Raw genomic sequence first — 144,179 nt, 5'->3', positions numbered from 1 at the left:
CGATAAGCAGGGGCAATGGTGCTGTAGTTTAACTGCACCTGGCCATCCAAAAATCACGACAGGTGACCTTTTATCTCAGGATGAGCCACTTTGAAGGAAACTTTGGGGACGGCCTTGGTACATTTATGCATTATGACCGAAAAGGAAGCGAGTCAATCCTCTTTGGTTGAAATCCATATTCTTAGTATGGGTGCTGGCTGTAAAGACTACTTTTTGACCTTTTAATCCCACCCTGACGCATCATTAGCGTAAGAGAAGTTTGAAAATGTTAACATTTAAATGGCTAGAATGGGACAGCCAAATTGAATTCCTGGTTTAAAAATACTTGTGCACATTATATGATGATACATTAGTCAAGCGGGTAAACCGCGGCCATAGATTACCGAGAGCTGCAGATTTAATGCTTCTCTTGTTAAAGGGATGTAACCTCTACATCGGCGTCAATTATTGGGATGTATTTTCAGGGAGACTTAATAGTATTGAATAGATAGTTCGTCATGAGTATTGAAACATGCAAGTTATTATGGATAGCCTAAACTATTTACGTATTATCGTAATGCACATACCGAGTGTTGTTTGTTAGGGTTAGGGTTGTAATTGTAGTGAAAAAGAACATGATGTGATGTAAAATCTTTGCAGTGCAATGTTGGCTCGGCTGGAGATGGCTACATCTGTGGGCCTGACACTGATATAGACAGCATACCAGATGAGGCCTTGCCTTGCAGTTCACTTACCTGCAAAAAGGTAACTATTTGCACAAGTAATCAAAGTGTTAGGGGAACGTTCTTCATATTGAATGTGCATACAGTTCCTTCCATAAGTATTGGAACAGTGACGTCTAATTTGTTATTATTGCTATAAACTGAAGAAATTTGGATTTGAGATCAAAATATGAATATGAGGCAAGAGGACAGAAGGTCAGCTTTTATTTATTGGTATTTCTCGACATACAGTCGTGGCCAAAAATATTGGCACCCTTGCTTGAATTTTTTTCAAATAATTCCCATTTCTTCCAGAAAATTGTTGAAATTATAAAATCTTTTGGAATCCACAAAAATATTTCTTTGGTTTTCAGTGGAACAAAACAAAAAAAGCAAAAAAAAAAAAAAACCACTAAATCTTAGCTTATTCCACACAGAAATCCTAAAATGGCCCGGACAATATTATTGGCACCTTTTAGAAGTTGTTAGAAATAATTGGATTTCAAGCAGGTGATTCTCCTTTACTTTGGAATTGAACTCACCTGTGGTGAGTTGCAAGTGCCTGCAATATAAAAATCACTCATTCAACCAGTTCAACCAGTGGGTACCGCAACGAGCATGGAGAAAAGAAAGAAAACCAGAGAATTGTCTGAGGTCAGACACAAGATTGTAGCCAAGCATGGACAATCTCAAGGCTACAAGTACATCTCCAGAGACCTTGATGTTCCTGATTCCACCGTACGCAATGTTATGAGGACGTTTAAGGCCATGGCATTGTAGCCAACCTCCCTGGATGTGGCCGCAAGAGAAAACCTAATCGAAGATTGCAGCAAAGGATTGTTCGAATGGTGGAGAAAGCACCTTGATCAACTGCGAAACAGATTCAAGCTGACCTTCAGACACAAGGTACGACAGTTTCAACTCGCACCACCCGCCGCCAACTCCATGAAAGGGGGTTCTATCTATGGTAGCAGACCCAGGAGGACCCAACTGCTGTGAAAGGCCAACTGGAGTTTTCCAAAACACACCTGAACAAGCCAAAATCCTTCTGGGAGAATGTCCTGTGGACAGATGAGACCAAATTAGAGCTTTTCGGTAAAGCACATCATCTCTATGTTTACAAAAAACAAAATGAAGCCTTCAAAGAAAAGAACACCTTCCCTACAGTCAAACATGGAGGAGGTTCAGTGATGTTTTGGGGTTGCTGTTCTGCCTCTGGCACTGGGTGCCTTCAATGTGTGCATTGCATCATGAAATCAGGAGATTACAAAGCCATTTTGGAAAAAACTGAAAAATGTTGCACCTCTATATCTCCAAAACCGCTGCATGGAAAAAATTGAATGTTGTGGTACACACAGTTGAACAAAACGTGAAAATCATGACTATGTGGTTTGAGACAAAATCCTACGTGCAGGTGTGTCGATGATACTGTCAGTATTACAATGTTCACACCTGTAATGAACCTTCCAATGGGAGCATTCAGCGGTTTGTGGAGCACTTCCAAGAACATGGAAGAGTGAAAAATCAAAATATAGTGGCCGCTCACCAAGTGTTACCAAGGACCAAGGGAACATTGATCTTGTGAGAGATTCTGCTATTGAAAGTTCAAAAGAAATCCCACCATCGGCGTTCCCAAGAACTGGCGATCTCTCAGCCTCATATATGTGGAGCATTCTCACTTCTGAACTCAAGCTCTACCCCGACACCATATCTGTAAGGCATAAACTAACTCTGATTGACATGGCAAGATGAATAACAATGTGTGATTGGTTCAGTGACCGAATGGAAAGATACCCAAATTGGGTCAACTCCTTGTGGTTCAGTGATGCTTCCATTTGAAAGGGGCTATCAACAATCACAACAACATCTTCTGGGATGCTGAGCCTCTTGAGGAGGTGTCTGAAATGTCTCTCAAGGGCCCCAAGTCCACTTGCTTCTGTGCATTGAATGCCAGATGTGGTATGTTGAGACCGTATTGGTTCGAGGACGCCAATGGTAAGATGGTGACAATCAACAGCGAGCAGTACCGTGAGGTTTTACGCCGATTCTACACTGATCTTGCTCAACGACGGTCTCCAACCCAACTCAGACTTGCAGACGAGTTGTGGAGAATTTCGGTTTAAATAGTCCACTTTTTTTGAAACACTGTATGTATATTAGCATCGGCAGTGTAAAGTGATAATATTTACACAAAGTGATATTTTCTTCTGGAACACACTGTACACTTGAAAAAAAGATGGTGATATACTGCAACCAGTTTTGGCTTTGCTGGACCTAACTGTGATGTTTTTGAATAAAATGCAAGGATCACAGCAGGAATCGCCCTGCCTGTGAAACACCAGGATGACAGTTTATAGCTCGTTCCAGATTCAAACCCAGGCTAGACATCTTAATGCGAGTATGCACACGTCTCGGCCACCTTGCCAGGCTGAGGTGGTAATCTTAATACCCATTTTGAGGATCAATTGATAAAGCACTGAAGTCAAACGAGTAGAAATTTAAAGTCAAAGCCTAAAAATGAGTTTGAATTTTGTTGACTCGGTACATCAATGTTGTGGTACTTGGCACATCCTTTTCTGTCTAGGACAACTGTCGCTTCACTCCAAACTCAGGCCAGGAGGATGTTGATGAGGATGGTATTGGAGACCAGTGTGATGAAGATGCTGATGGCGATGGAATAACAAACATGCAGGTTATTGCCTTTAAACTACTTTGCTCACATCTCTAAGTGCCTGTTTACACAACACAGTAGCGATCAACAAACCCAAAAAGGCCTCGGGTGATGGAGCATCTAGCCCACCCAAGGTCTAGCTAGTTCGATCTAGCCCACCCAGGGTCTAGCTAGTTCCATCTAGCCCATCCAGGGTCTATCTAGTTCCATCTAGCCCACCCAGGGTCGAGCTAGTTCCATCTAGCCCACCAAGGATCTAGCTAGTTCCATTTGTATACAAGATCGAGGCTCGTGTAAGAGCTAACATCAATCACACAAAAAAAAAAACGGACACACAAAACATACAAAAAAGGGAACGGGAGACAAGATGGGGAGAGAGAGGGAAGCACACAAGTACAGCAGCAGAGATCAGGGACAACGGAAGATCTGTGGGAGGGAGTGGGCTTGGGAGGAGGAGGCATGGGAAGGCGGGGGAGTGGGAAAGTATAAAACACATGGACACTGCTGGAACTTCCAGGAAATGAAAAAGTCGGTATTTCCAAAAAAAAAAGTGGATATGGGGTGAATTAACGGGGGTAGACGAGATCAAGGTTTTGGATGGGGGAAGATAAGAGATGGTGGTGAACAGCTGTTTTGAAGACCTGGAGGGAGGAGTGGGATTGAAGAGAGTGAGGGAGATTGTTCCAGAGGTGGGAGAAAAGAGGAATGAAGGAGTGAAGGTGAGCAGAGAGTCTTGATTTGGGCAATTTCACCAGAAGAGGGTTACTGGCAGATCTTGTGCGACCTGTAGGAATATTTGTGGGACAGAGCACAGATAGAACTGGGGGAGCAAGGCCGGAGAGGAGTCGGTAGAAGACAGAAAGACCACCTACCTGCCTGCGGTGAGTGAGTGAAAGGCCCTCGGAGTTAGCTTCATCATGGGAGATTCCAATGATTCTGAAAGCTTTGGTTTCAACAACGTGAAGACGAGCTAGGTGTGAGGCAGGAGCATCAACCCAGAGGGGAGAACAGTATTCCATTGAGCTGCGGATGAAAGCCTTGTATGTGGTGAGGAGCTCACGTGTGCCCAGGAAAGACCTCGCACGACGCAGGATGCTCAGTCGGCGACTGGCTTTGGAGGCCAGCTTGGAAATAAGGCCATCTAGCCCACCCAGGATCTAACTCGTTCCATCTAGCCCACCCAGGGTCTAGCTAGTTCCATCTAGCCCACCCAGGATCTAGCTAGTTCCATCTAGCCCACCCAGGGTCTAGCTAGTTCCATCTAGCCCACCCAGTGTCTAGCTAGTTCTATCTAGCCCACCCATGGTCTAGTTAGTTCTATCTAGCCCACCCATGGTCTAGTTAGTTCTATCTAGCCCACCCATGGTCTAGTTAGTTTCATTTCGCCCACCCATGGTCTAGTTAGTTTCATTTCGCCCACCCATGGTCTAGTTAGTTTCATTTCGCCCACCCATGGTCTAGTTAGTTCCGTCTAGCCCACCCAGGGTCGAGCTAGTTGCATCTAGCCCACCCATGGTCGTGATATCGTTCCCAAATTTAGTGACACAATGCTAGGTGGCCTGTTTTTGTGGTTGTGAAATGGCAGAAGTGTCTTAGTGTTGTGTGCGTAGATGAACCACATCATTAAAAACTAGAACGGCACTCTGAAGAGCGCATACCTCCACCAGGCTGACCAGTTTACATTTTGTATCCCACTGATAGACCAGATCTGAATCAGGACCTGAACTAAAATGTAATCAGCTTGTTCTTGTCGCCTATAAGAACTCGTAACTTGTCACCAAGTTTTGTCATAACTTGTCCACAACTTTTTGAAATATGCGATATATTGTTTTTGGCCCCATCTCTCAATGGTGAAGAATCACTTCAGATTTAAAAAAACTCCCATAACTGGATCCGGATCTAGTTCTTCACCAAAATCGAATCAATTTGTGCTTGCCACACACCCAACCTGTCCAACAAGTTTCATCATAATCCGTCCATAACGTTTTGAGATATAGTGCTATTTATTATTTTTTGCCCTATCTCTCCATGGTTAAGAATCACAAAAATAATTTGGATGTCCTGATCTGGATCTTCACCAAAATCTAATCATTTAGTCCCTATCACACATGCAATCTGTCCACCAAATTTCGTCCTTATACACTACATGACTAAAAGTATGTGGACAGCCGAACATCACACATCTCATTCCAAAATCATGGGCATTAATATGGAGTTGGTACCCCCATTTGCTGCTATAATGGCCTCTACTCTTCTGGAAAGGCTTTCCACTAGATGTTGGAACATTTCTGCGGGGATTTGCTTCCATTCAGCCACAAGAGCATTTGTGCGGTTGGGCACTGATGTTGGGCGATTAGGCCTGGCTCACAGTCGGCGTTCCAATTCATCCCGAAGGTTTTTGATGGGGTTGAGGTCAGGTCTCTGTGCAGGCCAGTCAAGTTCTTCCACACCGATCTCGACAAACCATTTCTGCATGGACCTCGCTTTGTGCCCAGGGGCATTGTCATGCTGAAACAGGAAAGGGCCTTCCCCAAACTGTTGCCACAAAGATGGAAGCACATAATCGTCTAGAATGTCATTGTATGCTGTAGCGTTAAGATTTCCCTTCACTGGAACTAAGGGGCCAAGCCCGGACCATGAAAAACAGCCCCAGACCAAACTTTACAGTTGGTACTTTGCATTCGGGCAGTTAGCGTTCTCCTGGCAGCCGCCAAACCCAGATTCATCCTTCGGACTGCCAGATGGTGAAGCATGATTCATCACTCCAGATAATGCAATCCCACTGTTCCAGTGTCCAATGGCGGCGAGCTTTACACCACTCCAGCCGACGCTTGGCATTGTGCATGGTGATCTTAGGCTTGTGTGCTGCTGCTCGGCCATGGAAACCCATTTCATGAAGCTCCGGATGAACAGTTGTTGTGTTCATATTGCTTCCAGAGGCAGTTTGGAACTCGGTAGTGAGTGTTGCATCCGAGGACAGACGATTTTTACGCGCTATGCGTTTCAGCACTCGGTGGTCCCGTTCTGTGAGCTTGTGACCTACCACTTCGTGTCTGAGCTGTTTTTGCTCCTAGACGTTTCCACTTCACAATAACAGCACTTACAGTTGACCGGGGCAGCTCAAGCAGGGCAGAAATTTGATGAGCTGACTTGTTGGAAAGATGGCATCTTATGACGGTGCCATGCTGAAAGTCACTGAGCTCTTCAGTACGGTCTATTCTACTGCCAATGTTTGTCTATGGAGATTTCATGGCTGTGTGCGTGATTATATATACCTGTCAGCAATAGGTGTGGCTGATACAGCCGAATCCACTAATTAGAAGGGGTGTCAGCATACTTTTGGTCATGTAGTGTTTGTCCATAACCCTTTGAGATATCCTGCTCACAGACAGACAGACAGACAGACAGGGGTGAAAACCTTTGGTGGCAGAGTCGTTTACTTTTGTGTTGTTGTTTTCACCTTAAAAAAAACTTTATGCAGAATAGAAAGTAATTTCTCATTACTCAAGCATCTCTCGATATTCTTTTCTACCCTTGTTAACCCCCCTCTCAACCCCCCAACATCCCCTCCCAGCCTCACCGCAATCCCTCCTTCCAAAATTCCATTTTCCCCCCCTTAGAGTTCCCTTCTGTATTCATCTCGTCCACCCAATGCATCCTCACCTGCCCCCCCATTCCTACCACACCCATTGTTTGGCCAAGCCTCCCTCTGTCTGGACCTTCGGCTCTGCTAAATTGGTGTTTCCCCCCTTTTTCTGCTGTTCCTTTTGTCCTGTTGCATCCTGATCCAATCAGCGTACTAGCACTAGCTCTTCCATGAGCGTTGACTCTGTATACGAAAAACCTGTTCAGCATGGCGGATGTATGTACTCTACCGCGTGACGTTCTAGTTATTGTAAAGCTTTACTTATTGTATCCCGTGGCTGAACATCTCATGAAGTTTCATTCAATCTGTATTAATCGAGCTTTACATTCACATTCACAATTTGCATTCACTTGCCATGTACTTACGTGTTCTTCTCTGACCACAGGACAATTGCTGGCTCATTGCAAACCCTGTGCAGATGAACTCAGACGAAGACAGTTTTGGAGATGCTTGTGATAATTGTCCCCACATGATAAATAATGACCAGAAAGACACCGATAACAATGGAGCAGGAGATGCATGTGACACAGATATGGATGGAGATGGTAAGGGGTTTCTTTTTTTTTGTTATTCTCTATTTTTTTTTCAAATACTATTCCAATCCCACCTGGAATTGATCGGCAATATTGCGGCAAGAGTAAAAACTGATGCTGATGCTTTTCTTCTCTGTAGGAATTCCCAACATCTTGGACAACTGTCCACATATTCCTAACCCTCCTCAGACAGACTATGATTCTGATGGTGTTGGGGACCCATGCGATTCATGTCCTTACACCAGCAATCCATCACAGGTCTGTACCTCGCTAATCTCTCTTCTCCTGGTCCCCAAGTGACCAGGTTTCAGTTTCTGGGAACAGTAAATAAATAAAATGAAGGATAAAGACATTATAATTGATGGAACACACCAATAGTGCATTTAATTAAAACTGGCGTCACAAACTTTTCAAAGCAATTGTTCAGACTATTGTGCAACCAACAGTCTTGAGTAAAGCAAATGATTTTTGAGTTTGATAAAATTATGTGTGAATATGAAAAATCTCACTTACACATATATACATATATATAGTCTTATACATATATATGTACATATATAAAACAATATATACATATATATATATATAGTCTATACATATATAATTATGCACAGTGCATTCAGAAAGTATTCAGACCCCTTCACTTTTTTCACATTTTGTTATGTTGCAGCCTTTTGCTGAAATCGTTTAAATTCATTTTTTCCCTCATCAATCTACACTCAATACCCCATAATGACAAAGAGAAAACAGGATTTTAGAAAGTTTTGGAAATTTATTTAAAAGAGAAAACTGAAATATCACATTGACAGAAGTATTCATACCCTTTGCTATGACACTTGAAATTTAGCTCAGGTGCCTCCCATTTCTCTTGATCATCTTTGAGATGTTTCTACACGTTGATTGGAGTCCACCTGTGGTAAAATCAATTGATTGGACATGATTTGGAAAGGCACACACCTGTCGACATAAGGTCTCACAGCTGACAATGCATATCAGAGCAAAAACCAAGCCATGAGGTCGAAGGAACTGCCTGCAGAGCTCAGAGACAGGATTGTGTCGAGGCACAGATTTGGGGAAGCCTACAAAAAAAATTCTGCTGCATTGAAGGTTCCGAAGAGCACAGTGGCCTCCATAATTCTTAAATGGAAGAAGTTTGGAACAACCAGGACTCTTCCTAGAGCTGGCCGCCTGGCCAAACTGAGCAATCGGGGGAGAAGGGCCTTGGTAAGAGAGGTGACCAAGGAACCGATGGTCACTCTGGCTGAGATCCAGAGATCCTGTGTGGAGATGGGAGAAACTTCCAGAAGGACAACCATCACTGCAACACTCCACCGATCTGGGCTTTATGGCAGAGTGGCCAGACGGAAGCCTCTCCTCAGTGAAAGACACATGAAAGCACGCTTGGAGTTTGCAAAAAAGCACCTAAAGGACTCTCAGACTGTGAGAAACAAGATTCTGTGGTCTGATGAAACCAAGATTGAACTGTTTGGCCTCAATTATAAGCGTCATGTGTGGAGGAAACCAGGCACCGCTCATCACCTGCCCAATACCATCCCAACGGTGAAGCATGGTGGTGGCAGCATCATGCTGTGGGGGTGTTTTTCAGCAGTAGAGACTGGGGCACTGGTCAGGGTTGAGGGAACAATGAACGGAGCAAAGTACAGAGATATCCTCAATGAAAACCTGAAACAGAGCGCTCAGGACCTCAGATTGGGCCGAAGGTTCACCTTCCAACAGGACAATGACCCTAAGTACACAGCCAAGACAACGCAGGAGTGGTTAGGGACAACTCTGTGAAGGTCCTTGAGTGGCCCAGCCAGAGCCCTGACTTGAACCCAATCGAACATCTCTGGAGAGACCTGAAAATGGCTGTCCACCGACAGTTCCCATCCAACCTGACAGAGCGTGAGAGGATCTGCAGAGAAGAATGCCAGAAAATCCCCAAATCCAGGGGTGCAAAGCTTGTCACGTCATACCCAAGAAGATTCAAGGCTGTAATCACTGCCAAAGGTGCTTCAACTAAGTACTGAGTTGAGGGTCTGAATACTTTTGTCAATGTGATATTTCAGTTTTTCTTTTTAATACATTTGTAAAACTTTCTAAAATCATGTTTTATCTTTGTCATTATGGGGTATTGAGTGTAGATTGATGAGGGAAAAAATGAATTTCAACAATTTCAGCAGAACAACAACACTGGCTGCAACATAACAAAATGTGAAAAAAGTGAAGGGGTCTGAATACTTTCTGAATGCACTCTACATATCGGACCAAGAGTCTGTTACAAGTTTGGACCATCGGTGTGCACCATTCTCTAAGGTCATAGTGATCCCACTGATGCAGAGCCCTCTGTAGGTTAGGGCAGGAATTTGGAATTTGACTTGGGTGCTGATGATAGCTCAATGTTGAAAGGCATTGCGAGATCTTCAAGGTCCACCAACTGAATGAATGAATGAATGATCGTTTTAAGGCCATTTTCCCCGCTAGAGCGGGGGTTAGCGGGGGTCAAGGTCCACCAACTAATGCTAAGAAATGGGACACCCAGCTTAAATTAACGTCCATCCCAAGGAGGGCACACATTGTGATGGAAACCCTCATGCCTGTGAAACACCAATCAGAGAGTTTACAGTTAGCCGGCTGTAATTCGACACAGACTAGGCAGCTCAAGAGCATCAATACCACTGCACTATTTGTCACACAGTGATAGTCTTTATGTTATTATGTTTCTCTATAGTATTTATGATCATGTACTTATTTATTAAGCCCCCCACCCCCCTATATGGCATAGGGGAAGCTTATTGCTGTTGTATGGTTTGCTTCGACAATTGGCACCCCCATTTTTTAATGGCACCACCGAGTTTCCTAGACCCCTAGGAGTACGAAACCACCATTTAGAAAATGATTATTATTGTTATTATTATTATTATTATGTGATTTTCTTGTTCTTACTGCATTCTCAACAACACTCCAAATTTCCAAACTGTATAAATTTCTGAGCTGGTTGGGACTTTCGGAATGAAATTTGCATCAATAATGTGAATATAAAGTATGTGCGGTCGAGCGAATTTTTTGACCTTGACCTAATTTTAAGGCCATGACCTAATTATAGTCATTTTAACATTTTCACCATAACTCGACTAAGGTTTGGCAGATCGTTACAAAATTGCCCTCTGTAGATAGCGTAGGGAAAGGAACATTTAAACATAATTTACATCATACCCCTCAGGGTTAAAGGTCAAAGTCTTACACCTCCTGAAGTATTAAACCACCATTTAGTAATTTCTCCCTTTTTCTGCCAATGTCTGAAGACTTTCAGAATGACATTTTGCTTAATATAAAGTAGGTGGGGTTGACATAATCGTTTTGACATTGACCTAATTTTTAAGGCCAGACCCAATTATAGACATTTTAACATTTTTCACCAAAACCCGACTGGGATTTGTCTGATCAGAACGAAATTGCCCTCTCTACTTAGCCTTGAGCAACCCACATTTACACTTCATTTACATCATACCCCTCTGGGTTGAAGGTTTTACGAGCAGTCTTACACCGCCAGGAGTACTAAACGACCATTTAGGTTTTTCTCCATTTTTTCTGCCAATGTCCGAGCTGTATCTCAGAGGCCACTGGGACTTTTGAAATGAAATTCAGCATCAATAATGGGAATATAAAGTCTGCAGGGTTGATTTAAATTTTTTGACCTTGACCTAATTTTTAAGGTCATCACATAATTATAGACATTTTAATATTTTTAACCATAACTCGACTAAGTTTTATCCAATGGGAACTAAACTGCCCTCTCTAGATAGTCTAGACCAAGTCACATTTACACTTTATTTACATCATACCCCTCTGAGTTGGAGATCAAGGTCAAATGGCGGTCTGTTAAAAAAACCACGGTTTTTTGTCATCGCTCAATTATCCCAATGCAGAATCTCAAAGACCGCTTGGCCTTCCAAGGTGTTTTTGCATTATAATAGTGGATATGCACTGAAGTTGTGCACATGATACTTGATTCGTGTCCTTGACCTACCTTTTTCAGATTGTGACCAAATTAACAACAAACACATTTTTGATCATAAATTGAATAATTTTCCTCTGATTTTCATGATGTGAGTTTTATGGATAGATTATGGATGGGGTCATCTACATTATATCCTTAGATGTTGAGGTCACACCATGACATGAATACAGTGGAAAAAGGTTTGGCAAAAAAACAAATGGTAAAAACAATTATCATTTCGTTTTCTCAAAAAATGTTTCATTTGGGATTTATATCATTCAAAATATTTCTTCATTTTGTTTGCAGTCTGACATTGACAGCGATCTCGTTGGAGACATCTGTGACACCAATATAGACAGGTTGGTTTCCCAGAATATTTAATCGTATATATGTATATGTTCTCTGTCAGTCTGTGTGTCTGTCTCTTTGTCTCTGTCTCTGTCTATTTTTTTGCATCATGTTGTCTCTATTTGTCTGTGTCTGTCTTGGTGGGTCTTCAAAATCAAATTGCCGCCATTTTGTTTGCTCTATATAGGTCCTCACGTTTCATAGGCCTCTTCTGTAAGGCTCACAATTTGACTCTCTCATGGCTTTATCTTAACTCTAATTCAATATCTGATTTCACTTTTCAAAGTCACCAAGATGGTTTAAGAGTCGGATGCAAAAAAACGGGAAGAAATTTAATGTTTTTAGACAAAAATGCATTTAAAGTGAAATTAAGGCCGATTTTAAATCTCAGGGTTGTAATATAAAGTCCATTCAGACTTCCTCATGGCTTCATCTTAACTCGGTTTCTATATCCAATTTCATTTTTCATAGTCATTAAGATGGTTTAAGACTCGGTTGCAAAAGAACGGGGAAGAAAATCGGATGAATATTGAGGTTTTAAAAGGAAAAACGCGTTTTAATAGCTGTTTCTGGTTGGACCAGGAGAGGGGAGATTTCTGTCGTGCCCGTGGTGCAGCATTTGGCTTCAAACACACAAAAGCGAAATTTCTTTTTTTTTTAAACGTTCGTCTTTCCCCAGATCTGTTTTAATATAATGTAGAACACATCGAGGAACCTCTAGCAATGTGATGCATGCATACTACACTGTATAGGACCTCTTTGAAAGCTCTTCCAGGTCATGGGAATAGAGGAAGGGGAGAGAAGTGGGGAGGTAGTGGGGGAAGAGAGTGGGTGGTTGGGGAGGGAGAATGGGGGTGGGGAGTGGAGAGGATGTGGGAAAGGGGGAAGGATTGGGGGGGGGGGGGGACAGTAGGGGAGGGGAGGGGGAGAGATTGAGGAGGAGAGAGGGTGAGAAGAGAGGTAGAGAGAGTGGTGGTGGAGGGGATGAGGGGAGAGAGGAGTGGGCGTGGAGGGGTGGAAAGGGGGAGGGGGAAGAGAGTTGAGGTTTTTAAGCCACATTTTACATTATGTGGAATTTCCACTGATTCCTGCTATTATATATACTAGTGGGGTCACCCATGGGAATCCCACGGGCATGGAGGTGTATCCTTGCGATCGGTGCAGCCGTTTTTGCGGTACCCGGGACAATAACATTAGGCAGGAGTCCAAACCTGAAAATGCTGGAGACCAAAGCTGAAATTGGAAAAACAATACAGCCTATTTTACTCCAGGGGGTCCCAGGATTACCCACCCAAAATTTCGTTGCGATCGGTTCAGCCGTTTTTGCGGTACCTGGGAATGAACAAATGGATGGACAGACAGACAGACAGACGGCCATTTGGTAAATTTATAGTATGATATATATATATATATATATATATATATATATATATATATATATATATATATATATATATATATATATATATATATATATACTACATGGCCAAAAGTATCTGGACACCCGAACATCATACCCGTATGTGCTCGTCGAACATCTCATTCCAAAATCACTGGCATTAATATGGAGTTGGTCACCCCCTTTGCTGCTATAACAGCCTCCACTCTTCTGGGAGAGATTTCCACTGGATGTTGGAACATTGCTGCGGGGATTTGCTTCCATTCAGCCACAAGAGCATTCCTGAGGTTGCGCACTGATGTTGGGCGATTAGGCCTGCCTCGCAGTCGGCGTTCCAATTCATCCCAAAGGTGTTCGATGGGGTTGAGGTCAGGCCTCTGTGCAGGCCAGTCAAGTTCTTCCACACCGATCTCGACAAATCATTTCTGTATGGATTTTGCTTTGTGCATGTGGCCATTGTCTTGCTGAAACAGAAAAGGGCCTTCCCCAAACTGTTGCTACAAAGTTAGAAGCACACAATCGTCTAGAATGTCGTTGTATGCTGTAGCGTTAATATTTCCCTTCACTGGAACTAAGGGGCCGTGCCCGATCCACGAAAAACAGCCCCAGACCATTATTCCTCCTCCACCAAACTTTACAGTTGGCACTATGCATTCGGGCAGGTAGCATTCTCCTGGCATCCGCCAATCCCAGATTCATCCGTCGAACTGCCAGATGGTGAAGCGTGATTCATCACTCCAGAGAACGCATTTCCACTGCTCCAGAGTTCATTGGCGGCGAGCTTTACACCACTCCAACCGACGCTTGGCATTGCGCTTGATGATCTTAGGCTTGTGTGTGGCTGCTCGGCCATGGAAACCCATTTCATGAAGCTCCCGACGAATAGTTGTTGCGCTGACTTTGCGTCCAGAGGCAGTTTGGAACTCGGTAGTGAGTTTTGCAGCCGAGGACAGGCAATTTTTACACGCTTCGTGCTTCAGTACTCGGCGGTCCCGTTCTGTGAGCTTGTGTTCCTACCTCTTCACGGCTGAGCTGTTGTTGCTCCTAGACGTTTCCACTTCACAATAACAGCACTTACAGTTGACCGGGGCAGCTCTAGCAGGGCAGAAATTTGACGAACTGACTTGTTGGAAAGGTGGAATCCTATGACGGCGCCACATTGAAAGTCACTGAGCTCTTCATTACTGCCCATTCTAATGCCAATGTTTGTCTATGGAGATTGCATGGCTGTGTGCTTGATTATATATACCTGTCAGCAATAGGTGTGGCTGAACCAGCCGAATCCACTAATTAGAAGGTGTGTCCGCATACTTTTGGCCATGTAGTGTATATATATATATATATGTGTATATTGGAAAACTGTCAAGAGGCATCTTAATCAAGATGTTGAAATGTCATACATGTCTGTGCCCGTGGGTATCCCCACGGGTGTATCTGCTATTTCTCTAGCAATATGAGTTCCTTTATAAGGAACTTCAATACAGGAGCAGGCGACTAGGCCCTCAAGCCTGCACAATGGTGGCTAACCTATATTAATTTGTCCATGGTCTATTATTTTTAAATGTTGAGCATCAAGCAAGGAAGCAGCACACACGATGTGTGTGTGTATATTTTTTTTGGGGGGGGTGTGGGGAGGTGGGGGGGAGTTTACATGGCATGGGGTATACAACATGCTTTGTTGCCTGATTGCACCAGAGGGCACTTTCAAGTTAATAATAATAATAATCATAATAATAATACATTTCTATATAAATAAAGGAGGAGTGTCTGTGTGTGTGTGTCTGTCTGGATGTCCGCTTATAACTCAAGAACTACACATCGGAGAAAAGTTTTAGACACAGATTCGGAATCAGCATAAAATGCCGGTGGTTATAGGCTACTTTTTATTTTAATATCAATGGTTAAAAAAACCGGGCCAGCTGCAATTCCATGGTGTAGTTTGTGGCGGCGCTATTGCCCCTTTCCGATCCCATGACGCATTGCGGTTCCGATTCCCGATAAGGTCTATGCGCTATCACCGACACTTTTCCACCTTTTCCATACCTTTTAATCAGATTTACCTTATCGTCCATCGTAATCGCATTACGCTTGGAAACACTAGCATTATCCTTCTTCGGACCCATGGCTAACACAGTAAAGGAATACTGTACGTCACCTCTGTTTTGAATGAGAATCAGCAGTTGCGTGTACGTACAGTATACTGTACATACATATTTATATATTTTTAATGTGCTTTTCATTGTATTTTAAATTGTTTTTTAGCTTCTTTTATTGTTAATTTATGTACTATTTTATTTATTTTAAATATATTTTTAAGGAAAACAAATGTTTTCATGTCCGTAGAAGTGACGTAATGTCGCACATAATGACGTTCGCTGCCGGTCATGAAAGAAATTATGATTCTCTTGCCAAAGTGACATGAAGATCAGGCAGTAAAGTTCTCAACAGTCGTCAGCCTCAAGGACTCCCAACACAGGTTGATTCTCAAGGTGGGAGCACCAATCATGCTTCTAAGGAATCTTGATCCACCAAAGCTGTGTAATGGAACACGATTGACAATCCAGCAAATGATGCCGCATGTCCTAGAGGCAACCATCCTCTCAGGACAATACAGAGGAGAGAAAGTATTCATTCCAAGGATACCACTTATTCCACCTGACCTTCCATTCTCCTTCAAGAGGATTCAGTTCCCCATCAGGCTATGTTTTGCTATGTCCATCAACAGGGTGCAGGGGCAATCAATGAAGGTTGTAGGCCTGAACTTCACAGAACAAGTGTTTGCCCATGGCCAGCTGTACGTGGGCTGCTCGAGGGTTGGAAAACCAAGCAATCTTTATGTCTTGGCACCAAGTAAGAAAAACCAGAAATGTTGTATACCAAGAGGTTTTGAGAAATTGAAAATTGACAAAACGTCATGTAGGAAATGTACTGTGGTATTGCTCTAAAATATACATGTTCTTTTCATCATATATTTGTATTATTCTTATTCAACCCGGGCGAAGCCGGGTACCTCAGCTAGTATTTTATATAGCGCTTTTCAAGAAGCCCAAAGGCGCTTTGACAGAGTACAAAAAACAAGTGCAAAAAGACAAAAATCAATAGGTAAATAATCAAAGCTTATGGTAAATTAAGAGCACTTAAGTAAATTAATAATCAAAGGTAAATTAAGACTTAACGGGCACTTTATCTTTTCAAAATAATGTTGGAATTCATTGAAGTGTCTCCCGGTAAGGACCATGGGATATTTAAGCATCATCATAATATTATTAAAACCCCAGCAAGTTCGAACAGGTACCGACTGTAGTCAGGTGTCAAATGAAGGAATCACCATGATCAATGATTGAATATCGTGATACAGGTAAGCACTCAGCAGACAGACCTCTGAGAAATGACGTTAACCATCGTCGAATATACGTCATATTATTGTTGTTCGACGTCAGGAGTTTAACCAATCTTGGACGTTGATTTGGCGAGTCGCTTCCTCCTGGATTTGGGTTTCCACTTGTGTATCTTGTAGCGAAGCGATTTTAGTTTATATGGTCAAAAAGTTTTGTCCTGTAGTTAAAGAAACCTTATTAGGCCTTATTATTATTAGACTGGCACAACATTTTCCACCATTGAGTTACATAACACCTACTTTGAATTTTGAATTCAAACTATTTGAATAACTATTTATTTGGTTTAAACCAATTAAACCAATTTAAACCAATTATTTCCAATAATTACCAATTACCAATTAAATTACCAATTATTAAATGGATTATTAAATTACGAATACCAATTATTTATCAATTAGTAAATAAATTATTAAATTACCAATACCAATTACCAATTAATTAATTGAATTAATTACCAATCATTATTAATTAAATAATTAATCATAATGATTAATTAATTAAATTTCAGTTTCAATTGTAAAATTATAAATTTAAATAATTAAATTATATTGATTATTAATTAATAAATCAAAATTACCAATTATTACCAATAAACTACCAATTATTGGTAATTAAACCAATTTGGTTTATTTGGTTATTTTTGGTTTAAAACTATTTGGTTTGAATTGAGTAGAACTCTACTTAAAGCAGATTGTTGTTATTTAGATCGCTTTGACATCAGTTCTTTGGTTGTTTAAATAATTTACTGATGAGAAATCTAGTGTTAGAAGGTGATCTGTATAAAGTCTGTTCGTGCTGTCCCCAAAAAAGAAAAAACAACAATCCTTCGTAATTCTGACCTGGAAACCAATTTTACAACTGGATCCATCAAGGTACAGACAATTAATTTGGGTGAAAATGTTAGAATAGTGAGTGGTGTTAGATTACTCGAACTTCCTCCCCATTTAGATGGCAACGGTTGCATATCTGTTTGGAGAAACATTTCAGGCACACGACGAAGCCCGTAAATCACGAGGCATTAATCGAGGCCCAACTTCTTATGTTGAACAAACATTCCTCTTTTGCCTATCCTCAAAATTCCCGCACAAATTGTTTCCCTCCCATTTTTGAAAGCGCAGAGTCTAAAGTGCAAGAGATTGTATCTAAAAAATGTTTTGAGAGATAAATGTTTTTTTGTTTTTTTTGCTGTCGGAATTGAAAAGCATGTTGGAGTCTTGATTCGGGGGTTGCAACATTGATGATGATAATTACGATCGTTGCTGTCACACCCCTCCTTTGGGGTCCTGGGGCAGGATTCTGGGATATCGCACGACCAAGTCCTGAAGATTTCAAGAGCTGAGAATGTACCATGGGCAGGAGTTTGGAATTTTGGCAGGTTTACCCACACACACTGGGTTTCTTTTTCTGAAAGGCCACCTTGGGATCTTTCACACCCACGAGTGAAGACTAGGACATGGGACAGCTGGCTTAAAGTTCAATCCGAATGACCTGCCTGCGAATCACCAGCAAGGCCTTCGGGTCGGGAATCAAACACAGACTTGATCAGACTCGGTGGTGTAATGGTTGGAGCATCCACTCCGAGCAGTGAGGTCAGCTGGTGATCATACCAAAGACCTAAAAAATTGTACGTACAGGTACTGCTTCTGTGCTTGACGCTCAGCATTTAAAAAGGATAGAGCATGGACAAACAACCATAAGTTGGCAACCATTGCACAGGCGTTGATGGGTCTCATAGCCTCCTCCTGTGTTGAGGTTCCTTGAAAAGGAACCTATATTTTAGACAGGTCAAAGGTAAGTACGTACATGACCACTGAGCGAAACCTGCAGGTGCAGACCCTGAATCATGTGTGATTCAAATTGCAACAAAAAATATTTAGTTTGGCAACATTGCAGCCTTTAAGCAAAATAAGTAAAGAAACAACATATTTATTAGGATTAAAAAATGTAAACTAATTAAAATTGTCGTGTAGATGATGCTATTCAACCACTGGACGAATTGCGCCGGGTTAAATGTCAACAATAGAGCACGAGGGGATCCCACCTGAGGCTTTCTGCTGATAACAAGCAAATTACAAGGACATGGACTCCATTTTTATTTTGCAGTGATTCTGGAACAATTCCAAAATGGCAGAATTTATGAACCTCTCTAGCACATCCCCTGCTGCTACCCAGTACCCACCCTCCACTCACCCACAGGCCACACACACCACATGCCACATGTCACATGCCACAGGCTATAGGCCACATGCCGCAGGGACACATGTCACAGGGCCACATGTCACAGGGCCACATGTCACAGGTCACAGGCCACATGTCACAGACCACATGTCACAGACCACGTGTCACAGACCACGTGCCACAGACCACATGCCACAGGCCACAGACCACACACCACATGCCACACACCACATGCCACAAGCCACAGACCACATGTCACAGGCTATAGGCCACATGCCACAGACCACATGCCACAGACCACATGCCACAGACCACATGCCACAGACCACATGCCACAGACCACATGTCACAGATCACAGGCCACAGACCACATGCCACAGGCCACATGCCACATGCCACAGACCACAGACCACATGCCACACACCACATGCCACATGCCACAGGCCACATGCCACAGGCCACATGTCACAGGCCACAGACCACATGTCACAGGCCACAGGCCACGGGCCACATGTCACAGGGCCACAGGCCACATGTCACAGACCACGTCACAGACCACGTGTCACAGACCACGTGCCACAGACCACATGCCACAGGCCACACACCACATGCCACAGGCCACAGACCACATGTCACAGGCTATAGGCCACATGCCACAGACCACATGCCACAGACCGCATGCCACAGACCACATGCCACAGGCCACATGGCACAGACCACATGCCACACACCACATGCCACAGGCCACAGACCACATGTCACAGGCTATAGGCCACATGCCACAGACCACATGCCACAGACCACATGCCACAGACCACAGACCACATGTCACAGACCACAGACCACATGTCACATGCCACAGGCCACATGCCACAGACCACATACCACAGACCACATGCCACATGCCACAGGCCACAGGCCACATGTCACAGGCCACAGGCCACATGTCACGTCACATGCCACAGGCTATAGGACACATGTCACAGGGCCACAGGCCACATGCCACAGGCCACATGCCACAGGCCACATGTCACATGCCACAGGCTATAGGCCACATGCCACAGGGCCACAGGGACACATGTCACAGGGCCACATGCAACAGGCCACAGGCTATAGGCCACATGCCACAGGGACACATGTCACAGGGCCACATGCCACAGGCCACATGTCACATGTCACATGTCACATGCATGACATTTCCTTCCCCAGACCCTTAGCTTTTCCTTTTCTTCCCACTCACATACATTCATTTATATCCCCTTTCCTTATTTCAGTTTTTATCTTTTTTCAATCACCCCCAACCCATTCTCTGCCTACATTTAAATAGATGGCCCCAAATTGTACTGGAAAGCATCACACAATGTATACACAGCTCCAGGATGGCCATCTATCACTGGATCAGATTTACCTGGGTGGTTAAAATCCGAATTGCACGACTTTGTCTGCAGTGTCCATGTGTACCTGTGTTGCTGAGTATTGTATTTAAATTGTACAAAGATCAGTAATGAATGGGAAAATGAAAGGGGCATGTTTTTGGTTAAAATCAAAACAATAATAAGTTGGTAATAAGGCAAACTTTGCTGGGCCTAAAGCGCCCCTACTGCGCCGCAGTTCCTTAGAAGAATGTAAGGGAATTAATATTTAATTAATTCAAATCTAGATGACTTTTTTCATCTATTAATTTGCTATTATTAATTTACACCATCAGATCCTCGTCTTTTTTTTGTCCATTCTACCTTTCCCCATCCAAGCGACGGAGACGGACATCAGGACACACGAGACAACTGTCCCAACACTCCTAATTCATCACAGCAGGACTCCGATGGGGATGGACAAGGAGATGAATGCGATGAAGACGATGACAATGACGGGGTTCCTGACTATGTAGCTCCTGGGCCAGACAATTGTCGCCTGGTCGCCAATCCTGCACAGCAGGACCATGACAGTAGGTCAATATGATCTAATACCTCAGAAAGTAACAATATTAATATATAGAGCTGGTGCTCAACCAGCAAGGTGTCGAGCAGTAGCAAGGTGTCAACGTTGAGTTGAAAGAAGAGACCCGGAGACGCCTTCAAATGTAACGTTTTTAAAATCGGTAACACTACAAATTGAGAAAATGTTGTTCTTGATGAAGTAGGTATTTGTGTCTATCGATTGCTATGGTTGACATCCTGGTTCGTGGGAGATGGTCACCTGTGTTGAAATCACAAGTGCTTTAGCCTCTAACCAGTGTGTATGAAGCTTGGCCTAAGTCTTTCACGAGCTGGCCTGGCCATGCCTGACATTCGCCGAGTAGGGACAGGAATTTGGAATTCGGCCATTGTGCCGGTGATACTCGCCTGCTCTTTGCGAAGGACACCATGTGATCTTTAATGTCCACCAACCCATGCGGGTAGACGGAACTCCCAGTTTAACGTCCATCCGAGGGACGGCACACACATTGATGAATCACCCAGCCTGTGAAACACCGAACTGACAGTTTATAGCTGTGTCGGGATTCAAACCCAGACGAGACAGCTTAGAGGCGAGTGTGCGTACATCCTATCAACATGTATATGTCCACTTATAAGGATATATATATACAGTCACGTGAAAAAGTAAGTACACCCCATGTAAAGTTTTGACTTTTTCAACATATTTCAACATACAGCTATTTGATCTTCATTTCAACAATATTGATAGATAAAGGTGATATAATATAACAAATATCATGAAACATTTACATTTTTTAGTCCATTGTATAATTTAAATAAACATAAATGCAAATTTCGCATGTGGAAAAAGTAGGTACACCCTTGGCTCTAATAGTTGGTATTGCCCCCTTTGGCAGAAACAACCTCAAGTTGGCGTTTCTTATAACTGTCTACCAGTCTCTGACATCGACTGGGAGAAATTTTTGCCCACTCCTCCATGCAGAATTCTTTCAGCTGTGCGATGTTTGAGGGGTTTCTTGCATGCACAGGTCGTTTCAAATCCCCCACAACATCTCGATGGGATTTAGATCCGGGCTTTGACTTGGCCATTCCAGAACCCTCCATTTCTTTCTTTTCAGCCATTCCTTGGTGGATTTACTGGTATGTTTAGGGTCATTGCCATGTTGCAAGGTCCACCTTCGGTTGAGCTTCAACTTTCCGACAGATGGCCTCACATTATCCTCAAGCACCCTCTGGTACAATGAAGAATTCATAGTGGATTCTATGATGGTGAGCTGCCCAGGCCCTGATGCAGCAAAGCTGCCCCAAACCATAATATTTCCACCACCATGCTTTACAGTTGGTATCAGGTTCTTGTGGTCAAATGCTGTCTTGGGTTTTCGCCAAACATGTCTTCTGGTACTGTGGCCAAATAGCTCTACCTTTGACTCATCTGTCCAGAGCACATTGTTCCAGAAGTGCTGGTCTTTGTCTGGGTGTTCATTGGCAAACTTTAGTCTTGCCCTGATGTTCTTTCTGGACAGCAAACGTTTCCACCTGGCACACCTCCCATGTAGATCAAATTTGTGCAGCCTCTTTCTAATGGTAGACTCGTGCACTTGGACATCAACAGTGGCAAGAGCTACCTGTCGGTCCCGTGATGACATTCTGGGGTTCTTAGAGACTTCTTTCAGCATCTTGCGGTCTGCTCTCGGGCTGAACTTGCTGGGGCGGCCTGGCCTGAACAAGTTGGCAGTTGTTTGGAATCTTGTCCACTTGTAGATGATCTTCCGGACAGTCGAATGATTGATTTCAAATTGTTTGGAGATCTTTTTAAATCCCTCCCCAGACTCGTAGGCATCTATAACCTTCTTTCTGAAGGCCTCAGAGAGCTCTTTTGATCTAGGCATGGTGACGCCGCACACTTCAACAACAAAGGGCAAACCAAACTAAATGTCTGAGGTTTAAATAAGACAGGTTCCTCCAAGATCCTCTCTAACGATGTTCTAATCATTTGCACCTGAGCTGGTGCACCTGATTCTAATTTTAGGTATTTGAAGTAATGATAAACGTAGGGGTGTACTTACTTTTTCCACATGTGAAATTTGCATTTATGTTTATTTAAATTATACAATGGACTACAAAATGTAAATGTTTCATGATATTTGTTATATTATATCACCTTTATCTATCAATATTGGTGAAATGAAGATCAAATAGCTGTATGTTGAAATATGTTGAAAAAGTCAAAACTTTACATGGGGTGTACTTACTTTTTCACGTGACTGTATATATAGTGCATTCAGAAAGTATTCAGACCCATTCACTTTTTTCACATTTTGTTTTGTTGCAGCCTTATGCTGAAATCGTTTAAATTCTTTTTTTCCCTCATCAATCTACACTCAATACCCCATATAATGACAAAGAGAAAACAGGATTTTAGAAAGTTTTGCAAATTTATTAAAAAGAAAAAACTGAAATATCACATTTACATAAGTATTCAGACCCTTTGCTATGACACTTGAAATTTAGCTCAGGTGCCTCCCATTTCTCTTGATCATCTTTGAGATGTTTCTACACTTTGATTGGAGGCCAGCTGTGGTAAATTCAATTGATTGGACATGATTTGGAAAGGCACACACCTGTCTATATAAGGTCTCACAGCTGACAATGCATATCAGAGCAAAAACCAAGCCATGAGGTCGAAGGAACTGCCTGCAGAGCTCAGAGACAGGATTGTGTCGAGGCACAGATCTGGGGAAGCCTACAAAAAAAAATTCTGCTGCATTGAAGGTTCCCAAGAGCACGGTGGCCTCCATAATTCTTAAATGGAGAAGTTTGGAACAACCAGTACTCTTCCTAGAGCTGGCCGCCCGGCCAAACTGAGCAATCGGGGGAGAAGGGCCTTGGTAAGAGAGGTGACCAAGAACCTGATGATCACTCTGGCTGCGCTCCAGAGATCTTGTGTGGAGATGGGAGAAACTTCCAGAAGGACAACCATCACTGCAACACTCCACCGATCTGGGCATAAGCTGAAATTGGAAAAACAATATAGCCTATTTTACTCCAGGGGATCTCAGGATTACCTACCCAAAATATCGTTGCGATCGGTTCAGCCGTTTTTGCGGTACCTTCGAACGGACGGACAAACGGACGGACAGATGGACATTTGGTGAATTATAGTAAGATTCAGATCGAAGGCTCGCGTAGCACCTTGTACATAAAGCACATGCAATACAAAGCCTTAGGAGACATCACTGTACTATGAGATGATCTACAGTGAAATTAGTAAACATTCGACAAATACATATGGTACATGGCATTAAACCTGGGTTCCAGTGTCGTCAGTCATCGGCTCATATGGGAAGACAAAAAAGGACAAATCTGCAATGGCCCTATAGCCAAATATCTTTCTTAGGACATACTCTGTGTGCCAAATGCCATGCTTGTATCATCAAAGGCACAATTCCTGCACCTATCTGCCATACTATATGATATTTGTACAAATCCTTTTGTTACCCTACTGATGCATGACTGCCACCTATTCAGGTGATGGAGTCGGAGATATTTGCGAGGGAGATTTTGACAATGACCAGATAGTGGACCACATTGACGTGTGTCCTGAGAACGCACAGGTCACCACAACCGACTTTCGCGCGTACCAGACGGTTGTCCTGGATCCAGAAGGAGATGCACAAACCGATCCTCACTGGGTTGTTCTCAACCAGGTTAGTGGGATTTTTTTTGCCATCCTTTGCATGTCCATCCCTAGTTTCCTTGGTGTATCTCCTTTTTCTCTGAACACTGTCTCGCTCATTACCTCATCAGTACATTATCCTGCTTCGGACGTAATTAATAATGCTGCTCTTTGTAATCAACCTCATCGTCCTTTCATTGTCGTCATTGTGTTTACACTCATGGCAGGGAATGGAGATAGTCCAGACCATGAACTCTGACCCCGGGCTCGCTGTGGGTAAGATTTTTTTTTTTTACACTTGTTTATTTATTTTTTTGTATACAGAATCGAGGTTCGTGTAAGAGCTAACACGTTGCACATGAAAACATGCACAGACACATATAACATACAATGGAGGGAGCGGGAGACAAGAGGGGGAGAGAGAGGGAAGCACACAAGCACAATAACAGAAGAGAACAGGGACGTCTGTAGATCTGGGGGAGGAGGGAGGGTTACACGGTATAAAGCAAATGAACACGACTAGGAATTTCAAGAAAGAAGTTGGGGATTGAAAGAGGCGAATTTGGGGTGTTTTAACGGGGGTAGAAAAGATCAAGGTTTTGGATGGGGGAAGATAAGAGATGTTGGCGAACAGCTGTTTTAAAGACCTGGAGGGAGGAGTGGGATTGAAGAGAGTGAGGGAGTTTGTTCCAGAGGTGGGAGAGAACAGGAATTAAAGAATGAAGGTGAGCAGAGAGTCTTGATTTTTGCAGTTTCACCATAAGAGGGTTGCTGACAGATCTTGTGCGACCTGTAGGAATATTGGGGGGACAGAGCACAGAGAGAGCTGAGGGAGCGAGGCCGGAGAGGAGTTGGTAGAAGACAGAAAGAGCACCAACCTGCCTGCGGTGAGTAAGTGAGAGGCCCTCACAATCGGCTTCATCGCGGGAGATTCCAATGATTCTGAAAGCTTTGGTTTCAGCAGCGTGAAGCCGAGCTAGGTGTGAGGCAGGAGCACCGGCCCAGAGGGGGGAACAGTATTCCATTGAGCTGCGGATGAAATCCTTGTATGTGGTGAGGAGCTCAGGTGTGCCAAGGAAGGACTTCGCACGCGGAGGATGCCCAGTCGGCGACTGGCTTTGGAGGCCAGCTTGGAAATGTGGTTTTCCCAGGAAAGATCGTGGCAGATAGTGAGACCCAAAAGCTTGAGCGACAGAACTTCTTGGAGATTATTGTTGAGAAAGTAGATGGGAGGGTTGTCCAGACGGTCTTTTCGGAGAGACATTGTAAGAGTGTGAGATTTGTCAGGATTGAAAGACATGTTCCACTTGTTTGCCCAGTCTGTGATTTTGTCCAGGTCTGTAGAGAGTGAGGAGGCTGCAGACTGCCGATCTGAGGGATGAGGAATGGAGCGGCAGAGAGTGGAGTCATCATTCGTTCATTCAATCATATCGGTTTACTGAACTCATCAAACACTGGACAAAGCAGTCTGAAGACTGAAATTTGTCGAGTTTGCAATAACAATATTACATAGAACTTACAAGTGCATATAAAAATAAAAATAATCATATAAAATAACTATTAATGTACATATTATGTAAATCAAAAAAGCAGAGAACCAGAGAAGAAACCCGGCTGCTGATCAACAGCGCCCCCCAACAATAAACAAATCGCTCCACAATGTCACGCCCAAGGCACAGCTCCCGCGATCCGCTGCAATGAGCGAAGCCTCACCTCGTCATCACGCAGCACCCACGGCCGTACAATCCCACCTCATAACCCCATGGAAGGGGCAAAACCAAGCAGCTCCGAACAGCGCCAATAGTTCAACACTTGCCGAAGGCCAGCTGCACGCGCCATGCCCGCGCCATCTTGCCTACATCATCGATGCTTCTGCTGATGATCAGCAAAGAGATAGAGAGGATTTCCCAGAGAGTCGGAGAGATCATTGATGAAGACCAGAAAAAGCACAGGGCCCAGAACACTGCCTTGGGGAACTCCAGCCTGAACAGGAAGGAGAGATGAGAGAAAGCCATTCAGGGCCACACGTTGACTACGACCAGAGAGGAAGTCCGCAAGCCATGAGTGGAGATTTCCATGGATACCAAAGGAGGAGAGTTTGGTGAGCAGAGCGGCGTGCCAGACCGTATCGAAGGCATGTGATATGTCAAGGGAGACAGCTCTAATTTCCTGTTTGGCATTGACGACCTCCATCCATTGTTGAGACAGCAGAAGCAGCATGTCCAGAGTAGAATGACCTGGTCTGAATCCAAATTGATGATCGGAGATCAAGCCATTGTAGTGGGGCGGCTTAGCCCAAATATTCAAAAGAATTGTGCATTTTGTGATACAAGCACCAAATTTGGCACAAATGTACATTAATATGTTGCGAACATTTTCAGATATTGGGCCACTTGAAATTCCGCAATTTTTTTTTTCAAATTTTTTCAAATTTCGTAATTTCAAATTTTTCGGGTGACACCGTCACAATTTCGGTCTTCGAGGCCGGCCGATAGGCAAAGTGTGACCGGAAGGGACGAGGTTCTCCTGACCACGTGGCCCTCGATCTGGGAAGCGAGAGGCGTTCCATTAGTGGACGCGCCCCTCACGCCCGACTTTTGGGCGGCCCCGGCAGGCCGTTTGTTTTGACGTTCCGTGACAGGCCCCGCACCCCCACCTCCGGGCCGACCGGAAGCTTGTGCTGAGTACATCATACCTGAACAACTCAGTGAGGCAGAACACAGCAGTGCACACCAGGGTGACCCCTTCAGTGCATAAACCAATTAACCTGTCCACTGCAGGGCATATAGAAATGAAGTTATTTTCTGCATATAATAATAATATAAGTTCAGTTCTATATAACAATTTCTGTTATCACCACTACCACTACAACTACCACTACTACAAGCTTTGTCTGGAATTTTGTGGACTAACAGACAAACAGACATACAGACAAGCTGGGATCAAAACATTACCTCCTTCCACCATTGAGTGTAGAGGTAAACATCATGGAAATTATATCATCTATCTATAATTCCAGTAATCTCTGTGTGTTTGTTTGTACGTTTGTACGTTTGTACGTTTGTACGTTTGTTTGTTTGTCTGTGACCGCTGTTTCTCGACAACCACGGGTCCGATATACTTTAAACTTGCCAGGTATATTGCTGAGGACCCGAGGATGTGCCTTTTCAAGGTTTGAAATTAATCGGACAAGTACTTACCGAGCTATGGTGATTTAGCCGTTCGCCGTTCGCTTTGGCGTTGCGAATGGACCAAACCATTGCATGTAAATAGAGGGGGGGGGGGTTCTGTGGTCGTTGCGAATGGACCAAACCATTCATGTAAATAGAGGGGGGGGGGGGGTTCTGTGGTCGTTACTGCCACGTGGTTTCAAAGTTTTTTTTTGTTGTTGTTGTTTGCACGCATGTTTTTTTGCACCCACGTACGGGCACGCCCTAGGATGTTTACACACACACACCCCTACACAAATTTTTTTTTTTTTTTTTTTTGGCAAGGAACGGGCACCCACGTACGGGCATGCCCTAGTGCCCTAGATTTAATTCATGCTTACCCGTGTATTTGCTTCACTGGTTCACATGGTCTTTTGCATACATGTAATTCAGACTCTCGTCTTCATTGCTGACCACACAATGTTCGCAACATATTAATGTACATTTGTGCCAAATTTGGTGCTTGTATCACAAAATGCACAATTCTTTTGAATATTTGGGCTAAGCCGCCCCACTATATCGGCCGGCCTCGAAGACCGAAATTGTGACGGTGTCACCCGAAAAATTTGAAATTACGAAATTTGAAAAAATTTGAAAAACAAAATTACGGAATTTCAAGTGGCCCAATATCTGAAAATGTTCGCAACATATTAATGTACATTTGTGCCAAATTTGGTGCTTGTATCACAAAATGCACAACAGGTTTGCTATGCTGCTACACTATTGGAGAAGAGGAAGGATTTGATATCCGAAACAATGATGGAATCCATGACCTTGCTGATTATTGGGAGCAGGCTGATTGGTCTGTAGTTGCAAGGATCTGTTTGTTTTGTTGCAAGGACACACTTGCTTTTTAAAAAGATCCTTTGGTTAGCATTAGTTTATATTTTTGGATGATGTGGCCACAAATCAATATATATATTCATATATATTTTACATACTAGATGGTCAAGCAACGGAAAATAACCACTGTTATCAATTTTGCCCTTCATTTTATATCCATTCTTGCCAGGGTACATCGCTTTCAATGGCGTTGACTTTGAGGGCACATTCCACGTGAACACCGTCACAGATGATGATTACGCCGGCTTCATTTTCGGCTACCAGGACAGTTCAAGTTTCTATGTGGTCATGTGGAAGCAGACGGAGCAGGCCTATTGGCAGGCCACGCCATTCCGTGCAGTTGCCCAGCCAGGACTGCAGCTTAAGGTATCTGGATAGGTGGGACCTCTTGGATTATTGTAAGAGAAGTAAGGTTGGGAGTGATTGTGGTGTTTTCCCCCACCGGCATATCTTGTAGGCCGTCAAGTCCAGCTCTGGACCTGGAGAACGGCTACGGAATGCGTTGTGGAACACAGGTGACACAGAAGACCAGGTGAAGCTCCTGTGGAAAGATCCACAGAACAAGGGCTGGAATGACAAGACCTCATACCGCTGGCAACTAATCCACCGGCCACCAGTTGGATACATCAGGTGATTACGACCTCAGAATTTCGGCTTAATATGTGCACCCAAGTTATCGTTTGTGATGTAGAAAGTATATTCAGATAATTTCTACAGGAATTTTTGGAAGACATTTCACATAGTTAATAGTTTGGCTGGCAGGGTAGCTTAGAGGTATGTTTACTCACTTTAGAAGTTTAGAGGCATGTAGCTTGGGTTTGGATCTTGGCCCAGTAATATACTGTCGCCCTGGTGTTTCACAAACAGGACGAAGAATTAAAGTGTGCCCCCGAAAATAGGAAGAATGTTTAGCTGGAGGACACACCTGCCAGCACTTGTCGTTGGATATTACACACACCAAACTGCCCAGCATAACCAAACTACCCAGCATAACCAAACTACCCAGCATAACCAAACTGCCCAGCATAACCAAACTGCCCAGCACAACCAAACTACCCAGCTTAACCAAACTACCCAGCATAACCAAACTACCCAGCATAACCAAACTACCCAGCATAACCAAACTACCCAGCATAACCAAACTGCCCAGCTTAACCAAACTGCCCACCATAACCAAACTGCCCAGCATAACCAAACTACCCAGCATAACCAAACTGCCCACCATAACCAAACTGCCCAGCATAACCAAACTGCCCAGCATAACCAAACTGCCCAGCATAACCAAACTACCCAGCATAACCAAACTACCCAGCATAACCAAACTACCCAGCATAACCAAACTACCCAGCATAACCAAACTGCCCAGCATAACCAAACTACCCAGCATAACCAAACTACCCAGCATAACCAAACTGCCCAGCATAACCAAACTGCCCAGCACAACCAAACTACCCAGCATAACCAAACTGCCCAGCATAACCAAACTGCCCAGCATAACCAAACTGCCCAGCACAACCAAACTACCCAGCATAACCAAACTGCCCAGCATAACCAAACTGCCCAGCATAACCAAACTGCCCAGCATAACCAAACTACCCAGCATAACCAAACTGCCCAGCATAACCAAACTGCCCAGCACAACCAAACTACCCAGCATAACCAAACTGCCCAGCATAACCAAACTGCCCAGCATAACCAAACTACCCAGCATAACCAAACTACCCAGCATAACCAAACTACCCAGCATAACCAAACTGCCCAGCATAACCAAACCGCCCAGTATAACCAAACCGCCCAGCATAACCAAACCGCCCAGCATAACCAAACCGCCCAGCATAACCAAACCGCCCAGCATAACCAAACTACCCAGCATAACCAAACCGCCCAGCATAACCAAACCGCCCAGCATAACCAAACTACCCAGCATAACCAAACCGCCCAGCATAACCAAACCGCCCAGCATAACCAAACCGCCCAGCATACCCAAACCGCCCAGCATAACCAAACTGCCCAGCATAACCAAACCGCCCAGCATAACCAAACTACCCAGCATAACCAAACCGCCCAGCATAACCAAACCGCCCAGCATAACCAAACTGCCCAGCATAACCAAACCGCCCAGCATAACCAAACCGCCCAGCATAACCAAACCGCCCAGCATACCCAAACCGCCCAGCATAACCAAACTGCCCAGCATAACCAAACCGCCCAGCATAACCAAACCGCCCAGCATAACCAAACCGCCCAGCATAACCAAACCGCCCAGCATAACCAAACTACCCAGCATAACCAAACCGCCCAGCATAACCAAACCGCCCAGCATAACCAAACCGCCCAGCATAACCAAACTACCCAGCATAACCAAACTACCCAGCATAACCAAACCGCCCAGCATAACCAAACCGCCCAGCATAACCAAACCGCCCAGCATAACCAAACCGCCCAGCATAACCAAACCGCCCAGCATAACCAAACCGCCCAGCATAACCAAACCGCCCAGCATAACCAAACCACCCAGCATAACCAAACCGCCCAGCATAACCAAACCGCCCAGCATAACCAAACCGCCCAGCATAACCAAACTACCCAGCATACCCAAACCGCCCAGCATACCCAAACCGCCCAGCATACCCAAACCGCCCAGCATACCCAAACCGCCCAGCATACCCAAACCGCCCAGCATAACCAAACCGCCCAGCATAACCAAACCGCCCAGCATACCCAAACCGCCCAGCATACCCAAACCGCCCAGCATACCCAAACCGCCCAGCATACCCAAACCGCCCAGCATACCCAAACCGCCCAGCATACCCAAACCGCCCAGCATAAATAAATATAAATATAATCCTGGATAGAAGGGCAAGATTAACGAGATAAGATGATCAAGGTGATGATTGTAAAGCCAGCAAACTGCCTTCCCACATTGCTATAAGCTCGTGGGGGAGCTCACCTGGTCGTTGGCTCCAAAGTTACCACTGTCGTGTACACTCGTTTATTTATCCTCCAAATGTCCACATTTTCCCACCCGAATGAAAGGAGAAGGTCGTTTCTGTAATTGCCCTTATTTCAATCTCACCCATCGTCATGTAGAGTGAAGCTGTTTGAAGGATCAGAGAAGGTGGCAGACTCGGGCATCATTATAGACACTACGATGCGTGGTGGCCGCTTAGGCGTATTCTGCTTCTCTCAAGAAAACATCATCTGGTCAAACCTCCGCTACCGCTGCAATGGTAACCAACATCGTTTTGCTTACTTTTTACTTTACTAATATACTATGTGCCCCTTTTTATTATGCGAGTTACCAAGTTTTGGCCCTGTAGTTGCTTTGTTACCACGAGGAGCAAATTTCAATCATTTTTCCGTGAATGTCGACACTACAAACTCCTTACTGTTGTGGTATCGTGGTATGAGAACCTGGCTAATCAGTTTCCGTTTGCTCCTTACAGACACAATTCCTGCAGACTTTGTGGCCTACAGAGAGAAGCGAGATGTGCCGCACTGATGGTGCCGCTGAGCTTGACCGTTTCCGTCCTGCGTGTAACTCTACCTGCTCAAAACTGGATCATAATCACTTTTTTGTCTGCTTAATCTAGGCTCATGGAAGAGCGAGGTGATAGAGCAAATATGGCCGATGTACTGATGGTGGGGTGCTTGGGCAACGGCTAAATGCAAACAAGGAAGTGGGACGAATTAACCGGAAACGAGGAGAGAGGAAGTCATCTGCAAGGGAATAGGGGTGATAAGTACCATCAGTGGGGTGTGTACGGGGAGAATTAACGGGGTTAAAAAGATCATGGGTCGGGGTTGAGGGTGACGTGAGATTTCAGTGGTGGCACATCTACATCTTGAAGCCTCAGAGGGAAAAGGAGGATTTTACTGACTCGTGTCGGCGATTCCATTGGCAGGGGAAAAGAGGAACAAAGGAGTGCACCTGAGCAATACGTCTGGATTTGGGGCTGGAATGGGGGGGGGGGCTGATGAAGCAGGGACAATAACCCATTGCAGGGAACACTCCTCCATTTTAGGCTGTGAGAAATTCCAGAAGTTCATTCCATAATTCCGAACCTTCGTAAGACATGAGAGGTTCGGATTTACCGAGGAAGGACTTGGCACGATAGACGATTCCCAGTCCACAACTGGCTTTGAAGACCGGCTTTGATGTGGTCCAATCAGGAGAAGTCCTGGCTGATGGTGAGGATGGCAGAAGGTTGACAGATCGAACCTCTTCCAGTGTTCACAGGGTGGGTCCAGCAGTTAATCCTTTCACAGGTGGCAGGGGGAGAATAGGACATTTACCTGGAACGAATGGCATCCTTAAAGTGTTGGACCAGCATCTGGTCCTCCCTGAGTGTGATGAGAGGAATGCAGTAACCGCCGGCCTATCGATGTAAAAGTATGAAAGTAAAGTTTTTCCATGGCAGGAGCAGAGAGGTCATTTATACACATAGAGGTCGTGTTTACATCGCTTTCCATTTCTCGGGTGAGAAATCGATCTTCGTCCATCGGGTAACATCCCTTACCATCGGGTAATCATATAAACGTCTCGATGTCGAGGCGTTTGTGCAAGACAGCAAGAATGCTTGAGAAGGATGGCCGTCATGGAGTTATACTCCGGTATAACATCTTAATAATGGTGGAAGCAATTGTGAAAATATCCAACTTCCGTGGTACACGTCCGGTTTATTTCCTGAAGCGTGCCCCTCAATTTTTTGTCCCACTTCTAGTTGATGAAGGATGTGAGTTAAGATCGAGTTTGCATTGTTTGATATTGCCATTCATTTAAAAAAAAACCTTATAATTGCCAAGAAAAATGCTTGGATGAATATCAGGAAGAACCCACGTTCTGGGAAACGGAAGTGGACTTTCCACTGTATTATTGCCTTCAGGGATGTACCCACAAACACAGAACTGCTCGTATGGAACAGGCCTGTGCCGTACATTAGGTGGAGAGATGTTGGTGTAGTACAGCTCTTCTTCTGCAACAAAACCCTCCAAATGTAAGCCTGGTGTGGTATACGAGGGTCATTCCCTCGGTTCAACCAGACTTGTTGGTGTAATGGTTACAGCGTTCACTCCGGGTCTGGGAGATCGGAGGTTGGAACCACTTCTGAGTCATACCAAAGACTTCAAAAATGGTACGTGCTGCCTCCTTGGGTGACGCTCAGCATTTAAAAATGGCAAAGCTCACCTCCACCTCACATCCACTCATTTGTTCCTCTTTTTCCCTGCCCGTGGAACCAATATCCACATTCTCTTCGATGTCATTCTTCCTTCCCAGTCTTCGAGACTAGCTGTTCACCACCATCCAAAACCATTATATCTTCAACCCTCGTCAACCAACCCTACTCCAAACAAATCCCCCCCTTCTTCCGAATTTCCAGTTTTCACTCCTGAAAATTTCCGAAAGTATCCATCTTGTCCACCCCTGCATCCTCTCCTGCCCCCCATTCCTCCCAAAACCCATGGTTTGTCCAAGTCCGCCTCTATCTTGGCCTTAAACTCTGCTGTTGGTGTTTCTCCCCTCTCTCAACTCTTCCTTTTGTCCTGTTGCATCCTTATCCGTTCAGTATATGAGTACTAACTCTTGTACGAGCCTCGATCATGTATATAAAAATAAATAAATAAACAACCTGCAACCATTACACAGGTTTGATGGGTCTCATGGCTTCCTCTTGCATTGAAGTCCCTCAAAAACAAACTCATCAATATTTAGTGGGATTGTCAGTCTGTCCATCTCATATCGCGAGATTCCGTAATCTCATGAGATTGTGAATTAAACATTGTTTTGGGTGGGTGGGGGCAGGGTTGAGGAAAGTTGAGTACTTGGGATTTAGGGGGGGGGAGGGGGAGGCAGACATGAGGACATGGATCTAATCAAGCGACATCTTTTGGGAGCTACCTGGACGACATTAAATTCCCATGATATTTAACTGTTCTTTGTATAATATTGTTGAAGTCACATTTTACATTATGTGGAATTTCCATGCCTACCTGCTAGTTATTGTATTATTATCAGAAGCGAGGCGAGGCTGAAGAAGACAGAGACCACTGACCTGTTGGGGATGGCAAAGTAATAGGCCCATAGACTCAGCTACATCGAGAGAGATCGTTTTCCATGGCTATTTTTCCCCCATGAAATCCTTGTTGCCATGGCATCAGGCTGAGCAAAATATGAGGCAGGGGAGCCAGCCCAGAGGGGAGAGCAGTACTCCATCAAGCTGCAGATGAAGGTCTTGTAGGTGGATAGGAGCTCAGATGTGCCAAGGAAGGACTTTGCATTTGCCAGTGGATGCCCAAGAGAGATTATGGCTGATATTGAGACCTAGGCCTGGTGTTGGCTTAGCGGTTAAGGTGCCGGCTTGGGATCCTAGGACCCTGGGTTCGAATCCCGGTCGATCGCTGAATTAATGCCAGGGGGGTTGACTCAGCCTGTCATCCTTCCGAGGTCGGCAAATTGAGTACCAGTTCACTGGTAATTCCCTGTGTATCGCAAGAGGTGACCAACAGGGTTGGCAGCAGGAAGAGCGTTCGGCCATAAAACATTGCTTCAAAAATGGGACCACGGTGCCTGAAAAAGGCCAACCCCTGCTCTGTGGGAAAAAATGGCCTTAAAAGGTGGTCCAGGGAGACCTAGGAGTTTGAGTGACTTATCCTCTTTAAGAGGGTTGTTAAGAAAGTAGGTGGGAGGGTTTGCGGACCAGTCCTTTTGGAGTGAGAGAGTGTGTGTATAGGATTTCTCAGGATTGAAAGAGATATTCGAAGTGTTTGACCTATTTGTGATTTTGTCGAGAGCTGGGGAGAGGGAAGACGCACCTGACTGTCATAAGGGTGGGGGATGTAAGGTAAGATTAGAGAGTGGAGTCATCAGCAAAGAGATAAAGAGGATTTTCCAGAAAGTCAGTGAGATCATTAATGAAGATTAGAGATAGGATGGGGCCATGGGGTACTCCAGATTTCACAGGGAGAGGAGAAGAAAGGGTTCTATTGAAAGCCGCACATTGGCTATGAGAGTGGAGGATGTCAGTAATCCAAGAGTGGAGTTGGCTTTGGACTCCATAGGCAGACAGTTTGGAGAGCAAGGCAGGATGCCAAAGTGGATCGAAAGATATGTCCAGAGAGATGGCCCTGATTTCATATGGGCCTACTTATTGGGAGAGTAGATCCATAGCATGATTTCAGGTCAATTGGAGGAAAATTTATGATTTTAGGTGATGCTGACCTTTGACCCTTTGACAAAATTATTAATTTGTCTTCTCCATATTATCAAAATTAAGCTTTGTTGAAAATTTGATGACAAAACTCAAATGGTAAAAAAAAACGTTACGGCCCGGACACACATGCACGCACACACACACACACACACACACACACACACACACACACACACACACACACACACACACACACACTTGATTGCAAAACCCCGTCTCCTGCTGTGCAGGGGTTATAATGACATAAAATGTCAGCATGTTTTGACATTTTTATCCCTCGTGGTTTTAGCAATCTTGCCGTGTGGAGTTAAAGGCCGCCATTCAGCCATCTTTGATCAGATAAAAAAACAAAATCTTCTGCATGTGTGTACTCATGTATTGTCTTTGTGCAAAATTTGAACAATATCGGTCCATGCATGTCGAGAAATGGTTGGGGACACGTTTAAGTAACAAAATGGCCGCCAGGCTCCTGTCGGCCATCTTTGATCTGATCTCGAAAGAAAATGACGTGCATATGTAAACCATCATTCAATACCTGTGTGCCAGGTTTGAACAAGATCGGTCCATGCATGTCGAGAAATGGTTGGGGACACGTTTAAGTAACAAAATGGCCGCCAGGCTCCTGTCGGCCATCTTTGATCTGATCTCGAAAGAAAATGACGTGCATATGTAAACCATCATTCAATACCTGTGTGCCAGGTTTGAACAAGATCGGCAAATGCATGTCCGAGAAATGGTTGAGGGCATGTTCAACCTCAGGCTTTTTACAACTAAAATGGCCACCAGTCGGCCATCTTTGATCGCATGGTGAAACAAAATGAAGTGCTCAAGTATATCTACCATTAAAGCGCGGCGTTACGCGCGCTGCTTGCGAGCAAGGAGGAAGCGGACAAGCGGTAACTTATAAGCGTCTTTATTTCAGGAGCTCACTGTAACACTAGCGCGCTCCGGGCTGCGCGCCCGGTGTATATCATGAGGCCACGCCTACCCCTCGGGCGTGGCCACCGCCCACTTGGTGCGCGGAATGATGTCACCATGCCAGTGGGCTTTTGTGTCCGCCACACGCGCCCCCCCAGAATTCCTGCGCACCTGGAGGGCCAGTTTGCGGGGCAGACGAATGACCCGGCCGAAGCGCCCCCTGGCGATCGGCGGCGTCCGGGGTGCAGGGATGCCAGGTGGGATGCCCCTGGGATGGGTGCAGGACCGGGGGGCGGCGGGGCTGGGCGGTGCCGGGGGTTCCGCCCGCAGGGGGGCGGCCCCGACGTGGGGGTCGGGCCACTGGCGGTGGATGGTCCACGTCGAGGTGGGCTGGCTTGAGGCGGTCCACCGAAACGCGGTCAGGAGTACCGCCGATGTCCAGGGTGAAGTGCTTCGCCCCGGTCTCCAGCACGCGGAAAGGCCCATCGTACGGGGGCCGCAGTGGTGTCCGGTGCCGAGCCCTCATCGCCACTATTGAGCGCCGGCCCGGGCGTTTCCCGACCTGTTGAAGGAGCATGGCGGATGACACTGCCGAGCTTCGTGGCCGAACTTGGCGTGGAACCAGCACCAGGTGGTGGAGCTGGAGGAGCGCGGCTGGCTCTGCCAGGCCGGTGGAGTTGGCGGGTTTCCCCGCGGTGGCGGTTTTCGCCGCGGCGGTGGGTGGGGCGTGGCGGCGGTCACGAGGTGCGTATCAGCATGGTGCGTATGCTGTATAAGCTGATGCTGTGGATCAGCAGCATCAGCAGCATTAGCAGCATCAGCCACGAGGGCCGTGACGGCCACGCCGACTCTCGCCCGCGTGTCCGAAGCGGCGAAGTACTTGTCCGCCTCGGCCGCCAATGCTCGGGGTTCCGTTAGCCCGGTCCCGGCCAACGCGAGGCGAACCTGCGCTGGAAGTTGGCGACGGAAAAGCGCCCGGAATAGAGAACCGGGGGCTTCGTCGCCCAACAGTGACAGCATATGGTCCATTCGGACCGACGGGCGCGTGTCACCGAGCTCGGGGAGATCCAGGAGGCGGTCGGCCCGTGCGTCGTCCGTGAGGCCGAACGTGGCTAGGAGTAGCCGCTTGAGTGCCTCGTACTTGTGGCCGTCCGGTGGGTGGCGAAGGACGGACACAACTCGAGCGGCCGTGCCGGGCCCGAGGGAGGCGACGACGTGGCAATAGCGCGTGTCATCGCCGGTGAGGCGCCGAAGCTGAAATTGGGCTTCGGCCTGGACGAACCAGACTTCGGCCTGAGCCTCCCAAAATTCGGGAAGTTTGATGAAGTTGGCCATGGCAATGGCGTCGCGTGTGGAAGGATCGCTCCGGCAGATCCAACGTTGAGGGGGTCACCAGTAAAGCGCGGCGTTACGCGCGCTGCTTGCGAGCAAGGAGGAAGCGGACAAGCGGTAACTTATAAGCGTCTTTATTTCAGGAGCTCACTGTAACACTAGCGCGCTCCGGGCTGCGCGCCCGGTGTATATCATGAGGCCACGCCTACCCCTCGGGCGTGGCCACCGCCCACGTGGTGCGCGGAATGATGTCACCACGCCAGTTGGCTTTTGTGTCCGCCACACCATCATGTATTAACTTTGTGCCACGATTCAACAAAATCAGTCCGTACATCTCCGAGACATGGTTGCAGATGCACGGAGGAACGGACGGAAGGACAGACGAGACCCAATTCATAAGCCCCCGTTTTGGACGATGTCCATCCGGTGCAAATAATGTACGTGTCGTTTGTTGTCTCCACACGCGGATGGGTTTCACCTCACACTTTCACGTGTGTGTGTGTGTGTGTGTGTGTGTGTGCTGTGTGTATATGTATATGTATACGTGTGTGTGTGTGTGTGTGTGTGTGTGTGTGTGTGTGTGTGCTGTGTGTGTATATGTATATGTATACGTGTGTGCGTGTGTGTGTGTGTGTGTGTGTGTGTGTGTGTGTTGTGTGTGTATATGTATATGTATACGTGTGTGTGTGTGTGTGTGTGTGTGTGCTGTGTATATGTATATGTGTGTGTGTGTGTGTGTGTGTGTGTGTGTGTGTGTGTGCTGTGTGTATATGTATATGCGTGTGTGTGTGTGTGTGTGTGTGTGTGTGTATATGTATATGTATACGTGTGTGTGCTGTGTATGTATATTGTTACAGTCGCGGTTTAGATGTTACTTTGGGCCGAGCGGATGGGCCACCGCGACCGTTACAGGATCCCCAATTGGCCCGACTCCCCCAACGTTGACCAGATCGCACCACAGATATTCAATCGGGAAAACTCTAAAGCGACCGAATGCAAAGAGGAAAACGAAGGCAAAGAAAGGTTTGGAAATACTACTAAATTTATTTACTATTCATACACATAAGCAAAAAGACAGCAGTCACGTTTATTTACAAGCACATGAGACGCAGGTGACACAGTGAAAATACTAGCTTATACAGACTTATTGTTACTACCCAGGGACAGGACAAAGGACAGACTACGAGCACACTTACACGGGGAATGATGATAGGGATGGCAGGTGGGTGGCTGGTGGATGGCTGGCGGGATAGGGAGGTCCAACTAGTTCTGCAGCTGATCGACTCGTGGGCAGCCGCCGCTCCTTCGCGGCCCTGCTCCAAACTGCCGTCCAGGCCTCACGCTGCTGTGGCTGCAGTTTCGGCGGCTCCAGCTGCAGCAAATGCAGTTTCAGTGGCTCGAGCCAGCAAGTGCAGTTTCGGTGGCTCGAGCTGCAGTGAGTGCAGTTTCGGTGGTTCGAGCTGCAGTTCAACCTGGACTTCTTCTCGTCTCTCTGTCGTCAAAGCTCAACTCCCGTGGGGGCGTCTCTTTCGTCTGCCGGTAAAAGCTCCTCTGCCTTGGACACGCCCTGCCTGCGGGTTATATAGGCCCCACCCCTCAACCTTCGCGAACCTCCTCGATGTTTCTCTCCACACCCTCTCCAAGTCCAACCCCTTGTTCGTGGTTGGTTGAGTGGGGCTGACTCACTCCTCCCCTCTATGACGAGGTGGGGACCCGCCTTTCTTCCCCAACCCTGCCTCGTGGTCAATGGCGGATGAAGGGAAAACCGCCCAACATGCAGTTGGCAATGCGAATTGCAATTGACGAAAAGGTGGGAATGGAAGTGTTGGGAGTGGGAATGAAGGGAATCTATCTCTTTCACTGGTGCAATGGAGTATTTCAATTAATGGGAGACACAGCCTTACCCTAAAAACACATAATAAGATATAACTATTGAACAGGGGTATTCTATGATTGGCTGTGGTGTGGATGCTTTATGGACTAATTATGGGATGCCCTTTGACCTTTACACAGCTCCGGAGGCAGGAGGCGCAGAATAAACAATAATAATAATTCACACAATCAAAAAAATATACAGTCCTCATATCCGCAACACTGCACCCTTCTCCTCTTAGGCACGTCCCGGGCCTACAACTTTTATTTAGTGTGACACGTAGGTGTAGTTCCCTCTACTTTTAACCTGACCCTGAGTGCGACAGTTTTAAAACATAAATAAATGTGTCCCGCTGCTCCATTGCACCCTGCCTAACAGACTTACGCCCACAGTTAACCGAATTACGGAATGGTCTTAAAACTATACACTGACGGTGGGGAGCATTATTTACAATGACGCTATTTTTATTTACAAAACTAACCCAGGACCTGTGATTGTTCTTTCTGGGGGGGAGACAGTCTGCTCTGCATCGACGCACCATTAAAGCACCCAAAAACGCACCAATACACCCCCAAGCACCAATCGGTGCAGTCACCACAGTTCAAGAATAAAAAATAACTCAACAACCCCTAACCCTGCAGGTGATCTCTTGCTCTTCGGCTCACTCTGCTGGTTATTATTATTATCTTCCAGTTGTTGTCTTTCTTTCATTTTCTTACTGGCGGCCTATTTGCAATAAAGCTTGCCCAAACGTGTCCATTTTATTTATGGCCCACAGGGCGGACTACGTGTGGTTCACCTGTGGGGCATCGGTGCCCTGTGGCCAAGGTCCGCCAGCAAGATTTCGGGCCCTCATGGCCGGTTCCAGCAGAGGGGCCATGCCCCAACCCATAGGGTCCATAAGTGGTGCTCGGCCACAGACATGTGGTCCATAATGTGGTGCATCGATGCAGACAGCTGGTTCTGAGAGTGCCGGGCGCACAATGGCCGACTCACGCGCGCTCCCCTTGGCGCCAAATGGCGCACAGGTCATGTGGGAGCCAAAAGGGGGACAAGAGAAATGAGCAAGGGGTAAGGTCACAAGGGTACACGTCAATAAGGCAATGCAAGGCGAAATGCGCACGGAGAGCGAAATGAGAAAGCTCGTCCCTACCGTACGTCACCCCCCTGTCACCTACACTACCCTTGCCCTTACCCCATATGTACAAAAATCTACACATTACCAATCCGTCGCTACCGTCACGTCTTCCCCTTATTTCCCTTATACCAAATTCGTCTTCACTCCCCCACTATCCAAAATTTGCCATCACCCAATTCGTCATCAATCCTCATAAGGAGGGAGAGATGGAATTACGCACAATGTCACACCCACGTCATGATGCGTCTCACAATCCAAACATTTGCACAGTAAAAAATAATCAAAACATGGCATGGTGTGGAGTACCTGTCATCCCAGGTGAGTGCATGTAGATGGTGCGAGGAGACTTCAATCCTAACTATCCTCTAAATGACATAAACACACTTTACACTACCCGGGGTCTTTCCCTGCCAATCCATTGGCCAACTTACTCTATGGGTTCTAAAAACCAATTCCCATTGACCAAACTGTGGTGCTTCTCAATTTGGGGTCTCACTCCCCCGATTCATCTCCCGGTGCCCTCGCACAATTTCTGGGCTGTGACGTGTAGCTCTCCCAGCAGGTCTACCCACCTGCACACCTCCACCACTGTAGTTGCCACCCGAGCTTACCTGCTCCTTAACCTAACCTATCTACTGGGGAAGGCCCCTCCTGGCTCTGTCACCCCACTCGGTGCCCTCTGGCACTGGGCTACCCGGGTCCGTCCTCCGGATCCTCGGGCCCCATCCACAACTACCGGCTCCCAGAGCCCACCTGCGGCCTCACCTGGCCGACATCCTCACAGTGGTGGAGTGCCCAAACCAACTACACACACTAACAGGCTACACGCCCAGCCATTTCCACAACACTAATGCACCCATCCAAATACCATTCTGTCACCCGCACCACAGATGCCAATATCCAACCACAATTTACCTATACCCTCTACCTAACACTTACACTACCCGCCCCGGGTATTCGTGATGGGGGTCCACTCTTCCCCCATTCACACCTTCGCACCACCCACTCCACTCCATCGTTTCCACCATACTCACTCCACGACCATCCATTCCAATACTCCACTTATTCCACACTCCATGTCTTCCACACAACCATTTATTCCATTCACCTGTTGGTGCACACCTGTGCACTCACACCTGGTGCCACCTGCACCCTTCTCTCCCCCAAGCGCATTCACGCTGATCCACAACACTCACTACTCCCTCACTGCTCCACACACCTGTCCAGTTCTCACACAGCATCATCTCATCTAACTACTCCCCTCTGAAACTTGCGCTTCCCAGTCGTCCCTTTAAACTATTGCGCTCCCTCGTCATTATAATCCACACTAATCTACCTGCGTCCCCACTACAGGTATCCTTGTCACTAACTAATCTTAACGTTACCTAATGTCATCTTCGCTAGATCCCTACACACCATATATCCTAACCCTCCCGGGCTAGTTTTCACTGCCATCAACCCCATAACCTAGTGCTCCTTTGCCCCCCCTCTGTGAGGGATGGTGGATTTGCCATCCCACCACATCGGGGAGGTCCTACTATCAATTTCGCTCGTCCAAATCCAACAAATCAAAAATTTGTCATTTACTGCTAATCACCGTACCAATCATCAAATTTTGCCTTTTTTCTAATTTCGGGGCCAAAACACTAACCTCATCACCCATCTACTTATTAGATCCTCTCGGTGCGCCAATTCACGTCTACAGCCCGGCTTCGTACAGCCGAGCAATGAACGCGGGTTCTTTGGTGCCGGCGGCTGGATGCGTCCGGCACTCGGTGCAGGGACGGGGGCTTACCCGTGCCGAGATCCCACGCACCACCTCGGCGCGGAGCCATCCAATTGCCCGATCTCGACCTGCCGGAACGTCTCAATAAAAGGTGGTCGCCATGACGACCCTTCCTATCGGGCTGCCCGCTCCGCCTAGTGGAGCCCGGACGCGGCCGTTCCAAGCGAGGCACAGCGTGGATCGCGTACGGCGGTCCTTTTGAACCCGCCGTGGCTCGGATCCCCGCTGGTTCTCGCGGCACGCGAAGCCCGGCACGCACCGAGGGCCCGATTCGGCTATAAGTCGCTCTAACCGCTAACCCGGTTACCGTCGATGCCTCACCTGCATGCTTACACGCATACGCTACCCCTTTCTTGCTCATACCTCCAGCTGTTCCCATGCTCCTCGTACCTTTCCTTACACACCTCGGTACACTCATTCCGCTCACAGACTTGGTCACACACCTGACCACCGAACACTTTGGCACACATTCGTTGTTCGCACACCTCACCAACACACCTCTTCGCGCCCCTTCCTCGGTCACCTCCTCTGTGACAATCACAGGTGTGCTTTCACTCGCACACCCAACCACGTGCCTCACGACCAACTCAAGTGTGCATTCCCACACACGCTCTACCATTCCAGGTGTGCATCCTTCCATTCCAGGTGTACATCCTCGCTCACCTGTCACAACCAACTCACGCTCCGTGTCACTCTCACTACTCTCACCTCCACTCTCGGTCGCGCACTCACCCTTACTCTCGACAGCACACTCTTTCCTCATGCACCCGTCCATTACACACCTTTCTCGCGCACACTCTTGCGCACACTCTCCCGTTACATCCTCTGTAACACTCACCACAGGCGTACACTTTCTCGTTACCTCTGTAACACTCACCACAGGCGTGCATTCCCCCTTACTCTTGACAGCGCACTCTTTCCCCATGCACCTGTCCGTTACACACCTTTCTCGCGCACACTCTTGTGCACACTCTCCCGTTACACCCTCTGTAACACTCACCACAGGCGTGCATTCCCCCTTACTCTTGACAGCGCACTCTTTCCCCATGCACCTGTCCGTTACACACCTTTCTCGCGCACACTCTTGCGCACACTCTCCCGTTACACCCTCTGTAACACTCCCCACAGGCGTACACTTTCTCGTTACATCCTCTGTAACACTCACCACAGGTGTACACTCTCTTGTTACTTCCTCTGTAACACTCACCACAGGTGTACACTCTCTCGTTACTTCCTCCGTAACACTCACCACACCGCGCTTCCATGTACCCCCTCGCACACGCGCTACGACCGACTCACTCTCGACAGTACACTCACTGGTCGGCGCGCACTTTTTCCTCACACACCCCATGGTCGGACATTCTCGCACACCTCTTTTTTCGCACACCTGACCTGTCACACACTTCACCAACGGCCTTTCACGAACACCCGGATCCAAACCAATCCCCAAGCCGACTGAAGCTTTCCTCACATCATATACATTGCCGAATATTTCGCCACTCACCTTGGCACCTCGTCTCCGCACCTCTTTTGCCACCTGCAAACTCTTTATTTGGTTAGTGAGCAGCACATCATGAGTTGAGCACCGACCTTGTACATATTCCATCACCTCCTCCCGTATTTCTCTCTTAGTTTCTGTCCGTCTCTTCTTAATTTCACTCACCTCTTCTTCCACTTCCTCTAATTTTTGCTTCACCTCTTTTATTTCCCGGTGCGTCTCCTCAAGTTCGTCCTCTAAGGCTACCGTGACCGTCTCTATGTGCATCCTCACCTGCCGGTCCTTTGTCTCCATTACCTCTGTCACCTCGTCCAACCTCATTGTCAGTCCCTCACGTACCATCTGACATTGCCTCTGTGTCGCTATTAAGTCATTTTTAATTTCTTTTTGTGTCGCCTTTAACCCTCCTAGTACCGCAGTGTTCCTTTGAACCTGCTCCACTAACTCCGCTTGTCCCTCTGTCAGCTGTTCCACCTCCTCCGTCAGATCTTCTATTCCCCCTTGTAACCTCGCCGTATTATTTCTCACCTCTTTCTCTATACGCTTTTCGCCTCGCTTTACCTCCTCGCGTACCCCCGAAACCTCCTCACTTACACCTCGTCATATCCCCTCTTTCATCTCCTCCATCTCTTTTGTAGATGCCACCCTCATCTGTCCCAATTCATCCCTCTGAGCATCCAGTTTACTTTCTAACCCGATTTGCACCTCCTCTATCTGGTTCCCCATTCGTTTGATTTCCCTGGCAGATTGTTCCCCTATTTCCCGCAATTTGTCCTCCATCCTATTTTCTAACCCCATTAACCCATTTTTCACCTCTTTTATCCCGTTGTCTAACCCCTCAAAATTATTGTCTAACTTCCCAAATTTCTTGTCTAACCCCTCACCGGTACTCCTCGCTTCGTCCCTCATTGCCCCCAATTGCTCACTCCGAGCCCTCGCTTCGTCCCTCATTACCCCCAATTGCTCACTCTGAGCCCTCGCTTCGTCCCTCATTACCCCCATTTGGCCCTCCAATCGCTCACTATTCTTGTCCATTAGGGCTTCAATTTCAGCCATAAATAATTGCATGTCTTCCACCGTTGGTACAAAGGGCGGGGCAAAATTTGGTGCCGCTACACCCACGTGCGCGAGGACGCCATTTTGTGCGTCTGAAACTCCCTCAACCATATTGCCCATGTTCTCCTCTACTTCTTCCCCTAAGTCCTGGGTTACCCCTAACCCGTCTATCTCCCCCACCGACATCCGATCGCCTTGATTGTCCATGGCGCGATCTCAAAATTCGGGTTTTATAAAACAAAATTTCGGCAGCTCGTAATTTTGACCAAAAATTTTTTTCCTACACGTTTTAAAAATTTGGTTCGGGCCTCGTATCTCACTCCTCGACACCAGTTGTTACAGTCGCGGTTTAGATGTTACTTTGGGCCGAGCGGATGGGCCACCGCGACCGTTACAGGATCCCCAATTGGCCCGACTCCCCCAACGTTGACCAGATCGCACCACAGATATTCAATCGGGAAAACTCTAAAGCGACCGAATGCAAAGAGGAAAACGAAGGCAAAGAAAGGTTTGGAAATACTACTAAATTTATTTACTATTCATACACATAAGCAAAAAGACAGCAGTCACGTTTATTTACAAGCACATGAGACGCAGGTGACACAGTGAAAATACTAGCTTATACAGACTTATTGTTACTACCCAGGGACAAGACAAAGGACAGACTACGAGCACACTTACACGGGGAATGATGATAGGGATGGCAGGTGGGTGGCTGGTGGATGGCTGGCGGGATAGGGAGGTCCAACTAGTTCTGCAGCTGATCGACTCGTGGGCAGCCGCCGCTCCTTCGCGGCCCTGCTCCAAACTGCCGTCCAGGCCTCACGCTGCTGTGGCTGCAGTTTCGGCGGCTCCAGCTGCAGCAAATGCAGTTTCAGTGGCTCGAGCTGCAGTGAGTGCAGTTTCGGTGGTTCGAGCTGCAGTTCAACCCTGGACTTCTTCTCGTCTCTCTGTCGTCAAAGCTCAACTCCCGTGGGGGCGTCTCTTTCGTCTGCCGGTAAAAGCTCCTCTGCCTTGGAGTTGGACACGCCCTGCCTGTGGGTTATATAGGCCCCACCCCTCAACCTTCGCGAACCTCCTCGATGTTTCTCTCCACACCCTCTCCAAGTCCAACCCCTTGTTCGTGGTTGGTTGAGTGGGGCTGACTCACTCCTCCCCTCTATGACGAGGTGGGGACCCGCCTTTCTTCCCCAACCCTGCCTCGTGGTCAATGGCGGATGAAGGGAAAACCGCCCAACATGCAGTTGGCAATGCGAATTGCAATTGACGAAAAGGGGGGAATGGAAGTGTTAGGAGTGGGAATGAAGGGAATTTATCTCTTTCACTGGTGCAATGGAGTATTTCAATTAATGGGAGACACAGCCTTACCCTAAAAACACATAATAAGATATAACTATTGAACAGGGGTATTCTATGATTGGCTGTGGTGTGGATGCTTTATGGACTAATTATGGGATGCCCTTTGACCTTTACACAGCTCCGGAGGCAGGAGGCGCAGAATAAACAATAATAATAATTCACACAATCAAAAAAATATACAGTCCTCATATCCGCAACAATATGTATACGTGTGTGCGTGTGTGTGTGTGCTGTGTATGTATATGTATATGTATACGTGTGTGCGTGTGTGTGTGTGTGTATGTATTTGTGTGTGGAAGTTGTTCACTGCTATCTCCACATACCAACACAGAATGTTTTGACAACTTGTTTCCCTCATCGCACCGTGAAACTCTCATTTCTTGGACTGTATTATTAATTGGCAATAATTAATCGGACATAATTCATAACTTTGTATTCATTATAATTCTCTGTGTTGTATTGAGTTTTGTTCACCGTCATTTTGCCGGGTGTTTCCGTTGGTCCTTTAATGAAAGAAACAGGTGACGTGACAATCGTGACGTTATTGAGAAACCAGAAATTCCAGTAATTAGGTCGTGATCGAGTACGTTCCAAGCAGTCACAGTTTCGTGACGAGGCCGTTGGCTGCACCTGGCATCAGATATGGCGAACTTATCGAAAGACCTGCTGATTCCCTTGATGTTCTTCACCTGGACAGTGGACGCAGCATCAGGTGAGTTGAGGGATGTCTGGCAGCCTGATGAGTTCATTTATGTTATCGATTACCACTGATATCGGGGCTGCCCAAGCAGCCTCATCGAGATTATTGCATTGGGTGGGTTGCCGTTGCCTTCCCGGTGGTGTCACGGCTGTCAGGTGTCATTTGTCCAGGGTTTTGGGAATACCTCGATCTTCGCGAAGGAGACCGTGGAATGTTTAACGTCGATCCAGCGGATACACGTTAATCGGGGACTAAGGGGGTTTACCGGGGTCGAAGTGGATCGAGGTTTGACCCCCAAAATAGGTATTTGCTTTTTCCTCTGTAACTACAAACACTATTGCGAAGAAACTTGACCACAACCTTCGTCACCTGTAATGTACCAAAGTTTGTTCACGGCATTAAAAATATTGGGGTCTAAGGAGATATACGGAGAGGTAGGGGTTGCCCCCCAAAATAGGTATTTTTTTGTTTGTTTGTTTAAAATCTTATGATTATGTTAGTATGATTGTACTATGCTGCCCTGTCTTCTAGCAAGTATTGGAATTGGTTTAAAATACCTTTAGTCGGTGCAGTATACTGTTTATTCTACCAGGTGAGCGCCAGGTGTATTGCCCCTCTGTTTTGTAATTGAATCTCTTGGGGTTAAAACGTGTAGAAATCATTTTCGATAAACCTTTTGTGCCAATGAGAATGAGAGAACGCTGGTCTGAACTGGATGAGCGATCATGGTCATTTACTTTCAACAATCTGAAACATCTGGCAGTGCGGCTTGTTGTGGTGGAATGTGTGGTGAACTTCAACATGACGGAGACTATTTCACACCTGCGGATATTCTACAGCGATGAGTGAGTCAGCAGACAGCCACAGGAATTCACCGAGCTGGTGTTAAAGGCTGTACCACCTGTCGCAATCTGACGGGCAGTACCACCTGTCGCAATCTGACATCAGGCTGTACCACCTGTCGCAATCTGACATCAGGCTGTACCACCTGTCGCAATCTGACATCAGGCTGTACCACCTGTCGCAATCTGACAGGCTGTACCACCTGTCGCAATCTGACACCAGGCTGTACCACCTGTCGCAGTCTAACATCAGGCTGTACCACTTGTCGCAGTCTAACATCAGGCTGTACCACTTGTCGCAGTCTAACATCAGGCTGTACCACCTGTCGCAGTCTAACATCAGGCTGTACCACCCGTCGCAGTCTAACATCAGGCTGTACCACCTGTCGCAGTCTAACATCAGGCTGTACCACCTGTCGCAGTGTAACAGGCTGTACCATCTGTCGCAGTGTAACATCAGGCTGTACCACCTGTCGCAGTCTGACATCAGGCTGTACCACCTGTCGCAATCTGACATCAGGCTGTACCACCTGTCGCAATCTGACATCAGGCTGTACCACCTGTCGCAGTCTAACATCAGGCTGTACCACCCGTCGCAGTCTAACATCAGGCTGTACCACCTGTCGCAGTCTAACATCAGGCTGTACCACCTGTCGCAGTCTGACATCAGGCTGTACCACCTGTCGCAGTCTGACATCAGGCTGTACCACCTGTCGCAATCTGACATCAGGCTGTACCAGTTGTCGCAGTCTAACATCAGGCTGTACCACCTGTCGCAGTCTGACATCAGGCTGTACCACCCGTCGCAGTCTAACATCAGGCTGTACCACCTGTCGCAATCTGACATCTGGCTGTACCACCTGTCGTAGTCTGACATCAGGCTGTACCACCCGTCGCAGTCTAACATCAGGCTGTACCACCTGTCGCAATCTAACATCAGGCTGTACCACCTGTCGCAGTGTAACAGGCTGTACCACCTGTCGCAGTCTAACATCAGGCTGTACCACCTGTCGCAGTCTGACATCAGGCTGTACCACCTGTCGCAGTGTAACATCAGGCTGTACCACTTGTCGCAATCTGACATTAGGCTGTACCACCTGTCGCAGTCTGACATCAGGCTGTACCACCTGTCGCAGTCTAACATCAGGCTGTACCACCTGTCGCAGTCTAACATCAAGCTGTACCACCTGTCGCAGTCTAACATCAGGCTGTACCACCTGTCGCAGTCTAACATCAGGCTGTACCACCTGTCGCAGTCTAACATCAGGCTGTACCACCTGTCGCAGTCTAACATAAGGCGGTACCACCAAAGATCCACATGGCCCACGCCAGCACTCTAACCGTTTCAGGATCCTAGGATCCCAAGCCATACACCTGGTGTGCCTTATCCCTTTCCCCTTGTAGTTGCCCTACTAAACTGGGCCAAGTAGAAATGTTTCTACCCTTCTATCCCACGACCCATTCATCAAGACACTAATTCACAATCTTTGAAAAGTTCAGATTTCCCTTTGACCCCAAATAATTATTTCTTCGCAACAATTTTTCGAGACGTTTCACGGTCCCACATCCGAATTATTTGGCCATACATAGACGACGACGTCGGTGCTGCATCCTACAGAATAGAGGATGTTGATTGGTTTACCCACTTTGGCAATTCCTTCCACCTTGCCCTTCATTTCAGCTGAGAGATTTTAGGTACTTTAAAAAAAAATTTTTTAATACAAGATCAAGGCTCGTGTAAGAGCTAACATTGATCACAAAAAGACAAACTGACACATAAAACATATGATAAAGGGAGCGGGAGACAACATGGGGAGCAGGGACATCGGGAGATCTGTGGGAGGGAGAGCGCTTAGGGGGAGGAGTCATGGGAAGGGGTGGGGGGGGGGGGTATAAGAGGTAAAAAAAAAAAAACACATAGACACTGCTAGGACTTCCAGGAAAAAAGTTGGTATTTCAAAAAAGTGGATCTGGGGTGAATTAACGGGGGTAGAAAAGATCAAGGTTTTGGATCCTGCTCCTCGGATCCGGTGCATCTGTCTTTCCTTGGTGTTCTTTGCTTTATGAGAAGTTACGTAAAAACAGGATGCAAACATATCAATGGATAGTCCTGCATGTGATTCCTTAACGCAGGCAAGGTGACATTTTTACCCCACGTGGGCAAAACGAAAAGCAGTGTTAGGCAATTGGTTCGCTTTGTCTGTCTGTGATCGAGGAACGACTAATTCCAATTGAATTACCTATTTCGAATGCTGTAGAATACGAATCGGAACATGAATCGGAACACGGATCTGCAGTTTAGCAGTAATTTAGATCTGAAATTGGCAAATTGTATGGAATATCGAATTGTATGGAATATCGGATTGTATGGAATATCGAATTGTATGGAATATCGGATTGTATGGAATATCGAATTGTATGGAATATCGGATTGTATGGAATATCGAATTGTATGGAATATCGGATTGTATGGAATATCGGATTGTATGGAATATCGAATTGTATGGAATATCGAATTGTATGGAATATGGAATTGTATGGAGTATCGGATTGTATGGAATATCGGATTGTATGGAATGTCGAATTGTATGGAATGTCGGATTGTATGGAATATCGAATTGTATGGAATATCGGATTGTATGGAATATCGAATTGTATGGAATATCGGATTGTATGGAATATCGGATTGTATGGAATATCGGATTGTATGGAATATCGAATTGTATGGAATATCGGATAGTATGGAATATCAGATTGTATGGAATATCGGATAGTATGGAATATCGGATTGTATGGAATATCGGATTGTATGGAATATCGGATTGTATGGAATATCGAATTGTATGGAATATCGAATTGTATGGAATATCGAATTGTATGGAATATCGGATTGTATGGAATATCGGATTGTATGGAATATCGGATTGTATGGAATATCGGATTATATGGAATATCGAATTGTATGGAATATCGAATTGTATGGAATATCGGATTGTATGGAATATCGAATTGTATGGAATATCGAATTGTATGGAATATCGGATTGTATGGAATATCGAATTGTATGGAATATCGAATTGTATGGAATATCGAATTGTATGGAATATCAGATTGTATGGAATATCGGATTGTATGGAATATCGGATTGTATGGAATATCGGATTGTATGGCCTGTCTCGCAGTCAAACGAAATTCAAAAATCATTCCAAACAGGAAACGTAATGTATTTAGGGGTACCATAAAGGACACAAACAACAGGCACGAAGAACTAATCTATATATATAAAACACAGTTTGTGTGTGTGTGTGTGTGTGTGTGTGTGTGTGTGTGTGTGTGTGTGTGTGTGTGTGTGTGTGTGTGTGTGTGTGTGTGTCATGTTACCGATAGACTCCTAACCGGAGAGGCTCACGTACTTGATATTTTACACAGACATGGTCATTGAGCCTGGGACGAACATGGCCGACCGAAAAATTTATTTCATAATATTTTTTTACCATATTTTAACCTCAGTGCGGAATATTATGACCGGAATCTGACCGCTAGCAGAGCAGCGTGCTGATTCGCTCAGAGCGATCACGTGATGTTCGTTGCCGCCATTAACTCAGTTACGGTTCGCACGTATTTCAGAGCGAAAAGCGATTGCGTTTTTGCCGGGTACTTCTGCATGATTAGCATTTAGCATGATTTAGCATAGATAGTAGCATGTTTCACATAGATTTTTTTTCAGCGAGCAGAAGTACCCGGCATTGTACGAATAATATATAGATAGTGCCGTGTCGGGCGGAGTGATGCCGCTGTGGGCGGGACCGAGCGAGGTCGCTGTGGGCGGGGCCGGGCGAGGTTGCTGTGGGCGGGAACGAGCGAGGTCGCTGTGGGCGGGCCCGGGCGAGGTCGCTGTGGGCGGGACCGAGCGAGGTCGCTGTGGGCGGGACCGAGCGAGGTCGCTGTGGGCGGGACCGAGCGAGGTCGCTGTGGGCGGGGCCGAGCGAGGCAGCTGTGAGCGGGGCCGAGAGAGGTCGCTGTGGGCGGGGCCGAGCGAGGTCTGCGTTAGTGCGTTGCCGTTGCCGTTGCCGTTGCCTGGTATAAAAAGATGGTGCTTGATGCTCTCTGCGTCAAGATACGGACTTGATGTCCGTATCTTTACAACAGACATTCCAATGATGATGATGATAAATGTAATACCACTCAAGGAAGGCCCACAACTCAAGAGAGTGGAAAAAAACAATAAAATGAACAAAAATACGGGGAAGGAGAAGCAACCACTCAGAAGAATGACAGAAAATAATTTCCCTTAAATGTACCGTGTTCACCAACTAGCACGACCAGCTACAGGACACCAAAATAATTTCCCTTACACATATCGTGGCCAGCAACCAGCAAGACCATACCACTTACCTCTGGATCAAACTGTATTTCAAATATTCAAACGGTTTTTACATGCTGCCGTCTTCTAGCAACCAATGAAATTTTTCAAAAATATTGTAGTACATTTATTTTTTAATAATGTACTGTAGCGGTTACCGCTGGGTGTACACAATCGCCTTGCACCTACCAGGACGCGGCCAGGGCGCAATCGCCATGCCGTGCTCGTCCAGACGGGCCCAGACGCGCCTCTCCCGGGCATGCCCGGACTCGCTGTTCCCGGGCTCGCCCGAACCTCCCGGGCACGCCCGGTCTCGTCTTTCCCGGGCTCGCCCAGGACGCCGGGCATGCCCGCTCTCGCCTTTCCAGGGCTCGCCCAGAACGCCCGGGCATGCCCGCTCTCGCCTTTCCAGGGCTCGCCCAGGACGTCCGGGCATGCCCGCTCTCGCCTTTCCAGGGCTCGCCCAGAACGCCCGGGCACGCCCAGCCTCGCCTTTCCAAGGCTCGCCCAGGATGCCCGGGCAGGTCCAGACTCGCCTTTCCAGGACTCGCCCTTGACACCCGGGCATGCCCGGTCTCGCTTTTCCCGGGCAAACGCTCCGGCATAAATGTGTATATATATTGCTGCCCGATAAACAGGCTTTTCAGAGTACCCGAGTTTGATACGTGCAATAAAGCAACTCGGACGAATTTCCGTCTTTGGTCGCGTCAATCCTTTCAACTCGCGTTGGAGCACAGCTCCTTCATTGGTGACCCCGAACATGGACACGGCAGTGGCCCTTAAACTGCCTACCTTCTGGGAGGCTCACGCGGCTGTTTGGTTCGCCCAGGCGGACTCCCAGTTCGCCCTGCGAGGCATCACCGCCGACGACACCCACTTCCACCATGTGGTAGCAGCGCTCAGTTCCGCCACCGCGGCCCGCGCCCTGAGCCTCCTCGAGCGCCCGCCAGCTGCTGACAAGTATGACGTGATTAAGACGCTCCTCCTCGACGCTTTCGCCCTCTCACCGGTGGCACGGGCACGGCGCCTGCTCGACCTGCCCGAGCTCGGCGACACGCGCCCGTCCGAGCGAATGGACTACATGCTCTCGTTGCTCGGTGAGCACTCTCCGGATTTTCTGTTCCGCGAGCTGTTCCTTCGCCAGCTGCCTAACCAGGTACGCCTCGCCCTGGCTGGCACGTCGATTACGGATCCCCGCGCCCTCGCCAAGGAAGCCGACAAGATCTCCTCGGCGGGCCAGCACATCGGAGCGGCTACCTGGAGCCCGCCGCCGTCCGAGGCAACGCCCGAGCGCCCTGCGCAGTTGGAGGCCAAACTGCTGGTGCAACTGGCGGCTGCCACGCCGCGCTGACCGCTTCCAACACGACGGCCGGGGCCTCCACCTGACCAGGCGTGGTGTTATTACCACGCCAGGTTCGGACACAAGGCTCGGGCATGCCGACCCCCGTGCACTTTCGGCAAGTCGGGAAACGGCCGGGACGGCGTTCATTACCAGCCACTCGGGCAACTTGCTTTTTATTAGGGACAAAGCGTCCGGGCGGCGTTTCCTTTGTGACACCGGCGCCCAACTGAGCGTAATACCCGCCTCCGAGCAGGACAGGCAGAACGCCGTTTGCGGCCCCTCTTTGGTCGCTGCTAATGGATCGGCCATACGCACCTTCGGCCCTCGCAACGTCACCCTCTGCTTCGGCAGCCAGCGCTTTCAGTGGACCTTTGTGACCGCCAGCGTCCCCATGGCTTTGCTGGGCGCCGACTTCCTCTGCGCGCACGGGCTGCTGGTCGACGTCAAACGACGTCGCCTTGTCAACGCCGAGACCTTCAGCTCCCTGGCGTGTACAATGAGCAGCTCCGCGCCGACCGAACCGCCGTCGCCACCTCCTCGACTCGCGTTGGAGCACAGCTCCTTCAGTATCATATTTACGGCAGTATATTTATTTACGCCATGAGTAAGGAAGGAAAATTTCCAGCACGCTGATTCGCTCATTCGCGCTCATTGATGACGATCACGATCACGTGATGACGTGATCACGAATGATGTTCGTGACGCGATCACGTGATGTTCCTTGCCGCCATAAACTCACAGCAAGTAGCATAGATTTTAGCATGATTAGCATTTAGCATGATTTAGCATGATTTAGCATGATTTAGCATAGATAGTAGCATGTTTCATATAGATTTTTTTTCAGCGAGGAATATTATACACGGATTCTGACCGGTGGCAGAGCAGCGCGCTGATTCGCTCAGAGCGATCACGTGATGTTCCATCTCCGCCGCCAGTTGGCTTCACTTTTCACGGAGTATGAGCGTTCTATATATTTTCAATTCAGTGCGCCCGACTCGCTCACGTACTTGATTTGTGGCATAGACATGGCCATTGGGCCTTCACGGTGTAATTTGTGCGAGGCTTTTGTCCGAGTGAGCTTGAGTCGAGAGGGCGAATGTACGGGTTGGGAATGTACGGGTCTCCCTTCCCCCACCCGGCAACACCGGTACTGGAGGGCGTCACAGGATCTGTGAGTCTCCAAATCCGCTTCGTGCTGTTGCGAAGATTCAGGACGATGTCGCGATTGTTGTGCTGCTCTCCGACCATGAGAACTGCAACATCATTGTTGACTGGCCCTCCCTTTCCCTCCCCCTTCCCCCTCCGTCCTCCCCTCCCCCTCCACCCTACCCGCTCCCCTTCTCCCCTCCCCCTCCCTTTTCCCCCTCCCCCTCCCTTTTCCCCCTCCCCCTCCCCCTACCCCTTCCCCGCCCTCTCCCCCTCCCCTCCCCCCTCCACTCCCCCCCACCCCTTCCCCGCCCTCCCCCCTCCCACCCCTCTCCTCTCCCATCCCTCCCCCTCCCCCCCTCTCCTCCCCTCCCCCCCTCCCTCTCTCCCTCCCCCCTCTTCTCCCTCACGTTTATACACGGAATGCCGGGTACTTCCCCCCCCCTCTTCTCCCCTCCCCCCCTCTCCCCCTCTCCTCCCCTCCCCCCCATTCCCCTCCCCTCCTCTTCCCCACCACCCCACCCCTCCCCCGCCCGGCAATGCCGGGTACTTCTGCTAGTGTAATATATTAAATAAGGTGGTGCAGAAGACGCTGCATCAACAGCGGTAAACTTTCAAAAAAGTTTTTTTCTCTACAACTTTTAAAAACTTTATTTCATTTAAATTGAATTATATATTTGAACAATAGAACACAAGTCGCCTTCTTGGCACTTTTAAAAACCTTCTGTTTATCAGAACGTGGGCAAAATATTTCCTCCGTCTTATACCCTGAGGGCAGAGTGACAGTGAGATTCAGCATTCAAAGCAACTGATTACTTTTTTTTATGGCTTTCCAGGAAATTTTTCTAAAATCCTCACATCAAGTAAAACAACCACAACAAGCACAACCACCCCAAAGGGTACGATCAACACGACCCCGATACCTTCGACTCCAACATTAACCGGTAATACAGTTGTACCTATTTCGAAAGGTAATATCTTGTGGGTTCTTGAGTTTCGAAAGGTGTTATAAGTGTGCTGAAATGTTTTTCAGGATTGCAAAAACGTACATAACAAGGCAATTATGTGCATGAGGCCATTTGGCCCATCATGCCTGTGTCACACCAACACCAGATTAAGCGAGAACAACGCTCGGTAGATCACATACATTTTTTCTCTCATCAATCTACACTCAATACCCCATAATGACAAAGAGAAAACAGGATTTTAGAAAGTTTTGCAAATTTATTAAAAAGAAAAAACTGAAATATCACATTGACATAAGTATTCATACCCTTTGCAATGACACTTGAAATTTAGCTCAGGTGCCTCCCATTTCTCTTGAGCATCTTTGAGATGTTTCTACGCCTTGATTGGAGTCCACCTGTGGTAAATTCAATTGATTAGACATGATTTGGAAAGGCACACACCTGTCTATATAAGGTCTCACAGCTGACAATGCATATCAGAGCAAAAACCAAGCCATGAGGTCGAAGGAACTGTCTGCAGAGCTCAGAGACAGGATTGTGTCGAGGCACAGATCTGGGGAAGCCTACAAAAAAAAATTCTGCTGCATTGAAGGTTCCCAGGAGCACAGTGGCCTCCATAATTCTTAAATGGAAGAAGTTTGGAACAACCAGGATTCTTCCTGGAGCTGGCCGCCCGGCCAAACTGAACAATCGGGGGAGAAGGGCCTTGGTAAGAGAGGTGACCAAGAACCCGATGGTCACTCTGGCTGAGATCCAGAGATCCTGTGTGGAGATGGGAGAAACTTCCAGAAGGACAACCATCACTGCAACACTCCACCGATCTGGGCTTTATGGCAGAGTGGCCAGACGGAAGCCTCTCCTCAGTGAAAGACACATGAAAGCCCGCGAGGAGTTTGCAAAAAAGCACCTGAAGGACTCAAACTGTGAGAAACAAGATTCTGTGGTCTGATGAAACCAAGATTGAACTGTTTGGCTTCCGTCTGGCCACTCTGCCATAAAGCCCAGATCGGTGGAGTGTTGCAGTGATGGTTGTCCTTCTGGAAGTTTCTCCCATCTCCACACAGGATCTCTGGATCTCAGCCAGAGTGACCATCGGGTTCTTGGTCACCTCTCTTACCAAGGCCCTTCTCCCCCGATTGCTCAGTTTGGCCGGGCGGCCAGCTCTAGGAAGAGTCCTGGTTGTTCCAAACTTCTTCCATTTAAGAATTATGGAGGCCACTGTGCTCTTCGGAACCTTCAATGCAGCAGAAATTTTTTTGTAGGCTTCCCCAGATCTGTGCCTCGACACAATCCTGTCTCTGAGCTCTGCAGGCAGTTCCTTCGACCTCACGGCTTGGTTTTTGCTCTGATATGCATTGTCAGCTGTGAGACCTTATATAGACAGGTGTGTGCCTTTCCAAATCATGTCCAATCAATTGAATTTACCACAGGTGGACTCCAATCAAGGTGTAGAAACATCTCAAAGATGATCAAGAGAAATGGGAGGCACCTGAGCTCAATTTCAAGTGTCATAGCAAAGGGTATGAATACTTATGTCAATGTGATATTTCAGTTTTTTGTTTTTAATAAATTTGCAAAACTTTCTAAAATCCTGTTTTCTCTTTGTCATTATGGGGTATTTAGTGTAGATTGATGAGGGGAAAAATGAATTTAAACGATTTCAGCATAAGGCTGCAACATAACAAAATGTGAAAAAGTGAAGGGGTCTGAATACTTTCTGAATGCACTGTACACAATCACCCGTCCATACTCAAGTTTTCCACAAGTTCTGCTGATATCCCTATACCCCCTATCTCCAATACTTTCAGGTACCTATCCAATTCCAATTTAAACCTACCTCCTGTTTCTGCTGCTCCTACCTTTCTAGGAAGACCATTCCATGCATCAACTACTCTCTGAGTGAAAGACCCTTACCTTACTACCATCTTAACTCTCCTCTTCTTTACTCTCAGGCTATGGCCCCTGGTCCTCTCACTGTGTATTTTGCTGAAGAACTCTTCTGCACTTATTTTGTCTTTACCCTTCATTATCTTAAACATCTCTGTCATGTCGCCTCCTGATCTCCTCCTTTCTAATGTATAAAGCCCTGTCTCCTTCATCCGCTCCTCGTAGCTGAGTCGAGCTTGGCCCGGAATCGATCTGGGAAGCACAAGTTGCATTCCTATTTGTGACAAATACCTTATTGTACATCGTGACCACAAAAAGACATCACCGACCTTACCTTCTAATAACTTCCTCCATGCCAATAATAACCGCTTACCTTTTGCAGGGGCGCAAAGCGGAGTTCGTGTATAGTCAGCAGGTTTAGATTTACTCAAGATAACCCAATTTTGTCAACATGGCGTGGACAACTATTCTCCCTGTTCCCCCCTCTGGGCTGGTGCTCCTGCCTCACACCTAGCTCGGCTTCACACCGTTCACACCAAAGCTTTCAGAATCATTGGAATCTCCCGCGATGAAGCTAACTCCGAGGTCCTTTAACTTACTCACCGCAGGCAGGTTGGTGGTCTTTCCGTCTTCTACAGACTCCTCTCTGGCCTTGCCCCCCCCCACCTCTCTCTGGGCTCTGTCCCGCAAATATTCCTACAGGTCGCACAAGATCTGCCTGCAACCCTCTTATGGTTAAACTGCCAAAATCAAGACTCTCTGCTCACCTTCACTCCTTCATGCCTCTTTTCTCCCGCCTCTGGAACAAACTCCATCACTCTCTTCAATCCCACTCCTCCCTCCAGGTCTTTAAAACAGCTGTTCACCACCATCTCTTATCCTCCCCCATCCAAAACCTTGATCTTTCTACCCCCGTTAATTCACCCCAGATCTACTTTTTTGAAATACCAACTTCTTTCCTGGAAGTCCTAGCAGTGTCCATGTGTTTTATACCTCTCCCACCACCCACCTTCCCATGCCTCCTCCCCCCAAGCCTCTACCTCCCACAGATCTCCCGATGTCCCTGTGCTCTACTGTTGTACTTGTGTGCTTCCCTCTCTCTCTCTCCCTGTCTTGTCTCCTGCTCCCTTTATTGTATGTTTTATGTGTCTCCACCATCCGTTTGTTTGTTCCACCACCACCCACCATCGTGTCCGTTTTTTTGTGATCGATGTTAGCTCTTACACGAGCCTCGATCTTGTATCCAAAAAAAACACTAAAGAAAATTAGTGTCAACCGAGTCCACCACAGTAGTTCAATCTCTGCAGCCAAATGTGTCAGAATAATAAACATCATCTTCCTCCCCTGTCCAATCACGGACCACCATTTGCCTAGCAAGACAACACTGTCCCCTACTTTTCCTACATACAGTAAGTTATACATTTCATGCGCAACTTGAAAGATTATTTTGTCATCCAACCAGTTATTCAACACATTTTAAATTCTCGAGAGCAGCGAATCTCAAGTTTTACATTTCTACCTTTTGGTCCACATTCATATTTATTCCGTAAACATTGATTGTATAATTTTAAACATTTTTGCCATTCTTCGCTTGATCAACAATTGTTGAACAAATTCATGGTTTAGCGAGTAATTATTTTCAAGCAACATCCATTTTTGTAGAGCCTGGCATTGGCTTAGCGGCTAGGGTGCCAGCTTAGGATCCTAGCAATCCTGGGTTCGAATCCCGGTCGATCACTGAATTAACGCCAGGGGGGTTGACTCAGCCTGTCATCCCTCTGAGGTCGGCAAATTGAGCACCAGTTCACTGGTAATTCCCTGTTTGCCGCAAAAGGTGCCAAACAGGGTTGGCGGCAGGAAGGGCATCCGGCCATAAAACATTGCTTCAAAAAGGGGACCAAAAAACAACAACAACCACGGTGCCCGAAAAAGGCCAACCCCTGCTTTGCAGGGAAAAATGGCCTCTAAACGGTGGTTATCCATTTTTGTAGACATTTCTACAATGCTGTTTACCTGCCCGTGGGCAGGTATGGAGTGCATTGCCGAAGGAGTCTCCTCGGTTTGGTTTTGCATACACAGGGTGGTTTTTGTCAACGATAGTAGTCGGGGCAGGAATGTGGAATTAACCAGGGTGGCACACTCCTTTCAAAATGCTACTGTAGGGAATCCCAGCAGATGAGACACCCGGCTTAACTTTCTTCCGAAGTATGGGGAACTCAATGATAGAATTACCTGGCTGCAAAACACCAGAGCCTGGTTACTAGAAGCTATCCTGTGGATACATTTAATGTGCCGGATATGTGATTTATCCACAGGATAGGCTTATCCGGGCTTCTAGCAACCGGGCCCCGGATGACAGTTTGTAGTCGGGCCGAGAATCCAACTCAGACTAGACAGCTGAAAGATGTGTACAGTGGGCACTACCGCTGAGCTATATTGCCGACCCTATAATCCTGGTTATAATCTCCTCGAAAATAATCTTCCGTAGATTTCCGATTTCGACAAGATTTCCCAGTGGGGCAAATGTAATCACGTTAAGTTTAATGCTTCTAAAACTAAATTTCTTCCCATATCTCTCTCTAAAACTACTCTCAACTCTCCAATCTCCTTTGAAAGCTCCACAATTACACCATGTGATTCAATAAACCTACTAGGTATTACCCTAACATCAAATTTATCCTGGAATCCACACATTACACAAACAGCTAAATCTGCCTTGAATAAACTGGGAGTCCTGTTCAGATGTCGAAGATTCTTCTCCTCTCAATAGTTGCTTCAACTCTGTAAAGGATTGATTCGTCCTTGTATAGAGTACTGCTCTCACATCTGGGGAGGTTCTAGTTCCACATACTTACTGGACAGAATTGAATTAAAAGTAATCCAACGTATCAACTCTCCCAATCTGACCTAAAAATTTGACCCGTTCAAATCACACCGAAAAGTTGGCTCTCTTCCTCTTTTTTTTTTTTCTTTTTTTTTTAAATACCGAATCGAGGCTCGTGAAAGAGCTAACATTTACTTCACAAACAAATCAACCCGACAAACAAAATATATAAAAGGAGGGAGCGGAAAACAAGATGGGGAGAGAAGGGGAAGCACACAAACACAACATTTGAGAGCAGGGAGATGTGTGGAAGGGAGAGGGCTTGGGGGGAGGAGGCGTGGGAAGGGGCCCCCCCCCTTCCACACATCTCCCTGCTTCTCCCTCCCCCCCCGGAGGGAGAAGTATAAAACACAAGGACACCAAGGACTTCCAGGACAGAAGTTGGTATTTCCAAAAAGTGGAATTGGGGTGAAATTAGCGGGGGTAGAAAAGATCAAGGTTTTGGATGGGGGAAGATAAGAGATGGTGGTGAACAGCTGTTTTAAAGACCTGGAGGGTGGAGTGGGATTGAAGAGAGTGAGGGAGTTTGTTCCAGAGGCGGGAGAAAAGAGGAATGAAGGAGTGAAGGTGAGCAGAGAGTCTTGATTTTGGCAGTTTGACCATAAGAGGGTTGCAGGCAGATCTTGTGCGACCTGTAGGAATATTTGGGGGACAGAGCCCAGAGAGAGCTGGGGGGGCAAGGCCAGAGAGGAGTCGGTAGAAGACGGAAAGACCACCAACCTGCCTGCGGTGAGTGAGTGAGAGGCCCTTGGAGTTAGCTTCATCGCGGGAGATTCCAATGATTCTGAATGCTTTGGTTTCAACAGCGTGAAGACGAGCTAGGTGTGAGGCAGGAGCACCAGCCCAGAGCGGAGAGCAGTATTCCATTGAGCTGCGGATGAAAGCCTTGTATGTGGTGAGGAGCTCAGGTGTGCGAAGGAAGGACTTCGCACGACGGAGGATGCCCAGTCGACGACTGGCTTTGGAGGCCAGATTTGAAATGTGGTTTTCCCAGGAAAGATCATGGCAGATAGTGAGAACCAAAAGCTTGAGTGACAGAACTTCTTGGAGAGGATTATTCAGAAAGTGGATGGGAGGGTTGTCCAGTCGGTCTTTTCGGAGAGACATCGTAAGTGTGTGAGATTTGTCAGGATTGAAAGACATGTTCCACTTGTTTGCCCAGTCTGTGATTTTGTCCAGGACTGCAGAGAGTGAGGAGGCTGCAGACTGCCGATCTGAGGGATGAAGAATGGAGCGACAGAGAGTAGAGTCATCAGCAAAGAGATACAAAGGATTTTCAAGAGAGTCAGAGAGATCATTGATGAAGACCAGAAAAAGCACAGGGCCCAGAACACTGCCTTGTGGAACTCCAGCCTGAACAGGAAGAGGAGATGAGAGAAACCCATTCAGGGCCACACGTTGACTATGACTAGAGAGGAAGTCCGCCAGCCATGCGTGGAGATTTCCATGGATACCAAAAGAGGAGAGTTTGGTGAGCAGAGCGGGGTGCCAGACCGTATCGAAGGCACGTGATATGTCAAGGGAGACTGCTCTAATTTCCTGTTTGGCATTGAGGACCTCCATCCATTGTTGAGAAAGCAGAAGCAGCATGTCCAGAGTAGAGTGTCCAGGTCTGAAACCAAATTTATGATCAGAGATCAAGCCATTGGAGAAGAGGAAAGATTTCATATCTGAAGCAATGATGGATTCCATGACTTTGCTGATAATTGGGAGAAGGCTGATAGGTCTGTAGTTGCTGGGATCTGTTTTTGCACCTATTTTGTGCAAAGCGGCGATGTTGGCAGATTTCCAAGCAGATGGAAGATGACCTTGAGCAAAAGAGAGGGTCAAGAGAACAGAGAGAGGGAGTGAAAGAGCGGAAGAGCAGGATTTTAGGACCCGTGGGCTGATGCCGTCAGGTCCAGTTGCAGAATCCGAGTCGAGGGTTGACAGAAACTTTTCCACCTTGTCAGGAGGAAAGGACACAGAGTCCAGGAGCAGCTGGGTGCGACTGGGTACGGTGGGTACAGAGAGGGATGGGTTTGGGACACAAGATTTAGAGGCAAACACAGAGTTGAGGCATTCAGCTTTTTCACGTGCGGAGTCAACCGTGTGGCCATTTGAGGTGAGGGAGGGGATGGAGGGGGAACAAACACCAGAAACAGATTTGACCAGACGCCACCAGGATTTGGAAGAGGGAGACAGATAAGAGAGTTCGGTCCTGAGAACGGAGAGATATTGTTTCCTGGCTCTCCTGAGGGTGGACACACACTTGTTTCGGGCTTTGTGAAAAAAGGAAATGAGATTTCCTTCCATTGGATTTGCTTTCCAGGAGACGAAAGCAAGTTGTTTCTGGGCAATAGCCTCACCACAAGATTCCGTGTACCATGGACGGGAAGAAGGGTATGACAACAGAAGACGAGATGGGATAAATCTGTGCATGAGAGAGAGCAGTTTGCTTTGGAAGAATTCCCAGGAAGAATTTATGTCAGAGGCAGTAGAGATGGGAGACCAGTCCAGATGATTGATGGCTGCTTGAAGACCGTGCCAGTTGGCCTAAGTGAAATGCCAGACTCGTCGATGCTGAGGAGGCTCTCTGAGAATGGTCAGAGAGATGTCCACTTTAACAAGCACATGATCTGAAGAGCCGATTGGAGCAGAAGAAGAGCAGCAGACATTTTCAGGGAAGTTAGTCATAACCAAGTCCAGAAGAGAAGATGCTCCGTTGACTGAAATCCGGGTCGGGAAATTGACAGATTGTGTCAGTCCCAGTGAGTCACAGAAGTCCTTTGCTGAAGAGCCATGGCTGGTGAGAGCGGTACCCACACCCAGCCAACTGGCATGGTGACAGTTGAAATCACCACATATGAGGAAGAGAGAGTTGGGATGGGTAGATAGAAGTTGGTCCATATTCTCAGACAGCGAGATGTAGATGGAGTCATCACTGTTTGGTGGACGGTACAACACACATATGAACAAAAGGTGGGAGCGAAGGGGAAGCCGTAGCCAAAGGTATTCCTGGGGGTGAGGTGGAGAGAGGGCAGTGCAGGGCGAGTGAGGAAGAGAGTTTTTTATAAAGATAGCAACCCCACCTCCAGGACGAGGCTCAGGTCTATCATACCGGTGGAGGGAGTAACCTGGGAGAGATACCAAGGAATCAGAGACATCATGAAGGAGGAAAGTTTATGTTAAGCAGATCACGTCTGGTTTGTCAGAAGCAACCTGTATGGAGAGATCAGACAAGTTTGAGCGAAGGCCCTGGATGTTTGAGGTCCATACTGTTAAGGAAGAGGAAGGGGGAGCATCGGATACAGAACAGGGGGGGGGGGGGGGGGGGGAGCGGTAGGGTAAGATGTGGAAGAGGAGGAAGAGGTAGGGAGAGCTGTTGAAGGTGTGTCGGAGATTACAGAATAGCTTGGAGAGAGGGAAGAATGGGGCAGACAAAAGGTTTGATGGTGATTGGGAGAGGCGCAGTGATGTGTTATTTGACGAGGGGGAAGAGCGAGGCAGAAGGTTGAGGGAGATGAAGGTGAAAGTTGGAAGGGGGAAGAAGCGGGGAGGACGCTTTGAGGAGGAGGGGTGAGAGGGGAGTCTAGGAGGGGAGGAGCGAGGGAGAGTCTCGGAGGGGAGTGGTGTGGGGGGAGATTTGAAAGGAATGGGTGATTGGGAAGATTTGGAGGGGAGGGGCAAGGGGGAAGATTTGAAAGAGATGGGTGATGGGGATGATTTGGAGGGGAGGGGCAAGGGGGTAGATTTAGAGGGGAGGGGTGATGGGAAATGGGATTTTGGGGTGATGGGATTTTGAAAAGTGTACGATTAATGGGAAACGAACATTTATTGCAAAATGAGTTTCTTGAGACATTCGAGTCAAAAATACGTTTGAGGACGCTGGAGGGAGGATGGAGTGCTGGAGAGTTTAGGGAATGAATGAAAGATGCACTATAAGAGATGGAATTTTTTTTTGGAATGAATAGATTTGGTGAGCAAGTCGAAAGCATCCTTTTATAGAAGAAGAAGAAGAAAAAGGTGTTATAGAATATGACAGAATACAGGTCTTCAGGGGTCAGATGAGACATTTTTTAACAACGTGATCACGTGATCACAAACAACGTGGTCGAAGAACGAACGAACAAATAAGAACGAATAAACGAATAAGAACAGAAGGAAATGTTTTTTTTTTTTTTTTTTTTTTTTTTTGAGATTTTAAAACAAGGAAGTATGGGATGAAAAGACCGTGAAAAACAGAGACCAGAAAGTAATTGCAGCGCGATCGGAGAACCGCTGAGACAAAAACAAAGCCTCAAGCCAAGGTCGGACACGGTAGCCTCGTACTACACTTAGGCCTCAGAATACGCGATACGAAAGACCGACGATTCTGTACACAGGTATGAAAAACCAACGCCAAGAATACTATTAGAGACACCCCAATAGGTACATACACCGAGAGAAAGATACAGTTTCGACAAAAACACAATTGTGAAAAGTTACTTAACTTCGAAAACGAGCGCGCATGGACAACTTTGAAGAGACGAGACCTCCAATCTTGTGCATGCGCAGCAATCACAGATATTACTTTGGTTTCTGCTCCCAAGAACTTACTGCTTGTGTACCTCCGCCATTAGCAAGACCACGGAATACTCGACAAGCCACTACATCTCATGATTATTGTGTGGCCATTGGGAACTCAAGGGTCGGCTGTTATGATGTTTTTTTCTTCCCCTCCACTGCCAAATTCTGGAACTCTTTACCTTCCCATGTATTTCCAAACACTTACGACCTTCCCCTTTTCAAAAAGCAGATTTTTTACTTCCTCAAAAACTCTTAGACTCTCTCTTTCTTCACTTTGCTATCAATGCAGCTCTTTTATTTAAGGCCTGGCCTCGATGAGGACTATATAGTCCATGACTGGAGCCTTCAACATCAAAAATAAATAAATAAATAAAACAAGAAGACGTCATGCGGAGCACGATACTTGCAAAATACGCCCCCCTCCCTCCCCATGAAAAAAATTCCATTGATACAGCAAATTGTCCATTTCATCAAGATTAAAATTGACAATCTTGATCAAAGCTCGGGTCAACAGGAAGAAAATTGACGATTTTTCAGATGAAAATGATGATTTTGGAAGGTTGACCTTGAGTTGACCTTTGACCTTTTGACCTCAAAAATAGTTGGTTTCCCTATTTAGTGACTCAATGTGCAAATGCTGTTCAATTTTTAAGTCAATCGGATGAAAATTGACGGGTTTTTTCAGATAAAAAGTGATGATTTTGGAAGTTTGACCTTGAGTTGACCTTTGACGTTTTGACCTAAAAATAGTTTTTTTCCCAATTTAGTGACTCGATGTGCAAATGATGTTTAATTTTCAAGTCAATTGGTTGAGAATTGACGGCTTTTTAAATGAAAATTGATGATTTTTAAAATTTGACCTTGAATTTATCTTTGACCCTTTGACCTCAAAAATAGTATGTTTCCCAATTTAGTGACTCGATATGCAAATGCTGTTCAATTTTCGAGTCAATCGGTTGAGAATTGACGGCTTTTTAGATGAAAATTGACGATTTTTAAAATTTGACCGGAAGTTGACCTTTGACCTTTTGACCTCAAAAATAGTTGGTTTCCCTATTTAGTGACTCAATGTGCAAATGCTGTTCAATTTTCAAGTCAATCGGATGAAAATTGATGGGTTTTTTCAGATAAAATTGATGATTTTGGAAGTTTGACCTTGAGTTGACCTTTGACCTTTTGACCTCAAAAATAGTTGTTTTCCATATTTAGTGACTCGATATGCAAATGCTGTTCAATTTTCAAGTCAATCGGTTGAGAATTGATGGCTTTTTAGATGAAAATTGATGATTTTTAAAATTTGACCTTAAGTTGACCTATGACCTTTTGACCTCAAAAATAGTTCATTTCCCAATTTAGTGACTTGATATACAAATGATATTCAATTTTCAAGTCAATCAGATTTAAAATGGCGATTTTAGACATTTGACCTCCAGATGACCTTTGACCTTTGCCCTCAAAATCAATAGGCTTCTCAATTGGGACGACTTATACAACGTGGTGAAGTTTCGTGACGATCGGTTTAGAATTGTGACCTGTAGGCCGGTGACAAACAGACAGACACACAGACAGAACCACAAACGGAACCGACCAATATCCTTGAAAAACCTTCGATTTTGCAAGTAATAAAATATAACCAAAAGAGTAAAAGAAAAATAATACATTGTTAGCATACCAATGAAATATCACGATGATAATTTCCTTCTTCCTGGTATCAGCAGCATTGTGTCAACAGTATGATGCAAAAAATTTCAAAACGCCTGAAGGGGAACTCTCAAATATATAAATATTTTCCTTTTTAGTCACTCCCTGAAATGGTTGTGAGACTATTGCAACACCCCTGTCAGTCCTGTGTGTCTGTGTGTGTGTGTAACCCTAACCCTAACCCTGAAATGGTTGTGAGACTATTGCAACACCCCTGTCAGTCCTGTGTGTCTGTGTGTGTGTGTAACCCTAACCCTAACCCTGAAATGGTTGTGAGACTATTGCAACACCCCTGTCAGTCCTGTGTGTCTGTGTGTGTGTGTAACCCTAACCCTAACCCTGAAATGGTTGTGAGACTATTGCAACACCCCTGTCAGTCCTGTGTGTCTGTGTGTGTGTGTAACCCTAACCCTAACCCTGAAATGGTTGTGAGACTATTGCAACACCCCTGTCAGTCCTGTGTGTCTGTGTGTGTGTGTAACCCTAACCCTAACCCTGAAATGGTTGTGAGACTATTGCAACACCCCTGTCAGTCCTGTGTGTCTGTGTGTGTGTGTAACCCTAACCCTAACCCTGAAATGGTTGTGAGACTATTGCAACACCCCTGTCAGTCCTGTGTGTCTGTGTGTGTGTGTAACCCTAACCCTAACCCTGAAATGGTTGTGAGACTATTGCAACACCCCTGTCAGTCCTGTGTGTCTGTGTGTGTGTGTAACCCTAACCCTAACCCTGAAATGGTTGTGAGACTATTGCAACACCCCTGTCAGTCCTGTGTGTCTGTGTGTGTGTGTAACCCTAACCCTAACCCTGAAATGGTTGTGAGACTATTGCAACACCCCTGTCAGTCCTGTGTGTCTGTGTGTGTATCGCCACGTCTTTATATTTTCACTTGAAAATGGGTTTTTCTGCAACCGCTTGTGCGATTGATGCAAAACTTTAAACATAGGAGGGATTCCACATGGAGAATATTTTATGCTAATTCTGATGTCATAGGTCACATTATATGGCAGCCATATTGGATTAAAGGGGAAAAATTTGGACATAAATTTCTCCAAAACGGCTAAATGAAAAAAATTGAAACTGTGCCGATGTCATGAACTCCCATGGGGTATATAGGGTCATAGCGATGACATTATCTTGAGAAGTGGTTATCCAGCCATAACTAATGGTTGAATTGATATCCTTATCCCAAAAAATCTGAAACTTCATCATCTGATCTATGACCCGATGTGAGTGAGGAATTAAATTTACGACGTTCATAACTCATACCAAGAAACAACGTGACATAATAGGGTGCATGGATGATACACTTTTCTTTTCTCAAAACGTTATTCTGAAACCCTTGTTGTCAGACTCCAATCTCAAACACTGCTCAACTATTTACAGATTCCAACCACATATCACATTTACTCCATACAACATGCCATGAACCACACAAATCCATTCAATAACACCTCAACAGCCTACATGAAACATGTTTATCACAGCACAGCCAAACCGCCAAATGGCCAGCGTTCTAATCACCACACCGCCAACGTTCTTATCGCCACACCGCCAACGTTCTTATCGCCACACCGCCAGCGTTCTAATCACCACACCGCCAGCGTTCTTATCGCCACACCGCCAACGTTCTTATCGCCACACCGCCAGCGTTCTAATCACCACACCGCCAGCGTTCTTATCGCCACACCGCCAACGTTCTAATCACCACACCGCCAGCGTTCTTATCGCCACACCGCCAACGTTCTAATCACCACACCGCCAGCGTTCTTATTGCCACACCGCCAGCGTTCTAATCACCACACCGCCAGCGTTCTTATCGCCACACCGCCAACGTTCTTATCGCCACACCGCCAGCGTTCTAATCACCACACCGCCAGCGTTCTTATCGCCACACCGCCAACGTTCTAATCACCACACCGCCAGCGTTCTTATCGCCACACCGCCAACGTTCTAATCACCACACCGCCAGCGTTCTTATCGCCACACCGCCAACGTTCTTATCGCCACACCGCCAGCGTTCTAATCACCACACCGCCAGCGTTCTTATCGCCACACCGCCAACGTTCTTATCGCCACACCGACGAACCACCAGCGTTCTTATCGCCACACCGCCAACGTTCTTATCGCCACACCGCCAACGTTCTTATCGCCACACCGACGAACCACCAGCGTTCTTATTGCCACACCGCCAGCGTTCTTATTGCCACACCGCCAGCGTTCTTATCGCCACACCGCCAACGTTCTTATCACCACAACGACAAACCACCAGCGTTCTTATCGCCACACCGCCAGCGTTCTTATCGCCACACCGCCAGCGTTCTTATCGCCACAACGACGAACCACCAGCGTTCTTATTGCCACACCGCCAACGTTCTTATCGCCACACCGACGAACCACCAGCGTTCTTATCGCCACACCGCCAACGTTCTTATCGCCACACCGCCAGCGTTCTTATCGCCACACCGCCAGCGTTCTTATCGCCACACCGCCAGCGTTCTTATCGCCACACCGCCAGCGTTGTTATCGCCACACCGCCAGCGTTCTTATCGCCACAACGACGAACCACCAGCGTTCTTATTGCCACACCGCCAGCGTTCTTATTGCCACACCGCCAGCGTTCTTATCGCCACACCGCCAACGTTCTTATCACCACAACGACAAACCACTAGCGTTTTTATTGCCACACCGCCAGCGTTCTTATCGCCATACCGCCAAACCACCAGCGTTCTTATTGCCACACCACCAGCATTCTTATTGCCACACCGCCAGCGTTATTATTGCCACACCGCCAGCGTTCTTATTGCCACACCACCAGCATTCTTATTGCCACTCCGCCAACGTTCTTATCGCCAAACCGCCAGCGTTCTTATTGCCACACCGCCAGCGTTCTTATCGCCAAACCGCCAGCGTTCTTATCGCCAAACCGCCAGCGTTCTTATCGCCAAACCGCCAGCGTTCTTATCGCCAAACCGCCAACGTTCTTATCGCCACACCGACAAACCACCAGCGTTCTTATTGCTACACTGCCAACGTTCTTATCGCCAAACCGCCAGCGTTCTTATTGCCACACCGCCAGCGTTCTTATTGCCACACCGCCAGCGTTCTTATTGCCACACCGCCAGCGTTCTTATTGCCACACCACCAGCATTCTTATTGCCACTCCGCCAACGTTCTTATCGCCAAACCGCCAGCGTTCTTATTGCCACACCGCCAACGTTCTTATCGCCAAACCGCCAGCGATCTTATTGCCACTCCGCCAACGTTCTTATTGCCACACCGCCAACGTTCTTATTGCCACTCCGCCAACGTTCTTATCGCCACACCGCCAACGTTCTTATTGCCACTCCGCCAACGTTCTTATCGCCAAACCGCCAGCGTTCTTATTGCCACTCCGCCAACGTTCTTATCGCCAAACCGCCAGCGTTCTTATTGCCACACCGCCAACGTTCTTATTGCCACACCGCCAACGTTCTTATTGCCACTCTGCCAACGTTCTTATCGCCACACCGCCAACGTTCTTATTGCCACTCCGCCAACGTTCTTATCGCCAAACCGCCAGCGTTCTTATTGCCACACCGTCAACGTTCTTATCGCCAAACCGCCAGCGATCTTATTGCCACACCGCCAGCGTTCTTATTGCCACACCACCAGCATTCTTATTGCCACTCCGCCAACGTTCTTATCGCCACACCGCCAACGTTCTTATCGCCACACCACCAGCGTTCTTATCGCCACACCGCCAGCGTTCTTATCGCCACACCGCCAGCGTTCTTATCGCCACACCGACGAACCACCAGCGTTCTTATCGCCACACCGCCAACGTTCTTATCGCCACACCGCCAGCGTTATTATCGCCACACCGCCAGCGTTCTTATCGCCACACCGCCAGCGTTCTTATCGCCACAACGACGAACCACCAGCGTTCTTATTGCCACACCGCCAGCGTTATTATTGCCACACCGCCAGCGTTCTTATCGCCACACCGCCAACGTTCTTATCGCCACACCGCCAGCGTTCTAATCACCACACCGCCAGCGTTCTTATCGCCACACCGCCAACGTTCTTATCGCCACACCGCCAGCGTTCTAATCACCACACCGCCAGCGTTCTTATCGCCACACCGCCAACGTTCTAATCACCACACCGCCAGCGTTCTTATCGCCACACCGCCAACGTTCTAATCACCACACCGCCAGCGTTCTTATCGCCACACCGCCAACGTTCTTATCGCCACACCGCCAGCGTTCTAATCACCACACCGCCAGCGTTCTTATCGCCACACCGCCAACGTTCTTATCGCCACACCGACGAACCACCAGCGTTCTTATCGCCACACCGCCAACGTTCTTATCGCCACACCGCCAACGTTCTTATCGCCACACCGACGAACCACCAGCGTTCTTATTGCCACACCGCCAGCGTTCTTATTGCCACACCGCCAGCGTTCTTATCGCCACACCGCCAACGTTCTTATCACCACAACGACAAACCACCAGCGTTCTTATCGCCACACCGCCAGCGTTCTTATCGCCACACCGCCAGCGTTCTTATCGCCACAACGACGAACCACCAGCGTTCTTATTGCCACACCGCCAACGTTCTTATCGCCACACCGACGAACCACCAGCGTTCTTATCGCCACACCGCCAACGTTCTTATCGCCACACCGCCAGCGTTCTTATCGCCACACCGCCAGCGTTCTTATCGCCACACCGCCAGCGTTCTTATCGCCACACCGCCAGCGTTCTTATCGCCACACCGCCAGCGTTCTTATCGCCACAACGACGAACCACCAGCGTTCTTATTGCCACACCGCCAGCGTTCTTATTGCCACACCGCCAGCGTTCTTATCGCCACACCGCCAACGTTCTTATCACCACAACGACAAACCACTAGCGTTTTTATTGCCACACCGCCAGCGTTCTTATCGCCATACCGCCAAACCACCAGCGTTCTTATTGCCACACCACCAGCATTCTTATTGCCACACCGCCAGCGTTATTATTGCCACACCGCCAGCGTTCTTATCGCCATACCGCCAAACCACCAGCGTTCTTATTGCCACACCACCAGCATTCTTATTGCCACACCGCCAGCGTTTTTATTGCCACACCGCCAGCGTTCTTATCGCCATACCGCCAAACCACCAGCGTTCTTATTGCCACACCACCAGCATTCTTATTGCCACACCGCCAACGTTCTTATCACCACACCGCCAGCGTTCTTATCGCCACACCGCCAACGTTCTAATCACCACACCGCCAGCGTTCTTATTGCCACACCGCCAGCGTTCTAATCACCACACCGCCAGCGTTCTTATCGCCACACCGCCAACGTTCTTATCGCCACACCGCCAGCGTTCTAATCACCACACCGCCAGCGTTCTTATCGCCACACCGCCAACGTTCTAATCACCACACCGCCAGCGTTCTTATCGCCACACCGCCAACGTTCTAATCACCACACCGCCAGCGTTCTTATCGCCACACCGCCAACGTTCTTATCGCCACACCGCCAGCGTTCTAATCACCACACCGCCAGCGTTCTTATCGCCACACCGCCAACGTTCTTATCGCCACACCGACGAACCACCAGCGTTCTTATCGCCACACCGCCAACGTTCTTATCGCCACACCGCCAACGTTCTTATCGCCACACCGACGAACCACCAGCGTTCTTATTGCCACACCGCCAGCGTTCTTATTGCCACACCGCCAGCGTTCTTATCGCCACACCGCCAACGTTCTTATCACCACAACGACAAACCACCAGCGTTCTTATCGCCACACCGCCAGCGTTCTTATCGCCACACCGCCAGCGTTCTTATCGCCACAACGACGAACCACCAGCGTTCTTATTGCCACACCGCCAACGTTCTTATCGCCACACCGACGAACCACCAGCGTTCTTATCGCCACACCGCCAACGTTCTTATCGCCACACCGCCAGCGTTCTTATCGCCACACCGCCAGCGTTCTTATCGCCACACCGCCAGCGTTCTTATCGCCACACCGCCAGCGTTGTTATCGCCACACCGCCAGCGTTCTTATCGCCACAACGACGAACCACCAGCGTTCTTATTGCCACACCGCCAGCGTTCTTATTGCCACACCGCCAGCGTTCTTATCGCCACACCGCCAACGTTCTTATCACCACAACGACAAACCACTAGCGTTTTTATTGCCACACCGCCAGCGTTCTTATCGCCATACCGCCAAACCACCAGCGTTCTTATTGCCACACCACCAGCATTCTTATTGCCACACCGCCAGCGTTATTATTGCCACACCGCCAGCGTTCTTATTGCCACACCACCAGCATTCTTATTGCCACTCCGCCAACGTTCTTATCGCCAAACCGCCAGCGTTCTTATTGCCACACCGCCAGCGTTCTTATCGCCAAACCGCCAGCGTTCTTATCGCCAAACCGCCAGCGTTCTTATCGCCAAACCGCCAGCGTTCTTATCGCCAAACCGCCAACGTTCTTATCGCCACACCGACAAACCACCAGCGTTCTTATTGCTACACTGCCAACGTTCTTATCGCCAAACCGCCAGCGTTCTTATTGCCACACCGCCAGCGTTCTTATTGCCACACCGCCAGCGTTCTTATTGCCACACCGCCAGCGTTCTTATTGCCACACCACCAGCATTCTTATTGCCACTCCGCCAACGTTCTTATCGCCAAACCGCCAGCGTTCTTATTGCCACACCGCCAACGTTCTTATCGCCAAACCGCCAGCGATCTTATTGCCACTCCGCCAACGTTCTTATTGCCACACCGCCAACGTTCTTATTGCCACTCCGCCAACGTTCTTATCGCCACACCGCCAACGTTCTTATTGCCACTCCGCCAACGTTCTTATCGCCAAACCGCCAGCGTTCTTATTGCCACTCCGCCAACGTTCTTATCGCCAAACCGCCAGCGTTCTTATTGCCACACCGCCAACGTTCTTATTGCCACACCGCCAACGTTCTTATTGCCACTCTGCCAACGTTCTTATCGCCACACCGCCAACGTTCTTATTGCCACTCCGCCAACGTTCTTATCGCCAAACCGCCAGCGTTCTTATTGCCACACCGTCAACGTTCTTATCGCCAAACCGCCAGCGATCTTATTGCCACACCGCCAGCGTTCTTATTGCCACACCACCAGCATTCTTATTGCCACTCCGCCAACGTTCTTATCGCCACACCGCCAACGTTCTTATCGCCACACCACCAGCGTTCTTATCGCCACACCGCCAGCGTTCTTATCGCCACACCGCCAGCGTTCTTATCGCCACACCGACGAACCACCAGCGTTCTTATCGCCACACCGCCAACGTTCTTATCGCCACACCGCCAGCGTTATTATCGCCACACCGCCAGCGTTCTTATCGCCACACCGCCAGCGTTCTTATCGCCACAACGACGAACCACCAGCGTTCTTATTGCCACACCGCCAGCGTTATTATTGCCACACCGCCAGCGTTCTTATCGCCACACCGCCAACGTTCTTATCGCCACACCGCCAGCGTTCTAATCACCACACCGCCAGCGTTCTTATCGCCACACCGCCAACGTTCTTATCGCCACACCGCCAGCGTTCTAATCACCACACCGCCAGCGTTCTTATCGCCACACCGCCAACGTTCTAATCACCACACCGCCAGCGTTCTTATCGCCACACCGCCAACGTTCTAATCACCACACCGCCAGCGTTCTTATCGCCACACCGCCAACGTTCTTATCGCCACACCGCCAGCGTTCTAATCACCACACCGCCAGCGTTCTTATCGCCACACCGCCAACGTTCTTATCGCCACACCGACGAACCACCAGCGTTCTTATCACCACACCGCCAACGTTCTTATCGCCACACCGCCAACGTTCTTATCGCCACACCGACGAACCACCAGCGTTCTTATTGCCACACCGCCAGCGTTCTTATTGCCACACCGCCAGCGTTCTTATCGCCACACCGCCAACGTTCTTATCACCACAACGACAAACCACCAGCGTTCTTATCGCCACACCGCCAGCGTTCTTATCGCCACACCGCCAGCGTTCTTATCGCCACAACGACGAACCACCAGCGTTCTTATTGCCACACCGCCAACGTTCTTATCGCCACACCGACGAACCACCAGCGTTCTTATCGCCACACCGCCAACGTTCTTATCGCCACACCGCCAGCGTTCTTATCGCCACACCGCCAGCGTTCTTATCGCCACACCGCCAGCGTTCTTATCGCCACACCGCCAGCGTTCTTATCGCCACACCGCCAGCGTTCTTATCGCCACAACGACGAACCACCAGCGTTCTTATTGCCACACCGCCAGCGTTCTTATTGCCACACCGCCAGCGTTCTTATCGCCACACCGCCAACGTTCTTATCACCACAACGACAAACCACTAGCGTTTTTATTGCCACACCGCCAGCGTTCTTATCGCCATACCGCCAAACCACCAGCGTTCTTATTGCCACACCACCAGCATTCTTATTGCCACACCGCCAGCGTTATTATTGCCACACCGCCAGCGTTCTTATTGCCACACCACCAGCATTCTTATTGCCACTCCGCCAACGTTCTTATCGCCAAACCGCCAGCGTTCTTATTGCCACACCGCCAGCGTTCTTATCGCCAAACCGCCAGCGTTCTTATCGCCAAACCGCCAGCGTTCTTATCGCCAAACCGCCAGCGTTCTTATCGCCAAACCGCCAACGTTCTTATCGCCACACCGACAAACCACCAGCGTTCTTATTGCTACACTGCCAACGTTCTTATCGCCAAACCGCCAGCGTTCTTATTGCCACACCGCCAGCGTTCTTATTGCCACACCACCAGCATTCTTATTGCCACTCCGCCAACGTTCTTATCGCCAAACCGCCAGCGTTCTTATTGCCACACCGCCAACGTTCTTATCGCCAAACCGCCAGCGATCTTATTGCCACTCCGCCAACGTTCTTATTGCCACACCGCCAACGTTCTTATTGCCACTCCGCCAACGTTCTTATCGCCACACCGCCAACGTTCTTATTGCCACTCCGCCAACGTTCTTATCGCCAAACCGCCAGCGTTCTTATTGCCACTCCGCCAACGTTCTTATCGCCAAACCGCCAGCGTTCTTATTGCCACACCGCCAACGTTCTTATTGCCACACCGCCAACGTTCTTATTGCCACTCTGCCAACGTTCTTATCGCCACACCGCCAACGTTCTTATTGCCACTCCGCCAACGTTCTTATCGCCAAACCGCCAGCGTTCTTATTGCCACACCGTCAACGTTCTTATCGCCAAACCGCCAGCGATCTTATTGCCACACCGCCAGCGTTCTTATTGCCACACCACCAGCATTCTTATTGCCACTCCGCCAACGTTCTTATCGCCACACCGCCAACGTTCTTATCGCCACACCACCAGCGTTCTTATCGCCACACCGCCAGCGTTCTTATCGCCACACCGCCAGCGTTCTTATCGCCACACCGACGAACCACCAGCGTTCTTATCGCCACACCGCCAACGTTCTTATCGCCACACCGCCAGCGTTATTATCGCCACACCGCCAGCGTTCTTATCGCCACACCGCCAGCGTTCTTATCGCCACAACGACGAACCACCAGCGTTCTTATTGCCACACCGCCAGCGTTATTATTGCCACACCGCCAGCGTTCTTATCGCCACACCGCCAACGTTCTTATCACCACAACGACAAACCACCAGCGTTCTTATCGCCACACCGCCAGCGTTCTTATCGCCACACCGCCAGCGTTCTTATCGCCACACCGCCAGCGTTCTTATCGCCACAACGACGAACCACCAGCGTTCTTATTGCCACACCGCCAACGTTCTTATCGCCACACCGACGAACCACCAGCGTTCTTATCGCCACACCGCCAACGTTCTTATCGCCACACCGCCAGCGTTCTTATCGCCACACCGCCAGCGTTCTTATCGCCACACCGCCAGCGTTCTTATCGCCACAACGACGAACCACCAGCGTTCTTATTGCCACACCGCCAGCGTTCTTATTGCCACACCGCCAGCGTTCTTATCGCCACACCGCCAACGTTCTTATCACCACAACGACAAACCACCAGCGTTTTTATTGCCACACCGCCAGCGTTCTTATCGCCATACCGCCAAACCACCAGCGTTCTTATTGCCACACCACCAGCATTCTTATTGCCACACCGCCAGCGTTATTATTGCCACACCGCCAGCGTTCTTATTGCCACACCACCAGCATTCTTATTGCCACTCCGCCAACGTTCTTATCGCCAAACCGCCAGCGTTCTTATTGCCACACCGCCAGCGTTCTTATCGCCAAACCGCCAGCGTTCTTATCGCCAAACCGCCAGCGTTCTTATCGCCAAACCGCCAGCGTTCTTATCACCTCACCGCCAACGTTCTTATCGCCACACCGACAAACCACCAGCGTTCTTATTGCTACACCGCCAACGTTCTTATCGCCAAACCGCCAGCGTTCTTATTGCCACACCGCCAGCGTTCTTATTGCCACACCACCAGCATTCTTATTGCCACTCCGCCAACGTTCTTATCGCCAAACCGCCAGCGTTCTTATTGCCACACCGCCAACGTTCTTATCGCCAAACCGCCAGCGATCTTATTGCCACACCGCCAGCGTTCTTATTGCCACACCACCAGCATTCTTATTGCCACTCCGCCAACGTTCTTATCGCCACACCGCCAACGTTCTTATCGCCACACCGCCAGCGTTCTTATCGCCACACCGCCAGCGTTCTTATCGCCACACCGCCAGCGTTCTTATCGCCACAACGACGAACCACCAGCGTTTTTATTGCCACACCACCAGCATTCTTATTGCCACACCGCCAGCGTTCTTATTGCCACACCGCCAGCGTTCTTATTGCCACACCACCAGCATTCTTATTGCCACTCCGCCAACGTTCTTATCGCCAAACCGCCAGCGTTCTTATTGCCACACCGCCAGCGTTCTTATCGCCAAACCGCCAGCGTTCTTATCGCCAAACCGCCAGCGTTCTTATCGCCAAACCGCCAGCGTTCTTATCACCTCACCGCCAACGTTCTTATCGCCACACCGACAAACCACCAGCGTTCTTATTGCTACACCGCCAACGTTCTTATCGCCAAACCGCCAGCGTTCTTATTGCCACACCGCCAGCGTTCTTATTGCCACACCACCAGCATTCTTATTGCCACTCCGCCAACGTTCTTATCGCCAAACCGCCAGCGTTCTTATTGCCACACCGCCAACGTTCTTATCGCCAAACCGCCAGCGATCTTATTGCCACACCGCCAGCGTTCTTATTGCCACACCACCAGCATTCTTATTGCCACTCCGCCAACGTTCTTATCGCCACACCGCCAGCGTTCTTATTGCCACACCACCAGCATTCTTATTGCCACTCCGCCAACATTCTTATCGCCACACCGCCAGCGTTCTTATCGCCAAACCGCCAGCGTTCTTATCGCCACACCACCGGCGTTCTTGTCGCCACACTAGCAACATTCTTATCGCCACACCGACAAACCACCAGCGTTCTTATCACCTCACCGCCAACGTTCTTATCGCCACACCGACAAACCACCAGCGTTCTTATTGCTACACCGCCAGCGTTCTTATCGCCACACCGCCAAACCACCAGCGTTCTTATTGCCACACCGCCAGCGTTCTTATCGCCACACCGCCAAACCACCAGCGTTCTTATTGCCACACCCCCAGCGTTCTTATCACCACACCACCAACGTTCTTATCGCCACACCGACAAACCACCAGCGTTCTTATTGCCACACCGCCAGCGTTCTTATCGCCACACCACCAGTGTTCTTATTGCCACATTGACAGCGTTCTTATCGCCACACCACCAGCGTTCTTATCGCCACACCACCGGCGTTCTTATCGCCACACCAGCAGCATTCTTATCGCCACACTGACAAACCACCAGCGTTCTTATTGCCACACCGCCAGCGTTCTTATCGCCACACCGGCAACGTTCTTATCGCCACATTGACAGCGTTCTTATCTCCAAACCACCAACGTTCTTATCGCCACACCGACAAACCACCAGCGTTCTTATTGCCACACCGCCAGCGTTCTTATCGCCACACCGCCAACGTTCTTATCGCCACATTGACAGTGTTCTTATCGCCACACCGCCAGTGTTCTTATCGCCACACCGCCAAACCGCTAACGTTCTTATTGCCACACCACCAGTGTTCTTATCGCCACATTGACAGCGTTCTTATCACCACACCGCCAGCGTTCTTATCGCCACACCACCGGCGTTATTGTCGCCACACCAGCAGCGTTCTTTTCACCACACCAACAAACCACCAGCGTTCTTATTGCCACACCGCCAGTGTTCTTATCGCCACACTGCCAGTGTTCTTATCGCCACACCGCCAGCGTTCTTATTGCCACATCACCAGTGTTCTTATTGCCACAGCGCCAGCGTTCTTATCGCCACACCGCCAGTGTTCTTATTGCCACATCACCAGTGTTCTTATCGCCACACCGCCAGCGTTCTTATCGCCAAACCGCCAGCGTTCTTATCGCCACACTGCCAGCGTTCTTATGGCCACATTGACAACATTCTTATCGCCACACTGCCAGTGTCTTATCGCCACACCGCCAAACCACCAGCGTTCTTATTGCCACACCGCCAGCATTCTTATTGCCACACCACCAGCGTTCTTATTGCTACACTGCCAGCGTTCGTATTGCCACACCGCCAAGCTGCCAGTGTTCTTATCGCCACACCGCCAAACCGCCAAATCGCCAGCGTTATTATCGCTACACTGCCAAACCGCCAGCATTCTTATCGCCACACCGCCAGTGTTCTTATCGCCACACCGCCAGCGTTCTTATCGCCACAACGCCAGCGTTCTTATCGACACACCGCCAGTGTTCTTATGGCCACACCGCCAAACCGCCAGAGTTCTTATTGCCACACCGCCAGCGTTCTTATCGCCACATCGCCAGTGTTCTTATCGCCACACCGCCAGTGTTCTTATCGCCAAACCGCCAGCGTTCTTATCGCCACACCACCAAACCGCCAGCATTCGTATCGTCACACAGCCAAACCTCCAGCATTTCCAGAGTTATACCAGCAGCCCCGCCTATCACATCCCACACAGCCCCAGCCAATCGGAGTAGTTGGATCTCGAAAAGCGGACGTGAGAGGTGACAGAAGTGAGGGTATTAAAATCTCTGGTGGAACAGTTCAGAGTTGAATTGAGTCCAGTTCTGACTAGAGGAGAGAGAAACTCGAGTGGAGTTTGTTTGAGAGGTCAGCTAGTTTGAGAGCAGCATCGAGGTAAACCACGCCAAGCTCCACCCCTGGGGAATGCAATGGGACGAAGCTTGAGAACACAGTGGGACGGGCGCAGAGCAGCAACTGAACGGAGCGCAGAGACTCGGGCTCCCAGGCATGGTCAGCACCTCCCCACGGACAGATGCCATGAGATTTCGATAGTTTTTATGCTTGTAGAACCAACCACAAACTCTCAAGCATAAAAAGGGTTAACAGTGATTCTCTCCAGAACTGACTTCTCTACCCACACATCTTGCACACGCATCCTATACCATTGCACCTTCCAGCGCACACACCTCATTGACTCGACATGGGTTTGCGGAGTGTCAACTGAGTCCACCACAGCCGTTCTTTTCAGAACTCGCATGTCAGGCACCAGCATACACCGCACCTCCCAACTGTACTTCTCACTTACCTGCACCACACACACCATGTGAGCCATCCGGCTCATGTACAGTTGAGGCCAGGGATGGACACCATACCCCATATATTTCGCTTCTCTGTCTATCAACCTTTCTTCTTTACTTCTCCTGGAATGATTGAGGCACCTGTGTGTGTAGATTCATGATAACATGATTGACTAAGGGGGGTTAGGGGTAAGATCTTTCTTTGTGACCTGTTTTTACTTTGTAAATAATACCTGCTTTTGCCTGTAAATATGTGTCCTTTGCCAAATCTTTTAGAAACTCTTTCCAACCTGCTCAATCATCCCTTCCTCCAATTGTTAGATAGACTGTGTAAAGAGTGAATGGGAGTTCTGCCCCGCGGTTTTGTTATGGTTAGTACTAGCTAGCGTTCCACTCACGGTATCACTCGACCATTGTGATTGGTAATTGTGGAGCACTGGGAAACACAGTCCTTCTCTGTTGTGATTAATTTACCGGGTAGATAACATGGGATTGGGACACGAAGACCCTACCTAGACGACATCTGCGGTTGCTTAGCAACCTGTAATGCCGCGAAGTTATCTGAAGCTCTTCAGCTTCAGGGTCATAGGTCGGGAAGTGGGTCAACACCTTCCAACCCCCTCGCGACCCGGACCGGCGGAACCGTAACAATATTAAAACGCATACAATACAATACAAAGTGGTGATTACTGTACATTATCATTACGATCGGATCAGAGAAAGAGTAAGACTGAGTGCATAAACAAGTCTAACTGTTTACTGTCGTCCTCTGTGTTGAGCAGCTGCTGCTCAAGATTCTGATATCCCAGTCTGGGGAAAGGCTCTGCTTGGCCTCATGAGTGCGACCCTCTTGCTTGTACTACTTCTTGTTGCCTTTGTGAGTACATGGCTGGATTAATCATTGCCACATAGCAGTCCTCTCCCCTCTTAATTATATAGCTTTTGCAAGTACAATTACACTGCCAATGATGTACTACTTCCGCTGCTCCTTTAACGGCCCCAATTATTACGACGTTGTGGAGTAGGCTGGGGTTTTTGTTTTTTTTGCCCCAAGCATCTCACGAACTGGATGGCTAGGCCTGGCGTTCGACTGAAGATGGCAGGAATTTGTTATTTCGTCAGTGTGGCGGAGATATCTCGCTTACTCTACATGATAGGCATCATGAAAATGTTAACATGTGTACATACCTCCAGGCTCTAAGCTATCCTGCCAGGCCTACACCAAGTACACGTAATTTTTTTTCACCGAAATGCCAATCACACCTTGAATAACATGACGGATAAAGACATTACTGGACAATAGAATAATAGACAGTCGCATACACATTGTATATTACTACAGGCCTAATCCTATAAGATCCTATAAGATCTGAATCCGTATCCCCATCGGCATCATGAGACACGGGTTAAGATGGTAATTTGTTCAATGGACCATCCTAAATACCTACACCCTTTGATTGTAACAGGTATTTCCGTCATGTGCCTTTCTTTACAAAAGATGCTGAACTTCACAGGGTGAAACTCTCATGCTAGACTGGTGTGAAGGTGATGGATGGTAAGTGTTGTGTTTTTACAAATAGGCCGATATTTGTCAAGTGCTCTACATGTGTTATGTACGTGCTGTGTCCAGGTGGCTTTGTATTGCCTGATGAATAAAGCGAAGAAGAAAGAACAGCTGGGATTGCAACAATGCCACAGAGGCCGAGAGACCAATACGCAGCCTCAGGGTATTCACAAAGAAAGTGATATATACACTGATGTAAGTAGAATAAGCTTTATATTTGTACTCGGAAAGGAAAACAATCTATACACATGGAAGTAAAGGAAGTTTTAGGCACGGATTGCTTTTTCCTGGATCGTAGCAGTAACGGCAAAAAATATTTAGAAACTGTAACGTTTATCAAAAGTAAAAACACATCGTGGTAAAGTATGGATGTCTGACAAATGATGAGACAAATTCAGGAGTTTGGTTGATTTTTTAATAATTACAAAATCAGGATGTATGTTTGTTTGTTTTTAAATTACAAAAATTGTAATTCTTATTTACATTTTTATTTACAAATCACAAAAATTGTAAAAATATTAAATTGATTTTTTATTACAAAATCAGGATTTTTTTATTACAAAAATTGTAATTTTTATTTACATTTTTATTTACAAATTACAAAAATTGTAAAAATTTTAAATTGATTTTTTATTACAAAATCAGGATTTTTTTATTACAAAAATTGTAATTTTTATTTACATTTTTATTTACAAATTACAAAAATTGTAAACATTTTTAATGGATTTTTTTAAATTACAAAATCAGGATTTTTTTATTACAAAAATTGTAATTTTTATTTACATTTTTATTTACAAATTCCAAAAATTGTAAAAATTTTAAATTGCTTTTTTTAAATTACAAAATCAGGATGTTTTTTTTTTATTACAAAAATTATAATTTTTATTTACATTTTTATTTACAAATTACAAAAATTGTAAAAAATTTAAATTGATTTTTTAAAATTACAAAATCAGGATGTTTGTTTGTTTGTTTTAAATTACAAAATTGATAATTTTTATTTACATTTTTATTTGCAATTGTAAAAAATTTACATTATTTTTAAAATTACAAAATCAAGATGTTTGTTTGTAATGGCATTGTCTTTGCACACACACACACACACACACACACAAAAATTATATATATATATATATTGTTACGGATCTCAGAGACGGCACTCCCCTTAGCAAGGCGGGGGAGGGGGTGGGGGTTAATCCCCTTGGCCTGTTAAGCTGACCGTCTCTGGTCCTGGTACTTATAACGCTCTTTTGCGGGGTGAAATTGGTCAGGGTTATTGGTCAAGCTGTTCTCCCGAATACCTTTACCAATCCCTCTGCAAAACAGGGAGACAAGTACCGCTCGAACCATGGACAAGATGGTATTTGCCTTAGCAATCCGCAGCTCGAGCCATTAACAAAAGACTAAATTGCTATTGCGGTTGGCCGAATCGTGCCACAGGTACTCAATCGAAAGAAGGGACTAAAGCGATCGGGGGAAAGAAGAAACCAAAGTAAGGAATACCAGACATTTATTAACTATTTACAAAACCAAAACCAAAGAAGAGGAAACGAAAGTAATATACAGTGAAGAAGAAGAAGACACAGGGCAGCCTTAAGCAGTCTTATATTATCAACGCCCCAGACAGACAAACAGACTTACACGAAAGGGGAATAGCAGGCAGGAATGACTGGACGAAGGAGAAGGGTCAAAGTGGGACAGCAGGGCTGGAAGGTTCGGGTAGAGGCACAGCAAGGAGGTCCGCTCCAGGTCCACGCTCCGGGCTGGAAGCGAACAGCCAGCGGCAGCTTCACGTATTCGGTTTCACACATGGTCGGACAATGTCAATTGACTACTGTATTGTTGTCGCCGTCACGGACCCACTCTTCTGCCTCACGATCCAGCGGTATGCTCGCCTGGTACCTCCCTCATCTGCCGGATCACGTCTCTCTCTCAAAAGGCTTCGCGCTCGCACTTATATTACGTGCGTTGGAATCAATGCGCGCTTCATAGAGCCACGCCCGCGATGGTACCTCGCCAGCCCTGGTTGGTCGGTAAGGGCTTGCTGACTCCACCTCCGATGACGAGTCGACATGCCACACCTTGTTCTGGCGGCTCCGCCCCCTCCTTCCTCGGCTTGACTGCATGGCTAATGGCGGTTTGGGGCGAACAACCGCATCAAGGCAAGGAGCAGCGAACGCTGCTCAACCGTTACTTTGCGGAGACGCGGTTGAGGCGATTGGGGAAATTGAAAGGGGCCTATCTTATTTGAATAATGCAACGCAGATTCAACTACTGGGAACAGATCCTTAACTGAAACACATAATAAGGAAATAACTACGGAGAGGTCCTATGGTTCACTACGTGTTGTACATGGACTAACTAGGGTGCGATCTTTAACAAGCCAATTGATGGGGATATTTACAGGGGAACATTTATAAAACATTTACTAAAATTTACTAGTGAAGGTTCTAAAAACCGTAACAATATATATATATATTGTATATATATATGTATATATATATATATATATATATATGTATATATATATATGTATATATATATATATATATATATATATATATATATATATATATATATATATATGTATATTGTTACGGTTTTTAGAACCTTCACTTTGTAAATTTAGTATTAAAATTTCCTATGTACATTTCCCCTTTAATTGGCTGTTAATTGAAATGAGTGCACCGTAGCTAGTCCATGTACAAGCACGTAGGCCACAATCGAACCTTTCTATAGTTATTTCTTTATTCTATGTCAGTATAAGGCTCTGTCTCCCATTAATTGACACTGCATTGCACCGAATTTAAATAAGATAGGATCCCTCCGACACCCCCATGGCATCTTCGAAGTGCCAGTAACTTTGGGTGCGGTTATTGGCACCACCTTTACCCCAAGACTCCATTACGCACGCGGTCAAGCCCACGAACAAGGGCGTTGCCCGTCCCTCGTCATCGGAAGGTGGAGCCAGCGAGCCCCCACCAGCCAATCAGGGCTGGTGAGATACCATCACGGGCATGGTGCGCATTGATCTCAGAGCGCGTTATAAAAGCGCCCACGCAAGCCTTTTGGAGAGATGCGTCAGATGCAGGAGATGCGGGAGATGCAGCTTTGAGACCACCGCAGCTTTGAGGCCACCGCAGCTTTGAGACCACCGCAGTTTTGACAACCGCAACTTTGAGCTTTGACAGCGGTTTCGGCCGCGGCTACGAAGCAACGCCGCCGTGCGGATACGATTGAGGAGGGCCAGCGACTGCTCAACTCGAGCCGGCGATCACACCAACTGGACCCGCATCCTTCCCGCCCTGTGATCCCACCTTCGCATCCGTCCAGCCATCCACCTCCTGCCATTCCTGTCATCATCCCCGTGTAAGTCTGACTGTCGTCTGTCTTTTGTCTTGTCCTGGGGTTTAAGTAAGCTTGTATAGGTAAGCTAGTATTGCACTGTCTTCTTCTTTTGTAAATTCTTTTCGTATTTTTCCCTCTTCCTTGGTTTCTTTGGTCTTGTAAATATTAGTAATAAATTATATTTGTTCTTCCTTACCTTCTGGTTTCCTCACATCCGATCGTCTTTGTGATTTCCCCCTTGAATACCTGTGGCACGATTTGGCCAACGTTTAGAATCGGGTCTAGTTTCTGCTAATGGTTCGAGCCGCGGGCTGCCATCCGCTCGGCAAAATAACATCTCGTCCGCGGTCTCGAACGAGGTTGCTCACCTGCCTCTCTGGAGGGAGCTGGGCATCTTCAGGACTCACGTCGGTCAGTCGCAGACAAGGGGATTAATCCCCCCCTTGGTAAGGGGAAAAAGGGCCGACGTTGAGATCCGCAACAATATATATATATATATATATATATATATATATATATATATATATATATATATATATATATACGTATATATATATATATATAATATGTATATATATATATATATATGTATATATATATATATATATATATATATGTATATATATGTATATATATATATATATATATATATATATATATATATATATATATATATATATATATATATATATATATATATATATATAGTTGTGGTTTTGAGAACCCACACAGGTAACATCATTAAAGGTTAAATGGTGCACCCCATAGATAGGCCACATGCAACACGTAGGTCACCTTAGGACGTTAGTTATTTCATAGTATGTGTTTAGGATAAGGCCATTCCCAATAATTGCATCTGCGTTGTGTAAAGCAAATAAGGGTAGGCCCCCGTTCGTCCATTTTTGCAGCCTCCTTCAATCGACGCCATTAAGCGCTATTCAGTCTGTACTCCATCGCCCCTCGCAGTTTGTTACACCTCCTTTGCCAGGCAGCGGTTGCGCTGCCCATGGGCTCACTCAAACCAGCCCAAATGCCACGAGGTAAAACCCGTAAAGGGGGGCGGAGCGCAAGGGTGGAGGTGTGGCCATGTCAAGCAGCCGTCAATTATGTATATATATTGTTGCGGATCTCCAATGTCAGCCTTCCCCTTACCAAGGGGGGATTAATCCCCTTGTCTTTTTACTAGCCAACGCGATCCGGGGCTATTACGTTCCTTCCGGTCAGCGCTGAAAGGGTGGTAGGTCGAATTGGTCCTATTACCTATGTACCAGCGCCTTCCCGGAAGCGAGGAAATAACCCCACCCGAACCACGGTTTCAGTGGACACGCCGGGCGAAAGCGAGCCGCAATTCGGGCCGTTAACAGGAACTACCCGATTGGAGCGGTTCCTGATCGTGCCACGCTTACCCAATGGAGAAATCACTAAGACGGTCAAATTAAGAGGAAACAGGAAGAACAAGGAATTTATACACACTTTGTACAAAGAAGAGGAAGAAGAAGCAATGTACAGTGAAGAGGAAGAAGCAGATACACAGGGCAGCCTTATACTTATCCTCTGACACGGGCCCCGTTCACACTCAGTCACATTCTCAGACTCACTCACACGGGGGTTTGTAGGTGGTCAGGTGATGGCCCCAAGGATCCTGTTCACAGCTCGCTCCGGTCCCCGACTCGTACCGTGGAGGCGATGGTAGACGCCAGGCAAGATCTTCGCGTGTCGATGGCGCAGATCGGACAATTACATCGGGGAAAGGTCAGCTGGCTAATGGTTACGTTGTGGCTCATGGCCGCGTATGTAATAGAAGGACCGGCGCTTGATATGCGCTCCCCGTAAGCCCACAGCCAAACTCCCACAGAGCCCTTGCAATTGATCAGGATAGCGCGTCTCTCCCAATAGTTCACAATGGCGCTTTCCCCCAGCGAGTCCTTGTAACCAACAATGCAATGCACTCCAACCAAGTCCTTGTAACCCACCAATGCAATGCCCTCCAAACCAAGTCCTCAAGTCCTTTGCCACTGCCGTATGCACGCGAGTCCTCTCCAAGGGCTTTGCGCGCTGGGTTATATTGCGCCGCTTCAGCCAACCCTCTCGAATCTCTAGCCACACCCTTACCACGCCCTATCAGGCATCTCACCCGAGCCCTGGTTGGTTGTTGGGGTCTTACCGGCTCCGCCCTTGAAGCCTGCTTGACGTGGCCACACCCCCGACCTCGCGCTCCGCCCCTTTTTCGGGCCTTACCTCGTGGCATTTAGGCTGGTTCGAGCGAAAGCCCAAGGGCAGCGAACGCTACTGGCAAGCAAGGTGCAACAACTGCGAGCATCCTAATGCGAGGGGCAATGGGGTGCAGACTGGATGGTGTGCAATGAATCGATTGGAGGGAGGGCTGCAGAATGAACGGGCCTACTCTTATTTGTTTTACACAACGCAGTTGATAACTATTGGAAATGGCCTTATCTCACGTATACTAAGAAATAACTAACGTTCTAAGGTGACCTACGTGTTGCATGTGGCCTAACTATGGGGTGCAACCTTTATCCTTTAATGATGTTACCTGTGTAGGTTCTCAAAACTGCAACACTGCACCCCTCCTTTGCCAGGCTCGTCCCCGAGCCGAACCCACATACCAGTGAGCCCGACCAGTTCTGATGCAAGGGTCAGGACTACTTTTTAACAATTAGTGTGACACTTAGGTGTGGTTACCCTCTACATTTAACCTAACACCATGAGTGCGACAGTTTCAAACACTAGATATGTCCCACCTACTGCGTTGTGTACTATCTAACTGACTCACGCCCACAATTAACCGAATTACAGAATTATTTCCAAACTACACATCAAGCCGGTGGGGAGCATGCTATTCACAAGACTACTACTTATTTACAATACTACAACCCAGGTCCTGCCTTTTGTGGGAAGAGAGAAGGAATTTTGAAAAGAGGAAACACAAATGCAATGCACTGCACCAATACACCATACACCAATATGCACCTAAATCAAAAAAAAATGCACAATCATCACAAATGCACAAAAACCATTTCATAAACCATGAGGTCTTGTGGTTGGCTGGCTGCTGGGCTGCGACGTCTTCCTGCTTCATGTTCTTCGGTGTGCCATCATCAAAACCTGAGATCTTCTTGTCCTGACACACCAAAGATTAATAAAAAGGCACAAACCGTGTCCGCTTTTTATTTCGGCCAGCAGGGCCAGCTTAGGTGGTCCGACTGCATGGCATTGGGGCCACTTGAAAAACAGTGGTCCACAGGGCAAGGTAATGTTTGCCGCGATTGTCTGCCCCAGCAAGGGTGCCAGGCCACAGAACGTGTGGTCCATATGGTGTACTGGTGCATGCGGCAGGCAGCAGGCTGCAGCGCAAAGGTGCGGCCGCACCGCTCAGGACACCTGCACACTCCCCTCAACAAAAGGTAATGGGTCCATGGGTGGGGAGGAAAGACAAAGCAGAGGTTAGCGGGGGCAAGGGCGCAAGGGTACACGTCTTACAAGGTAATGCGACATGAGGGGCGCGGGCGAGCGAGCGGATAAAGCTCGTCCCTAGCCGTTCGTCACCCCCCATGTCAATCTACACTACCCTTGCCCCTCCCCGTATTTACACTTTACAAATTCCGGCTCTACCGTCTCGTCTCCCATATCTCCCCCTAAACCAAATTCGTTTCCCAATCCCTCCCAAGAAGGAAGGGATGGAATCACACACAATGTCACACTTACGTCGTGATGCGTCTTTCATTCCAAATCATTTGCAAAACCTGGTGTGGAGTCCTGTCACCTTGGTGAGTGGATGTGGATGGTGCGAAGAGATTTTCTCCTAACTATCCTTCTAATTGACATTAACTCTTTAAACAACCCGGGGTCTTGCCCTGCCAATCCAATTGGCCATCATTACACTATGTGGTTCTAAAAACCAATTCCCATTGACCATCCTGTGGTGCCTCTCAATTTTAGGGTCTCACTCCCCTATTTTTTCAATACTGTGCCCTCGCACAATTTCGGGGCTGGGTCGTGTGGCTCTACCAGCAGGTCTACCTACCTGCGCGCCTCCGCCACTGAAGTCGCCACCCGAGCTTGCCTAGCTCCTCAACTACCCTAACCTGGGGAAGGCCCTCCTGGCTCTCTCACCCCACTAATGCCCTGGCTGGCATTGGGCTACCCGGGTCCTTCTCCTCGGATCATCGGGCCCCGCTGAACTCTACACAACTGAACACTACCTGGCTCGCAGAGCCTACCTGTGGCCTCACCTGGCCGACAGACTACCAGTGGCGGAGTGCCCATTTAAACATACTCACTAACAGGCTCACACGCCCACCCATTCCACACACTCATGCACCCCTCAAAGCAACAACTTGCTACTCCCCGCACCACAGATGTCAATATCCAAACAATTTACCTACTCCCTCTACCTAACTTTAAACTACCCTCCCCGGGTATTCGTGAAGGGGTCCATCTTCCCCAATCCATTCCTTCGCACCATGCACTCCACACCACTCATTCCACACACCATTTACTCCACACCATTTATTCCACACAACTCGGTGTTCTCACTTGCACGCCATGCAAGTCAATCATTCATGCAAGCTGCATTAAATCATCAGACATCAGACTGGATGGTGTGCAATGGAGTCGATTGGAGGGAGGGCTGCAGAATGAATGGGGCCTACTCTTATTTGTTTTACACAACGCAGATGATAACTATTGGAAATGGCCTCATCTCACATATACTAAGAAATAACTAACGTTCTAAGGTGACCTACGTGTTGCATGTGGCCTAACTATGGGGTGCAACCTTTAACATTTAATGATGTTACCTGTGTGGGTTCTCAAAACCGCAACAATATATATATATATATACAGTGGAACCTTGACTTACGAGTGCACCAACTTACGAGTTTTCCGAGATACGAGCCGTCGCTCGGGCGGTTTATTGCTTTGAGATGCGAGCCGAGATCTGAGTTACGAGCTTACGCTACCCGCCACCAGGTGGGTTCCGGTCACGTGGTTATCTTGCTGTGCAAGTATCTCTGCCGTATATCGCTGCTGCTTTGTTTTCGCATTTTGGTTATTTTGGAAAATTTCTTCGTTTTAACCATGGGTCCTAAGAAATTGAGTGCCAAGGGAAGAGAGGATGATGTGCTTGGATATAAAACACGCAATCGTCGAAAAACATGAGCGAGGTGTGCGTGTTGTCGACTTGGTGAGGCGGATGTGAAGGCAGCTGAAGATTTTATTATAACTTTTGCCGAACTGATAGAAGCCGAACGATACATCCCCCAGCAAATCTTCAACTGTGACGAGACAGGGCTCTTCTGGAAAAAGATGCCGAGGAGGACGTATATAACGGCAGAGGAGAAGAGCATGCCAGGCCACAACTTGTTCAGAGTGCCGGCGATAGCTCGCCTTCTCTTTGTGGAAAACACGGTGAGATCCTCAACATCCAACAACTAATGGGACGCAAACGGGGCGCCCAGTTTAGCGGTACACACATTGATGAATCACCCTGCCTGTGATTCACCCATGACAGGTTATAGCTGGGTCGGGATTCAAATCCAGGCTGGACAGTTTAGAGTCAAGTGTGCGTACCTCCAGTCCAGGCCATCCTGCCAACTTGTATGCTGCATACAGGTGAAATATAAAGCGCGAGATATTTTTATATATACTGCATATTTAAAAAAAAATTGGTGTGGTTTTTGGCGGGCTGGAACGGATTAATAGCATTTCAATGCATTTTAATGGGGAAATTTGATTTGAGAAACGAGCAATTTGAGTTACGAGCTCGGTCACAGAACGAATTAAACTCGTAAGTCAAGGTTCCACTGTATTAATATATATATATGAGGTGCCGAATTTGTAGAATCGCTAATCGTGCGATCAACCGTTCAGAGTTAGTCACCAGTCGCCGAAGAGTGATTATCTAATGCTGATCAAAACCTAATCACAAGCGTTTAAATAGCAAAGAAACTTCAACAAGTCGGAACGTTTAAGAGTGTTTAAGGCCTTGAAGCAAGCATTGCACGGCTTACAATTGGTAGTTTACATGGGACGATATGGATGCGTTAGGAGTGGTTGAATCGGCTCAAGAGGAAGCAGGAGAGGATAGGAATTGGGCAGTTTGGCGAAGTGCATTGATAATCTTGTAGCATCATGTCAGGTAGGCCACAACACCAGTCAGTAATGCGAATGACGTCATATTGGAATGAATGTTTCAAATGGTCAATAATGAGTGTAAGCGCTATCAGAACAAATGATTGCTGCCACCCTCCTCCTCATCACCTGAAGAAGCCTTCGGAGAGAATCCAAAGGGAGTTGTTGCCATTCCTGATGCATTAAATCATTCTAAAACTGCGACAGAGTCTGCACAGGAGGCTCCATTTTCTTAAATTTGATCTACACCCACGAATGTCTCAAATGCACTCTATTGGATATAAATTAAGACTATTCATGCCAGGGCAATGTTGTGATGGCATCGTTTTGCAAGAAGTCGGAAACGACAATGGTGGGGTATGGCATTGTCGTCCATGAATACAGGTCTTGTGAGGAGTGGGTGGATATCGAAATGTGGAACAACACGATTCAAAATGGCCCGCCCGACATTGCCTTTCACCTGTCATGTTACCGTGTACGGGGATAAGGTCATGTTTACAATCACAACAGGTAGCCCCATTTCATAATGAATACGCCACCAAACGTGAAAGACTCCACATTGTTCTTGGATGTGCAGGCTATGTTTGGTTTCCGAAAAACCTGAGTTCTACAATCATTCACATGCAAGAGAAATTGTCTCTCATCGGATCATTGGATGTTCCTCCAGGATGCAAGATTCCAGTACTGATGTGACAAACACCATGCCAAGCAAACTGCATGGTGTTGGGTCATCTTATCAGTTTCCCATCTTAGTAACCTACAGCATGAAGACGGTTCCGGACAATTGTGGATAACCTCCGGGGGAGATGCTATCCATACCACAACACTGTGCTTTAGGGTGGTCCAAAAATTTGAAGATTGGATTTTCATTTCTCCACAAGCCTGCCCCTATTCCTATTGAAGAAACAACTTTGTGGTGAAAATTTGAGCTTGATTGGACAACATTTAGAGGTTGCGCAAAATGTTGACAAATTTTAATGAATAATAAGATACAGAATTTTTAGCATCATACATCAATTCATAGATAACTAGGGCATGCCCGTACTATATATAAGCTAGGACGTGCCCGTACGTGGGTGCCCGTTCCTTGCCAAAAAAAAAAAAAAAAAAAAATTTGTGTAGGGGTGTGTGTGTGTAAACATCCTAGGGCGTGCCCGTACGTGGGTGCAAAAAAACATGCGTGCAAACAACAACAACAAAAAAAAACTTTGAAACCACGTGGCAGTAACGACCACAGAACCCCCCTCCCTCTATTTACATGAATGGTTTGGTCCATTCGCAACGACCACAGAACCCCCCCCCTCTATTTACATGAATGGTTTGGTCCATTCGCAAAGCCAAAGCGAACGACCACAGAACCCCCCCCCCCCTCTATTTACATGAATGGTTTGGTCCATTCGCAAAGCCAAAGCGAACGACCACAGAACACCCCCCCCCCCTCTATTTACATGAATGGTTTGGTCCATTCGCAAAGCCAAAGCGAACGGCGAACGGCTAAATCGCCATAGCTCGGTAAGTACTTGTCCGATTAATTTAAAACCTTGAAAAGGCACATCCTCGGGTCCCCAGCAATATACCTGGCAAGTTTCAAGTATATCGGACCGGTAGTTGTCGAGAAACAGCGGTCACAGACAAACAAACGTACAAACGTACAAACGTACAAACGTACAAACGTACAAACGTACAAACAGAGATTACTGGAATTATAGATAGATTGTCTATTTTCAATTACTCAAATTATTTCTTATTGTTGACTTGCACTTGTCTTCAATTGTATGACCAAGAGATTGTGCAAAAGCACTGGCCACAAACATAGCACGCCGATCTGAGAGATTTACTCTGTCCAGAGTTGCCACTATTGCTGGAGTGATCACCTTGATGGGAGCCTTTTTCGCCTGTTTGGCAGAAGATGGACTTTGGAGTTTGAATCCATTGTCCCCTGAATCGGAGCTTTCAATCTCAGACTCATCATCATCATCAACCACAGCCGATGTTGATGGAACAGATCGCATTGCTGTTGGAGTCTCAGCAGCACGTTTCTTCTTTCTTTTATCTTCCTTCTCAAGCCTGATACGCTTTCTGTTCTCCTTCACTGCCAGAGTGTTGTCCACAGATCCCATACGTGGACTTGAGGGATCCTCACGCTGCATGACAAGGAATGCTTTGTCTTCTTCATTCGTCATTTTCTCAAGCGCATCATTTGGTGAGATATCGAAGAGGGATTGAAGTTCATCTTTCAACATCTTTTCCTTCACTCTATAGTTTTCGAATGTCTTGGTTCTATTTTTCTTTACCAGTTTGTGGGCATCATACAACTTCAAAAGTTGGCGCTCACAGGAATCTACTCTCTGCACTGGAATTCGTGCTTTCTCCCAGTATGCACACACAGCTTGTACACTAAGTTTGGCACTTTCACGAACTGTATGGTGTTCTTGTATGTGATGGTACACCATTTTCTGCAATGTGTGTCCTTTGGTTGGTAGTTCCCCACATATTATTTCCTTTTCAGACTTGCCCAGCATCCAAACTGTGGAAGAGCTGCAAGTTTCTGCCATCTGAAAAAAACAGGATAAATTTAAAATGTTATTTTTTGAGCAACCTCTAAATACAGTCACGTGAAAAGTTAAGGACACCCCATGTAAAGTTTTGACTTTTTCAACATATTTCAACATACAGCTATTTGATCTTCATTTCAACAATATTGATAGATAAAGGTGATATAATTGTATAATTTAAATAAACATAAATGCAAATTTCGCATGTGGAAAAAGTAAGTACACCCTTGGCTCTAATAGGTAGTATTGCCCCCTTTGGCAGAAACGACCTCAAGTAGGCGTTTCTTATAACTGTCCACCAGTCTCTGACATCAACTGGGAGCAATTTTTGCCCACTCCTCCATGCAGAATACTTTCAGCTGTGCAATGTTTGAGGGGTTTCTTGCATACACAGCTCGTTTCAAATCCCCCCACAACATCTCGATGGGATTTCGATCCGGGCTTTGACTTGGCCATTCCAGAACCCTCCATTTCTTTCTTTTCAGCCATTCCTTGGTGGATTTACTGGTATGTTTAGGGTCATTGTCATGTTGCAAGGTCCACCTTCGGTTGAGCTTCAACTTTCTGACAGATGGCCTCACATTATCCTCAAGCACCCTCTGGTACAATGAAGAATTCATAGTGCATTCTATGATGGTGAGCTGCCCAGCCCTGATGCAGCAAAGCTGCCCCGACCCATAATATTTCCACCACCATGCCTTACAGTTGGTATCAGGTTCTTGTGGTCAAATGCTGTCTTTGGTTTTCGCCAAACACGTCTTCTGGTACTGTGGCCAAATAGCTCTACCTTTGACTCATCTGTCCAGAGCACATTGCTCCAGAAGTGCTGGTCTTTGCCTAAGTGTTCATTGGCAAACTTTAGTCTTGCCCTGATGTTCTTTCTGGACAGCAAAGGTTTCCTCCTGGCACACCTCCCATGTAGATCAAATTTGTGCAGCCTCTTTCTAATGGTAGACTCGTGCACTTTGACATCAACAGTGGCAAGAGCTACCTGTAGGTCCCGTGATGACATTCTGGGATTCTTAGAGACTTCTTTCAGCATATTGCGGTCTGCTCTCGGGCTGAACTTGCTGGGGCGGCCTGGCCTGAACAAGTTGGCAGTTGTTTGGAATCTTCTCCACTTGTAGATGACCTTCCAGACAGGCGAATGATTGATTTCAAATTGTTTGGAGATCTTTTTAAATCCCTTCCCAGACTCGTAGGCATCTATAACCTTCTTTCTGAAGGCCTCAGAGAGCTCTTTTGATCTAGGCATGGTGATGCCACACACTTCAACAACAAAGAGCAAACCAAACTAAATGTCTGAGGTTTAAATAAGACAGGTTCCTCCAAGTTCCTCTCTAACGATGTTCTAATCATTTGCACCTGAGCTGGTGCACCTGATTCTAATTTTAGGTATTTGAAGTCGTGATAAATGTAGGGGTGTACCTACTTTTTCCACACGTGAAATTTGCATTTATGTTCATTTAAATTATACAATGGACTACAAAATGTAAATGTTTTATGATATTTGTTATATTATATCACCTTTATCTATCAATATTGTTGAAATGAAGATCAAATAATGATCCGGCATTTTTTGACTTTTGTCAAATAATGATAATATGATAATATGTGATAATAAATAATGTCAAATAAAGTCAAATAATGACTTTGATGAGTCTGGCATTTCACTCAGGCCGACTGGGATGGTCTTCAAGCAGCCATCAATCGTCTGGATTGGTCTCCCATCTCCACTGCCTCTGACATCAATTCTTCCTGGGAATTCTTCCAAAGCAAACTGATCTCTCTCATGCACAGATTTATCCCATCTCGCCTTCAGTTGTCTTACCCTTCCTCCCGTCCATGGTACACTGAATCTTGTGGTGAGGCAGTTGCCCTGAAACAAATTGCCTTTGCCTCTTGGAAGGCTAATCCAACTGAAGGAAATCTCAGTTCCTTCCACCAAGCTCGGAACAAGTGTGTGTCTACCCTCAGGAGTGCCAGGAAGCACTATCTCTCCTCACTCAAGAATGAACTCTCAAACCTGTCTCCTTCCTCCAAATATTGGTGGCGTCTGGTCAAATCCGTTTCTGGTGTTTGTTCCCCCTCCATCCCCTCCCTTACCTCAAATGGCCACACAGTTGACATCGCACGTGACAAAGCCGAATGCCTCAACTCTGTGTTTGCCTCAAAATCCTTAGTCCCAAACCCATCTCTCTCTGTTCCCACCTTTCCCAGTCGAACCAAACTGCTCCTGGACTCTGTGACCTTCTCTCCTGACAAGGTGGAGGAGTTTTTGTCAAACCTCGACTCTGATTCTGCAACTGGACCAGATGGCATCAGCCCACGGGTCCTAAAATCCTGCTCTGCCGCTCTATCTCACCCTCTCTCTGTTCTTTTCACCCTATCTTTTGCTCAAGGTCATCTGCCAGCATCCTGGAAATCAGCAAACATTACCGCTTTACACAAAAAAGGTGCAAAAACAGATCCTTGCAACTACAGACCAATCAGCCTGCTCCCAATTATCAGCAAAGTCATGGAATCCATCATTGCTTCGGATATGAAATCTTTCCACTTCTCCAATGGCTTGATCTCTGATCATCAATTTGGTTTCAGACCAGGTCACTCTACTCTGGACATGCTGCTTCTGCTGTCTCAACAATGGATGGAGGTCCTCAATGCCAAACAGGAAATCAGAGCTGTCTCCCTTGACATATCACGTGCCTTCGATACGGTCTGGCACCCAGCTCTGCTCACCAAACTCTCCTCCTATGGTATCCATGGAAATCTCCATGCATGGCTTGCGGACTTCCTCTCTGGTCATAGTCAACATGTGGCCCTGAATGGATTTCTCTCATCTCCCCTTCCCGTTCAGGCTGGAGTTCCCCAAGGCAGTGTGCTGGGCCCTGTGCTTTTTTCTGGTCTTTATCAATGATCTCTCCGACTCTCTGGAAAATCCTCTGTATCTCTTTGCTGATGAATCCACTCTCTGCCGCTCCATTCCTCTTCCCTCAGATCGGCAGTCTGCAGCCTCCTCACTCTCTGAAGACCTGGACAAAATCACAGACTGGTCAAACATGTGGAACATGTCTTTCAATCCTGACAAATCTCACACTCTTACTATGTCTCTCCGAAAAGATCGACTGGACAACCCTCCCATCTACTTTCTCAACAATCCTCTCCAAGAAGTTCTGTCGCTCAAGCTTTTGGGTCTCACCATCTGCCATGATCTTTCTCGGGAAAACCACATTTCCAAGCTGGCCTCCAAAGCCAGTCGCCGACTGGGCATCCTCCGTCGTGCGAAGTCCTTCCTAGGCACACCTGAGCTCCTCACCACATACAAGGCTTTCATCCGCAGCTCAATGGAATACTGTTCTCCCCTATGGGCTGGTGCTCCTGCCTCACACCTGGCTCGGCTTCACGCTGTTGAATCCAAAGCTTTCAGAATCATTGGAATCTCCCGCGATGAAGCTATCTCTGAGGGCCTTTCACTCACTCACCGCAGGCAGGTAGGTGGTCTTTCTGTCTTCTACCGACTCCTCTCCGGCCTTGCTCCCCCAGCTCTCTCTGTGCTCTGTCCCCCAAATATTCCTACAGGTCGCACAAGATCTGCCAGCCACCCTCTGATGGTTAAACTGCCGAAATCTCGGCTCTCTGCTCACCTTCACTCTTTCATTCCTCTTTTCTCCCGCCTCTGGAACAAACTCCCACACTCACTTCAATCACACTCCTCCCTCCAGGTCTTCAAAACAGCTGTTCACCACCATCTCTTATCTTCCCCCATCCAAAACCTTGATCTTTTCTACCCCCACTAATTCACCCCAGATCCACCTTGTTTGAAATTCCAACTTCTCTCCTGGAAGTCTTGGCAGTGTCCATATGTTTTACACCTCTCCCACCCCCCCCCCCCCCTTCCCATGCCTGCCCCCCAAAGCCCTCTCCCTCCCACAGTTCTCTCGATGTCTCCATGTCTCTCGGTCCCTGCTCTCAAATGTTGTGTTTGTGTCCTTCCCCTCTCTCCCCATCTTGTCTACCGCTCCCGATGTTATTTGTTTTGTGTGTCTGTTTGTCTTTCTGTGTGATTAATGTTCGCTCTTTCACGAGCCTCGATCTTGTATACAAAAAAATATAAAAAAATAAAAAATAAATAAAAAATAGCTGTATGTTGAAATATGTTGAAAAGGTCAAAACTTTACATGGCAGGTATACTTACTTTTTCACGTGACTGTAAGTTCCAATTTTTTTTTTTTTTTTTTTTTTTTTTTTTTTTGTATACAAGATCGAGGCTCGTGAAAGAGCGAACATTAATCACACAGAAAGACAAACCGACACATAAAACATATAACATAGGGAGCGGTAGACAAGATGGGGAGAGAGGGGGAAGGACACAAACACAACATTTGAGAGCAGGGACCGAGAGACATGGAGACATCGAGAGATCTGAGAGAGGGCGAGGGCTTTGGGGAGGGGGGGCGTGGGAAGGGGGCGGTGGGAGAGGTATAAAACATATGGACACTGCCAGGACTTCCAGGAAAGAAGTTGGAATTTCAAACAAGGTGGATCTGGGGTGAATTAGCGGGGGTAGAAAAGATCAAGGTTTTGGATGGGGGAAGATAAGAGATGGTGGTGAACAGCTGTTTTAAAGACCTGGAGGGAGGAGTGGGATTGAAGGGAGTGAGGGAGTTTGTTCCAGAGGCGGGAGAAAAGAGGAATGAAAGAGTGAAGGTGAGCAGAGAGCCGAGATTTCGGCAGTTTAACCATCAGAGGGTTGCTGGCAGATCTTGTGCGACCTGTAGGAATATTTGGGGGACAGAGCACAGAGGGACCTGGGGGTGCAAGGCCGGAGAGGAGTCGGTAGAAGACAGAAAGACCACCTACCTGCCTGCGGTGAGTGAGTGAAAGGCCCTCAGAGATAGCTTCATCGCGGGAGATTCCAATAATTCTGAAAGCTTTGGTTTCAACAGCGTGAAGCCGAGCTAGGTGTGAGGCAGGAGCACCGGCCCATAGGGGAGAACAGTATTCCATTGAGCTGCGGATGAAAGCCTTGTATGTGGTGAGGAGCTCAGGTGTGCCGAGGAAGGACTTCGCACGACGGAGGATGCCCAGTCGGCGACTGGCTTTGGAGGCCAGCTTGGAAATGTGGTTTTCCCAAGAAAGATCATGGCAGATAGTGAGACCCAAAATCTTGAGCGACAGAACTTCTTGGAGAGGATTGTTGAGAAAGTAGATGGGAGGGTTGTCCAGTCGATCTTTTCGGAGAGACATAGTAAGAGTGTGAGATTTGTCAGGATTGAAAGACATGTTCCACTTGTTTGACCAGTCTGTGATTTTGTCCAGGTCTTCAGAGAGTGAGGAGGCAGCAGACTGCCGATCTGAGGGAAGAGGAATGGAGCGGCAGAGAGTGGAGTCATCAGCAAAGAGATAGAGAGGGTTTTCGAGAGAGTCAGAGAGATCATTGATGAAGACCAGAAAAAGCACGGGGCCCAGAACACTGCCTTGGGGAACTCCAGCCTGAACAGGAAGAGGAGATGAGAGAAACCCATTCAGGGCCACACGTTGACGACGACTAGAGAGGAAGTCCGCCAGCCATGCGTGGAGATTTCCATGGATACCAAAGGAGGAGAGTTTGGTGAGCAGAGCGGGGTGCCAGACCGTGTCAAAGGCACGTGATATGTCGAGGGAGACAGCTCTAATTTCCTGTTTGGCATTGAGGACCTCCATCCATTGTTGAGACAGCAGAAGCAGCATGTCCAGAGTAGAGTGACCTGGTCTGAAACCAAATTGATGATCAGAGATCAAGCCATTGGAGAAGAGGAAAGATTTCATATCCGAAGCAATGATGGATTCCATGACTTTGCTGATAATTGGGAGAAGGCTGATTGGTCTGTAGTTGCTAGGATCTGTTTTTGCACCTTTTTTGTGCAAAGCGGTGATGTTGGCTGATTTCCAAGCAGATGGCAGTTGACCTTGAGCAAAAGAGAGGGTGAAGAGAACAGAGAGAGGGTGAGATAGAGCAGCAGAGCAGGATTTTAGGACCCGTGGGCTGATGCCGTCGGGTCCAGTTGCAGAATCAGAGTCGAGGGTTGACAGAAACTTTTCCACCTTGTCAGGAGGAAAGGACACGGAGTCCAGGAGCAGCAGGGTACGACTGGGTATGGTGGGTACAGAGAGGGATGGGTTTGGGACACAAGATTTAGAGGCAAACACAGAGTTGAGGCATTCAGCTTTTTCACGTGCGGAGTCAGCTGTGTAGCCGTTTGAGGTAAGGGAGGGGATGGAGGGGGAACAAACACCAGAAACGGATTTGACCAGACGCCACCAGGATTTGGAAGAGGGAGACAGATAAGAGAGTTCGGTCTTGAGAACGGAGAGATATTGTTTCCTGGCTCTCCTGAGGGTGGACACACACTTGTTTCGGGCTTTGTGAAAGGAAATGAGATTTCCTTCCGTTGGATTTGCTTTCCAGGAGACGAAGGCAAGTTGTTTCTGGGCAACAGCCTCACCACAAGATTCCGTGTACCATGGACGGGAGGAAGGGTATGACAACTGAAGACGAGATGGGATAAATCTGTGCATGAGAGAGAGCAATTTACTTTGGAAGAATTCCCAGCATGAGTTGATGTCAGAGGTGGTAGAGATGGGAGACCAGTCCAGATGATTGATGGCTGCTTGAAGACCGTGCCAGTTGGCCTGAGTGAAATGCCAGACTCGTCGACGCTGAGCAGGCTCCCTGAGGATGGTCAGAGAGATGTCCACTTTAACAAGGACATGATCAGATGATCCGATCGGAGCAGAAGAAGAGCAGCAGACATTTTCAGGGAAGTTAGTCATAACCAAGTCCAGAAGAGAAGATGTTCCGTTGACTGAGATCCGGGTCGGGAAATTGACAGATTGTGTCAGTCCCAGTGAGTCGCAGAAGTCCTTTGCTGAGGAGCCATGGCTGGTGAGAGAGGTACCCACACCCAGCCAACTGGCATGATGACAGTTGAAATCACCACATATGAGGAAGAGAGAGTTGGGATGAGTAGATAGAAGTTGGTCCATATCATCAGACAGCGAGATGTAGATGGAGTCATCACTGTTTGGTGGACGGTACAACACACATATGAACAAGAGGTGGGAGCGAAGGGGAAGCCGTAGCCAGAGGTATTCCTGGGGGTGAGGTGGAGAGAGTGCAGTGCAGGGCGAGTGAGGAAGAGAGTTTTTGATAAAGATAGCAACCCCGCCTCCAGGACGAGGCTCAGGTCTATCATACCGGAGGAGGGAGTAGCCCGGGAGAGATACTATGGAATCAGAGACATCATAAAGGAGGAAAGTTTCTGTTAAGCAGATCACGTCTGGTTTGACAGAAGCAACCTGTATGGAGAGATCAGTTACGTTTGAACGAAGGCCCCGGATGTTTGAGGTCCATACCGTTAATGAAGAGGAAGGGGGAGCATCAGATACAGAACAGGGGGGAGGAGGGGTAGGGTAAGATGTGGAAGAGGTGGAAGAGGTAGGGAGAGCTGTTGAAGGTGTGTCAGAGATTTCAGAATAGCTCGGAGAAAGGGAAGGATGGGGCGGACAAAAGGTTTGATGGTGATTGGGTGAGCCACAATGAGGTGTTATTTGAGGAGGGGGAAGAGCGAGACAGAAGGTTGGGGGAGATGGAGGTGAGAGTTTGAAGGGGGAAGAAGCGGGGAGGACGCTTTGAGGAGGGGGAGTGAGAGGGGGGAAATTGAGAAGCAATGAGGGTGGGGAGATTTGAAGGGGAGGGGTGAGGGGGGAGTTTGGGAGGGAAGGGACAAGGGGAGGGATTTGAAAGGGATGGGATATGGGGGAGATTTGGAGGGGAGGGGTGAGGCAGGAGTCTAGGAGGGGAGGGGCGAGGGGGCTTCTTGGCGGGGAGGGGTGAGGGGGTAGTTTAGGAGGGAGGGGGCAAGGGGGGAGATTTGAAAGGGATGGGTGATGGGGAAGATTTGGAGGGGAGGGGTGATGGGGAAGATTTGGAGGGGAGGGGTTATGGGGAAGATTTGGAGGGGAGGGGTGAGATTGGATTTTTGAAAGTGTACGATTTATGGGAAACGAACATTTATTGCAAAATGAGTTTCTTGTGACCTTCGAGTTAAAAATACGTTTAAGGACGCTGGATGGAGGATGGAGTGCAGGAGAGTTTAGGGAATGTAGAAAAAAGGCACTATAGGAGATGGATATTTTTTTTGGGATGAATTGATTTGGTGAGCAAGTCGAAAGCAGCCTTTTAAAGAAGAAGAAGAAAAAGGTGTTATAAAATATGACGGAATACATAACTTGAGGGGAAAGTGTAAACATTGAAGGTTAATGAGTGAAAACTATCTGGGGAAATGGGGGAGAAACACGTGGTCGAAGAACGAACAAACGAATAAGAATGAATAAACGAATGAGAACAGAGAAGGAAATGTTTTTTTTTTTTGTTTTTTTTTGAGTTGAGATTTACACAAGGAAGTAGGCTATGGGTGAAAAGACTGGGAATACAGAGAACGAAAGTTATTGGATCACAAACGACGGACCGTTGAGAAAAACAAAGCCTCAAGGTTGTACAGTGCACACTGTACAAGGCCTCAAGACACGACACGAATTAACACGATTTTCAATACAGGTATGAAAGATTTGCACCGAAAAATCTTCGTCGGGACAATATACGTACAACACCATAAATAAATACAGTTTTAACGAAAATACAAATGGGAACAATCACTTAACTTCGATTTCAAATCGTTCGCGACGCGGCAAAGGCCTTGCTCGCGACACGGCAAACAGACGATCAATTTATGAAAGATAAACACCGAGAAACAACCAAAGTTGCACACAATAACTTCACACACCGAAAGATAAATACAGTTTCGACAAAATACAATTGTGAACAGACTTAACTTCGAAAAACGTGGAGACCGTGTGGAGCTTCGAAAATCCCTGCCGCCGTCTCCAAGATCTCGCGAGAGACTCGACCTTTATTCACCATATTTGGTTCATATGATCTTTATAAATACTAGGACGTGCCCGTACGTGGGTGCCCGTACGTGCGTGCAAAAAAGCATGCGTGCAAACAACAACAACAAAAAAAAACTTTGAAACCACGTGGCAGTAACGACCACAGAACCCCCCCCTCTATTTACATGAAATGGTTTGGTCCATTCGCAACGACCACAGAACCCCCCCCCCCCCCCCCCTCTATTTACATGAAATGGTTTGGTCCAAAGCGAACGGCTTGCGGAGTTTGGTAAAGAAATCGCCATAGCTCGGTAACTACTTGTCCGATTAATATGAAACCTTGAAAAGGCACATCCTCGGGTCCCCAGCAATATACCTGGCAAGTTTCAAGTATATCGGACCCGTGGTTGTCGAGAAACAGCGGTCACAGACAAACACACAAACACACAAACACACAGACACACAGACACACAGAGATTACTGGAATTATAGATAGATAGGAACAAGGGCAGCCTTGTGGAGCATGGATGTTTAATAGTATTAAATATTACATATATCTGTGGACCATCCTTCTGTGCTTGTACCAAAGGGAATACGCCTGACAAATTTGATCAGAGCTGCATCTTCTCTGTTAGATGTCATCTTGGGTTGTCTAGATTGAGGCCTGTTTTTAACATTATTGGTTTGTTGATGCTTGCGGACCAATCTATTGATTGTCCGATGCAAGCCAAGTTGACCTCCAGTTTCACTGTAGGACATCCCAGCATTGTTCATCCCAACAATTAACCATCTTTGGGTTTCACCAAGTCTTCTCCAAGCCACAGCAACAAAATCCGTGAATGGAAATACAACGATATCGTTACCTTCTCCAAATCCTGATCAGGTGAAAGTGTTTTTGCAAGTGGACAGGGATATCTGTGAGTTTCTTCATCACACTCCCAGTACAAACAACCCTATACCCTATATGGCTGTATGTAATGGGTGTGCGGAATTGCCCTGGCCTATTGATGAATGGAAAACACAGCCTTGTTTGGAGGGTTCTTTCATTTATTTTTGAAAAAGAAAATTGAACTTGATTCAATATTCATTTTGCAACCGGCACTATTCTGGATGGGTGATTACTTTTTCCGATGTGCATATATTTGGAGCTGAAAGACACATTATCATGAGTTATCTTTCTGTCAGTTAATGCACAAATACATGTTGTACTAGCAGTACCCGAATGCACCCGACGTAGCATGGTGCCAATTTGTTTTATTTTTATTTTTATTTTTTTGTGGGTTCCTAAAACACTTCCCTACACCTACTAAGGAAAATTTGTATTTAGCATTACAATAACACACACTAATCGAGGATAATTTAATACTATTTTTCACATAGCCACAAGGGCTCAAGCAATCGAGCGATTAAAAAAAAATCCCCCCCCAAAAAAATCAAACTTTTTTTTTCAAAAATTAAAAAAAAGCTGGAACAATGCGACTGTGTCGCCAATATGCTTCCGCATAGTTCCACAATGGGTAGATGCCATAACTCTGCATATGTATGGGTAGCGGATCACGTTTGTGAAGTTTTGTGTTGATCGGATAGGTTCGTTTTTCTATCCAAGATGGCTGCCAAACCACGTGATCTATGCCATTGTAGCGGCTACCGCTGGGTTTTCACAATCGCCTTGCACCTATCAAGGACGCGGAGCGATCACCATGCCGGGCTCGTCCAGGACGCCCGGGCAGGCTCGCCCTCAACTTGCCAGGCCGCAGCCAGGACGCTGGGCCACGCCCCCTCTCGCCTTTCCTGGGCAAACGCTCCGGGATAATATGTATATATATTGCTGCCCGATAAACGGGCTTTTCAGAGTGCCTGAGTGTTTGGTTTGATTAAAGCAACTCGGATGAATTCCAGCTTTTTGTCGCGTCCATTCTTCCGATCGACGTGGGAGCCCCAGCTCCTTCACCATCATCATTTTCAAACTATGTGCAACAGTGTTGTTAGATGTTATTTGTAAAATTTCGCAACGATAGGATGAGCGGTTTCAGAGATATAATTAATTAATATCCTCCTTCACTCCAATATGGCTGCCAAACCACGTGAGCTATGATGTCATAAATTTAATATTTCAATACAAATGGGTCATAGATCATGTGCATGCAATTTCAGATTTTTAGGATAAGGAATTCGATGAAAACATTTTTGGCTGGTATACCACTTCACGTATGATGTCATTATTATGATGCTTTTCCTCACATTGGGAGTACTTGACAATGTGCCAAGTTTCAAATTTTTCCATTCAGCAGTTTCTGAGAAATATTTTTTATATTATTTGCTTTTAATCCAAGATGGCTGCCATACCACGTGACCTATGACGTCACAATTATCGTGAAAACATTCTGCATGGGTGTCACTCCTACCCTGAAAGTTTTGTCTCCATCGGATATATGGTTGCTGAGAAAAACGAGGTTTAGCCCGGACGGACGGATGGACGGACAACCCGAAGACAGCATAAAAAAAATTGTTTGGCCTAAAACACTCCCCGACACTCACTGATGAACCTCTTTGTCAGGTTCACTATGTTAACAAATATAATTTCGTTCAAATTTTTGGAGATTAGCAAAACTATACATTTTTGGAATATTCAGAGCATGAGGAATCCAAAAATCAATGTTTACATTTGCGTAGACACCTTTGCGAAAATGACACTCAGGACAGTGATGAAGATAGTCAGGTTCACTATGTTAACAAATACAATTTCTTTCAAACTTTTTGGAGATGAGCAAACCTGTACATTTTTGGAATCTTCAGAGCATGGAGAATCCGAAAATCAATGTTGGCATTTGCACAGACACCTGCATGGCCGCCATTTTGGATTTTGAAAATGGCCGCCATAAAATACATATTTTGCGCTATCTCGGCTTCTAGTCAACCTAGAGACTTAATTAAATGTGCTAATCCTATGTTTTCTGGGTCAAGGAATCCAATAAAGGCCTCGAAATAGTGCTCAGGATTATAGAAAAGCAACAAACAAAGGTAATTGAAAACCATTGTCTTTATATTTGTGATATAACGGTATTACATAATACATGATATTGCAAGTCCGTTGAAGTTATAGGTTGTTATAGGAAGTTATAGGTAGTATCAGATTGAACTATAAGTCCTATACACAGGATCTACGAGGTCTATACCGTTCAGGAATACGCTTTTACAGATCTTCATCACTGTCCTGAGTGTCATTTTCGCAAAGGTGTCTACGCAAATGTAAACATTAATTTTCAGATTCCTCATGCTCTGAATATTCCAAAAATGTATAGTTTTGCTAATCTACCAAAATTTTGAACGAAATTATATTTGTTAACATAGTGAACCTGACTATCTGAAAGTTTGACGAACATCGGTTCAGCCATCTCTGAGAGCAATGGCGACACACAGACACACACACAAACGGCTCTCTTATAGTATAGATGTGTGTTATGAATGTCAATTCCCAGCATCACGAGACATGGGTTAAAATGGGAATTTCAAATTGGCCAAACCGAGTTTTTATACTCATTTAATGGAAGTAAACAGGTATTTAAATCACGTGCCAGTCTCTACCAAGGATGCTGAACTTCACTGGGTGGAAGTGATTATAGACAGGTGTTCGGGTGACGTGAAGCGATGTGATTCTGTGCGTGCTGTGTGTACAGGTGGAATCGCTTGCAGGTTTGGAGAATAAAGGAAAAATGCAACATCAGAAGCCACAGCAGCCGATATCACATCCAGGGAGAAATACGCAGCCAGAAGACCATCGTCCGTACAACGATTCATATATTTACGTAAGAGGATTGGGCCTCACATTTGGAATGTCGAAGGAAAACGATCTCTTTGGAGCTGGAAGGCGGATTATCACTTGTTACCTCCGCCACCAAAGGTGGATGGAGGTTATGTTTTCACCCCTGTCTTTTTGTCCGTTTGTCTGTCTGTCCGTTTGTGAACAAAATATCTCAAAAAGTTGTGGACGGATTCGGACGAAACTCGGCAGAGATGTAGCGTATGTGACAAGGACGAAATGATTAGATTTTGGTGAAGATCCCGATTCGGATCCGGCTCCTAGAATGTTTTAAGTGATTCTTCACCATTGGGAGATTGAGCCAAAAACGATACATTGCAGCATATCACAAAATGTTGTGGACGGATTTGGACGAAACTTGGGGGACCGGTTAGGTGTCTGACAAGGACGATTTCATTCAATTTTGGTTAAGATCTGAAGATGGATTCGGATATGAGAAATTTTTTTTTTTTTAAAGTTATTCTTCACCATTGGGCGACAGGTCCTAAAACGATACATTGCGAGATATCTCCAAAAGTTGTGGACGGATTTGGACGAAACGTGGTAGACCGATTGGGTGTCTGACAAGGACAAATATATTCTATTTTGGTGAAGATCTGATTACGGATTCGGATGTGAGAATTATTTAATTTTTTAAGTGATTCTTCACCATTGGGAGATAGGTCCAAAAATGATACATAGCAGGATATCTAAAAAAGTTACGGATGGATTTGAACGACACTTGTTGGACATGTTGTGAGTGTGACAAGGAAGAATCGATTCAATTTTGGTGAAGATCTGAATATGGATTCGGATATGATCATTATTTAATTTTTAAAGTGAATCTTCACCATTGAGTGATATGGCCAACCAGGCGGAAGTATGCTTTCTACTGAGAGCCGTTCTAATTATTTGTCTGCAACTTAATGTACGAATACATATTGTATGTAGGAAGCAGGTATTTATTAAGGTATTAAGCAGGTATTGAAGTAAGCAGGTATTTCCCTCAGGTGTCTGTCTCTACCAGTGATGCTGAACTTCATTGGATGAAGCTCTGATGATGGACTCGTGTTAGGATGATGTGAACTGTGCTGTGATGTACATGTGGTGTGTATATGTGGTGTGTACAGGTGGAAGAACCTTCCCTTGCGAATAAAGTGGAAATGCAACTTCAGGAGGTAGAGGAATCGCAACCAGATGGCAAAAGACTTCAGAGCAATACTCAGCCAGAAGAGTATGAAGACTTGGACGACTTACAAGTATACACTGATGTAAGGAGAATGAGCCAATTATATTTGCATTGTGTTCGGTAAACAGTTTACTTGGATCTAAAAGACAGATGATCAGTTATCACGTATGCATGTTGTTACCTTCTACTTCTTTCAGACTCAGTACATGGTTGTAGGTAGCATCATTGGCCCAGAAGCCGTGGTTGTGCCACTGTTGCAGTGCCCATTGGAGGTTAGGGCAGGAGTTTGGAATTTTTTTTCCCAGGGTGTCGCAATGGCTGCCGACTCTTAAAGGACGCTGTGGGATCGTTGGTATCCACTAACTAAAGGCGGCATATGGGACACCCACGTTAACATCCACACAAATAGAGATTCAAACTCAGGATGGACACCTTGGAGGCGAGCATGTGTACCTCTAGTCTAGACTATCCTGCCAGCACTAAATATATCAATGACATGTCAGCAGGAGGAAGAACATTGATCGGGATCATTGAATGTATCATATAATCGATTATCCAGGGTATTGGATCTGCGCATAAAACATTGTTGACTGTGACACCCTGCAGGACCAAAGCAACACCTGGCAAAGGGAGGATGAGGTCCCATAGGGAGCCAAAGGCCATCCAGTAAGGAGGTGGTGTCTCCTAAAAAATACCCATCTGGTTTGGACCGGTTCAAGTCATACCAAAGACTTTAACAATGGTACGTGCTGCTTCCTTGCTTGAAAAGGATAGAGCACGGACAATCGCCATTAGTTGGCATCCATGGGGAGGAGGAAATACCTCTTGAGGAAATGCCCCGGTGAGTACAGTGAGAAAGGCGTTGCCATTGTTATGACGTCACTGGTACACAGAGTATCCCGGGAAGTGACGTTGGTGACAGCACTTCCCCCAAGCTCAGCGGCTGTTAAGTGTTTGTCTCGTCAGTATGTCTGTATGTCCGTGTCCGTGTGTGTGTGTGTGTGTATACATATAATGTGTATATAAATTGTTATGGTTTTCCGCCGCCCTTCTTACCAAGGGGGGATTAAGTCCCTTGTTCTGTCTAGGGTCGGCGTAACCGAAACTTGAAACGCCCCTCCCGGAAAAGCGCAAGGTAGGGTTTCGGGACAATCCTCGCTCGTACCTAAATCCCTACGCCGCCACGGAAGCGGGGAGGCAAGCCTCGCACGAGCCACGTGCAATTTGAGGTACACTGAGCGGATTGCGTACCACATGGTCCGTGCAGTCACCGTTAATATTGGACCCCGATTAGAGCGATTGTACTCGTACCACGCTTAGTCAATGAGGAAAACACGAGAACGATCGAATGGAAGGAAGAACACAGGTTTAATTATTATTTACACGTATGTACAATGATCGGTAGAAGCAGAGACACAGAGCAGCACTTAATCAGTCTTATCCTTAAACCCAGACTCGGGCCCGTTCACACTCACACAGGGAATTGCAGGCAGAATGATGTTCAGGCCAAACGCGCTGGCTGGGTCATCCAGGAACGGCCCGGTCCGGCTCTCCTCGATCACAGCACGTCCCGAGATGATGGCCAGCAAGCGGTGGAAGGATCCTCGCGGCGCGTCCCTCAAACAAAAGCAGATGATGAGGCAGGAAGGCCGGAAATGTATGCGTCTCTCAGCGCGGCTGGCGGTTACACAGCGCGTTATCACTCGCGTAACTCAAAGCACTATATGCGGCTCGGCTTCAAGCTCAACCGAGCGTCGCTTTCAACCGAGCGCGTATCCTGGTTCATGCGCGTCTCTCGCCGATCTCGTATCTTTCAAAGTCCTCTGCTGACCGCCAACTCACCGCACTGCTCTCTTCTCACGAGTCCTCCGGAGTCCTCATTTTTCTATCCAAGATGGCTGCCAAACCACGTGATCTATGCCATCATCATTTTCAAACTATATGCAACAGTGTTGTTAGATGTTATTTGTAAAATTTCGCATCGATAGGATGAGCAGTTTCAGAGATATAATTAATTAATATCTTCCTTCAATCCAATATGGCTGCCAAACCATGTGAGCAATCATGTCATAAATTTAACATTTCAATACAAATGGGTCATAGATCATGTGCATGCAATTTCAGATTTTTAGGATAAGGAATTCAATAAAAACATTTTGGCTGGTATACCACTTCACCTATGATGTCATTATTATCATGCTTTTCCTCACATTGGGAGTACTTGACAATGTGCCAAGTTTCAAATTTTACCATTCAGCAGTTTCCGAGAAATATTTTTTAAATTATTTGCTTTTAATCCAAGATGGCTGCCATACCACGTGACCTATGACGTCACAATTGTCGTGAAAACATTCTGCATGGGTGTCACTCCTACCCTGAAAGTTTTGTCTCCCTCGGATGTGTGGTTGCTGAGAAAAACGAGGTTTAGCCCGGACAGACAACCCGAAGACAGCATAAAACTAGAACGCCACTCAGTCGAGCGCATACTCCCGCCGTGGGTCAAGTTGGAATAGTATGATTTCACAAAAGTTTGAGGGAGTAGTTCAGTGACACCACAAGACAAGACAACACAAGACAGACACTGCACAGATATATATTTAGAATATATAGAAGATTGTAGCGGCTGCCGCTGGGTGTTCACAATCGCCTTGCACCTATCAAGGACGCGGAGCGATCACCATGCCGGGCTCGTCCAGGACGCCCGGGCAGGCCCGCGCTCAACTTGCCAGGCCTCGGTCGGGACGCCCGGGCATGCCCGGGCATGCCCGGGCAGGCTCGCCCTCAACTTGCCAGGCCGCAGCCAGGACGCTGGGCCACGCCCCCTGGCGCCGGGCCTGGGCAAACCCCCTGGGTTAATAGATATATATTGCTGACCGATAAACGGGTTTTCAGAGTGCCTGAGTGTTTGATTTCAAAAAAGCAACTCAGATGAATTCCAGCTTTTTGTTGCGTCCATTCTTCTGATCGACGTGGGAGCCCCAGCTCCTTCATTGGTGACCTATCGACATGGACACGGCAGTCGCCCTTAAACTGCCTACCTTCTGGGAGGCTCACGCTGCAGTTTGGTTCGCACAGGCGGAGTCCCTGTTCGCCCTGCGAGGCATCACGGCCGACGACACCCGCTTCCACCATGTGGTAGCTGCGCTCGGGTCGGCTACCGCAGCCCGCGCCCTGAGCCTCCTCGAAAGCCCGCCAGCCGCTGACAAATACGGCGCGATTAAGCAGCTTCTCCTCGATGCTTTCGCCCTCCCATCGGCGGAACGCGCACGGCGCCTGCTCGAACTGCCTGAGCTCGGCGACACGCGCCCTTCCGAGCGAATGGACTACATGCTTTCACTGCTCGGCGAGCACTCTCCGGCATTCCTGTTCCGGGAGCTGTTCCTCCGTCAGCTGCCTAACCCGGTACGCCTGGCCCTGGCAAGCACGACGATCACAGATCCCCGGGCCCTTGCCAGAGAAGCCGACAAGATCTCCGCTGCAGGACGGCGCATCGCAGCGGCGACATGGGACCCACCGCCGTCCGACGCAACAACCATGGCGCCCGAGCACCCGGCACGGTCGACGGCCGAACTGCCGACGCAATTGGCGGCCGCTCTACCGTGCCGACCACCTCCACCCGACCAAGCGTGGTGTTACTATCATGCCAGGTTCGGACAAAAGGCCCGGACATGCCGACCCCTGTGCACCTTCGGCAGGCCGGGAAACGGCCGGGCCGGCGTTCATTACCAGCCATGAGCGCCGGCCATACGGGCAACTTACTGTTCATCACGGATAAAGCGTCCGGACGGCGCTTCCTGTGCGACACCGGCGCCCAACTGAGCGTCATACCCGCCTCTGACCAGGACAGGCAATCCGCGGTTTGCGGCCCCTCCTTAGTTGCGGCCAACGGATCGACTATCCGCACCTTCGGCCCGCGCAACGTCACCCTCTGCTTCGGCGGCCAACGCTTTGCTTGGACGTTTGTAACCGCCAACGTGCCCGTGGCTCTGCTAGGCGCCGACTTCCTCTGCGCACACGGACTGCTGGTGGACGTCCAACGGCGTCGTTTAATCAACGCCGAAACCTTCAGCTCCCTGGTATGCACATTGAGCAGCTCCGCGCCGACCGAGCTGGCATGCGCCGTCCCGGCGGCGAACGAGTTTGCTCGCCTGCTCACGGAGTTCCCGGCCCTCACGCGGCCGACGTTTTCGGCCGTCGCAGTACGGCATGGGATCGAGCACCACATACCAACCACGGGCCCGCCGGTCTACGCCAGGGCCCGCCGCCTCGACCCAGCCAAGCTCGCCGTAGCGAAGGCCGAATTCGACGCGTTGGAGCACCTCGGCATCGTGCGGCGCTCCGATAGCGCGTGGGCCTCGCCACTGCACATCGTGCCAAAGCCGGGGGGTGGATGGCGCCCGTGTGGCGACTACCGCCGTCTCAATGACGCTACCACCCCCGACAGGTACCCGATCCCGCATATCCAAGACTTCTCCGCCCGTCTGGCGGGACGGGTCATTTTTTCGAAAATTGATCTCATACGGGGATATCACCAGGTACCTGTCAGGGCGGCCGACGTCCCTAAAACGGCAGTCATCATGCCGTTCGGCTTATTCGAATTCTTGCGGATGCCGTTTGGTCTCAAGAACGCGGCTCAGGCGTTCCAGCGCTTGATGGACGGCGTGCTGCGTGACCTGCCGTTCCTTTTCGTTTACCTGGACGACATCCTCGTCGCCAGCACGTCCCGGGCCGAGCACCTCCTCCACCTCCGAACACTGTTCGAGCGCCTCAGCGAGCACGGCCTCATCGTCAACCCGGCCAAATGCCACTTCGGCACGACGGCCGTTGATTTTTTGGGCCACCACATCACCAAGAACGGGGCCGTGCCGCTGCCAACCAAGGTCGAGGCCATCACCACGTTCCCGCGTCCCCGCACCATAAAGGCCCTGCAGGAATTCCTGGGAATGGTGAATTTTTATCACCGCTTCGTGCCCCGCGCTGCTCACCTCATGCGGCCCCTCTACGAAGCCCTCCGGGGCAAGCCGGCCAAGCACGACATCGTCTGGTCCGCAGCAATGGAAGCGGCCTTCCAAAGCTCAAAGCGGGCCCTCGCCGACGCAACACTGCTCGCTCACCCGGTGCTCAACGCTCCCATCGCCCTCACCACGGATGCCTCCGACTACGCGGTGGGCGCCGTACATGAGCAATGGGTGAACGGGGTTTGGCAGCCACTCGCTTTTTTCAGCCGGCAGCTCCGGCCGAACGAGCTCAAATACAGCACGTTTGACCGGGAGCTCCTCGGTCTACACCTGGCCGTCCGCCATTTCCGCCACCTCCTGGAGGGCCGACCTTTCACGGCGTTCGTCGACCACAAGCCGTTGATTTACGCCATGGCCAAGGTCACGGAGCCATGGTCGGCCCGCCAACAGCGCCACCTCTCCGCCGTGTCGGAGTTTACCACGGACATCCGGCACTTCGCCGGCAAAAACAACGCCGTGGCCGACTGTCTTTCCCGAGCCAGCGCGAACGCGGTCCACCTGGGCGTGGATTTTGCGCTTATGGCGGCGGACCAAACCACCGACACCACGGTGCAAGCCCTCCGGGCGGCGGACACGGGCCTCCGCCTGGCCGACATCCCCTGCGCGGACACTGTCCTGCTCTGCGACGTCTCCCAAGGCCAGCCTCGCCCCATCGTGCCCGTCACCTGGCAACGCCGCATCTTCGCCTCCCTCCACGGCCTTTCCCACCCGGGCCGGAAAGCTTCCCAGAAGCTGGTGTCGGCGCGTTTCGTCTGGCACGGCCTTCGTCGGGACGTCCGCGATTGGACCAGCGCCTGCACGGCCTGCCAACGGGCCAAGGTCCACCGACACACCCAGGCCCCGCTGGCACCTTTCACCGTGCCCGAACGACGTTTCGACCACGTCAACGTGGATCTGGTGGGCCCCCTCCCCCCGTCACGGGGGTTCACACACCTGCTCACCATGGTGGACAGGACCACCAGGTGGCCGGAGGCCGTTCCCCTCGTCTCCACCACCACCGCCGACGTGGCGCAGGCTTTCATCGCCACCTGGGTCGCCCGCTTCGGCGCACCGGCGGACATCTCGTCAGACCGCGGACCACAGTTCACCTCCGAGCTGTGGGGCGCGGTCGCCCGCAACCTGGGGGTCAAGCTCCACCGTACTACGGCCTACCACCCCCAAGCAAACGGGTTGTGCGAGCGATTCCACCGCTCCATGAAGGCCGCGCTCATGGCCGGCCTTCAAGACGGCGGTTGGGCCGACCGGCTGCCGTGGGTCCTTTTGGGCCTTCGCACGGCCCCCAAGGAGGACCTCCAGGCATCCACCGCCGAGCTGGTCTATGGCCAGGTGCTACGCCTCCCGGGCGAATTCGTGCCCGACGCTACCAGTCCCTGGTCCGCAGCTCACCAGCGCTCGGACCTCCAGGAGGCCGCCCGACGGTTTGCCCCCGTGCCAACATCCCACCACGGTGACCCCCAGTCCTACGTCCCCCCAGCACTCCGCACAGCGGAGTATGTTTTTGTGCGTCACGACGCACATCGGTGGCCACTCCAGCCGCCGTACGACGGGCCCTTCCGGGTGCTACGACGGGACGACAAGTCGTTCGTCATCGACATCGGCGGCAGGTCGGACCGGATTACAGTGGACCGCCTCAAGCCGGCGCACGTGGACGTCGACCACCCACCACGGGTGGCCCTTCCGCCGCGGCGAGGCCGCCCCCCGTCCACGGGGCCCCCCACTCGACCGCCCACCACCTCACCGGACCCCCTCCCACGACCCGCCAGGGGTCGCTTCGGCCGGGTCATCAGGACCCCCCTCAAGTTGACCCTGCCGGTGCAAGTCGATTCTGGGGGGACGTGTGTAGCGGCTGCCGCTGGGTGTTCACAATCGCCTTGCACCTATCAAGGACGCGGAGCGATCACCATGCCGGGCTCGTCGAGGACGCCCGGGCAGGCCCGCGCTCAACTTGCCAGGCCTCGGTCGGGACGCTGGGCCACGCCCCCTGGCGCCGGGCCTGGGCAAACCCCCTGGGTTAATAGATATATATTGCTGACCGATAAACGGGTTTTCAGAGTGCCTGAGTGTTTGATTTCAATAAAGCAACTCAGATGAATTCCAGCTTTTTGTCGCGTCCATTCTTCTGATCGACGTGGGAGCCCCAGCTCCTTCAAGATAATGTTAAAAAAAAAACAAGGCAATTTCACTTACATTTTCGGATTCAGCGTTCAATTCTATTATATATAAGTGAGTGTATTTTGAGGCATGTGTGACTTCAAATAAAATTGTAAGCCAGGAAAACGTTCGTTTCATTCCTTAGGGATACAACATGTAAAACTGGCCCAAACGTGAAAACAAAACTCGCTCATTTTAAGTCCTACAAGCTAATGCGACCACTCACTCTTCTGGGAAGAATCCCGTGCACATGCTTGTCACACTTATAAGTCACCTAAGTCTTTATAAGTTCATCAAATACTGACACCGCGATTGATATTCGCTCAGGTAAATGTTGATATCTCTTCTGAGGTTAAAAAAAAAACCAGTTTTAAAGCATTATACGTATCAAACGATACATTTTATGAAACGGGGAAACCTAATACACACTTTGGTGTTTTTAAATGACAGAATATGTCTTTATTCGAAAAAAAGAACCTTGAAGACGACGCTGCTACCAAAATACACCGCTCTAACGCATAACCACGAGTTTAAACTACATTTACAATAAATATGAAAACTATTTTCATATCACAATGTTAAATATAGAATATATAGAAGATAATGTAAAAAAGAAAAATGAGCCCTATCTTCCAATGGTAAAAAATCCTTCAAAAAATTCCTGGATCCGGAATAATATCCTGAGCTTCACCAAAAACTAATCAATTCTTTCTTATCCCAAGGGCAATCATCCCACCAACTTTCATCCAAATCCGTTCAGAACTTTTCCAGATATCTTGTTCACAAACACACGAACACACGAACACACACACACATACACACACACACACACACACACACACACGGACACGATCGAATGCATTACTCCGAGGCGGGAGTAAAAATTGTTTGGCCTAAAACACTCCTCAGCACTCACTGATGAACCTCTGAAAGTTTGACGAACATCGGTTCAGCCATCTCTGAGAGCAATGGCGACACACAGACACACACAAACGGCTCTCTTATAGCATAGATGTGTGTTATGAATGTCAATTCCCAGCATCACGAGGCATGGGTGAAAATGGGAATGTCAAATTGGCCAAACCGAGTGTTTATACTCATTTCGTGGAAGTAAACAGGTGAAGTGTGGTGCTGCGCACACAACTTGCTTGCCAAAGAGGTAGGCCACAACGCGTTTGATAAAACCAAGAGTCTTTATTATGAAAACTCGAACTGCAGCACTGAGCGGGGCAGCGGGCCCGAGCTTAGAGCCCGCATATATGTGCCGAGGCCACGCCTCGTCCCCGGGCGTGGCCGATCGGTCGATAGGCGGGGCATGCATTCCAGTTCCCCGCCTGGACGTTCGCGCCACCTGCTGGTGCGCTGAATTCGTGTACCTTGCTTGTGTCCGCCACACGCGCCCCCCCCAGAATTCCCACGCACCTGAAGGGTGAGTTTGCGGGGAAGCCGGATGACCCGGCCGAAACGCCCCCTGGCAATGGGTGCCGGTCTGGGTGGTGGCGGGGGTCCGACCGCCGGGGGGCGGCCTCGACGCGGAGGCAGAGCTGCTGGCAGGGGTGCCGGGGGTCCGACCGCCGGGGGGCGGCCTCGACGCGGAGGCAGAGCCGCTGGCGGGGGGTGGTCCGGATCGAGGTGGGCCGGCTTGAGGCGGTCCACGGAAATGCGATCCGGGGCACCGCCGAGATCGACCGTGAAAAACATGTCCCCGGCCTCCAACACGCGGAAGGGCCCGTCGTACGGGGGCCGCAGCGGTGCCCGATGGGCGTCGTGCCGGATGAACACGTACTTTGCCGTGCGAAGCTGCGGGGCGACGTGGGAAGGCGGGCAACCGTGGTGTGCCGTTGGCACCGGGGCGAACCTCCGGGCGGTCTCCTGAAGGGCGGAGCGCTGTTGTGCCGCGGACCAAGGAGCCGTGGAGTCAGGGATAAATTCACCCGGTACCTGCAGTGGTTGCCCGAAGACCAGCTCCACCGAGGACGCGCGCAGGTCGTCCTTGGGCGCCGTCCTGAGGCCCAGCCGGACCCAGGGGAGTCTGTCGACCCAGCCGCCATCGCAGAGGCTGGCCCGGAGCGCGGCCTTCATGGAGCGATGAAAGCGCTCGCACAGGCCATTGGCCTGGGGGTGGTAGGCCGTGGTGTGGTGTAGCTTCACCCCGAGTCCTTGCGCCACCGCGGCCCAGAGCTCCGAGGTGAACTGGGGGCCGCGGTCGGACGAGATGTCCGAGGGGGCACCGAACCGGGCAACCCAAGTGGCGATAAAGGCTTGCGCCACCTCAGCCGCAGACGTCGCCGCCAATGGGACGGCCTCCGGCCACCGTGTGGTGTGGTCGACCATGGTGAGGAGGTGGGTGAACCCTCGCGAGGGGGGCAGAGGTCCCAACAAGTCGACGTGCATGTGATCGAACCGCCGCTCGGGCACCGTAAACGGGGCCAACGGTGCCTGGGTGTGGCGGTGGACCTTTGCGCGCTGGCACGCGAGGCACGTCCTGGCCCAGTCGCGGACGTCCTTCTGGAGGCCATGCCAGATGAACTTTGCCCCGCCGAGTTTCTGGGATGCCCTCGCGCCAGGGTGGGACAGGCCGTGGATGGCGTCGAACACCGGGCGCTGCCAGCCAGCGGGCACGATGGGGCGAGGCCGGCCGAGTGAGACGTCGCATAGGAGGGCCGTGCCCGTGGCGTCGAACGGCACCTCGGTGACGTGGAGGCCCGTGACGGCGGTCCGCAAGGCCTGGACACCAGGGTCGGCGGTCTGGGCCTCCGCTATCCGGGCATAGTCGACCCCGAGGTGGACCGCATGCACGACGGACCGGGAAAGGCAATCCGCCACCGGTTTGTCCTTACCGGCCACGTGACGGATGTCCGTCGTGTACTCGGACATGGCAGAGAGGGGGCGCTGCTGCCGTGCCGACCATGGCTCGGCGACCTTGGCCATCGCGAACACAAGGGGCTTGTGGTCAACGAAGGCCGTGAACGGGCGGCCCTCCAGCAGATGGCGGAAGTGCCGGACCGCCAGGTGGAGTCCGAGCAACTCGCGGTCGAAGGTGCTGCACCGGCGTTCGTGCGGGCGAAGCTGCCGGCTGAAAAACGCCAGCAGTTGCCAAGCACCATGCACCCATTGCTCGTGCACCGCGCCCACCGCGTAATCCGATGCTTCGGTGGTGAGGGCGATCGGTGCGTCGGGCGCCGGGTGCGCTAGCATGGTGGCGTCAGCCAGAGCCAGCTTTGCGCCCGCGAACGCCGCGGCCATCGGCTCCGACCATGCGATGTAACCTTTGCCTGGCTTGCCCCGGAGGGCCTCGTGCAAGGGGCGGAGGAGCTGGGCGACGTGGGGCACGAAGCGGTGGTAAGAGTTTACCATGCCCAGGAACTCCTGGAGCCCCTTGATCGTGTGGGGCCGTGGGAAATCCCTGACCGCCTCCACCTTGGCCGGTAAAGGGACGGCCCCGTGCTCGGTGATGCGGTGCCCCAAGAAGTCGATGGTGGTGACACCGAAACGGCACTTGGCAGGGTTGATGATTAGGCCATGCTGGCCCAGGCGTTCGAACAGTGTGCGGAGATGGAGCAGGTGGTCTTCCCGGGACGCGCTCGCGACTAGGATGTCGTCCAGGTAGACGAACAGGAAAGGTAAGTCGCGCAAGACGCTATCCATAAGCCGCTGGAACGCCTGAGCCGCATTCTTCAACCCGAAGGGCATCCTTAGAAATTCGAAGAGGCCGAAAGCGGTGATGACGGCCGTCTTCCGGACGTCGTCCGGTTGGACGGGGACCTGATGGTAGCCCCGGATGAGGTCCACCTTCGAAAACACGGTCGTGTTGGCCAACTGGGCGGAAAAGTCCTGAATGTGTGGGACCGGGTAGCTGTCGGGGGTGGTGGCATCGTTGAGCCGGCGGTAGTCCCCGCACGGCCGCCATCCCCCACCGGGCTTCGGCACGATGTGCAGCGGGGAAGCCCACGCGCTGTTGGAGCGCCGCACGATCCCCAGCCGCTCCAGCGTGGCGAACTCCGCTTTCGCCACCGCGAGCTTCGTGGTCTCGAGCCGGCGTGCCCGGGCATAGACCGGCGGCCCGACCGTGGGGATGTGGTGCTCCACCCCATATTTAACGGCCACCGCTGAGAAGGTGGGCCGTGTGAGGGCCGGGAAACTGGCGAGGAGGCGGGTAAAGTCGTCCACTGCCGGAAGCGTACAAACCAAACTCGCCGGGACGGAACCGTCCAGCAAGCCACTTGGCAAGCCGCTCGGTGAGCCACTCAGTGAGCCGCTCAACGAGCCGCTCAGCGAACAAGCGAGCGAGCTAAAGGTTTCAGCCTGGACGAGCCATCTGCGCTTTACGTCGACCAACAAACCGTGCGCACATAGGAAGTCCGCACCGAGCAATGCCATGGGCACGCTAGCGGTCACGAACGACCATTGAAAGCGCTGCCCTCCGAACTGCAGGGAGAGGCAGCGCTTCCCGAACGTGCGGATGGGTGTACCGTTGGCGGCAAGCAAAGCGGGGCCCCGGCCCGCGGTTCGCTTGTCGGACGTGTAGGCTGGTATGACGCTTACCTGTGCTCCTGTATCGCAGAGGAAATGGCGCCCGGACAAGGTGTCCGTGATAAAGAGGAGGCTGCCGGAATGGCCGATGCTCAGGGCCGCTACTGAGCGCCGGCCTGGTCGTTTCCCGACACGCCAAACGAGCACGGCGGGCAACACTTCTTAGCCTTGTGGCCGAACCTGGCGTGGAAATAGCACCAGGCTTGCGGCGGCGAGGGCGGTGGCGGCCGCGGTTCTCTCGGTGGTGGTGGGCAGGGCGCGGCAGCGGCCACGAGGGACGCAGTAGCATCAGCCTCGGGATCCACGACCGCCGCACCGTAACTCGCCCGCGTGTCACAAGCCGCAAATAACTTGTCGGCCTCTACGGCCAGGGCGCGGGGTTCCCTTCTGTTGGAACTGGCCAGCGCGAGGCGTACCTGTAGAGGAAGCTGGCGTAGGAAAAGCGCCCGAAATAAGAAGTCCGGGGCTTGGTCACCCAGCAGCGCCAGCATATAATCCATCCGCACGGATGGTCGTGTGTCGCCGAGTTCGGGAAGGTCCAGGAGGCGGTCGGCCCGATCTCAGTGAGGCCGAATGTGGCGATGAGGAGACGTTTGATCGCCCCGTACTTGTGGTCGGCCGGCGGGTGCCGCAGGATGGACACGACTCAGGCGGCAGTGCCGGGCCCGAAGGAGGCGACCACGTGGGAGTAACGGGTCTCGTCCGCCGTTATGCCTCGAAGCTGGAATTGCGCTTCGGCCTGCACGAACCACACATCGGCCTGTGCTTCCCAAAACTCTGCGAGTTTTACCGCGACAGCATTGTTGGCCATGGCGTGTTCGGTGGTCAGCAACGGCTGAATCAATCGGGGTCACCAGTGAAGTGTGGTGCTGCGCACACAACTTGCTTGTCAAAGAGGTAGGCCACAACGCGTTTGATAAAACCAAGAGTCTTCATTATGAATGCTCGAACTGCAGCACTGAGCGGGCCCGAGCTTAGAGCCCGCATGTGTGTGCCGAGGCCACGCCTCGTCCCCGGGCGTGGCCGATCGGTCGATAGGCGGGACATGCATTCCAGTTCCCCGCCTGGACGTTCGCGCCACCTGCTGGTGCGCTGAATTCGTGTACCTTGCTTGTGTCCGCCACACAGGTATTTAAATGACGTGCCAGTCTCTACCAACGATGCTGAACTTCACTGGGTGGAAGTGATTATAGACAGGTGTTCGGGTGACGTGAAGCGATGTGATTCTGTGCATGCTGTATGTATAGGTGGAATCGCTTGCTGGTTTGGAGAGTATTAAAGGAAAAATGCAACATCAGAAGCCACAGCAGCCGATATCACATCCAAGGAGAAATACTCAGCCAGAAGACCATGGTCCGTACAACGATTCACATATTTACGTAAGAGGATTGGGCCTCACATTTGGAATGTCGAAGGAAAACGATCTCTTTGGAGCTGGAAGGCGGATTATCACTTGTTACCTCCGCCACCAAAGGTGGATGGAGGTTATGTTTTCACCCCTGTCTCATTGTCCGTTTGTCTGTCTGTCCGTTTGTCTGTCTGTCCGTTTGTCTGTCTGTCCGTTTGTGAACAAAATATGTCAAAAAGTTGTGGACGGATTCGGACGAAACTTGGCACAGATGTAGCGTATGTGACAAGGACGAAATGATTAGATTTTGGTGAAGATCCGGATTCGGATCCGGCTCCTAGAATTTTTAAAGTGATTCTTCACCAATGGGAGATCGGGCCAAAAACTATACATAGCGGGATATCTCAAAAAGTTGTGTACGGATTTGGACGAAACTTGGTGGAACGGTTGGGTGTCTGACAACGACAAATAGATTCTGATTTTGGTGAAGATTTGAATATGTATTCGGATAGGAGAATTATTTAATTTTTAAGTGATTCTTCCCCATTGGGAGATAGGACCAAAAACGATACATTGCAGGATATCTCAATTTTGTGGATGGATTTGGACGAAACTTTGGGGACCGGTTAGGTGTCTGACAAGGACGATTTCATTCAATTTTGATTAAGATCTGAAGATGGATTCGGATATGAGAATTATTTATTTTTTTAAGTGATTCTTCACCATTGGGAGATAGGTCCAAAAACGATACATTGCGGGATATCTCAAAAAGTTGTGGACGTATTTGGACGAAACATGGTAGACCGATTGGGTGTCTGACAAGGACAAATATATTCTATTTTGGTGAAGATCAGATTATGGATTCGGATGTGAGAATTATTTAATGTTTTTAAGTGATTCTTCACCATTGGGAGATAGGTCCAAAAATGATACAAAGCAGGATATCTCAAAAAGTTACAGATGGATTTGAACGACACTTGTTGGACATGTTGTGAGTGTGACAAGGAAGAATCGATTCAATTTTGGTGAAGATCTGAATATGGATTCGGATATGATCATTATTTAATTTTTAAAGTGAATCTTCACCATTGAGTGATATGGCCAACCAGGCGGAAGTATGCTTCTTACTGAGAGCCGTTCTAATTATTTGTCTGCAACTTAATGTACGAATACATATTGTATGTAGGAAGCAGGTATTTATTAAGGTATTAAGCAGGTATTGAAGTAAGCAGGTATTTCCCTCAGGTGCCTGTCTCTACCAGTGATGCTGAACTTCATTGGATGAAGCTCTGATGATGGACTCGTGTTAGGATGATGAGAACTGTGCTGTGATGTACATGTGGTGTGTACAGGTGGAAGAACCTTCCCTTGCGAATAAAGAGGAAATGCCACTTCAGGAGGTAGAGGAATCGCAACCAGATGGCAAAAGACTTCAGAGCAATACTCAGCCAGAAGAGTATGAAGACTTGAGCGACTTTCAAGTATACACTGATGTAAGGAGAATGAGCCAATTATATTTGCATTGTGTAAGGTAAACAGTATTTTTTTTTTTTGTTTGTTTTTTTAATACTGAATCGAGTCTCGTGAAAGAGCTAACATTTATTTCACAAATAAATCAACCAGACAAACAGAATATATAAAAAGAGGGAGCGGAAGACAAGATGGGGAGAGAAGGGAAGCACACAAACATAACATTTGAGAACAGGGAGATGTGTGGGAGGGAGAGGGCTTGGGGGTAGGAGGCGTGGGAAGTATAAAACTCAGAAGTATAGAAGTATAAAACTTCCGTTGCCCAGAAGTAAAAAACACAAGGACACCAAGGACTTCCAGGACAGAATTTGGTATTTCAAAAAAGTGGATTTGGGGTGAAATTAGCGGGGGTAGAAAAGATCAAGGTTTTGGATGGGGGAAGATAAGAGATGGTGGTGAACAGCTGTTTTAAAGACCTGGAGAGAGGAGTGGGATTAAAGAGAGCGAGGGAGTTTGTTCCAGAGGTGGGAGAAAAGAGGAATGAAGGAGTGAAGGTGAGCAGAGAGTCTTGATTTTGGCAGTTTAACCATAAGAGGGTTGCAGGCAGATCTTGTGCGACCTGAAGGAATATTTGCGGGACAGAGCCCAGAGAGAGCTGGGGGGGCAAGGCCAGAGGAGTCGGTAGAAGACGGAAAGTCCACCCATCTGCCTGCGGTGAGTGAGTGAAAGGCCCTTGGAGTTAGCTTCCTCGCGGGAGATTCTAATGATTCTGAACGCTTTGGTTTCAACAGCGTGAAGACGAGCTAGGCGTGAGGCACCAGGCCAGAGGGTAGAGCAGTATTCCATTGAGCTGCGGATGAAAGCCTTGTATGTGGTGAGGAGCTCAGGTGTGCCAAAGAAGGACTTCGCACGACGGAGGATGCTCAGTCGGCGACTGGCTTTGGAGGCCAGATTTGAAATGTGGTTTTCCCAGGAAAGATCATGGCAGATAGTGAGACCCAAAAGCTTGAGTGACAGAACTTCTTGGAGAGGATTATTCAGAAAGTGGATGGGAGGGTTGTCCAGTCGGTCTTTTCGGAGAGACATCGTAAGAATGTGAGATTTGTCAGGATTGAAAGACATGTTCCACTTGTTTGCCCAGTCTGTGATTTTGTCCAGGTCTGCAGAGAGAGAGGAGGCTGCAGACAGCCGATCTGAGGGATGAGGAATGGAGCGACAGAGGGCAGAGTCATCAGCAAAGAGATAGAGAGGATTTTCAAGAGAGTCAGAGAGATCATTGATGAAGACCAGAAAAAGCACAGGGCCCAGAACACTGCCTTGGGGAACTCCAGCCTGAACAGGAACAGGAGATGAGAGAAATCCATTCAGGGCCACACGTTGACTACGACTAGAGAGGAAGTCCGCCAGCCATGCGTGGGGATTTCCATGGATACCAAAGGAGGAGTGTTTGGTGAGCAGAGCGGGGTGCCAGACCGTATCGAAGGCACGTGATATGTCAAGAGAGACAGCTCCAATTTCCTGTTTGGCATTGAGGACCTCCATCCATTGTTGAGAAAGCAGAAGCAGCATGTCCAGAGTAGAGTGACCAGGTCTGAAACCAAATTGATGATCAGAGATCAAGCCATTGGAGAAGAGGAAAGATTTCATATCTAAAGCAATGATGGATTCCATGACTTTGCTGATAATTGGGAGAAGGCTGATTGGTCTGTAGTTGCTAGGATCTGTTTTTGCACCTTTTTTGTGCAAAGCGGTAATGTTGGCTGATTTACAAGCAGATGGCAGATGACCTTGAGCAAAAGAGAGGGTGAAGAGAACAGAGAGAGGGAGTGAAAGAGCGGAAGAACAGGATTTTAGGACCCGTGGGCTGATGCCGTCAGGTCCAGTTGCAGAATCAGAGTCGAGGGTTGACAGATACTTTTCCACCTTGTCAGGAGGAAAGGACACAGAGTGCAGGAGCAGCTGGGTACGACTGGGTACGGTGAGTACAGAGAGGGATGGGTTTGGGACACAAGATTTAGAGGCAAACACAGAGTAGAGGCATTCAGCTTTTTCACTTGCGGAGTCAGCCGTGTAGCCGTTTGAGGTGAGGGAGGGGATGGAGGGGGAACAAACACCAGAAACAGATTTGACCAGACGCCACCAGGATTTGGAAGAGGGAGACAGATAAGATAGTTCGGTCTTGAGAACGGAGAGATATTGTTTCCTGGCTCTCCTGAGGGTGGACACACACTTGTTTCGGGCTTTGTGAAAGGAAATGAGATTTCTTTCCGGTGGATTTGCTTTCCAGGAGACGAAAGCAAGTTGTTTCTGGGCAAAAGCCTCACCACAAGTTTCCGTGTACCATGGATGGGAGGAAGGGTATGACAACTGAAGACGAGATGGGATAAATCTGTGCATGAGAGAGAGCAATTTACTTTGGAAGAATTCCCAGGATGAGTTGATGTCAGAGGCGGTAGAGATGGGAGACCAGTCCAGATGATTGATGGCTGCTTGAAGACCATGCCAGTTGGCCTGAGTGAAATGCTAGACTCGTAGACGCTGAGGAGGCTCTCTGAGAATGGTCAGAGAGATGTCCACTTTAACAAGCACATGATCAGATGAGCCGATTGGAGCAGAAGAAGAGCAGCAGACATTTTCAGGGAAGTTAGTCATAACCAAGTCCAGAAGAGAAGATGCTCCGTTGACTGAGATTGACAGATTGTGTCAGTCCCAGTGAGTCGCAGAAGTCCTTTGCTGAAGAGCCATGGCTGGTGAGAGAGGTACCCACACCCAGCCAACTGGCATGGTGACAATTGAAATCACCACATATGAGGAAGAGAGAGTTGGGATGGGTAGATAGAAGTTGGTCCATATTATCAGACAGCGAGATGTAGATGGAGTCATCACTGTTTGGTGGACGGTACAACACACATATGAACAAAAGGTTGGAGCGAAGGGGAAGCCGCAGCCAAAAGTATTCCTGGGGGTGAGGTGGAGAGAGGGCAGTGCAGGGCGAGTGAGGAAGAGAGTTTTTTTATAAAGATAGCAACCCCACCTCCAGGACGAGGCTCAGGTCTATCATACTGGAGGAGGGAGTAACCTGGGAGAGATACCAAGGAATCAGACACCATGAAGGAGGAAAGTTTCTGTTAAGCAGATCACGTCTGGTTTGTCAGAAGCAACCTGTATGGAGAGATGTCAAGTTTGAGCGAAGGCCCCGGATGTTTGAGGTCCATACCGTTAATGAAGAGGAAGGGGGAGCATCAGATACAGAACGGGGGGGGGGAGGGGTAGGGTAAGATGTGGAAGAGGAGGAAGAGGAAGCTACTTGGAGCTAAAAGACAGATGATCAGTTATCATGTATGTCTGTTGTTACCTTCTACTTCTTTCATACTCGGTGCATGGTTGTAGGTAGCATCATTGGCCCAGAAGCCGTGGTTGTACCACTGTTGCAGTGCCCATTGGAGGTTGGGGCAGGAGTTTGGAATTTTTTTTTCCAGGGTGTCACAATGGCTGCCGACTCTTAAAGGACGCTGTGGGATCGTTGGTATCTACTAACTAAAGGCGGCATATGGGACACCCACGTTAACATCCACACAAATAGAGATTCAAACTCAGGATGGACACCTGAGAGGGGAGCGTGTGTACCTTTAGTCTAGACTATCCTGCCAGCACTAAATATATCAATGACATGTCAACAGGAGGAAGATCATTGATCGGGATCATTGAATGTATCATATTGTTACGGATCTCAGGGGTCGGCTCTCCCCTTATCAAGGAGGGGGGGGGGGGTTAATCCCCTCGTCTTTTTATCTGGCCGACCTGAGTCCTCAGAAGTTATAACGTTCCTTCCGGTCGGTGGTAAATAGGGTTGTTGGTCGAGTCTTAGTCCAATTACCTAAGTACTACCACCGGCCGTAAAGCAAGGAGATAACTCCCGCTCGAACGACGGATTTGATGGAATATGCCGAGCGGATAGCAATCCGCGGTCCAAGCCATTAACAATGTGACTAAACCCGATTCTAAGCGGTTGCGATCGTGCCACGTTTACCCAATGAGAGAAAGGACGGATGCGATCGGACAAGAGGAAACCAGAAAATAGGAAGAACAAAGATTGGGTTTATTAATTATGGACAAGAAAGAAGAAGAGGAAACGAAAGGAATATACAAGATAGGAAGAGGAAGAAGCAGCACACAGGGCAGTCTTAAAACAGTCTTACTCTTAATACCCAGGACAAACATACACACTCACACGGGGATTGTAGATGGTCACCGGCTCGTCCAGGCTCCAGTCCAGGTTCCGTCCAGCGGCGAAACCCGTCAGGCAGCTCCGCGTATAGTTGAACGCAACCGGACCTTATATAACGGGTGGAAGCTGGTGTCCTATGGCGTACGTAATATGTGCACCCTTGTGCCAAATGCACCCTCTCCAATGTTCTCTTAATCAGCGCGCCGCATATCTCTTCTTCAACCACGCGCATTTCCCAGCAGGTTCAATGCGCTCTCTCCCATCAGTAAGTTCTCATCAAGCGCGCCGTATCTCTCCTTCAAGTCCTTTTATCAGCGCCGTGTGCACGCAAGTCCTTTAAGAGTCCTGTGAAGGCGAGCTCTCTCAAGCAGTCCTTTTACAAATGTGTGCTCCGTATCAGTCTCGTTACAACGCGCGTGCCTCCAACTAGTCCTTTAAGAATGCCAACCTTCCACTCGAGTGCTTCGAGAGAGTCCCTTTTCATGAGCGCCGCTGAATAAGTCCTCTGAAAGGGCTTTGCGTTCGCGCTTATATATCGCAAGCAACGATCGCTCCGCACGCCCCAAAAAGCCACGCCTGTCGGCAATGTCACCTCAGCCCTGGTTGGCTGGTGAGGGCTTACTGGCCATGCCTTTGACGACGAGTTGACGTGGCCACACCTTCTTCTTGGCGCTCCGCCTCCTTTCTCGGGCCTCACCGTGTGGCTTATGGCGGCGTTGAGCGAGCGCTAAGGCAGCGAACGCTGCTAACAGGCGCGTGACAATTGGGAGGGGCCATGGGCAGACTGGAGGGCGCGTAATGGCGTTGCTTGGAGAGAGAGGTTTGTAAAATGGATGGAAGGGCCTACTCCTTATTTGATTGACACAACGCAGATTCAACTATTGGAAACACGGCCTTATCTAAAACACATATTAATGAAATAACTGAAGTTCTATGGTGACCTACGTGTTGCTTGTGGCCTAACTATGGGGTGCAACCTTAAACCCTTTAATAATGTCATATTTACACAAGTGTTGGTTCTAAAACCGCAACAATATAATCGATTTTCCAGGGTATTGGATCTGCCCATAAAACATTGTTGACTGTGACACCCTGCAGGACCAAAAGCAACACCTGGCAAAGGGAGGATGAGGTCCCATAGGGAGCCAAAGGCCATCCAGTAAGGAGGTGGTGTCTCCTAAAAAATACCCATCTGGTTTGGACCGGTTCAAGTCATACCAAAGACTTTAACAATGGTACGTGCTGCTTCTTTGCTTGAAAAGGATAGAGCACAGACAATCGCCATTAGTTGGCATCCATGGGGAGGAGGAAATGCCCTGGTGAGTACGGTGAGAAAGGCGGTGCCATTGTTATGACGTCACTGGTACACAGAGTATCCCGGGAAGTGACGTTGGTGACAGCACTTCCCCCAAGCTCAGCGTCTGTTAAGTGTTTGTCTCGTGTGTGTGTGTGTGTGTGTGTGTGTGTGTGTGTGTGTGTGTGTGTGTGTGTGTGTGTGTGTGGTGTGTGTGTATATACATATAATATTTATACTAGCTTGGTGAGGCGAGCATAGCGAGCCCTCACCAAGCGTCGATACTGAGGAACGGGCTTATTTTAACTGAGGCTAATGACTGTACCTGAGTTGCTGTGTTGTCATGATTTTCACCAATCATAATACAAACAATTACTTTGCACAAATGTATTTGTTGTGTTTGTGATATTACATTTTTATAGGCAATTTAGGTTGAAGATTTAGGTTGAATGTTTTTTTTTTTCAAGAAAGAACCCCTCCGCACATACACAGGGGAGGGGTAGGTGCAGACTGGAAGTTTGGGACGATTACACCTCACCACCACGTAATTCAAAACACCTCACCACCAAGTAATTCAAAACACCTCACCACCACGTAATTCAAAACACCTCACCACCAAGTAATTCAAAATACCTCACCACCAAGTAATTTAAAACACCTCACAGCCATAAAACACGAAATTAAAAACACCTCACCACCACGTCATTTAAAAACACCTCTCCACCAATTAATTCAAAACACCTCACCACCATGTGATTTAAAAACACCTCACCACCATGTGATTTAAAAACACCTCACCACCATGTGATTTAAAAACACCTCACCACCACATAATTCAAAATACCTCACCACCACGTAATTCAAAACCACCACAACGTTATTAAAAACTTCACAACCACGGAAACAAAAGTTTGAGGGAGTCGTTAAGTGACAACACAGACACTGCCCAGATGTGTAGATATATAGATGAATGACTGTACCCGAGTTGCCGTTTTGTCATGGTTTAAACCAATCGTAATTCAAACAATTATTTTGCACAAATGTATTTGTAATATACGTGATATCACATTTTATAAACAATTGAAGTTGAAAAAAATAAAATTCCCAAAAAAATTCCAAAAAAGAAAAAGAAAATTGGAATATTTTTCAAAATAAATACCATTAGGACATACCGACGGGAGAGATATGTGCATTCCAGAAGTTTGGTACGATTTCACAAAAGTTTGAGAAAGTAGTTCCGTGACAACACAACACAACACAGGACAGGAGCTGCACAAATATATATATATACGGTCATGTGAAAAAGTAAGTACACCCCATGTAAAGTTTTGACTTTTTCAACATATTTCAACATACAGCTATTTGATCTTAATTTCAACAATATTGATAGATGAAGGTGATATAATATAACAAATAATGAAGGAACTGCGCTCCAACGCGAGTCGAAAGAATTGACGCGATCAAAGACGGAATTCGTCCGAGTTGCTTTATTGAAACAAAACAGCTCAGGTATTCTGACAAGCCCGTTTTTCGGGCAGCAATATATATACACATTTATGTCGGGAAGTTTGCCCTGCAAAAGCTATACCGGGCATGCCCGGGTGTCAAGGGCGAGCCTTGGAAAGGCGAGTCTGGACCTGCCCGGGCGTGTTTGGCTGCGGCCTGGCAAGTCGAGGCTGGGCGTGCCCGGGCGCTCTGGGCGAGCCCTGGAAAGGCGAGTCTGGACCTGCCCGGGCGTGTTTGGCTGCGGCCTGGCAAGTCGAGGCTGGGCGTGCCCGGGCGCTCTGGGCGAGCCCTGGAAAGGCGATAGCGGGCATGCCCGGACGCTCTGGGCGAGCCCTGGAAAGGCGAGACCGGGCGTGCCCGGGAGGTTCGGGCGTGCCCGGGAACAGTGAGTCCGGGCATGCCCGGGAGAGGCGCGTCTGGCCGTGTTCTGGCCGGTGCAAGGCGATTGTGTGCATCCAGCGGTAACCGCTACAATATCATGAAACATTTACATTTTGTAGTCCATTGTATAATTTAAATAAATGTTGCACTATAACAGTATTCCGGTGTGATGGTGCAGGGTGATGAGGTAGATGGATCAGAGCAGAGTCGCCATTCCAATTCCAAATTCTTTTACTGGAATAATAATCAAAGATGCACAACATGAGATGCCGGCCTCGCGCATTCAAACACAATATTCGCGGCAACCGGATGTGCTGTAAGAACAGTTGTGTTGTTCACAGCAGATGGTCCGAGGCAGCATCTCCACTCATTATTATTATTCGGACTGGTTTCTGAGTTTTAATATTAATCTCGTCATTATTCTGAATTGTATAATAATCGCAGATATAAAACAGGAGATGCAGGCTTGGTGCCTTCCGATACGCCGTTCGCGGCAACTGAGGTGCTGTAAGAGCAACTGTGTTGTTCACACCCGGTGGTCAGCGGTTGCATCTCCACTCTTTGTTATCATTCAGGCTGCCTTCTGTGTTTTAATATTAATCTCGTCATTATTTTGAGGTTTTTTATGGGGTGGTAGTCATGAAAATGGGGGTAGTAGTTTTTCTCGTAACATAAACATAAATGCAAATTTCGCATGTAATGTGGAAAAAGTAAGTACACCCCTACATTTATCACTACTTCAAATACCTAAAATTAGAATCAGGTGCACCAGCTCAGGTGCAAATGATTAGAACATCGTCAGAAAAGATCTTGGAGGAACCTGTCCTATTTAAACCTCAGACATTTCGTTTGGTTTGCTCTTTGTTGTTGAAGTGTGCGGCGTCACCATGCCTAGATCAAAAGAGCTCTCTGAGGCCTTCAGAAGGAAGGTTAAAGATGCCTACGAGTCTGGGAAGGGATTTAAAAAGATCTCCAAACAATTTGAAATCAATCATTCGACTGTCCGGAAGATCATCAACAAGTGGAGAAGATTCCAAACAACTGCCACCTTGTTCAGGCCAGGCCGCCCCAGCAAGTTCAGCCCGAGAGCAGACCGCAAGATGCTGAAAGAAGTCTCTAAGAACCCCAGAATGTCATCACGGGACCTACAGGTAGCTCTTGCCACTGTTGATGTCAAAGTGCATGAGTCTACCATTAGAAAGAGGCTGCACAAATTTGATCTACATGGGAGGTGTGCCAGGAGGAAACCTATGCTGTCCAGAAAGAACATCAGGGCAAGACTAAAGTTTGCCAATGAACACCTAGGCAAAGACCAACACTTCTGTAACAATGTGCTCTGGACAGATGAGTCAAAGGTAGAGCTATTTGGCCACAGTACCAGAAGACATGTTTGGCGAAAACCAAAGACAGCATTTGACCACAAGAACCTGATACCAACTGTAAAGCATGGTGGTGGAAATATCATGGTTTGGGGCAGCTTTGCTGCATCAGGGCCTGGGCAGCTCACCATCATAGAATCCACTATGAATTCTTCATTTTACCAGAGGGTGTTTGAGGCTAATGTGAGGCCATCTGTCGGAAAGTTGAAGCTCAACCGAAGGTGGACCTTGCAACATGACAATGACCCTAAACATACCAGTAAATCCACCAAAGAATGGCTGAAAAGAAAGAAATGGAGAGTTCTGGAATGGCCAAGTCAAAGCCCGGATCTAAATCCCATCAAGATGTTGTGGGGGGATTTGAAACGAGCTGGGCATGCAATAAACCCCTCAAACATTGCACAGCTGAAAGAATTCTGCATGGAGGAGTTTGCAAAAATTTCTCCCTGTCGATGTCAGAGACTGGTAGACAGTTATAAGAAACGCCTACTTGAGGATGTTTCTGCCAAAGGGGGCAATACCACCTATTAGAGCCAAGGGTGTACTTACTTTTTCCACATGTGAAATTTGCATTTATGTTTATTTAAATTATACAATAGACGACAAAATGTAAATGTTTCATGATATTTATTATATTATATCACCTTTATCTATCAATATTGTTGAAATGAAGATCAAATAGCTGTATGTTGAAATATGTTGAAAAAGTCAAAACTTTACATGGGGTGTACTTACTTTTTCACATGACTGTGTATGTATATCTGTATGTCGCCATTTTTCTCAGAAATGGCTGAATGGATCTTCGTCAAACTTTTAGAGGTTCATCAGTGAGTGCTTGGGAGTGTTTTAGGCCCCCCCCAAAAATTTTTTTTTAAAACAAATTCGTTTTTTAATATATTTTTTAAATCGCTCTATAGTACCTAAGCCTTTTTGATTAATGACAGTTATAATATTATATACAAGTACACATTCTAATATATAAATACAAAACAATTTGCAAACATTTGAACACAAATAAATCAAACAATTCCAGAAGCGTATGAAGTTGGTAGTAAGGCTTCTTCTTCTTCCTGAACATCATATTTAACTCAGAAACGTGATGAATGGCACATTCACCAGCATATATTAAACAAAAAGGTAAAATGATGGATTCTGATTTGGATGCAATTGCTTTTCCACTATATTTATCCTCATTCCAAATATGTTAATGTTTCTTTTTCGCTTCAGCAACGCCAAGTACTCCAGCTCTAAAAACTTTTATTCTTTACTCGGGGTACAAATACAAATAAACTTTGTCTGTGGGGTAACATAGGCTATGTGGCCATGGCCTCATTCGGGGGATTGGGGGACCAGGAGAGGAGCGTAAATTCTCCATGTAAATGTGTAACATGTAGCGCCACCTAGTGTTGTTGACAGAGGGTATTACAATTTCCTTTTTTACCTGGGGATCACTGAGGTTAGAGAATATTACAATATCCTTTTTTTACCTGGGCAACACTGAGGTTAAAGCACTCTTTACACGGGTAATTTTTTTTTCTCCTTCTCATCCCCCTCCCCCACAACAGAGTGGCCTGTCAAAGCCCTGCCGTCAAAGCCCTGCCCCCCAAAAAGATGTATATGTAGTGTATCTTTCTCCTCCCTCTCCCCTCACCTCTCACACCCTGCCCCCTTCCACTCCCCCCACTCCCTTCCTCCTCCCTCCCCCTCCACCCCTCAACCCCCACACAGGGCAACGCCGGGTACTCCTGCTAGTTGTATATATTGTTACGGATCTTGGGGGTCGGCTCTCCCCTTATCAAGGGAGGGAGGGGGGTTAATCCCCTTGTCTTTTAAGCTGGCCGTCCCGAGTCCTGGGAAGCGATAACGTCCTTCTCGGCGCGGCGTTAGGTAGGGTTTGCTAGGCCTATGGGTTCGCTGCTACCTAAGTACTAACGCCCGCCGGAAACGAGGGAATAACTCCCGCTCGAACCACGGATATGATGGATAAGTGCCGAGCGGTTAGCAATCCACGGTCCGAGCCATTAACAATGACTACACCCGATTATAGCGGTTCCGAAATCGTGCCACAGGTACTCAATGGAAAGAAAGGACGGAGGTGATCGGATTAGGGAAAAACCAAGAAAGAACAAGGTGAATTTATTAACAACCAAAAGAAGAGGAAAGGAAAGAATGTACAAGAAGAAGGAGAAGGACACAGGGCAGGCTTAAATAAACAGTCTTAACTTATGACCCCGGACAAACATACACACTCGCACGGGATAGTAGCTGGTAGGGTGGAAGGTCCAGGCAGATGGTCCAGGTGATGGGGTCCGGCTCCAGTTGTCGCTCCGGTTCCGGGGGCGAAAACCCGGCAGGCAGCTTCGCGTGTATCGTTCGACGCGAGCGGACCTTACATATGGCGGAAGGGAAAAGGCTCATGTCCTTTAGTTTATGCAACTCCCTCTCCCTCAAGTTCTCATTCATGCGCTCTCTCAACAAGTCCTTCAATAAGGTGCCTTTCCCAACGAGTCCTTGTGCAAGAAGTCTCTCAAAGAAGTCCGTTTGCCAGCGTGCGCAGTCCAACCACAAGAAGAAGTCCGTTCAAAAGGAGCCCGCCGAAAGAAGTCCGTAAAAGGGCTTTGCGCTCACGCTTATATATCGCGCTTCAGGATCACTACGTGCTTCATCAAGCCACGCCCGCCAGTGATATTTCATCAGCCCTGGTTGGCTGGTGGGGACCTACCGGCCACGCCCTTGATGACTCGTTGACGTGGCCACACCTTCTCCTTGGCGTTCCGCCCCCTTCTTCCTCGAGCCGACCGCATGGTCAATGGCGGTGCCTGAGCGAACGCTAACCAAGGCGCGTAACAGAATTGGTTGGAGAGGGACGTCGCAAAATGAACAAAAGGGCCTACTCCTTATTTGATTGATGCAACGCAGATTCAACTATTGGAAACACGGCCTTATCTAAAACACATAATAATGAAATAACTGAGTTTCTATGGTGGCCTACGTGTTGCTTGTGGATTAACTATGGGTGCTACCTTTAACCTTTAATGTCATATTTACAAGTGATTATTATTTACAAAAGTGTGGATTCTAAAACCGCAACAATATTGTTGCGGTTCCGGGGGTCGGTGCTCCCCTTACCAAGGGGGGGGGGGGGTTAATCCCCTTGTCTTTTAAACTGGCTGATCCCCCAGCCCTGGAAATTATAACGCTCCTTTGCGGTCGAGATTGGCCAGGGTGATTGGTCAAGATGGGTCCCAAATACCTGCGTGCCAATCTCTCCACAAAGCAGGGAAATAACTCCCGCTCGAACCACGGACAGATGCGAATTGCCGAGCGGTTTAGCAATCCGCGATTCGGGCCGTTAGCAAAAAGACTAACCCGATTCTGAGCAGTTCTGAAATCGTGCCACCGGTACTAAATTGAGGAAATCACGAAAGCGATCGGATGGAGAGGAAACCAAAAGGTAAGGAAGAACAAATGTGATTTATTACTACACTAATAAAAGAGGAAACGAAAGAAGGGCATGTACAAGAAGAAGAGCAAAAGGACACAGGGCAAGCTTATACCGTCCTAATTAACATGCCCAGGACAATACAAACAGACTTACACGAAAGGGGAATAGCAGGAAGGAAGGTCCAAGCAGATGGGCCAGCGTTGGCTCCGGCCCCGGTTCACGCTCCACTCCGGTCCACGCTTCACTTCGGTCCACGCTCCGGTTCCGCAGTGAAACCCGGCAGGCAGCGCGGTTGGTATTGTCGGCGCGAGCGGACCTTACATGCCAGGTCATGCCACCTTACATGCCAGGCCAGGCACAGACCAGGTTCATATATCGGGGAGGAATCGTGTCTGACGCTCACTCTTGTCTCACTCCCCCTCTCTCACTCTTGTCTCTGACTCACCGACTCTCTCACTCAACTTCGTAAGTAGTCCCACGCGAGCGCTTATATTATGCGCTCGCGTATCAAGCTGCGTGCTTTTAGGTCCGCCTACTGGTGAACACGCCTCGGCCCTGATTGGTCGCGAGGGTTCACCAGCTCCTCCCTTCGTGACACGTTGATGGGCCCACGCCTCGCTCCGATAACTCTTCCCTTCTTCTCCAGCTTGACAGCGTGGTTAATAACGTCTTGAGCCAGGCAGCGAATGCTACTGGCAAGCAAGGGAACACAATTTGGAGGGAGGCAAGCCGCAAAATGAAGGGTATTTGAAAAGGGGCCTAGGTTATTTGATTAATGCAACGCAGAGTCAAACTATTGGAAACAGAGCCTTACCTGAAACACATACTAATGAAATAACTGAAGAAGGTTCCTATGGTGTCCTACGTGTTGCAATATGGACTAACTAGGGTGCGACCTTTGACCTTTGGAAGATGGGGATATTTACAGGGAATTATTTACAAGGCTTATTATTTTACAAAGTGAAGGTTCTAAAAACCGCAACACAGCACCCTCCCTTTCTCCAGGCCCATCCCGGGCCATTTCACAAGGGATATCTTTTACCATTATATGTGACACTTAGGTGTGGTTACCCTCTACTTTTAACCTCACCCTGAGTGCGACATGTTTAAAACTAGATATGTCCCGCAGGTGGTGATGTATGTAAATCTAATGTACACACACGCACACACACACACACACACGCACATACACACAACCACACACACACACACATACTCATACACACACACACACATACACACACACCGACACACACACACACACACACACTTAATTGAATAAACAGTATTACACAACGATGAATAAATTAATTTCAGTGATATAGAACTAACGTCTTTTGTTTTGACAGGTCAAATAACATGAACAACGAAGATGGATTCCACTCTCTGAAATGAATGTTATCAAAGTGACGAATCAAATGAAGGCTTCAAGAAGAGTTCTTCGCATTTTGGATCTCTATAATTATATCCGCTAATGAAGGAGGACGGAGGTTATGTTTTCACCCTTGTTTGTCTGTTTGTCTGTCTGTGAGGAAGATATGTTAAAAAAAAGGTTATGGTCCAATTCGGCTGAAACCTGATGGACAGGTTGGGTGTGGGACAAGGACAAATTGATTCGATTTTGGTGAAGATTCGAATCCGAATTTCCTTTTTAATTCCATAAGTGATTCTTCACCATTGATAGATGGGGACAAAAACCAAATACAGTTTAGCATGATAGCACAAAAAGTTGTGGACGAGTTATGAATAAACTTGGTGGATGAGTTGGGTCGGCGACAAGAACAACCCGATTAGATTTTGGTCCAGGTCCGAATCCAGATCCGGCCTATCATTGGCATACCAAACGTGAATTGTTCACCAGGCGGAGGTATGCTCTCTACCGAGTATCGTTCTAGTTCACAATGATGCAAGTGGTGTATATATGTTGCTTCTGGGACACTCTCATTTTCCCATTGACTTACATGTTAATTTTTCCCCTCCCTCATTGCCCCTAAACACCTCTATTTCTCTCACCCTGTTCTTTACGAACCTTCTAACCTTTTGACATGTTATCCTTATTCATTAGACCACTTAAACAATGGTCCTTCTGTGTGAACCTGTGATCCTTCTGACCTTATGGACCTTTTAACCTTTTACTCTTAATATCATCTGGTGAATCATCTTTGGCCCACTCAAACAACGACCCTACAAATATTTGTTTATGTGTGGGAAATAATTTAATTCTCCTACAACTCTCCTCACCGTCTAATACATTAACAAAAAATATGTTTGAGTTTGGTTCTTTCTCAAGATATTTTAACTGAGCTAAGATAAAATGGTAAACCTCCCTCAATGTTCTTGTTTGAGCGCCTCCAGTGCCACATACCATTTTTAAATTAAAGTATATATTTTCCTGGCAACCATCAAAGTTTTCCGTCCACTCAAAAATATTTCCATCTTTTTTACCCAATTCACCGGTATTTAAATTAATTCTCTTATTTGTTTTGTAAATTTTTTTACCAGTTGTCTTTTCAATTATAAATATTTGATATTTTTCACATTCGTTATGTTTACCATTTATATACCAAGGTTGATTACACCTCCACTCTTTAGTCTGGTTGGTACTTGGTTCTATCATTTATATAATAGTAAAAAAGGCGGCGGTAGCCCGTTAAAATCCCTAACCCCATTATCTTATCACTTATATATGGATGGTTGTTGTTTAATGGCTTATCAGTTTTGTTTTTTGTAATTCTTGTGAGTAAAATGAACCCAAGATTTCTTCCCCATTCATATCATATAATTTGTAAGTCCAAGGGACTGTATCCATTACATCAACAATTTTAAATAATACATTAGTCCATCTCTTTGTATAACCTTTCTCAAAATGGCTTTTCCATCTGTATATTCTTACAATATCACCAACTTTGAACTTGGGCTTTCTCAAATTAATCTCCTTTTCATATTCTAATTTTGTAAATGTTTCTGATGGTTTTGATTTTGTTGATGAATGAACTGTATTATTGTAATTATCTACAATATTCTGGATTAAATATACCCATTGTTGAGAACCGAGTTGTGTGAATTTTTTATATAGTTTCTCTTTCAAAGTGCGATTAAAACGCTCAATAACAACTGCCTTTCCTTCATTAAAGGTGCTGTATAATTTAATACCCTTCCCCTTAAGAAATTTCATGAATATTTTGTTATAGAACTCTGTTCCCTCATCAGTCCATAACTTCTTTGGTTTCCTTTTATCCCGATCAAATATTAGCTTAAAGACTAACATTAAAGTATCACCCCTTTTATTTTTTAAAGGGACAACCCAGGCAAATCTACTCCTCAAATCAATAACGGTTAAAGCATACCTGTATCCCCTGTCATTATTCAATTCAATTAAATCAGCGGACCATATGTGGTTGGTGTATTTAGAATAAACCTTCCTTCTTTTAAACTTTGTGATTATAGGTTTGTGTAATTATTCAGCCAAAAGCTCCTCAGTCTTGATGACATCATTAGAGCCTAATAGTTTTTTGAGGAATAACCAAGACCAAGTTTCAATTTAGCATTTATCAAATTTCTCACAATAAACCTATCAACTTTCTCTCTCAACGTTGGATTTTGTATCAAAGACAAATTATACAACATTTCGCTGTCGGCTTTATGTTTTTCAGTCAACGTAGTGGTTTTCCCATAAGCAATATCATGCTTCATACACACTTCGTCAACCCTATTTGTAGGTTTAGACCAAGGTTTAGGATTGTCAGCCTCATCTAATCTTTTATCCAAGTTTGTTCCTGGACCACAGAAAGAATACCCTGGAAGGTGTAATTCCCCTGGAATTCCAGTTGTTGTAAATTTACTTCCTGACATAAACTTTTGTATGTCTCCTCCTCTTTTAGGAGAGATGAATTGGCACTTTTTAGAGCCACATACTTGACATATTCCTTTTTGATAAACTCTATTATTTTTAGCTTTAACATAAGAGATATTTTTAGATTTAGTTTTCTTTTTACATTTGAGACAATAACTCATATTTATTTATCAGAAAAATTCCGACAGAGTATCAAAACCTTTTTGGTTTTCAACATATACATTTCAATCTTTATTTTTAAAACATAAAGAATCCTAAGGAATGCCTTCACTCTCTCCTCCATTTATTTACAAATAAAAACTAACTAAAGTCAATGACACCAACATCATCAATCACATAATCTTTTCCTTCTTCTTCTTCTTCTTCACCACTTTCTCATTTAAATCTCCTCCCTGAAATTGAAGACATTGACGTTGTTATTTTTGAAACCATTATCTTCATAAGAGTTGTTAATTCTTTAATTTCCTCTTCGGTGCGTTGAGATTGATTTATTTGCTGTAATACACTCAATCTTTTACGAATCTCACTGATTTCCATCTTTTTATATTTTTCCTCCCTCTCTCTTTGCTCCCTTTCCTCCCTCTCCTCCTTCTCCTTTTTCTCCCTCTCCTCCTCCTTTTTCTCCCTTTCCTCCTTCTCCTTTTTCTCTCTTTCCTCCTTCTCTTCTTTAACTCCTTCCTCATTTATCTTAGCAATTTTTGATATCAATATTTTCACAGCATTCATTCTTTCTTTATTTTCCTCTTTGGTGAGTTGAGATTGATCTTCTTGCTGTAATACATCCACTCTTTTTTGAATCGCTCTGATTTCCATCTCCCTCTCCTCCCTCTCTCTTTGTTCCCTCTCCTCCTTCTCTCTTTTCTCTCTTTTCTCCTTCTCTTCTTCAACTCCTTCCTCATCCCTTGCTACCCTTGAGTTTAAACCCCAAAGAATATTATACATATACTCATCTGGATTTTGAGATATTCTTGTATCTATAATTATTTTTCTCATAATAGGATACCAATAAGATTTGTTGACGATTTCTAAAAGAGTTTTATATTTCATAACTTTGAGAAGTTCATTTTTATTTAATACTTTAAACAAGTCTCTATTTGTGGGTTTAACAATATCAGTATAAGGCCAGTTTTTTATGACAAAATTCCCATGTATATGCTCCAAATCACAAGGTATGTAATACCGAGCACCCTTTTCTTGTAGGTATCCTTGAATACAAAAATTATAATTCTCTTGTAGTCTTCTTCCTGCCATTTATGTATCAGAAATATATGTGAGATTAATATTATGACAGGTAATACCACCCCATCTTCCCACTACCAAATTGGTTTGTATTCCTTGGCTTTCTATCCTTATCTCATGACCTTCCTTCTTTGTCATGCTAACCATCGCTATACTATCATATATTTTTCTTTTCTTAAAACCATGTATTTGTTGTTTATTAATTGTACTTCCACATAAATCCTTATCCTCACCAAGTGGATAATATTCTTCTTTACGAGACTGATTAAAATCATGTAGGTCTTCTATGTTTATTGAAAAAGACCAATTATACCCTAAATCAGGCATATCATACCCCCATTTATTAATTCGCATATTAACTATATGTCCTTCTTTATAAAATTCAATTGTAAGCAGGTAGTTAAATTCAATGAGGAAAGGTGTATGGTCAGTATAACCAGGTGTTGTGGTTGTAAATTTTACTTGTTTAACAAAACGTGCTGTTTTCTTTAAAAATATATATTGTGATAAATCACTTAATCTAATTAAGTCATTCGCATCTGTAGGGTTTGGATAATTGATTAATTTATAAGTATTCTTCATATTAATATTTTTACTTACACTATATTTTTGTCGTTCAGCCTGTGCCTTTGTATAATAATTTGATAAATCAATATCCTGAGAGGATTTTCCAAAGATAGAACCATCTTTTCCAACATAAGTCATTTATATTAGATTAAAAATGATATCATAAAAATTTTCATTATTGTTGAGTTGAAATAATACATATAAACATAATTGACCACAACATTTAGAATTAATTTCTTGAACTTGAAATGTTTGATAAACACCATTCTGTAAGAATTGTATTACTTCAACAGGTGGTGGCATACCATAACTATCAAAATAATATTTATCCTGACTATTATGAATACAAACCCAATGAGAACCATTCTGTGTGTCTAAATTCATAATAATATTCTTTGTATTCTTATTTATATGTATTAATTCATCTCTCATACAAATAACCACATTATCAATTTTTAGTGTTTTACAATACTTAGCTAGTTCTATATTTGACGTTGTATTCTTTCCAAATTGTTTAAACCATTTATCCATTTATTTATGAGAAAGATACAATCCATTACCCTGTTTAGTGAGTTTAACACCCGCTTGAGCGATAGAGGAAAGCATATCTCCAACCAACAATCTAGCTTTATCAGGTAGACTTTCAAGTTTTTGAGCAAAATCTACAATTACACCACTTCCACGAATTTGTTTCTCCAACTCCTTGTTATGTCTTTCCAATTCTTTTTGAGCTTTTAGTTGTGCCTTCCTTTCGTTAGCAGTTTTTACCGCTGCTGAAATACCACCAGTCAATGCTCCCGCCGCACTTAAACCAGCAAATAAAGGAATTAGAAACGGGAGAAATCCTCCTCTTGACTCGTCTATTGAATATTTCTTTAACATAGGTTTCGTCATTTTAATTTTAAGAGATCCAACATCATTTAGTGTTTTTACTTGTGTGTGTGTGAGTAAAACATCAATTCTTACAGCTCCTTTTCTTTGAATTGTATTAACATTAATAATACAAGGCTTTTGATTTTGAATACAAGATGTTAATTTATTAAGATTGATTTGATTAACATATACCCCAACCATTTATTTATGAGAAAAAACCTATGTGATATTAATCATAACACCATTATCTGTATTAATCTGTAATTCTGTTTCCTCCAAAAGCAAACAATATGCATTAACCTCTTCACTCTCCCCTCTTTCAATGTATAGAGAAGTATCCACTCGATTAGACTTTATAGTTTCCTTTTGAGAACTCAGGTCAATTGCGTAGATTGTATAAAGTTTTTGAAACGCAACCATATCCAAAATAAGATCATTATTACCATTACTTTCACACACCTTTTGGTAGGACTTGTAGGCTTCCGCATAATCATTTTTTTCCCAATCAATTTCCAATCTATCTCGCGGATAAAATGTGCCATCAAGAGAAACCCGAAGTTGTTTCACCTTAGCATTATCACTCAGCGCATTATTCTTATTAGTACCGTCCTCTCCATCTGGTTTTTAAAAAATGAGCCAGAGGTATCGTGGCTTTCCTTGAAGAACACCCAAATTCCAAGTGTAGGTAGTGTGTTCCAGTTTAACGTGTTGACATCTTCTTTTAAGGTATGCTACATTTAGCGGTTTCTTTGAGTTAAGTCTTCTATTTAACATCTCTTCCGTTTTAAGATTAGGAGTATATTCACTGATATACCAACACAAATCATTAATAACAAATTTATTGTTGTCTCCAAAAGCATTTTCAACCCCAAAAAGCAACCTATTTACATTATCATTCCTTTGTAGTTGAAATCTAATTTTAAGACCATACAAAACTTTGTCATAATCACAAAATCCAAATATACCTTTCAGAGGTACTGCTACGGTAAAACTATTCTCTGGTTTTGTGTCATCATTATACATTGCCTTCCTTTGACTATAACCAGGGTCTGTGTTTGTACCCGTTGACATATCAGGAATAAAACCTTCAACAGCTCCCTTACCCATTCTATCACCAAACGAATATAGTGTAAATTTCATCATTTCAGATGTAGCAGAGACATTAATCAACCGCTTCAACCTCTTGTGTTCCAATATACAGGCGAACACTATCAAACATTTTCCAGAAGAAATCATTTACGAGTGTAGCATTAGTATTATTCGCAGCCTTAGTGCATTTAAATTTACACAGCAAGAAACTATCAGCTATATTCAAGTAAGTTTGTTGATTATTTATTTCAAAACTTTTTGTTCCGTTTGAATTCCAGTCTGTTCCTGTTATAGCATTTACCTTAAAATAGTCTTCCTTTTTCGTGGAGTTTGAAATGATAATTGTATCATCCAAATCATAGATACTATCAATCGCTTCCATACTTGTATTTATATAGTATTAAAATCGTTGAAACCCTGACCCAAGTATTTTAATGATTTTTTGTCGTTCTTGTGAAGATAGTTGAGTTTTACCTTTTTTTATTTCTTTGATTGCTTGTAATTTATGAGACTCCTTTTGAGCATCTTTTATACTCTTTATAGCACCCGCAACGGAGCCCACGGCAGAAGCAGTTGAACCAATTAGGTCTTTATGTTTAAGGATGGTTGAACCAATACCCATTAGAGTATCAATTATCCCATCTCCTTTATTTCGAAATTGATGACCCACACCCCGTTGTCTCTTTGGTTTATAGTATCCTCTACCCACATACCTTGTATAGTATGGTGAAAGGTACATGCCCTCCCCTGTAATTATTTTATATTTTCCCAACTCATGTTTTCTCACAATAACCATTATTTATTTATTGAAAAACTTCACGTAGGTGAATTCTGATGGATATAATTTCATCATTAAAGGATATCATACGATTATCTTGGTCGGTTATCCTAAAATTTACTCTGTATATGGTTTTTCCTGACACAGGTAAATAGACAAGATTTTTTGGTTCCATATTAAATTTATAACCAATCGGGGTTGAGTATGCATTGAATGAAAATATTGTATTTGTTCTTATTCCATCGTTATAAGCACCATCAATCAAATCACAATGAATTAATACTGAATTTATACCGGAGGATATTTGGATAACATTATCACTGTAAAACGTCCCGTTATTTTCAATCTTTTTTGAAGAGAAACCCAATAGCTCTCTAAACGAATTTTCAATCGTGAAATCAACTTTATAATTATTTTTAAGTTTAATAGTTGATTTTGAAGTGTGTTTTTGAATATCTATTACAATATTTTTTGGTTCATCACCTTTTTCTTTCATAAGGCGAGAGACTTCTGAAGATATTTGAGAAATCTCGTAAGCTCCAGGTGAAACGGTTATAGTTTTATATCCACTTCCTGGATTATAACTAAACTTGTTGTTTTTCTCTGTGATATTAAACAAGGTATTATAAGTTTCCATCGACAATAAAGATGCCTCATATGAGGTAAGGGGGTCAAGTTGTAGTGGGTAAG

General features: G+C 47.2%; 2 protein-coding genes across 9 annotated transcripts in view; both read left to right on the top strand.

Annotated features, from left to right (window-relative positions):
* Positions 1-34,181, top strand: part of LOC137431123 (cartilage oligomeric matrix protein) — a 64,518-nt gene extending 30,337 nt beyond the window's left edge. For all 3 annotated transcript variants that reach the window (XM_068122079.2, XM_078781491.1, XM_068122080.2), the window contains exons 15-26: positions 640-744; positions 3,286-3,393; positions 7,404-7,563; positions 7,691-7,809; positions 11,858-11,910; positions 20,626-20,819; positions 24,340-24,518; positions 24,715-24,763; positions 28,709-28,905; positions 28,997-29,169; positions 31,630-31,769; positions 31,986-34,181. In XM_068122079.2, coding sequence (XP_067978180.1) covers positions 640-744; positions 3,286-3,393; positions 7,404-7,563; positions 7,691-7,809; positions 11,858-11,910; positions 20,626-20,819; positions 24,340-24,518; positions 24,715-24,763; positions 28,709-28,905; positions 28,997-29,169; positions 31,630-31,769; positions 31,986-32,041 — 1,533 coding nt within the window. In that variant the 3' untranslated portion in view covers positions 32,042-34,181. The remainder of the gene's footprint in view (positions 1-639; positions 745-3,285; positions 3,394-7,403; positions 7,564-7,690; positions 7,810-11,857; positions 11,911-20,625; positions 20,820-24,339; positions 24,519-24,714; positions 24,764-28,708; positions 28,906-28,996; positions 29,170-31,629; positions 31,770-31,985) is intronic.
* A 13,093-nt stretch (positions 34,182-47,274) lies between these two features.
* On the top strand, positions 47,275-138,136 carry LOC137417215 (uncharacterized). Of its 6 annotated transcripts, none has more exons than XM_068103038.2 (9): positions 47,275-47,422; positions 55,940-56,002; positions 81,584-81,678; positions 82,432-82,560; positions 107,027-107,155; positions 108,279-108,419; positions 121,287-121,418; positions 122,740-122,880; positions 136,440-138,136. In XM_068103038.2, the coding sequence occupies exons 1-9, from the start codon at positions 47,353-47,355 to the stop codon at positions 136,446-136,448; spliced, it is 909 nt and encodes a 302-aa protein (XP_067959139.1). In that variant the 5' UTR covers positions 47,275-47,352; the 3' UTR covers positions 136,449-138,136. The 6 variants fall into 6 exon arrangements, with proteins under 6 accessions (XP_067959139.1, XP_067959138.1, XP_067959140.1 ...); XM_068103037.2 differs by having other exon boundaries at positions 55,940-56,047; XM_068103039.2 differs by lacking the exon at positions 55,940-56,002.
* The last annotated feature ends 6,043 nt before the right edge of the window (positions 138,137-144,179 follow it).

The sequence above is a fragment of the Myxine glutinosa genome, chromosome 7 (assembly GCF_964187855.1).
Source record: "Myxine glutinosa chromosome 7, kmMyxGlut1.1, whole genome shotgun sequence".
In the NCBI taxonomy this organism is placed as follows: Eukaryota; Metazoa; Chordata; class Myxini; order Myxiniformes; family Myxinidae; genus Myxine; species Myxine glutinosa.
This window is presented reverse-complemented; position numbering and strand designations above follow the sequence as displayed.

Coding starts and splice junctions, on each gene's coding strand:
- LOC137417215 (XM_068103037.2), top strand. CDS start 47,353: ATGGCGAACTTATCGAAAGACCTGCTGATTCCCTTGATGTTCTTCACC. Junction 56,048..81,583: donor TTCGACTCCAACATTAACCG/GTAATACAGTTG, acceptor TGTGTTGAGCAG/CTGCTGCTCAAGATTCTGAT. Junction 121,419..122,739: donor ACAACGATTCACATATTTAC/GTAAGAGGATTG, acceptor TGGTGTGTACAG/GTGGAAGAACCTTCCCTTGC.